At 35.9% G+C, this 144,179-nt stretch overlaps 1 protein-coding gene across 3 annotated transcripts; it reads left to right on the top strand.

The window, feature by feature from the left end:
• The first annotated feature begins 14,081 nt into the window (after positions 1–14,081).
• On the top strand, positions 14,082–109,782 carry LOC114284049 (calcium-transporting ATPase 3, endoplasmic reticulum-type-like). 3 transcript variants are annotated; one of them, XR_014332471.1, is made up of 34 exons: positions 14,082–14,501; positions 14,767–14,817; positions 15,540–15,573; positions 19,207–19,224; positions 25,894–26,030; positions 27,909–27,983; positions 33,878–33,923; positions 34,690–34,749; positions 34,865–34,945; positions 35,744–35,829; positions 36,361–36,462; positions 36,544–36,597; positions 38,713–38,814; positions 44,998–45,056; positions 49,206–49,350; positions 50,666–50,773; positions 53,499–53,651; positions 53,770–53,874; positions 55,900–56,096; positions 66,642–66,753; positions 71,715–71,813; positions 71,916–72,061; positions 72,168–72,225; positions 74,151–74,243; positions 84,791–84,841; positions 84,992–85,123; positions 86,762–86,863; positions 93,874–93,928; positions 94,129–94,214; positions 96,601–96,749; positions 97,416–97,739; positions 101,172–101,225; positions 103,395–103,443; positions 109,252–109,782. XR_014332471.1 is itself a non-coding variant. In XM_082874006.1 (34 exons), the coding sequence occupies exons 1-34, from the start codon at positions 14,469–14,471 to the stop codon at positions 109,317–109,319; spliced, it is 3,006 nt and encodes a 1,001-aa protein (XP_082730132.1). In that variant the 5' UTR covers positions 14,082–14,468; the 3' UTR covers positions 109,320–109,782. The 3 variants fall into 3 exon arrangements, 1 of the variants encoding a protein (XP_082730132.1); XR_014332470.1 differs by having other exon boundaries at positions 97,634–97,708; XM_082874006.1 differs by having other exon boundaries at positions 97,634–97,739.
• Positions 109,783–144,179: the final 34,397 nt, after the last annotated feature.

Consider the following 144,179-nt stretch of genomic DNA (forward strand, 5'->3'; position numbering starts at 1 on the left):
CTTCTTAAAAATATCACCTAGGCGAGGTTTGATGAGGTTCGGGAAGAGTGGGAAGTTATCCCCTCGGTTTATTGGTCCCTTTGAGATCCTTGAGAGGATTGGCGAGGTTGCTTATCGTTTAGCTTTACCACCGCAGTTGTCCGGAGTGCATCACGGAGTGGAGGAAGCCACTTGGGAACGTGAGTTGGAAGTTCGTGAGAAGTATCCGGATATGTTTATTGATGTGTAATTTTGTAATGAAATTTTGTAATATTGTTGAACTTTAAGAGCATTGTATATGTCTTAAGTTGTAAAACATTGTGAATGTTTTGGTTAATGAAAGTTGGTTTTAACATTGCGTATGTTAAGTATATTGTGGAAATGCAAGCATAATATTAATGTTGCATGTGTTAAGAAATTGTGAGAAACAGGTTGAAATTGGTAGATTTCAAAAGAATGCATGTTAATAACGCAGGTTGTTATAAATAATGTGTTTTGCCTCTTGAAAAGGGATGGGATTGACCGGTAATGGGTCGGGTTGTTTAATATTATGTTGTAATATTGTTGAGAATGGAGAAAACTTGTTTTTGAAAAACTTGTGTTTAATTTCGGGGATGAAATTCTTTAAGGGGGGAGGTTATAGCGATCCCGGTTATCCCTTTACTGTTCTGTTGTATTCCGGACTCAGTTCCGTGGAGTTGAGTGTTGTATCTATCTTGTTGTCGTCCTTTAATTCCACTTGATTGAGTTTTAGGATGTTTTGGGCAGGGTTGTTACAGGTTGGTTAGGCCTTGGTCTCAATTCCTTGTTGCCCAGTTTTTAGGCGGTTCGCTCGAGCGGGTCTTCTTGCGCTCGAGCGGGGACTGCACACCCCCAGTATTTCGTGTCCCTGCAAAACTTCTGCAGGTATGATTTTTACGCTCGAGCGGGTTTCTTTACGCTTGAGCAGTAGCGCTCGAGCGGGTTTGTTGGCGCTCGAGCGGGTAGCACTTTCTGGGTATAAGTTCTGGGAGGGGGAAATCTACGCTCGAGCAGACTGGTTTTCGCACTCGAGCGGAAGTGCTTTATTCTTGTATCTTGGCGCTCGAGCGGGCCTTCTTGCGCTCGAGCGTGTCCAGATTTTTGTTCTTGGCGCTCGAGCGGGAATGTCGTATATCGGTTGGCAGCTGGGCATTTTAAAATCACTTTTTGCATTCTCTCTCTCTCTTACTTTTCCAAAAAGCCATTTGAGAGCTCCTCTCTCTAAAACCATAACTTATCTCTAAGTATTGATCTAGCTAGGGTGTTTTGCTCACCTTGGGTCTTCACAAAAGTTGGGTTGATCGTCGAGGGCTATCCATTGATCCGAAAATATTGAGTTTTGGAGCACGGCGAGTTTCCTCACCTTCTTTCCTTGAGCTCCGAATTTGAGGTAGGGATTCCTACTCACTCTTATGGTCTTTGACATAGATTTTTGGTTGTTTTGATAAAGTGTTGTAGTTGGGTAATTTTGGGACTTAGGGTTTCAAAATGTGTTACAGAGGGTTTTGTGATTTTGGGCTCATAATATGTATTTTGGGTTTCAAAATAATAATGTTGTTGTTGGTTGTTGATATACAGGCCATTGGGTCAATATTGGGAAATGGGTTAGAAAACCCTAATTGGTTGTATAAATTAATTTGTAAGATTAATTTGAGAAAATGATGGTTATATGGAATTGAGTTGGGAATAATGAAATTGACTCATTATATGGTTGAATAGTGGAGTTGGATTTATTAATCGCTCATTTTTGAAAACATTGATATTTTATCTGTTGGAGCTTTTATTATCTGTTTAGAAATAATTGCTTGGGCTACCGGTGGAGGGTAGTTTTGATTGTTGTAGACAATGCATGATGATTAGGCAAACTAAAACTAATCAATTGGATATGTCATAGAGTATGACGGTTGATAGAATACATTAACGTTATGTATTGATTGATTGTGTATATGACCTATGTGTATATACATTGTGTGTGTGGGAGGAGATAGGGGATGCACTCCACGGTTTAGGGGAAGATAGGGGATGGACCTCTAAACCGGATGTCGTTTGGGAGGAGATAGGGAATGGACTCCACTGATACAGCTCATATGCTTGTCAGATAATGTGTTGATATAGCTCATATGCTTATAATGTTGATACAGCTCATATGCTTGTCATTGGAAGTGTTGATACAGCTAATATGCATATCTATTGAAATGTGGATACAACTTGTATGTTTATCTATTGTAAAAATGGGAAATGTTTAATATGAGTCATTGCCTCATATAAGTGGTTGGCCAGGTTCTGAGCCGTTGATGTAAATTGTGAAACTGAAGTGAAATGGAAATGAGTTATGAATTGGTTTATGAAAACTGAACATTTATCAATTGCTAATATCTTAGTTATTGCCCATACTGTGTTTAGCATATCTCTACTGGGCGTTGGCTCACCCTTTATGGGACATTATTTTCAGGTACAGGTAGTATGCCACCTCCAAAGATATAGCTTGGATGATGACGAGAGTTGAAGACTCTTTTTGTTTATTTTGATGTATTACATGTAAATTCAAGTCAAGGGCTTAGGGGTGTTTTGGGAAGTTGGTAAAAAGCTGACTTTTTGGCTTTTTGGCTTTTTTGGTGACTTTTTTGGCAAAAAGCTGGGTTGTTTTGGGTAAAAAAGCTGGCTTTTTTGGCTAAAAAAGCCAAAAAGCCAAAAAGCTGGCCTTTTACCATTGTTCCCAAAATAGGCCTTAATATGTATTAAGTTCGTACTCTTCTTTTTTTGTAACCAAGTGTTAACTCGGAAAGCTGTAAGCCCATAGGGCATTTGCTTTTGTTGTTAACATGTAATACAGTTGTAAGGATTACTCTGATGAATAGAAATGGTTGATTTCTTTTGTATTAATGCATGTCTAAAATGTTGGGTATTATGTATTTTTTTTTTTTTTGAGGGCGTTACAGGTGATATGGTTCAATGATATCCAAACATTTCAAGCAACCTATGTAGAATGTGATTGTGTGAAATGGGAGATGGCATCGACAATTTTGATAATACCTATAAAGAAAAACATATATCAAATAATGACATAGCTTAAATTACTTGTTTAATTTTCAGAATCATATAATATTATTATTTTGCATTATTGACTTATTGTCAATTTATCCAGCTTCTCTCGTAAAGACTGTAGGAGTAAGAAAGACGAATTACTTTCCTTGCGAGGAGTCTATCGACATGTATGTGGCTTTTCTTCAGTAAAATCCATGTTGCGAATAGGTCTAAAAGGATTAAAATGCTCATAAATCCACGCTTTCAACAATGGCATATAGCCAACAATTTGTGTAACAGTGGATCACATAACAAATCCCAATTGTTGATACAAATATGCCAATCCAGTAGCTCCCCATGCATTAGTGTGCACAGAACTCAAATCCATCAACAATTGTAAGTACACAATGAGAACTCTAACTACAGTCTTATCAACAAACAATGTACAACCCAATAAATAAAGTAAAAAAGCTCTTGCTGCATAATCTATTGACTCCTCTGTGTCAGAATCTGTGGCATTACTGAATTTGTTTTTCAACCACTCCAACCTTACTGATTGACCTTTTACCATGGATAGCTTCGTCTTCACTTCATCCTTATTAACTTCCAAACCATCAACCACAAGTTTAGTTGAGTCAAGATCGGTCAATCTTTCACCAATAACAAATTTACTAGTAATAGGAACTCCCAAGATGGTCTGCATATCATCTAGTGTCATAGTCATTTTACCAACGATGAGATGGAAAGTATTCATCTCTAGATGTCATCTCTCAACAAATGTTGACACAAGTACATTTTCAACATAACGGTATGTGCACTGAACCAATGAAGATAACTATGACATTTTTCTTCAAGTGACTGCTCGAGAGGTGGAAATACCACTCGAGCGAAGATTTGGTGCTCCTAGTAGTTCGTTTTTCAAGCGTGGGGACCACTCAAGCAAACAAGTGGTCACTTGAGCAAAGATGAAGGGCTCCCAGTATCTTGATTTGCAAACAATGATACTAAGAAGTATCATTCACCACTCAAGAAATGAAAAGACCGCTCGAGCGATCTACACGATTTTAGCCTTTTAAAAACTACTTTCTAGATCATTCTTTCACTTTTTTTTTTCCCTCTTCCTTTCTCTCTCTCTATGTCTAAAAAACCAATATTTCTCTCTCTACATACCTCTCATGTCACTAAGTTTTAAGCCAAAATCACTTGCAAGAAGTGGAGTTTACATAAGGACCTTGTTTTCTACCGATTGGTTTTTGGTTTTACAAAGGATATACTCCTCATTAGTCTAGTTTTCTTGCTCTTCCTCGAGGTAGGATTACTTTTAACTTATTATCTCTTTATTTTCAGGATGATTACGTGGTATTGTAGTGACTATAATACTTTATTTTGAAAATTGTGTAAAAGTTAAGTTTTATGTTTGACACAAAGGGGACTTTAACCAACATTTATTAAAAGTTTAAAATAAATTCTCATGGATTATGTGTATTGGTGTTGGAAATTATCACATATATGAAGAGGGGGTAAAAGCCCTAAATTTGATAAAATCCTAGTTTTGATTTGGGGGAAATATGTGGCTTAGATGGAATTGAATTTCAAAGCTTGAATGGTGTGGATACTTAGAATTTGGAATACATTGTTAATGTGTTTTGAGTTGAAATTTTGGACTTGCAACATTTATGACCCATATATTCTATTTTCACAGCACTTCTCATGTTTCATTGAATATTTGATTACTTGGAATGTGACAAAAAGGGAAAGATAAATAGAGTGTGAGTTCGGGTAGAGAGTCGGTTTTGAGAAAAATGTGTTGTATTGGTACTCACGGGAGGAGGGAATTAAGGTGCCCAATTGCCCTATCTTGAGCTTATCGTCGGACGAATTTGAGAAAAATGTTTTTGGGTGTCCACTGGTCTTTCTGTATAATAGTTGGCAAAAGTGGAAAAATGGATAGCTTTGGGTGCTCACCACCTACCGTATTGATAGTCGACAAACGTAGGGAATAGTTTTGGTTATAAACCTACATGTATATGTAGTACGGGACTCTTACGAGGAGTTCATATCATATTTACCTCTTACGTTGAGAAAGGTTTTCTTTTCCATGGAATACAAATGTAATTGTTTTTCTTACCCATTTTATCAGAAAATATAAACTCGAAATTATGTTTAAGTCATGATGATGCCACTTGGATGTTCAAATGATTAGATACTCTGTTAAATGTATCTCTACCAGGCACAGTGCTCATCCCTATCTAACTTTTTCAGGAATTGGTGATGTGTCACCACCTCAATGAGATGAAGAATGTTCTTTTCTTTTGATTGGAGCGCCGAGGCTCATGGACACTTGTATGTGGAAGCTCCGAGCTTATTTTCTTAGCACCTTGAGTCCAATTTTTGTTTGTAACAAGGCAATGCCTTGGATTATTGTAAGCCATTATGGCAATTTACTATGTCCTCTAGCTTATTGAACTTTGTTATAATTTGGAAGTGTAATTTATATACTGAACATGAAAACCTTAGTTCAATGAGAAAGAGGGTCTTTTGTTGTAACCATGTTTGGGATTGATGTATTTATATTATGTACTTTGGGGGTGTTACAAATTGGTATCAGTGCTAACAAAGTTTAAATACCTTGAGCTCGAAGGATATGGCTTTGCCAGAATGGGTTTATAATGGTAGGAAACCACACTAGGTTATTGTCACGCCCCAAAATTTGGACAATCAAATATTAAATTAAGACTAAACCCCAATCAATATTCCATCATCCAAATCTTAAGGGTGAAACAAAAATCTAAATGTTATCATCTCCATAAGATTTAAGTAAATTTTAATGCTCAAAAAAAAAAAATACAAGGGATAAAAAAAATTAACAAACGCCAACCAAACCATCCATCATAAATTCATGACTATCTAATACCTTCAACATTAAAGTAGCAACAAATAGTCAAAACAACTTAAATAATATAAAGTTAGAAAATAACTCACAATGCCAAATTATCAAAATACTAAAGTCATAAAAAAAAAAACTAATATCAAACCTAAACTCCAAAAAACAAAAGAAGTCCGAAAGACATGTCCTACAACTGCAGTTATTTCTTGTCACCACTGTAGTCCCTACTAATCCTGCAAAGAAAGCTCGGTTGCGCTCAAAGAGAACACACCCGAGTTGCCAAGAGACAAAACGGGTTAGTATACAAGTATACTGGTGTGAGTACAAGATTTGACATCCACATGTCCACCAGACACAAATAAAAGTACATTTAATTCTTGTTACGGGACAAGACGAGTAGTTCCACCCACACAGAGATGAAGGGTAAGTTTCTTGAGATACGGTGACATTTAGTTTCTTGCCCGTACTCAAGTAAATATAAATTGAGTATAAACAAATATATATATATATATATATATATGGTGGGTCAGCCCTGCATAAAAAGTTAATAAGACCCACCATTCTGCAAAAGATAAAGTCAGTACAATTTAATCATAAGTAAATTGCGGAAAAAGTATAAAAATGCACCGATTCATACTTAAATCATTCAAATTGACCAAAACTCAAAAAATAAAAGTTGTACTGAATTAAATTTCCTAAAAGCCAACGTGAATGAATTTAGTAGAAACTGAATAAGCTAAAAGCAAAACTTGATAGAAGAACCTAGACAGAACTTCGATCGAAAAATCTAAAGCTGAAAATGAAAAGAAACCACCCTAAGATGATTTTTTTCGAAAAAGTTCAAAACATGAAAAGTGTTTAGAATAATATTTTACTTCAGTTTACGTGAAATAAATAAAAATGAGCTCATTTAGTGGGTTAAAACAACATCTAAAACTTGTATTGATAAAATGAATAAAAACTACTGTAACCAAGATCATCCGATTACAAGTTCTAATCGATCTTTTTAGTAAATCGTTAAAATACAAAAGTCATTTAGAATTATGTATACATGCCTCTGCCCAAATTTCATAATTTATTGAGGTCGTTTTCTATTTTTCAAGATGTACAAATCAATACAATTCAAACTATACCAATAGGTTCATATTTAATTCTTTATACCTTAACTCCACCACTTCGGCCCTTCACTTCCGGCCTATACATATATCCCATGTGTCTCTCATATACCTAACCCCGCTTTGAAGCTAAACTTGAATGGGAATATCATCCCGAGTTTGACCCACACTTCTTGGACGGTTAGCATATACGTACACGCGTAAATCAAAGCACTCATCTACTTCTGAGAACGAGACAACAATATATATATATATATATATACATAACCCCTCATCTACTCATGAGGAAAAACATAACAATGTTGAGCCTAAGGCATTCAAATAAATCTCATAATCCTCACTTTTTTTTTTATACACTTTTTCTCACCCACACTCAAATAAAACAACAATCCATGGAGTCATGGTGAAGTATTAGGAATTTATATATGGATTCCAAGTTTATTTTAATTTCATCTATACATGAGTGTGATTACAACCATAAAATAAGTACATATAAAAACCCTAAACCTTACATACACAATTAACCAAAATAGTTGAAATCAATCCATCATCTACATGCAAGCATAATATCAAACCAACATCAAATAAATAAATAAAACAACGAAATAAAAACATAAGTCAAGGAAAGTGGGTTTTGCACTCACAATTATTTTTTGAAGATCAAAGAAATATTTGGAGAATTAATGAAGCCACCAAAACAAAACCCTAAACCTTTTTTCTTCTCCTCTCTCTCTCTCTCTCTCTCTCGGCTGCTAATAACTTGAAAATTCTTCTACACACTTTTATGATAATAGCCTAAGTCTAGTAGATTATAACCTAATTTCCTATTATACTTATATTTTACTATATAAATACAACATATATAAATATACAATATAGGATCAATACATATATATAACACCTTTTATATATATATAAAAAATATAAATATATATATATATATAAATATTTGAATTAATTATATATAATTAAATATCACATTAAATTCTCCTGTATCCATGCAATTAATAGAGCCAAAAATAAAATAAGGTAATAATAATAATTAATAATGACTTGAGAAAAAATTTGGGTCAATACAGTTATCTGGTGTGTTATATGTGAATACGTGACTATGTGGGTATGGGATCAAACTTCTACGACATAACTCGGATCCACTGCACTCATTGAAGCCCTTTTGGAAATGCAACTGATCAATGCTTTTTCCACCTGCAATTCCTTAAGCACCGTGGAGCATATTGATATCTTAGGAGGGTGGTTCGTATGTGCTCTATGTGACTATGTCATTAAATGGTTTGCCTTCTGTGGAAATACATACATGTATAAGTATAAATCATGTGTAGCGTATGAGATTTTGAGGGGAGTATCAAAGTGTAGTCATGAATTTAATTTTTACCTTTATTTCTTATAGGATGTCTAGACGCGTTAGAGGCTGTGACAGACCTCACCGAGAAGGTCAAAATATTCCAGTCCAACCAGAGATCCCTCCACAAGAAGAAATAGTGGGTCAAAACAACATGGCCGCTTCACCAGCCCAAGATGAAATGAGGGCTTTGCCCGGGAGATGGCAGGGCCTCTTAGAAAGTCCACAGATATATTGAGAGTCGAACAAGCAGCTAGGATTATCGAAGGGAAGACTAGAACTTCTTTCCTAAAAAAGGAATTCTTTTGTTTAAACGTTGTTGAGTTCAGTGGCGAGCCTGACGCGATGAAAGCAGATAAGTGGTTAGAGCAAATCGTCAAATCTTTTGAGATTTTAGATATTCGTGAGGATGAGTTACAGGTAGCATTAACAACCTATCAATTGAAAGGAAAGGTTGGGCAATGGTGGAAATATGCCAAGAACCGTGTTGAGCACACTTAGGAGGCATTTAGGCATGTCTTCCAGAAGAAGTTCCTCCCACCCACTGCTAAGGAGCGGTTGAGGAGGCATTTTGAAAACCTATTGCAGCTTGACACCTATGTGGTCAAATTTGAAGCCACATTTATTACTCTTTCTCGCTTTGCACCTGAACTTGTCGAGATGGAAAAGCGTCAATGTCTAGAATTTGAGAACCGATAGAGACCAAAAAACTTGATGAAGGTGGTGGGTAATATGATTCACGTTATGATCATTAAGTGGAGGCAACAGCATATATAGAAATTACGGTAGAGGTAGAGGAGGCAAGGCAGAAGTTGAAGAGGACAGAATACTCAGAATCTAGGGGTGATTCGGGATCCTCTAAAAAGTCTATGGGTTCATCATCATCATTTCAGTCACCACCACAGCAGACCAAGTCTTCTAGTTTTGTAATGGGTGAAAGTTCAGGGAACACAAGTCAAATCCGTGGTGCTTGTTACTGATGTTACCAGTTGGGTCACAAAGCTTTAGAGTGTGGACAGAAAAGTGGGCCACAGTCTCAGTCTGCTTGTTCTAAGGGCCAGTCTCAAAATAGAGGTCAAGCTCTATTGTGTTATCAGTGTGGTCAACCAGGACATCTGAAAAGGTTTTGTCCACAAAGAGCAGGGTCAGCCAGTGTGTCAGGATCTCGTCAGCTAGAAGGTTTTCAGATGAATCAGGGGTAGAGACAATCTCATCAACCAGTCCAGTCAGGTCAGGCATCTAGGGCAGTACATGGGACCACATCCGTACAATCTGTACAATAGTCCTATGTTTCGAGAGACGATCTGGGGCTGTCACCGCATTAGAGCAGTCTTGAAGACCAACCGTTGTGAGAGGTACCTATTTTTAATACTTGGGCCAGTGTGTTGATAAATACCAGAGCATTCCACTCATTCATAGCATCTGTATTTGCATCTTTGTTGGGGTTAAAAAGTGAGTAACTATAGTCTCTGCTTATGGTAGAGTCATCCATTGGGGGTAAGACTATTTTGAATCGGGAATATTGCGGCTATGTAATTGAGGTTTCCGGTTGTCGACTTCCATTAAGCTTTATGTTGTCGGATATGTTCGGTTTTGATGTCATTCTCGATATGGATTAATTGTCCTCCTACCATGCCATCATAGGTTGCTATCGTAGGAGATTTACTGTATGTATGTCAGGTGGTGATTGCTTCTCTTTTCTTGTAGATAAAATCGGCGGATTATTGCCACCATTATATGACCCACGTGATCGAGTGAACTTAACTCTCTCTTGACAACCTTCTAAGATGATGGAAATGGTAGGGTTCGAAAGGCGTTTCCCAGGGTAGTTTGTGAATATTCAGATGTCTTTCCTGAAGATCTCACTAAATTACTGCCTCACCGGGAGGTTGAGTTTTCCATAAACTTAATGCCAGGTATGACACCTATCTCTATGTCACTGTATAGATTTGCACCGGCTGAGTTAGTTGTCCTGAAGGAACAATTAAAAAAGTTATTAGATAAGGGTTTCATACACCTTAGTACTTTACCGTGGGGAGCATCGACCCTGTTTGCTAAAAAGAAAGATGGTTCATTGAGATTGTGTATAGATTATTACAAACTGAATCGAGTTATAGTTAAGAATAAGTATCCCTTGCCCAGAATAAATGACCTCTTTGACCAACTCAAGGATTCACGTTGTTTTTCAAAATAGATTTGAGGTGGGGTTATCATCAACTATGAGTCAGGGATGATGATATTCCTAAGATGGCTTTTCTTATGAGATAGGTCATTATGAGGTCCTAGTTATGCCATTTGGTTTGACTAATGCACCTGCTACATTTATGGACTTGATGAACTGAATCTTCCAAGAATTTCTTGATAAATTTGTAGTTGTCCTTATAGACGACATTCTCATCTACTCCCCTTCTAAGGAGGAACACGGGGGGTACCTCCACATTATCCTATAACTCCTTAGGGAACATCGTTTGTATGCAAAGTTTGAAAAGTGCGAGTTTTGGCTATCATAAGTGAAGTTTTTGGGTCATGTGGTTTCCAAGGATGAGGTTGCAGTGGATTCTTCAAAAATTGAAGCCGTACAAAATTGGGATCAACCTAAAAATGACTTTGAAATCCGTAGTTTCCTTGGTTTAGTTGGTTATTACCGCCATTTTGTAAGGAATTTCTCTTTTATAGCATCACCTTTGACTAGATTAACTCGTCAGGGAGTGAAATTTGTTTGGAGCGAAGCTTATGAGAAATTCTTTCAAGAACTAAAGCTTAGGCTGACTACCGCTCCTATTCTCATTATACCAGAATGTGGCTTGGGGTATATAGTGTATTATGATGCTTCAAGGGAAGGGTTGGAGTGTGTGTTGATGTAGAAAAGCAAGGTGTAAGGAAATGTCAAGTTACTTGGGAAGGTACATCTACATAGGGATCTTAATGCAATTCCTGGTAATGTTCCATGAACCATGGTATTGCAAAACAAGGCATCTAAGAAGGGTTTCATGTTCTTCTTGAACTTTAAAAATTCTAAGAAATTATTATACTTAAATATGCAAAAGGAGAAAATTTGTCCGGAATTGGAGGGAAAAAAAGACTGATTTTTGGTCATGAGTCTCTTGTTTAAATGTTGCATGACCAGAAACATAAGTTTTGTTAGCATGTACAAGAAGAATAGAGTTGAATGGCTTGTCTAGAATAGAGACCAGCCTATGTATTTATGTTGATGAAGAATATGCACAAAATAGGAAATGAATCAAGAGGAAAAAAAGAAGAAGGAATATTGCCTAATAACTTGTGATTTCACAATCACGGGATATTTTATTATAATTCTAATTCCAACACTCCTCCTCATGCTCGTGCGAAGACATTCTATGGTTTGAGATGTATATGTGGTGTTTTTCTTATTTATACTTATGTATGAGATGAATATGTTAGATCAAATGGGTGCTGACACATAAAATGAGTTTTTGCCCAAAATTTTGAAAACTTTTGAATAACTACTGATAATAAAGGTTGAGGATGATGAGTAATTGTTCTAAGAATGCAAATAAGGGAAGAGCCCTAATTTTACCTAAAACCCTATTTTTGAATGTTGCTCCAACTAAAGAATTTTGCTCAATTGAGCCATGAAATGTGAAATTGAGTTTGATGTTTTTGTAGAAATATGTGTTGTTATGGATTTGAAGTAGTTTTGGGATTTTCTATTGTGATAGAAGGTTTGACTGTATGCTCAACAATTTAAGAGATTTTCGTGTAAATAACACTTTTGAAAACATGATTGAATTGTACATTAAAAAAATCAAATTAAATCATGCGATTTGATCTAAATTAGATTGATTTGTGATTTTTCCGTTTGTTTGTCATTATGTTACCTAGAACTTGGATCGTTCCGGTACATGGAACGGGAACGGGAACGTGGTACACCACATGCTCTAAAATGTGGTACGATAAAAGTAGACTTATATATATATATATATATTTATGTAGCAAATCATTTCTATGAAAATTATGACCCATTTTTTTATATTTTTTTCTTATCAAAACTTAACTCACCTTAAATTTTAATTCATATATTTGTTTTTTTTTTCTCCTAAGGTAACATTTAAAGAAATATATTGGAAATTTTTTTTGGGATCGCTTAGAATCACTAAATTTAACGTTTTGAAATGAAAGTGTACATGGTTAATTTTTTTTATTTTTTTTAAAATATGCGTATCAATATATAATTCGTTAGAGTATTAGTGTTTTCTGATAACATAGGTTTGTTACCCCAAAAATTATATCTCAGAATCAAACAATGGCATATTTGGAACCAAATGGTGAATAATAATAATAAGGGTAAATTACATTGACATCTCATGAGATTTATATTTATTACAGTTCCCTCCCTCACATTTGAAAAATTACACTGACCCCCCGTTAATTTAATTTTATGTATGATGATTATTACGGTGAGGGGGAAACTGTTATGAAACTTTAAACCTCAATGGGTAATCTGTAATGAAACTTTAAACCTCAGGGAGGGGATGTAATTTTTAAAAGGTGAGGGAAAAAACTGTAATAAATATAAATCTTAGAGGGTGTCGATGTAATTTACCCTAATAATAATAATAACAATAATAAGGATAAATTACAAATACACCCCTGAGGTCTGTTTAAAATATGAATTTTCTTCTGTGATTTGAAAAATTACAAATACTTACCTGTCAAAATTGTTTATTTAACAGAATTAATTGAAAAAATGAAATTTCTAACTATTTACTTATACAATAATAAAATTATCTGAATAATTAATTGAAATAAAATTTTAACATTATTAAAAACTATTAATTAACTTGATAATTTATTAATAAAATGACCTATTTATTATTAAATTAAAAATCTTGAAGGACATAATATAATTTTTAAAATTATACAAGATAGTTTATAATTTTAGTAACTCTCAGCACGAGCGTAATAATAATCAGTGCGTTTGGTTTGAGTATTCTGGATTAAGTTTTTTGAAAACTAAGGGCTTGTTTGGTTTGTGTTTCCCAAAAATTTTTGGAAAAAATTCTCTACAAATAAGTTTTCAAAAGTAATCAAACCGAACAAATTTTTCCAAAAAAATTTCTCAAAACTTGTTTGGTTTACAAGTTTTCCAAATAAATCTCTCTCATACACATCAAATCAATTATTTTTTTCAAAACTCTCTCTCAAAATAATTTTTCAAAACATTTTTTGAAAAAAACCAAACCAAACAATTTTTCGTACTTTTTATCTCTAAAACTCATCTCCCAAACTCAAACCAAACATACCTTGAGTTTTTTGGTTTTCGTATTCTTTTGTTTTTAGTGAATATTTTTTAAATTTTAAATAATTTTTTTACTTTTTTAGATGCAACTTAGTTTGATGTATCTAAAAAGTAAAAAATTTATAAAAAATATTTTAAAAAATTAATAAATACATAGAAATATAAAAAATGTACTGAATTCTTATATATTTTTTATATTTTTAGTATTTAGTGAATTTTTAAGATTTTTTTTATAATTTTTTTACTTTTTAAGTGTATTTATATTAAGTGTGCCTAAAAAGTAAAAAAATTACTTAAAATATTTAAAAAATTCAGTAAAAATAAAAAAATATGAAAAATAATAACATAAAATTTTTTAAAAAGTGTTTTATGAAAAGAGAAAAAAGCAAGCTGAATAATAGTAGAAAAAAAAGGTTGCACGCAGAGTAGGGGGTGATTAAATGCGCTTCTTCGCCAGCGGGCACCGCGCGCTCGTTGCGTTGTCAAAACTTTAAACCCTAGTTAGATGCAACCCCCCTAGTTAGACAGATACAACCCAATCTATGTTACTATTTAGATACAACCCTTTCTATGTTAGATACAACCCTACCTATGTTACTATTACTTAATTGCAACGCCCTCTCGTCTCCTCAACCGATTAAAAGATCTCTCTCTCTCTCTCTCTCTCTCTCTCTCGATAACCATTTTACTCACAAAAACGTATTGAAATTACTACACTTGATTACAGAGTAGAAGAACAGTAGCAGTATCTGAAAGTTGCACAACAAAATTCGCACTGATCATTCACAATTCACCTCCTAAATGGAGGACGCCTACGCCAGATCTGTTTCAGAGGTAATCTTCATCCTACCTCAATCACCATAAACAAAGTTTGAATCTTTTCCCCCCTTTTAAACTTTACGGATTTGGAGTCTTCTTCAAATTACTCCGTATTTGATTTGCAATTATACTCGAACCTTATGTAATATCGAATAAATTACTGGCATGTACAACTTTATGGTTTAAATTTATTGTTTATATGATCCAAAGGGATTACTTGAACTTTGTTCCCTATTCTTTTCAATTTGAGTGCTCTAAACCTCTGATTTTTTACCTTCAGGTTTTGGAATTCTTTGCTGTGGACCCGGCAAAAGGCCTAACTGATTTCCAGGTACTCAATTGTTTGTTTATTAAAGTATGTGTTTTCATGATAAAAATTCTACTATACATACACTTGATTGGGTGGGATTGGGTGGGAACGGGAGCTTCTATTTGCACACACCCGTTACACTCTATGCCCATCCTTCTCAATAAATAACTTGTTCGGAAGTAGCATTCCGAAAATAAACAACTTGTTCGGAAGTGAATTCCGAAAATTATCATTTCTTTCGACAGTAGAATTTTGAATTTTTTTTATTTTTTCGACATTCAACTTTCGAAGGTGTTTATTTGAATTGTGTATGATGTCCATAATAGTAATTTCACTTGGGAATAAAATTGTAATAATAATAATTATCATTAAGTGTGTGCATAGAGTGGAATGAGTGTGTGCAAATAGAAGCTTCCGGTGGGAATGCTGTCACGTTTTTATATTTCCAAGAATGACCTTCTCATCTAGTCACCGTCACCCGTTTTCAACTAGTAACTGTCACCATCCAATAATCGTTACAATTGTTTCTCATTCATCTAATTGTCCAAAAGTGGTAATCAGTTTTTCTCATTCGTCAAACTATCTAAAAAATTTAACATAAAATTGTAATGGATTGCCAGTATATATATATATATATATATATATTAATGTGGTTAATCATGCATAATTTTCAATTGGGGGTGGGAGGTTTTTCAAATTTGTTTGCCTGCATTACAACATTTTGTTCATTTCTCTGTTTGCAGGTTGCAGAGCATGCTAGAATTTATGGTAGAAATGGTATGAAATTATGCATCCAATTTATAATTTTTGCTTAGAAATTTACATCTATAGAAATGTAAAGGTGTGATGTAGTTTGCAAGCTAGTTATTAACCTCCATGTGTGCGTTGTTATATATTTGGCTTTTTGTTTCATGTTTTAGTGGATATGCCTCTTTTGCAAATTCATTAATTTTTAGTATAATAGGTTTGGCTGTTTATTTTGCAAACTACAGTTATTTCAAAAAGTTATTAGTGCTTAGGTTGCTGATACATATGAATTTACTACTTGCTGGATTATTGGGATATCCATCAAGGCACATGTGTAGAATCGAATCTTTTGGTAGAATAAGGCAATTGCTTAAAGTTAGTGTGAAGAAATTTTATTTAGGACTTGTGTGAATGAGATCATACCTATTTGCGCTACAAGAATTGTAGCTCAACGCTTCTTACTAGTAACTAGTTGGGAAGTTGTATTGGATTTGGTTGCGGCATTTCATGTTTGAAACACATCGAGAGAGCTAAGTCCAACTGATTAAATAATTCTGTTCGGCAAGCATGTAGGAAAAAAGAAGTAAGGGTGCATGGTAGATATGGTTTGGTGATAGAATTGACATAGCCAAATATATATATTTTTCTTGTAAAAAAAACAGACTTCTTAATATGTAAAGAATGCAAGGTTTTCCTCGGATAGAGTTTACCATTATAACCTAGGCTAACAATATTAGATTATATACTAAAGGGCTACATATAGAATCATAAAAGATAATAAAAACACACAACCCATATATTGGAATCTAAAAAGTTATGTTTAAATAAGCCTTGGTTTGGTTTTCCTCCCAGGCTATATAATCCCAAAAGACCAAAAAAAAGCTACAAAATCACAAAAAGACAAAAAAGCTATAAAAGTATCAAAATATCCCATATACAAACAAAAAGTCAAAAAAGTATCATTCTATACTAAGGGCAATTTTGTCATTCTAAAGTCAAAAAGTCAAAAAAGCCAAACAAGAATACCAAACGACTAAAAAAGTCTCAGGCTAAAAAAGTCAAAAAAACCAAAAAGCCAACTAAAAAAGCCAAAACCAAACGACACCTAAGTAAAGTGGAGTTTAGAAAATGATATTAGTATTGCGTGGAATACAATAGCAGAATGCATTTAAAGAAAGAGTTGATGGAAAATGTCCTATATCTAAAGTTACTTGGTGGAATGGCACGATACATGGTTTTATTAAAAAGAAAAAAAAGGGAATGCTTTAAAAAGTGGCAAAAGAATGAAAATTAAAATTTTTGTAGAGATATAAGTGAGATGACAAGGTTAAAAGGATAGTTAGTGATGCTAAGTTAAAAACATACAATGGTTTTTATACTAGATTAGATAGTAAAGATGGAGAATAGAACATTTACAAACTTGTGAATCGTAGGAAATGAATAGGAGATTTTAATCAAGTTAAATGCATAAAAAGTGAATAGTCAAGTGTATTAGTGAAACCTACAGTGATTAAGTAAAGATGAAAAATTTATTTTGAATGCTTAGGAGGAGAAAAATATAGTAGACTTGATGGAACTAGAGAATATAAGTTTAATTGCCGAATAAAAGAGCTTGAGGTGAAATTTGCACTAAAAAAGATGAAATAAGAAAGACATTAGGATGAAATTATATCCCAAATTATTTAATAAGATTTTAATTACTAGGAAAATGGCTAGCGAGTGGAAAAAAGTACTATTGTACCCATATATAGTTATATAGGATATATTCAAAATTGTAATAACTATAGAGGTATTAGGTTGATGAGTCATACAATGAAATTGTGGAAGAGAGTGAGTATCGCTTAAGGGTTGCAAAAACAATGTTAGAGAATCAAAATGAATTTATGCTAGGTGGATCAACTATGGAAGCGATATATTTTATAATATGATTTTATATAAAAATAGAGAGAAGATGAGGGATGTTTATATAATTTTTACAGATTTACAAAAAATACTTAGGATACGATGCCTAGAGATAGAAGGTCGGTGTTAGAGAAAAATGGTACGACAAAAGGGTATTTATGTGGTAAATGACATTGGGCCAGTTTGGTGGAGGTTTTTTCAAGTTGAAAGTTGATAATTATAAAGCATAAGATAAAAACAACCCTTCTCGAGCTTCTATATAATCAGTGTTTTTCCCCCACATCATATTTAGGCCTCGTTTGGGAATTGGCTATTGTAGTTGGTTTTTCGATTTTTTGCAAAAGACGTGTAGAAAAGTAGAGAGAGTGATGTGACTACTTATAGTGGCTTTTAGGCTAAAAATCCAACTCCCCAAATGAGGCCTTAGGCTATTTTTTTCTCTCAAGTTATAAGCAGAAACTGTACCAAACACTTTGACACAGTTTTTTGAAATAAAAAAAAGCTATAGTAGCTAAATAAAATGCACCATTCAGGGCCAATATAATAATGAGGTACAATTAGATCACCTACTGGAGATACTAGTGAGTTTCCAATCACCGTAAGGCTGCATCGGGGGCTAATTTTGACTCTTTACTTATTTGCCTTAGTCATGGATGAGTTAAAGTAAACATATGTAGGATTTAAGAATCACGAACATGGATACACGAACATGTAAATTTTCAAAAAATATAAGACACGACATGTTGGGGACATGTATATTTTTATATTTTTATTATATGCATATTTTTAAATATTTAATATGTATTTCATGTCAAATATTTAATTTTAATAAATTTATCAACCTTAGGTATGCTATTTTAGTAAAAAAAAATTAAAAATTATAATTTTTTTTGAAAAAAATAGTACTCAACGTGCCCCTAGAGTGTCCTCAGCGTGTCCTCAACGTGTTCCTAGCGTGTCCCAATGTGTCTGCAGTGTGTCCAAAGTGTCCCAGTGTGTCCAACTCTTTCCACCATGTCCAACATGTGTTCGGCGCGTGTCTGTGTCCGACACTTGTACGCGACCTCCGGAGAGGTGTCCGTGCTTCATAGTGTAGGATGTTGTTTTGTTCGTAGATGAAATTCTCCTAGTGAATTTGCCGATGAAAGAAATATTGTTCGAATCAACTGTAAAGTAGGAATTTGGAGAGGGTTCTTATTTTGATCGAAAGTACAAAATCTTTAATGAGAGTCCTGGAAAATTTCAAGCAATCCACTTGCACAAATTTTTAAGTTTTTTTACAAAGATAGACTGAAGATGCAATTCATCAAAGTATAAGAATAATTATTTTCACATTGTAAAACTATGAGGAGTTTGATTTCAACACAAAATTCACAATTTTAACCTTCGAGACAACTATTTACTCCAAAAGAAAGAAATCACAATAACACCATATCGGGTGATACTATATTTCATATACTGGTAATAAATTCTTGTGTTGCCTTAAAGTATTTCATATGTTTGTTCTTTTGTTGTTGTGGATGTTACTGGTGTTGTTATTGGGGTTATATGGTGATAGTGAGGATAGGTAATCAATTTAAAATGCTTGTGCTTTATTTTCCCATCATATTCTTGTATGCTACCTCTGTTTTTGTTTTTTATTTTTTATTATTATTTTAACTTCTTTTATTTCCTTGTAGTTGCATAATATTTAAATTCTTTTATTCATATATTCTAACGTGTTTTTCTCCTTTTGGTTGCGTGCTTCACATATGACCTCAGTGCTGCCTCAGGAGGGAAGTAAGTATATGGCCGATTCTCTCTTTCTCTCTGAACTTTTTGTCAAGCAATACATAGTTATGTATGAATTTCCCCCCTTTACAGTTGGTAATTGGTAGTTCTAGCCACTGCTACTATAATAGGTGTGATGAAACCATCTGTTATATGCTGCCATCTTGGTTTTATGATAGCTTCTAGGATAGAAATTTTAAACTTTCACATTTAGGCCTCGTTTGGGAACGGGCTAATTTAGTAACTTTTTGGCTATTTGGCTAAAATATGAGCTAAAAAAAACTAGTATGTTTGGGATGACTTTTTGGCTAATTACGAAAAGATGTGCAAAAAGTAGAGAGAAAAGAGAATCTTTGACTTTTTGGTATGGGTTGTTGGCTTTTTGGCTAATTTAGTAACTTTTTGGCTTTTTGGCTAAAACAGAGCCTTCCCAAACGAGGCCTTAGTCTTTGACTTTAGCTTATCATGCCCGATTTTTAAAACAAAATTTAAAAATAAATATTCATTTGGTTAATCAATGTGGATAGTCTGTAAGTGTTGAAAAGGCAGTAATTCCCTTATTCCAGGAATATCATTAGAAACCTAGTATTTTGTTTAACCAAGACTACTTTTATTTGAAAACATAGTTCTTTAGTTAAAGTGGGTCAAACTTTTGAAGAAAATTTAGCAGCATATCTGCTAAAAGTTGGGCCAAATGGCCTAGTCAGGCCTCAATCACACAAGCATTCTCACATCCACACATGCAATATTACAAAGTAAAGGTCACATCTAATGATCTATTTCATGCCTAAAAATTTTGGATCTTCGAATGGCCATCAAATACAAGTTATACAATTCCATGAGCATAAATTTATCATTCTACAAGTGAAGGGCCACCAATACATGCCCATAAATTGCTGTTGTAACCCAACAACAAAATAAATGCTCAACGACACGGATAATACTATTGATCTTCACCAAAAGGGGTTAAAATCAAACTCCAATCAAGGATCACGGGGTGCATATGAAATTGTTAAAGGGTTAGGCTCCAACTAATTCAGTAGGAAATGTCTACAATTCCTAAGCATTTCTATGGTGACATGTTCAAGTGAGCATGGATATTCTTTATATAGTTCAAATCAATCATTTGATACATCAATAATAAAACTATCATGTCGTTCCCAAATCATTTTCACAAGGTTTTAAAGGAGTAGGTTTTTTTTGTTTGTAAATTAATTCCAAAATCAAGTTTCATAATCAAAACGACCTGGCACAACATGCACACTTGGGATTTGCATGCCTTCCTCCCACCTTGTCTTAGCATAGGTCAAGTAAAATTTTGGCTTTATCGGTTACTAACCGGATGGACCCATTATCCTGCTCAGACAAGTTATAGGCTTAGTTGCAGGAATCGCGCAACCAGGTGACGAATCTCCGTGAGAAACGCGATTCCGCGTTTCTTAGAAAGAAACGTGTAAGAATCGCGTTTCTGTAGAGAGAGAAACGCGATCCTGTCCTAGATAGGATCGTTGGTGGCTATGAACAAAAACCCTAACTGAGAGAGAGAGGAGAAAGAAGGTGAAGAACCTGAAAGTCGTCTGGGTATGTCCTGCTTCTTCGCTTCGTTTTTCTTCTCTCTCTGGCAGATCGTCTCTCTCTCGATCTCGCAGATCTGCTCCTTCTTGTCGATCGTCATCGTCTCCTTCGTCTTTTGCCTTCTCGCAGTTCGTCTCTCACTCTCTCTCTGGCCATCGTATATTTGATTCTAAGTAATATATAAATAAGATAAAACATATATAATATATATCATATATATTAATAATATATATAATATATGATTATATATATGATTCTAAGTAATATATAAAATATATTATATGATTATATATATTAATATATATATTTAAAAATAAAAAAAATATATTAACACATTGTTATTTAATATATATCATATATATATACATATAAATATAAAATATATATATATGAGTATATATTATACATATTAATAAAAAAACACAAACAAATATATGTAAAATAAAAAAAAAAATTAACAATAACACATTATTTAAAAATATAATAAATAAAAACATAATTAATGTGTACTAAAATAAAAATATTTATAAAAAAAATTCTAATGTGTATTAAAATATATATATATATATATATTACCGCTCCCCGAGGCTCCCAACCTAAGAAACTTCTATCGGCTCACGCTTCCCCGCTCCCGCCCCCGCTCTCGCTTCGTGCAACTAAGGTTATAGGTCTTATACCCTTTAGCTCTGCGCCTATCTTGCTTTCATTTCACAAATCCCACACATACCAAAATCAACGGCACATAAGTATAATCACGATATATATATATATATATTTGCAATTTGCCCCCATGGGCCCAACATATTACATTTTCCCCCAAATGGAGTGTAGCACAATCATTATTCTAAATTACTCAAATTTGAGATTTGAATTCATCAAACCATCAATTCCATTGCTTAATTATCAAATACACAAAACGACCAATTTTCAACCAAATCCCAACATGGTCCAATATTCAATAAATCTCCTAAATCTTCATTTATATCTTTTTTAAGTCATTCATAAGTTCAATTTCAATAAACAAGGACCAATTTTACAAAATACCAAATTTGGAAATCTAATATTGATGCAAATAGGGGTAGCAAAACAAGAAACTTTTACAGGAGGCAACAAGTAGGTGAATATATGCAGCAAACAAGAACATTAGTCCTTTGTTGTTGAGTGGTGGTGCAAGCATCAAATGCCTAATCACAACACAAGTGTTTCACCAAGCACATCACCATCAATTCCTTCTTCCTCAACATCATCTAATTCATTAACTTCAAAGTGTTGATTCCCATCTTCAATGCCTGGTAAATTTTATTCAAATCTTACTTCTTTGTCCTCAGTGAGAGTAACACGAACATTAGTCCTTTTTGGACACTCATTTGACTTATGTCCAATTTCAAAGCATCGATAACATTTGTTAGCCATTTGGCCTTGGATATACTCGGCTGTGTCTGGATTGTCTTCTTATTACTAGTGTCTGTTTGCTGATTTGGATGAGTAGGAACTATGGTTTGCCCACCTCGAGCAGTTTTGTTTGCAGAACTATTAGATGCACCACAGCTGTGATCATAACCATGCTTTTTTGATGAATTACGAGTGAGTTGAGCTTCAACTTTCAGGGCAAGCTGACAAGCATCACTCACTTTATAAGGTTGTTGCAAGCTCACTTGGTCTTTGGATGGTCAATCGAAGACCATTCACATATCGACCAACCCTTTGACTCTCAGTTTTCGCAAGATTACTTCTCAATGACAACCTATGAATTGAGTGTTAGTCTTTAACATTCTTCTCGTGCTGCCTCATGTTTTTCACCCTTTGATACAAAGTTTGCTCATAGTCTCGAGGCAAGAATTGAGCTTTTGGCTTCTCTTTCATCTTGGCCCATCTTCTAACCTTTCCTTTCTCTCTTACTTCTCGATCATTTTGATAATGCTTCCAGCATGCAGAAGCTGGTCCCTCTAGTTTTGCTCCTACAAGCTTCACTTTTCTTTCTTCAGGTACTTCATTCCAGTCAAAGTAACTTCCAATACTGTACCCAATCTGAAAAAGCTTATGGTTCTATATCACCATCAAACTTGAAGATATTAACCTGCACACTATACTCTTTGGAATTTTGGAGCACTTACAATGCGATCCTCCCATCGTTGAGGTCTTTCATTGCGTTGCACATGCCTCTCTTGATCTGGCTTCCTTCCATCGCTATAACTATCACTTTCTCCTCCAGATAGTTGATTTAATTTATTCTCAACCTCCATACCACGATTGGTTGCTAGCATTCCAGCGGTTTTGGTCATTATTTGCTTGCATAACCAATTGCGTAAGGTTCTGAATTTGTTCCTGCAGTGCTTCAAACATTTCAACTGTTGCATATCTACCTCTATGACCATGATTTGCTCTTGCACCCCTTTCACCTCTTGCAGCCATGTTTATAGCAACTTTAAATATTTTAAACACGCATGTCAAGAGGTTTCTTCAAGAAGCCAACTCAAAACTTGCAAATAAACCTCCCCAAAAGACAAAATATATTAACACCCTCAAAACATAACTTATCTAACAAAAACACCCCAAAGTTCCAAAAAAACCTCACACAGCTTTAACTAGGCTACTCAAGGCTTAACACCTTAAAATGACAAAAGCACCCTTCACCAAAGAGAACCATAATTATTGCTATATACATATTTACGTGGTTTGCATCAAATATACTCACATAATTTCTTCATAGATTCAAGACTAGGGCAAAGGAAATCACATGGTATATTTTGAGATTTTTGGAAAACAACACATGCAAACTACAAAATACTTGAAGAAGAGTAGAAATCCGCTACCAAACTCAAAGAGATGTGAACTTTTAAAATCCCAAATTGATGAAATGCAAAACCATCCAGATGAATGCGAAGTCCTTGCAACGATCTACAAGTTTCTCTTTCGGTTGAAGGTCGAATCTCACTCCTAGATACTGAAATTTGTAAAGAGAAGAGAAGAGTTGCTTGAATGTTTAGTGAGAGAAAGGAGAGGAAGAAAATCATAAGGAAAAGTGATGTCTCAGATTTCATATGAGGTATATAAAAGTGGGGTAAAAAATCACCCTTTTGAGATAAAAATCACAACCTTTGACAGTATCTCCGCTCGTGTAGAATTGGCCATCGCTTGGGCTGAGCAAACTAGAAATCCAAGCCTCGCCCTAGTTGACCTTGCTCGGGAGGGAAACTGCAGAAAACTGCATGCTCCACTGCTATGCGCTTTGGTAGAGCCTACCCACCACTTAGGCAAACTTTCTAGAAACCTCGCCCAACTAATTACCTTATTGCCATTCCAGGGAAAAACTAAACTCCCCAAGGTTAAAAAATGATCTAGGGTAAATTACGTCCACACCCCTTGAGGTTCATTATTAATAATACAGATTTCCCCTTGAGGTTACAGAAATTACATTGACCCCCTTGTCAGAATTTGTTGACTAACATAAAAAAAATAACGCTCAATTAGTACACATTAATGTGTGTTTGGGAGGGGAAAGATTGAGTGTACACCTAACCTTTATTGACTAACATCCTTAACAGAAAAAAATAAAATGACTGTTTCACCCTTTTATGTTATCTTCTCTGTATTACACCATGACCTGCTGTATTGACAACACCACAAATGTTGAGATTGCTTTCATGGATGTATTGATAGAGATCATCAACATTGTGATTAAGAACAATTGGCCACTACTCATCACTTTGATATTTCAAAATCTTGCAACAATCTCACTCCCTACCACCAACCACCACAATTCCTCCCACTTTCTGCCAAGCCCTAGATAATAAATTTAACCCAAAAAAAAAAAAAAAAAAAAAATTCATATAATTACCTTCAGGAATTCGTTCAAACACTTGGTGGGTACTTACACCCACTACCCCCAAACAATAAATAAATAAAATATTGAGCTCTATGATCAATCAAACAATAAATAAATAAAATCAAACAACATTAAACATATAAAACAAAGAAAATCATATATATCAACTTCTGAATGATGTCATTCTTCTATATTTATTTATTGGTTATTTATTCATCTTGCATGAGCCTTATTATTATCTTATATGAGCCTTATTATCAATCCATGCGAACTTGGTTTTTGACTTAACTTCTGAAATTCACATGTCTTTAAACGTAAGCTTGTTGAACCAGTGTCATGTTGTTATGTAAAATTAGAGAAGCTCAATTAATGAATTCTTTAATAAAATTCAACACAACAACAGAACATTGAGAGTTTATCTAGTCAATCCTGTATCATCAAATCGCGCTTCAACCGGAACACCTTCCAACCCCTTTCAAATACTCAAAATAAAGTCTCAAATCAAAACCCCAAATTAGAGGGAGAGAATGGTGATGGTGGTAAGAGCAAAGATGGAGAGGTGGTGTCGTGGTGGTGCGGAGATTTTTAGGAGATTTGGGCTTGGAGGGATTGTAGCCATGATCAATTTACAGACGAGCTTGGCCTAGAGATGATGGCTTCCGCGGAGGATCTCGTGATAGGCGCTGGCGGTGAAGATGATCTTTGTGGCTCGGTGGTTGTTGCGGATGGTACTTGGTGGTGGCAGATGTCAGTTTCTAGAGATAACCATGGTGTTTGTCATAGTTGCTCTGTGAGGGTGAAGATGGATTAGAGTGAAGCATAGAGAGAAGATTATGGGAGAATACAAAAGGAGAGATAGAGAGAGGGGAAAAACTATGGAGTTGTTAGAGTAGGGTTAGAGTTTGGTAAAGATGAGGGTAATATAGTCTTTTCGAAATTTTGGGAACATGACATTTGCAATTGTTGTTTAGTTTTTAGTAGTCACTTAACGGCAAGGGGCTCCTTGTAATGTGATTGAAAAACTTGGGGACGGGGTTGTAATTTCTCAAATGTGGAGGGATAATTTGTATTAAGTTTACACCTCAAGGGGTGTTAATGTAATTTACCCAATGATCAAAGTGTCAAAACGGTCAACTGTACGATGACAAACAAGTTTAAATCAAAAGAAAAAGTGTAGGAGTGACATTGCAAATACAAATAAAATGGATTTAATAATGGGTATTTTTACATAGCTAATCTTTTCCTTTTTGTATGCATCTACAATTTGCTTAATGCAGGCACTCCCTTTTGGAAACTGGTTTTGAAGCAATTTGATGATTTACTGGTTAAGATATTGATTGCTGCTGCCGTTATCTCTTTCATTTTGGCTTTAATTAATGGGGATACGGGCTTAACAGCATTTCTGGAGCCTTCGGTAAGATATGATATCTTTCTGTTTAGTTTAATGGATAGATTGTTTTCAATTAGAAAGTGGGGGGGTATATGCTGTCTGTGTTTTCTCTATTTCTTTGATAGCCCATGTTTGCATACGTATTGTGTTTTGTATACCGAGGTGAATTTGTTGAGGTTTTAACTTCGCAAGAATGATGGGTCTGTTATTGCTAATACCCATTTTACTAAATTGGATAAAGGTTATAGGATATACTCGAGGTATGGGCTGATATTGTAGAATAAACACCTTTAAAAATCAAAATGAAGTCGTATGCTTAACTGTCATTAGTTTTCTGTTAAGAGTCCTATTAGTTTGGTTAAGTGTCCTGTTAGTCTATTGACAGATGATGTCTTGTACTCTATGAAGCACGGGTGCGGGTGCGGGTGCGGGTGCGGGTGCGGATACGGAACGGGTACGGGTACTCCGATATGGCAAATTCTTAAAAAAGCAGGGGACGAGTATGGCTGGGGTACATCAACTTTTTTAATTTTTTTTTTTTGATATAAAATTTATAGCTAAACATCCAACATACAAATCAAAGCTGCAATATCAAAACTAAAAAGAGAATAAGTTGTCCAAAAAGTTATATAATTCTTTATTTTTCTTTTTGATTGTCTAACCGGTGCCGTACCCATGCCATACCCAAATGTATTTGCCTTACCCGGCATGTATTCAGTGTACTCGGTATGTGTACTGCTGTACCGATATGCATACCCACACCCGGTAAATACCTGGTACTCGTACGACACTATTTTTGGAGTACCCGTGCTTCATAGCTTATCCTAAGTTTTGATTGAAGAATATAACAATTGATTGAGCTATGTGCTCTGGTTCTCTTTCTAACCTTGGGGGTTACCCTTTTGTTTGTGTCATGGACAATGAGGCTAGGCTTTTACATGTGGATGCTGATGGCATAACAAATGCTTGGCTGAGAAGTAAGGATTGTTGGAATGACGGACAACACCTCTAAAGGGTTTTTTCTTATGCTTGTTTTCCAGCATCTTTGCTTATATATGCAGTGGTTGCTGGTAAAAATGTTGGGGGTGAACTAAGGCCTCATTTGGGAACATGCTATTTTAGTAACTTTTTAGCTTTTTATGAAAAAATGTGCAGAAAAATAGAGAGAGTGATGTGACAACTTATAATGACTTTTTGGCTTTTTGGCTAAAATGTATAGTTGACAAACGAGGCCTAATTATCTCCAGACTTTCTAGTTAAAGGTTAAGGCAAATTACTATCGAAGGAAAATTTGTTGAATAGCAAACAAACTATACCTATACCTATCTAGCATCGACTGCATGACATGTAGTCATTGTGGGCATAACATGATTTTCAGTGGGTACCATAAATCTTTTTGTAATTTGCTAACTTGTAAATCATAAATTGAGAATTATTTATGATTAGCAAGCAATTTATTCCCGTCAAATGTATGCCATATAGTAATCTTGAGGTTAAAATAATGTATTATGGTGGTAGACGTCTTCAAGAATGGCTTACATCTTTTGTAAGTTAAAGAATTTGTTTCGTTCGGGATGATTTCTTCACACAATGAGGGTTGTGTACAATATAGCATGTTCTCTAGCATAAAATAGGTTTCACTATGTCTACCCAATTACTCATTCTACATAAAATAGATTTCTTCACACAAATGGAAATTGGCTAATTTAATTGGCTTTTTAGTTTTTTCCCGAAAAGATGTGCAAAAAGTAGAGAGTGATGTGACAACGTATAGCATATCAAAAGTAGTGAGTGATAGACTAGTTGTTTGGGTTCTTTGTTTCTTTTGGATAAGTATGCAGATTTGGTTTTTCTTCATCCAGGCAATACCCTATTCTGACATTAAACTATGTTGGTTTACAGGTTATCCTAATGATATTGGCTGCTAATGCAGCAGTTGGAGTAATTACAGAAACAAATGCTGAAAAGGCTCTTGAAGTAAGTTGCTGAGTTCTAGTATTAAGATACCAGACAAACAGTGTACAGATTTGTTTAAGGCTACCCTCTTCATTTGATTGTTTCTTTTTCTTCATCACATGCTTCTTGTTTCTTTCTTTCTTTCTTCTTCTTTTGTTCTCCCCCCTGCCCCTTCTTTTATTTTTTGTTTTTGTTTTTTTAGCAGCAATCTAACTATCGAAGTCACTTTTTGTTGCTTATTTGTGACATGTAATCTTGTTTGCAGTGTAAGTTGCTTTTTATGTGAGTATGCTTTTGCATTTATATTATATATTCATATTTGTATATTTATCATCAAGGATGGACATAGAGATATGAAGCTGAGAGATACTTTTGTTGATTTATGGGTAGTGGGCCTATTGGCCTTGTTATTTTTTTTCCTCCCCTTTTTTCTGTTGGATGTGCATATTTTACACTGACAGTAGAAGAATTAGAGATGGTGTTGGGTGAAGATGGGGATAAGGAGTAAGAATTGAAGCCCCGTTAGCTTTGCCAGGCACTAGATAAGGGTTAACCTTCTGTTGTAACTTTTAAGTTCTAACATATGATTAATTTATGAGCATCTAGAAATGGGAGATATATGAGGTTCAACTCGTGATATTTGTCTTCAGTAACATATTTTGATCAGCAAAGTAAAAGTTTCATTAAAAATATGAAATTAAAGGTAGAAGGAAATGAAATGCACAGAGTGATATGTAGAGAGTGCAAAATCCTCTATTACTGCTACTTGCATCCACACAACGGCATCTACACTGCCAACCCCTTGGCCTCACGTTTTTTTTTTTAGATTAAAATAACAAAACAAACCAAAGTGTAAAGAAAGAAAGAAAAAAATAGCTAAGTAGATCCTAACTAACAACACCAAAATACTTGAAACCCCCCAAATATACTCTGTCCCACAACACCATTACAACCTCCCACAACAATTGCTTCACCCAACACACTGTTGCCACACACGTCTCACTTTGCAGAGTTTCCTTTAGTTGTGTTGCAAGCGTTTCCCTACCAAACTGCACCTTCCTCACTGAGCACCCACCATTTATTGTCTCCTTCCTTGCACCATCAACATGCTCCTTGCTCCTTCCTCCTTCCTCCTTCCTCCTTCCTCCTTCCTTGCAGGCCCCAAACTTCCTCCAACAAGACAAAGAAGAGCCACCATTTACTGTTTCCTTCCTTGCACCAATCTATTATGCTACTCATCACCATACGCACTACTCCAACCTGTTGAAAACGGTAGATAATACCCCCAAAGAACTCCCATAATCTAAAGCCACCTCTCCTTTCCTCCATTATTGCTACAATATCGAATGCTGATTGAACACCCATAACTGACTCACCCAACTCCGAGCACCCAACTTTGCCAAATGGAGACCCAAATGGATTTGAAATTGCTGGAAATGATATCTTTGAAACCACCTATGCAACACCCAAAACCGAAATGCCCCAATGAAGACCTAACTCTGTCCAAAGGAGACTGAAGCGAATTTGAAACCATCGGAAACGATATCTTTGAAACCACCCATGGAACACCCAAAATCGAAAACATCTCCACAACACTTGAAAATCCGATCTGAAACTGCTGAAAACATTCCCATACAACACCCATACACCTAAACAACACCTATAAACCCAAGTGAAACTACCCGAAAACGGTAGGTCTGGAGCCGCCGACTATCGAAAATGATAGATTTGAGACCATTGGAAATGATGGATCTAAAACTACCCGAGACACCCATCACCAAAACTAAAGAACAAACAGCACCCTATAATAATCTAAAGGCTAAATTTGATGAGAAGGGAGTGGGAAATACCGTGGGGCTTGAAGATTATTGAAAAAGAAAAATACACAAGCACAACACATAGAAAGTAGACCAACTGGCTGCATTGCCCTTTGGCGGCTGGCTGGCTAGAGGTGAGGCTCGGGGGGAGGGATGGAGGGTTTAGAGAGAGAGAGAGAGAGTTGAAATATTTTCTTGAGTAACATATTGTTGCTTACCCAATAAAATTTTCATTTATTGGGTCTTCCATCTCTTTGTACCGCCAAAGGTGGCATGGACTCAAACAATTTTAGACCATATGGTTTAATGTATCTTTATTAGATAGTAATTTTTTTAATTGCAGGTACGAAAGTAATGACAATGACAGTAGACACAAAAGTGTATGCTGGTGGCTTTTTTGCATTGGAATTTCTGTGAGGCCTGGGTTTACTACACATTTCATTGACAAAGAATCTAAGAAGCACGAACACAGACATAGACACCGGACATGGTGATTAATTGCTCTATAGATTAATATTATATCCACAAATAATCAAAATGAACAAAACTAACATTAATTCGACATTTTAAAAGAATCATTTTTAAATTAACACTTTTCGTTTATATCTATTGTACGGATCATCTATTAAGTATTTAAATTTAAGTAAAAGATAAACATCCAACATCCATCAAAAGCACTAAAAAAAAGGGGGAAAAAAAACTAGTTGGCTTGTCCCTAGAGAGTTGTTGAAGTGTTCCCGACATGTCCCCTAACAAAAAATTAAATAAATGAAGGGAAACACCATGTAGCATGTCCCATACATGTCCCCGCCGTGTCCGACACCCCTTCGACACTTTTTTTGAAGTGTCTGTGCTTCATAGCGAATAAGTTACTCCAAGTTGATTGGAAGGCCTTCATTGCAAGTTGGAGATGGTAACAGTACAGAGTTGGCCGGAAAATATTGTTGACATGTATCACAGAGGTTCTCTAGTGTTTGACGAGTTGAGGCATTTTTGGCGTCTTGCTCTTAGTTGGTGGAGTACCTGCGTGGATATGCTTAGTGAGGAGGTTTGGCTCATGTGGGAGGCCACTGCCAGAGAAGAAAAGAGTACAGTAGTGTGTGAATAGATGCTTGGGGGTTGCATTGGGCGTGGTGGTATTGGAGCTGTTGCTTGCTTCCTTTTCATCCTGCCTTCAAGGAAGAACCTGGTAGGATTTTGTTGAAGAATTGGAGCTGCAATGGTCAACCAGTCTACCTAGACTGGTGCTCGTTCTGTGGCTGTTGTTACATGCCTAGGCTGGAGCCAAGAGAGGTGTGGCTTCGGTAGTTGGGGATTCCCTTGCATCTCCGCAATCTGGAGGTGCTGAAGGCATAGGGGATTTCTGTTGTGGCTTTGTTGCCGTGGATGAAGCTACGGCGTAGTGGGATCATTACTGGTTGGAGAGGGTCCTGTTGAAGGGAAACAGAAATCAGATTCCAGCCTTCATTATGATCATGGTTTTAAAAACTGGTCCATGCGTACCGAACCAGACTGTCATATTGAAAATTTAGCTCTCCAATTTGGATGCACATTGATATATTAATGAGATAAAAGTTTCCATGTGAATTGGCCATTTCACATGACGTATCGGACCAAACTGGATAAAGTTCCAGTTATGAAACAAACTGGTCCGATACTACTGCATATATTAAAAAGAATCTGTACGTCAATTCTTTTTTCTCCTATCAACGAGCTGCCTTTTTTAGGGTAAACATAGCATTTCAAGGACAAGGTACCTCATCGCAATGCTGCACATTTGAGGAGAACTGGTGTTTTATAGCACAACACATGGTTAAGTTTTCATGCTCGTTCAATGTGGGATAGTAGTTTAAATAAAGAAATGGGAAGATCTGACTTTATGACTTCATATGTGCATAGTTCCTCCATCCGTTTTCAATGCAGGATTCATGTTTAATGGAGCAATGAGTGAGTGGATCTATTTGGTGTGAATATGAAACTTAAAAAAAGGAGCGATTTTTATTTGATAGTGTTTTGGTAAAATCTCTCTTATAATTGTAATATAAGTGTCGAAGATCATGAAATATAAATTAAAATTCTTATAGATCACTTGATAGTAAAAAATGCTTCTTATGTTGAAATATTGATTAAAATGTGACAAACTGAGCTTGAGAGAGTAAAAAATGCATATCATTGAATTTTAGAGGCGTTGCTAATGATTTTAAAAAATTTGCAACTGCGTCCTGATTCTCGATACGCATCACTTGATACTCTTGATACCGTAGCCATTACTGCTACAACTCCTGATACTGCGATTTAGAACCATAATATCTGTAAAGTATGATATTCAAATTTAAGTTATGGAGTATTGGGGTTCATATTGTTTTGGGGTTGTATGGTCGCTCGTGTTCTAGAGACCACCTCATGATCGGGAGATGGTGTCTATTGAGGCCCTTATTTTCCCGGATTTTGTAGGAGTTTGGAGGATGTGCTGATTTGGAAAGGTTTTAGGAATGGCATCTTTTCGGTGTCTTCTTTTTATTGGCTATTGTATGGAGGAGATGTGGAATTTCCTTGGAAGAGGATTTGGTATTTGAGAGCACCCTTCAAAGTGGCCTTCTTTGCTTGGATGGCTATACGATAATATGCTTTGACAGCTGACAATCTAAGGTGGAGGGGTAAACTTTGGTGGATTTGGTATACCTGTTCACTAGAGATGGGGAGTGTGTCATCCATCTTATGCTTCATTGTTTAGCATCTAGGGAGGTGTGTAGTATGGCAATCTCTGTCTTTGTGTGGAGTGGGTGATGCCTTATTCAGTTCGGATTTGATTACCTCTTGGAGTAGAGGTTAACTGAGAGTCGTAGGGCATGGTCATGGTTTTAAATAACGATATAGAAATATTAATTGGGATCGGTGATACGGTCATATATGGGTTGATATAGGACAATATTGGCCAATATGTCAGTGAGTAATGACATTTAAGGCCAAAATCCCGTACGTAATGGCCGATATTTAAAACCCTGGGCATGGGAGACTACTACTCTTTCCCGTATGTATTGCTTATGGAATGAGAGGAATAGAAGGTCTTCTGATAATTGTGGGAGCTATATTTTGCATTTTGAAGGCATTGTTCTTGTATCCCTAATGTTTTTTTAGCTTGGGGAGAAGTTTCCTTTCTTTGTACTCAATTTGTTGACTTTTTGGGGGAGTTGTATAGTCCTGTAGTTACATAATGGGTGTTTGGGAAGTGGGTTTTTATGTAGGTTTTTTTAGTTGTAGGATATTATTGGAGAAATTTTTTTTGGTGTTTGGGAAGATAGTTGGGTTTTTTTGTGGTTGGATGTGATGTTTGTGAGGGAAAAAATGAAATGATTATGGGGTTGGGTGTGATATTTTGTTTGGATTTGTTTTTTTTTGATTTTGCAAAAAATTTGTCTTGAAAAAAATAAAAAAAAAAACCCAACACACAAACTTCCCAAACACCACCATAGTAAGGATAAATTTTGGTTTGGTTTTTGTTTTTGTTTTATGTATGCTTTGTATGTACAGGTCACCCCTTTAGAGCAAAGTTGTGGACAAACCCTTATATATATAATTTCATTTTAAATATATTGGAAAAATAAAGAACAAATGCTACTTCAGGAAGAAAGATAGGATGTCCTCCAAAAATTTGATATGAAAAGACCTAAATCTGAAGAGAAAAACAAGAAGAGTGCAAAAATATATTTGATTATCAAAATATATATATCAAAATGAATTGATGCTGTTAATTCATTTTGTTATGGTACGTTAAACTGATGTTTTCTTGCCACAACATAAATCAATGAAACCTTTCATGAAACCAGTGTTTTACCCATATGACTATCATTAAACATTCGCTGAGTATGCTATTTTCTTAACTCTCTGTTTCTCTGTCTTATGCGATTGCGATTGCATTTTCTTTCTCTCTCTCTCTCTCTCTCTCTCTCTCTCTCTCTCTATTTTTTTTTTGGGTGAAGAGCTGTTATTATTATTTTTTTCTGTGTTATCTTTTTTCTTTTTCAAAATGCAAGTGTTTGTCTTTCTAGTTGTTGTTACTCATTTGTTTTGTTCTTTTCCGTTCCCTTTTTATTGTAGGAGCTACGTGCCTACCAAGCTGATATTGCAACTGTCCTGCGAAATGGTAAAGGAAAAATTTAAAATGAAGTACTAGACGAATGTTGACTGATAATCATGCCATGATGATGTTTTAATATTTTGTGTTCCATTGTTATAAAATAGTTTCTTTTGATGTTTTTCTAGCCAGTTATTAAGGTATGAAAACAATAAGAATCTGTACACTGGAATGTTCACTCTTGTAGCATATTGTTTTTACTAATATTTTCTTTATATGAATATGATTTGAACCTCTCACCTCACCCTCCTTTGACGCCACTTTACCACTGTGCTACAACTTCTTTGGCCAGACTATTGATCCTTTTTAACCTCTTAATTTATACTTATACCAGGTTATTGTGGATTTTTGATCCTTTCATAGTAATAAAAAAAACTTAATTAGAGTTCTTAATCTCTCTAATCCTATTCTGGAGAAATAGGTAGCGTTTGGATGGGTTTCCAACATTATGCATTGACTGCTAATGCTAAGATCTTGACCTGTAGTAGATGTATAATTCTACTAACAGAACAACAGAGCATGCTTTTGTGTAGGTTTTGTTATTTGGATGCATGTGATAGTATTTCATTTTGGCATTTAGTGGGTTGATATTTATGCATTGAACAATGCTAATCTCTCTGTTATGTTCTTTCTGTTATTTTGTAATACTACATTTAATATTTGGTTTATGCAGGTTCACTTTAGTTTTCATTTTAAAATGTCATATGCAGTAATAGATTTTCTAAAAAATTATCATTCTTGATCATTCTCATTGTATGGAAAACAAATCTTTCAGGTTGCTTCTCAATATTACCTGCAACTGACCTTGTCCCTGGGGATATTGTAGAAGTTAGTGGTAAGTGTGTCTCTTCCAACTTTTACAAATCTGCAAATGCTCAAAAGTTATTTTCTCTGTGCAATGATTCCAGCAGTGAGTTAACTTTTCTATTTGATTTGTGTGAAATGAATAGTGGGATGCAAAATTCCAGCAGATATGAGAATGATTGAGATGTTAAGTTATCAATTACGTGTTGATCAAGCAATTCTCACAGGTATTTTTGTCCTTTTATGTCAATTTAATTACATGATTAATGTCATTGGTCTATGATTACTTAATGTTAGATTACATAAAGGAAGAAAATTAAAAGTGGAATTTAAGAGCAAAAACATAACTTTCTTCACCATCAAACAACCTTGGGAACCTTCAATTACATGATGTGAAAGTTTCTTATTCAGAACGTTCTGCCTTAAAGCAAAGACTCTACCCTTCGGTAATTAATATCCCTCCGTAGAAGAGGCATCAGAATAGAAAACCCATAGACAGTCATTGTTTGCCATTCTGAGCTAAACAGAAATAAATCAAAAGGTAATTAACTAACTCTGACGTCTCGTTCATAGACAGCAGAGTTCCTTGTTTTCAATTCATTGGCTCTCTTGATTGTATGATGAAAGAGATGTTCTACTGGAGTGCTTCATTTGCTAGGTGCTGCATTGTTGTGTATTATGTTTATTAGCAAGCATACATAGTTTAAGAGGATATTACTGTTCAGCTTATTTGACCAAATATATTTTCAAAACCATGGGGGTGCAACTGTTTTGTGTAAAAGAGTTGCACCCCCAAAAGATTCTCATCTGTTGGTAAAATTTTCTCCCACCTCCCACTGAATAGTCATTTTGCCTAGTTTTAATGTCACTGTTGTCAAATTTCCTATTATAGCATATAATTTTCCACCTTATGTTAATAAAATATAAACTTATACCTTATGGTGTTTTCTATTTCTCTTTCTCATGCTCACAATATTCTAGCACATTCATGATTGAATTAAATAACTTTTGTTTTCTGACAATAGGTGAGAGCTGTTCCGTGGGGAAGGAGCTTGGTTCCACCCTCACAACGAATGCTGTGTACCAGGACAAGACAAACATTCTCTTCTCGGTAAATTCTTAAAAGCCACATTAAAGATCTGATTATGTTACAGTGACTTGTGGAACAATCGAAGAGTGTACAGAACCTACTGCATGGGTGTCATTGACATTACAATGTACAAGATACAACACCAGCTGCTAGGGCAATGGTATATCTGGCTATGGTACAGTGTTGAAGTTCTGGTGTGGGTGTGTGTAAAATATTAAGAAGGTTGTACAAGATGGGTAGGACATGTTGCCGTTATGAAGTTTGACATGACATGAAGCAATTGTGAAGATAAAAGTTTAGCCGTGATTGCATTAGGTGGACAGTTTTTAATCCTGAAATGGATACTGCCTGTAATTCTTTTGTTTCCTAGTGTAATTTGATAAAAGTACTTAAAAGAAATGTCGTTCTTCCACTAGTGTTGTTTACTTCTTTCTTCAGATTTATTTGTTAAATGTATTACTCATGATTCATGAGTGCTTGTATGGTTTGTTTATTTATTTATTTTTTAAGTTCTTGAAAGTTACCAAAATTTTAATATAATCTATTTGTCAGGGAACAGTAGTGGTTGCTGGTAGGGCAAGAGCTGTTGTTGTTGGAGTTGGCTCTAACACCGCGATGGGCAACATCCGTGATTCTATGTTGAGAACAGAAGATGTAAGCATTACATATACATCTTTGAACTTTGCAGATCAATTCTGATTGACCCTTTTTTAATGCAATCTATGTTTGATGCAGGAAGCAACACCATTGAAAAAGAAGCTGGATGAGTTTGGTACCTTTCTGGCCAAGGTGATTGCAAGTGCCTGTCTTTCTTCTTCATTCTTCATTTCTAGCAGTGATATGAGTTAGGAGCTACGGGTTATGTAATTGTGGGAGGTAGATGATGATGGCAAGGAGTAACAATCATGGTGTGTCGTGCATGCTTCTTTTTCATGCTTACAAATCATGGTGTCTCAAGGACAGGTTGCTCAACCTGTTGGTTCAACAATATGGAACTTTCTCAACTACCCACTAGCATGCTTACAAATCTGCTAAATCTTAAATATATAGACTATTATCATCTATGAATTTAATGCTGTTAATATAAATTTTTTATTTTCATGCTCTTCAAAGGTTTTCTATGACTTGCAATTTCTGGAGTGGAGATGTATCTTGAAGATTCTAAAAAAATTAAATTTTTTTGAATTTTATAATTTCAGGAAGTTTTTTCTTCTTCCTCTTCTTCTTAGTTCTTATTTTATTATTTTTTTTAAAGAAACCATTTTCCCAAACATTTTGAAGTGGTTAGAATTGATATGATGTGTGGAGGCAGTAGGAAGTACAGAATTATGGAAGCTGGTTTCTTCGATAAAGGTGGATGGGGATGTGAAAGGGGAAACACGAACAAGAAGGGGATGCTGGAGGCACAGTTGCTATTACCATGAGTCTAAAAATGGTATCATGAAACATTAGAGGGTTGAATGACCTTGATAAACAGCAAGGTCTGAAGAACCTGCTCAAGGAGTGGAGGGTGGATTTCAGGGAAAACCTAGGAAATTATCTGGTTTAGGGTGGAGGCTGTGAGTTATAAAATACTTTTTTATTGCATTTTCATATTAAAGTACAAATAAGTGAAGTTTGTTTCCATGTACAAGGAGGCCGTTTCCATGGCTTGATTCTTGAACCCGTGATGCCCAAGTTGCAATGCAAAAGCTTTACCGTTGTGCCAAGCCCATATTTAAAGAGTAATTTGATTGGAAAGGGAGAACGAGTAATCATAAACAAATAGACTTATCAAAAGCAACCATAATCAAATATGCCTAATGTCTAGCAGCTTGAGGGCAATTTGATTCATCAATCATGGTTATAATAATTGAATCTTGTTATTTGAAATGCTTAGTTGACATGGTTCTAGATGTGTGTGGGTACTTATATGACACCCAACACATGGCAAGCCCTCTGGGTGCCCCACCCATGGCAAGCCCTCTGGGTACCCCCGAGGCACCACGATGTCCTCACATGACTAATTAGGGTCGTATGCCTAGTCTAAGCGGGGTCATAGTCATACACACCACCAAGTATGGATACTTAGCTCTCTAGTGCCGCTATAGCCCTAGCAGGCAAAGAGGTCCAAAGAGAATGAGTTAAAGTGTGAAGAGTCCGACGTGGCTCTAGCATATACAGTAGAGCCAAGCTTATTGCTAAGCCATAGCCCGCTTGGTAGCACCATGGTTCTGGAGCACCATGACTCACCTAGAGCTTCCACTTATCATGATCCTTCATACCATATTCTTATAGGGAATGGTTGGGAGTGACTATCACCACACAATCACTCCCACGCAGCTGCAACATAGATTGGCCCTTGACTTGCTTATGTCTCCCCTATGCACTCACTCCATAAGTGATGATCACTCTGCTCCTTATATAAGTTCCAAGAGTATTGGAGCCGAAGCTACCTATAGACAAGTGGCGAGTTCTGCTTAGCTGGATGAGGGCCCAAGTGGCCCTAGTCCACACAGTCACATGTATCCTTCTCCTTATAGTCAGAACTACTGTCTTAAACCAGGTCCAAGTATGATAAAAAGGAGCCGTACTCTCTTGTCATAGCTGAACTGTCCTTAACTTATGTTTTCTATCAACCTATTGCTTCTCTCGAACTAATGAACTTTGCATTGGACTCCGACCCCCTCCTTTTTCTCCATGTAGTTGATTCTATAGTAGCACTTGAATAAACTACCATTGTATCAATTTCTCCTACTAAAATAATGATTTCACTCATTTAACTTGGTAGAAAACATGAAATTGTGTTTATTTGGTAACTCCCTAACTGCTATTATCTTCTTCTAACTTTTTAAGGAAATCTTATACTTGATATTGCGTGCATTCCTGATTTTTTCCCCCTCTTCGTCCTGTTCTTCTTTGTAGGTTATTGCAGGTATTTGTGTATTGGTATGGCTTGTAAATATTGGTCATTTTCGTGATCCTGCTCATGGTGGTTTCTTACAGGGGGCAATCCACTACTTTAAGGTAATGATTTATGGATGAATTTCCTTCTTTTCTATTGCATACATGTGCATATACATATATATTGAACAATGCTAGAAACAGCCCTTAGGGTAAAAACTGTGTAAAAAGTGTATTGAAATGTGTATAAGTGTTTTGGGACATATGAAAAGTGTATTGCGATTATAAATATTTTGGCATTTTGTGGTGCTTTTTGACAGCCCTTGGGCTGTCATTAGCAGGACCCATATATATCTATATGTTTTTAGTATTTTTCTATTGAGGTTGTATCCTACCCTAAAATGATGACTTGGTTGTTTTGAACAATTTAATTTAATTTAATTTTTTGAATACAATCACTATCTTGAGGTGCGATTATTGGAAATATTTTGATGGTGGGGGGAACAATTTAATTTAATTTAATTTTTTGAATACAATCACTGTCTTGAGGTGCGATGTTTGGAAATACTTTGGTTGTTTGGGGGGGGGGGGGGGGGGGGGTGCGCTAGATGCCTTTCTTTAACTTTGAAAGATATTCTGAAGCTGAAGATATGGATGTTGATACTTCATATTTATGATGATACTGCCTCCAAGTGATTGTCCAACCTTGGTACTTTTCATTGAACCATTGAGTCCTTTTACAGTGACATCTTTCTTTCTTTAACAGCTTTTGGGCCAAGTTGCACCTATGTGAGGAGGTAAAACCATTGAAATATGATCTCATTGTTTTCATAATTTTCACGGCTGGCTTAGAGGGAAGTATTTTGAACTTCTGTTTCCTTGGTCGATTTCATAGGAGCTAAATTTTGTTGATGGCTTTTTGTCCAACTTTTATACTCCTAGTGTACATAGGTTGTCCCCTTTTGGCACCTTTAGTGGAAACTTTATCCATCCCCCTCCCCCTTCTGAATATGTTAGTACAGTGTTGTTATTGTTAATTGTTTCTAGATAGCCTTTGTTTCTGGAGGGATGCGCACGTTGGAAGGTGAAGGGCAATGACAGCAATCGAGGCGAGAGATTAATACCTTCTTGCCAGGCCTGAAAGGAGAACTTTTTCTGGTTGAGGGTGATTCATATGTTAGGGTGGCTGAGTGAGATTATTATTCACCGGCATGGTTGTCAAATTGCAAATCGAATTGTTAATCAATTTCTCAAAAAAATTAATTTTTAATCGAATTGAATCATGAATCTTTCACATCATTATATATATATATTTATTTATATTTATATAAATATAAAATCACAAATATAGTGATTAAAATGAAAAAAATAATAATCTAATATAAATTTATGAATCACTATAATGTTATATATAATATATAATTTACCTATAATATATTGTATTTATAATTTAATTACTCCCTCTGTCCCATATTGATAGTCTAAAACCAAACCAAACCAAAGCAAACAAAATCAAGTTTTAAGTCCCATCAAATGGGGTCGGCTGCATGAATAATTTTTCTTCACTCGACTCAATCCAAGCCATTTCATTAGCTAAATTAAGGAGATTTGTATCTCTATTTACTACACTAGTCCACGTCAATCTAGGCCTACCCTTTCCCCTAACACTCCTATCTACCGTCACTGTATCGTATCTTTTCATTGCTGCCTCTGTTGGTCTCCGTTGTATATGATTACTTTACAAGGGGTAATTTTCGAAACTTTACAATTACTTTACATGGGTAGTTTTCAAAACTTTCAAAATTAAAGCCTTTGACTTTTCAAAGTGGACATATATTTTGGGATAAAAAAAAGAAAAAGAAATAATGGACCAACAAAATGGGACAGAGGGGGTATAAAATATATAATTTAATTACTTGTTTTATAATTTAATTATTAAATATATATAATTTATATAAAGTATATATATAGTATATAATTTATATAAAATATATTGTACTATATAGATATTATTTATTATAGTGTACGTGTGTATAACTACAGAATATAATATATATAGATATGTAGCTATATAATATTATTAAAGGATTACGGAGACCCACAAAGAGACAAGTTAGGTAACAAAAACTTGCCCACACAATTTTTAGGTAACTAAGGAGAGAAGATGAGCATGGGAGAGTACCGAGAATCCCTAGCTTGATTTCTTTACATTCCTTTAGATTTTGGGTATGAAGAAGCAAAATTGCTGCTTGATTTTGTCAATGGCAGGTTCTTTCCTCTTCTTTTTTCGATTCCTCTCTTCACAAGCCATAGCTTGATCTTCAACATGTATTGATCTTTTCTTTTCTTTTTTTTTTTTTTTGGTTAAAAGATGTCAAACGATTTTGTTTCAGACATCGAAAAATGAAGTCTGAATTGTTTAGAATTGGGTGCATTGGTGATTCTGACAGATTCAAACGATTTAGAGTTCGAATTTCAATTTTCCGATTCCAAGGTGCGATTTGTATCGTCCTAAGCAAAAATTGTATTGAATCGTACGAATCATATCGCGAATTGTACGATTTAGACAACCATGTTCAATGGTTCTTGTCATTAGCTGTAGAATTGTTGGATCTGCGGTCAATTAATAAGGTGGGTTCTATGCTTTAGACTTGAAGGCACTGGATCAATAGGAGAAACATTCCATGAGAGATTACAATTAGCTGTCCTCTTTAGAATCTAGACTGCTATCGACAAAGTTAGTTGTAAGGAAATGTCAAGTTACTTGGGAAGGTACATCTACATGAGGATCGTAATGCAATTCCTGGTGATGTTCCATCAACCATGGTATTAAAAAACAAGGCATCTAAGAAGGGTTTTCATATTCTTCTTGAACTTTAAAAATTCTAAGTATTATACTTAAATATGCAAAAGGAGAAAACTTGTCCCCAATTGGAGGAAAAAGAAGACTGATTTTTGGTCAGGTGTCCCTTATTTAAATGTTGCATGACCAGAAACATAAGTTTTGTTAGCATGTATAAGAAGAATAGAGTTGAATGGCTTGTCTAGAACAGAGACCAGCCTATATATTTATATTGATGGAGAATATATACAAAATAGGAAATAAATCAAGAGGAATAAAAAAATATAGGAATATTGCCTAATATCTTGTGATTTCAGCTAGCTGTTTAGCAGAGGAGATGAAGAATGGACTCACAATACCAATCCGATCCTTTTCTCGAATGACTCAAATGAAATATATGTCAACCTCTATGTGTTTAGTCCCCTCATGCAGTAGTGAATCAAAGGATAACATAATGGCTGATTTGTTGTCACAAAACAAAGAGGAGGGGGTAGCCTCCTCCAACCCCAACTCTATAAGAATAGAGCGGAGTCATAGAACCTCGAATATACATTGTGCCATTGCCCGATACTCAGCTTTAGTAAAAGATCTATACACAGCTGCCTGTTTATTACTTTTCCATGATATTAGATGATCACCATAAAAAATACAGAAGCCAGACGTGGAATGTTTATCAGTTCTAGACCTTGCATAGTCTGCATTAGTGAAACACGAGAGCCTTAATTGAATACCAGTTGTGAAAATAACCCTAAACTAGGAGAAGTCTTCGAATATCGCAAAATGTGATGAACATCAAGCAGCTCTGTACTAGGTGCATGTATAAATTGACTTGCAACACTAACCGCAAGTCAAATCAGGTCTAGTGTTAGTAAAATAAATGAGACGGCCAACAAGGTGTTGATATGTGCCTGGATCCTTTAGTAACTCACCAGACTCTTGATGTAAGCTTGAGGTTAGGATCCATAGGAGTAGAAGCATATTAGGTTTGTATCCCAGCATACGGGTGTCTTGAAGAAGATTAAGAATGTACTTCATTTGGGACAATAAAATCTGCTGACGAGAGCGAGCAACATCAATATCCAGAAAATATTTGAGAGGACTCAGATCCTTAATATCAAATGCCTGACTCATATCCCTCTTGACTTGTGCTATGCCAACTGAATCATTACTTGTGAGGATGATATAATCAACATACACAAGCAGAATAATACACTGAATAGTGGAATTCCGGTGAATAAAGCATGTATGATCTGAGTGGCACTAAACATACCCCACGGATGAAATGACAGTGCTAAAACGGTTGAACCAGGCTCGAAAAGACTGTTTAAGCCCATATAAAGACTTGTGCAGTCGACGAACTTTCCCCACATACTCCCCTCTGCTCAAAAATTGGGTGGAGGATCCATATAAATAGTCTCAAGTAAGTCCCCATGAAGAAATGCATTCTTGACATCTAGCTGATGAAAAATGCCAATAATGAGAGGCAGCTAGGGAAATAAGAAGGCGAACAATGGTAAGCTTGGCAACTAGTGCAAAAGTAGCCCCAAAATCATTGCCAAGAACCTAAGTAAACCCCCTGGCAACAAGCTGCGCTGTAGCGGTCCACAGTGCCATTTGCAAGATACTTAATACTGAATACCCATTTGCAACCAACAGTCTTCTCGCCAGATGAGAGAGAGACAAGCTGCCAGGTTTGATTCTATTCCATAGCTGTCATCTCGGTTTGCGTAGCAGCTACTTACTTGGGATTCTGTAGAGCTTCTGACACAGAACGAGAAATAGTTTCTAACTTGAGCTTGCCAAGGAAGGAACGATAGGCAGGTGTAACACTATCATAAGAAAGATATTGAGAAATCAGATGATTAGTGCTGCTAAGATAACCAAAACGATTCACGAGGAGCAGGAACCATAATGGAAGAATTACCTAACTCACTTATCGGAGAGGCTGTTTGCAGTGGATGAGAACGATGAGAATATACTTGCAATGGAGGAGGAGGAGGAGGAGGAGGAGGAACCTCATTAGAGTCAACCTCAACCTTATCACAAATGGGAAGAGGCCGAACACCAAAATCCTCCAATGGGACAGGAGTGATAGAGGAATCCTGCATAGATGTGTGAGTACTTAAAAAAGGGTCCTTCTCATGGTGGAACGATAGTACCTACAAGGGCTAGGATCATAACACAGATACCCTTTTGACATGGTGGAACACCCTATCAAGATACTCCTAATGGCCTTGTCATCCAACTTAGTTCAAGTAGGACTTCTGTTTTGGACAAAACAAGTACACCGAAAAACCTGAGGTGAGAGAGGAAAAAGAGTCCTGGTAGGATGTAAGACTTTAAGAGGAGCAAGACCTTGCAAAACACGACTATGAGTGCACAGATGCAATGTGGCAAGGATTGCATTATGCCAATAAGACTTAGGAACATTCATATCCTGAAGAAGACAATGAACCACATACGTTATGCGACAGTTTTTGCGTTCAACAATCCCATTTTGTTCAGGAGTACTGGGGCAAGTAAGTTGTTGAAGTATACTAGACTGATTAAGATGGGAATGAAAAGCATTGGAGATGTATTCCCCACCATTATTAGATCATATATTTCTAACAACAATGTGAAACTGAGTTTTAACCATCTGAAGAAACTAAACAAATATAGGAAAAACACCAGATTTACGTGTAATGAGATAAACCCGAGTACAACGGGTGTGGTCATTTAGGTCACATAATACTTATGGCCAGACAAGGCGGGAATAGGTGAAGGCTCCCAAACATCAAAATGAATAAGATCAAATGCACAAGGGGCACAGGACGTATGAGGAATATAAATAGTATGGGAATGTTTAGCTAACTCACAAACATCACATTGAAATTTATGAGCCTTACAAGCTTTATTAAATGGTGGAAAAAGTAAACATAAATACTGAAAGTTTGCATGACCAAGTACAACGGATGTGGTCATCTATAAATGCAGCTGTTCTTTCAGTTGTTCCTATGATTTCCATGTTTACTTGGTATGTGTTTAGCATTACACCTTTCAAGATCCACATCTTCATTTGCTTAAATACCAATCTGGCTTTATTGGCATCTAATTTATTCTTCTATAGTCGCACTTTTTCACGTGCAGTTATTTGAAATTATGGTCATTGATTTTATCATTTTCTCTCATTGTACTCATGCTCCTAGTTACATTTTACAGAATTTGTCTTAGGCTCTTAGCTGTGTTTGTCCGTCTCCCTATGTAGTGTGTATCTGACTTAGAATCAGTACATTTCATCTGATTTTATGAAAGGATAGTCATTCAGATTCTAACTCGTATCTATTTTGTGCATATGGCAATTTTTGTGTTATTGTTTTCTTTCTTTTGACCTTGGTATATGTTTCTCAGTTTTTGTTTCATTATATTTTCATGCCGAGTAGTGAATTCTACTTTCTCTGACCTAATTTACATTACCCATCTAGATTGCAGTTGCTCTTGCAGTTGCAGCTATTCCTGAGGGGCTTCCTGCTGTTGTTACTACGTAAGTGCTTTAACTGATGTTAATGATGAAGAACAATAAACTTGCACTCAACAAAAAAATTTTTGGGTTGCTTTCCCTCATGTATTACTGCCACCATAAAAAATATTGACTTTGACATGTATGACACCCGTGTTTCAGTACATTCGACAGAAAATTTGAAGTTGGCGTGTCTTGGACATGTACTTTCTATACAAAATGCAGATGACTAAAATTTAGAATAGGGTGTCCTTGAGCACAAACTTAATTTTATCAAAGATGTGGGTGCCTTAAAACTGTAACATGCATACGCAATTTTTGTTTTTGTTTTTTTTAAATACGCATTTCTAGAAGTTTGAGGAGTGTATGATGCACACATCATGCCTTGAGATTCTTCTTATTGTTGAAACTGAATGGAGTTCTCAGTCACTACTAAGGACATGTTTATGTGAGCTGTCAATAGGGTTCATCTTCGCTTCCCCAACTTTCCACGTTTCACTTTATGCTTATATACACAGCTTTCCACTTTCTGTGATTTTTTAGCAATCCAAATTAACATTGGTGTGCTTTTATCTCATATAATGCACGTTTAATGTTAACTTGGACCTCCAATACTTTAAGGAGCCTTACCAAACAAATTGTATTTTACAATCACGTCAAATGATAACCAGTAGATATGGCTTTTGAGGATTCAAAATTGCCCATGAGTTTGTGATGCACTGTTTTCTTTGAGAGCTTGATATATATATATATATATATATGGTCCCTTTTCCTGACAGCAAAAGCTTTTGGAGCAAGCATTAATGTAACCTAATATTGGAGCTTTGTTTATTGGAGGTGTCAAGTCTTGTTATATGTGATTGTTAGTGTCTATTTTATTATGTTTTGTTTGTTTTTGTGCACCCTATTCAGTTCAAATTGTGAGGGATCATCATTAACCCGTTAAACTTTTGGGGCAGCTGGTGATTTAACATCTTTATAGCTTTTAATTTCTCTCAACCTATTTTGCTAATTTTGATGATTTACAAAGGGTAACGTCCTTTGAGCCCACATTTCTGATTTATCATTGATGGTTTGGCATTTCATGGATTAGAGCCTCTATTTTGTGCTGTTCTTTGTCAAATTGTATTTCTATGTAGTTTGCACAAAAATAGGTTTATTGCTAAATTTGATGCAGTTAAAAAACAAGGCAGAGCAGTTGCTGGGAACTATAATAAGCCAAATCTGTCATCGTGGTGGACCATACTCTGGTTCGTGGATTTTACTAGGAGCGAAATTGAGAAAGAATTGTTGGTTGACAATGAATTGATGTTTGTGAGAATATTTAGCTGACACATGTCCATGGATTCATCTGTTGTGCCACTCTATAGTACACCTGCTACTATCCATTTTCCACAAAACAACATCAATGTGATGGACCCAGCTGTTTTGTACATTCTGTGGTATAGGGTTCTAGGCTCACATGTTGCGTGATCTTGTGTATCTTGCAATAGCACAATACATAATGTTCAAAAGATTTTGAACCTGAAATATTTATCCAAAAAAAAAAAAAAAAAAACAATTTTGAACCTGAAATGACTTGAACCTGAGATTTAAAAAATCAACATCTTGCATTTTTCCATGCTACTCTACAAATTTTTTCATATATTTTTTGCTGTAATTTTCTTTATTATTTCTTTTTAAAATATACATAAAAAACTATTTGTTGATTCTCAAATAATGAAAAAAATTACAAAATAAAATTTATATATAAATTAGTATGCATGCTCTCATTTTCAAAGTTGATGCTCTCATGTCACTCTCAGTCTACAACCCATTGTTACCTAACACTTACATTTTCTAGACAGCTACCATAGTAAATGTAAGCATTACTAGGCAGAACAAAAAAAAGGTGTACTTAGACTTGTTCACTATATTAACCACAATGCAAATTCCTAAAATGTGGCCTTAAAGACTGTTTCTTAACTTCACAGATTACTATACTCACAAATAAGAATCAATTCCTTAAGGAACTGTTCTTGAGTTGGAAACTTTAAATTAGCAACAGTTCTTGAGTTGCTAATGTCTGGTTGGGCTGCTTTAGTCTCCCATGGTTGCGTGAAACTCGCCCTTGAGTTTGTTGTCAGCATTTCCTTTGTTGTTTGAACTTATGCTTTTGACTTGCTTAACACTTCCTTAGCATGCCCTTACATCTTCCTTCTTTTTACAATTTTATAATTTGCAAAAATTGAACTTAAATTTCATTTTCTAGTTTTATTTCTATATTTTGACGATTGTATCTTATTGATAGTCAGCATCCGTATGTAAATTCTAATGAAGAATTTAATCCACGAGTCTATCTTCATATAGTCTTCAGCAAAATTCCACAAAAATGGATTGTGCTAACTCAAAGAAAGCTTCAAATAATACTATTTGGAAGCTCTGAACACCTCAAGATTCATTGTTTCAGGTAATGAAAAATAAATCAACAGATCATGTTGTCCGTTTAAAAAAAAAAAAAAAAAAAAAAAAAATTCACCAACAACAAAGTCATGTAATTATTGCTTATGTTGTTGGCAGAATCAATAGATGTATGAACACTTATGTTGCCAACAATGAGACATCCATTGTCAGAATACTCATCAAATAATGGTGGTGATTCACCTTCTACCTCTGATTCCAGAGATAAGAATCTCTGTGCCAAAATATTTCACCTAACTTGATATGAAGATTTTCAATATTTTCCTTCATTTTTAACCCCAAGGGTTTGTCCTGGTGGATGAGGCATGGGACTTGGGAGTTTGCTCCCTCCAAGGTCTCAAGTTCAACTCCCTTCGACAACAAAACTCTTGGGCCACAGACTGTAGGGAATAAACCTGTTTCAGAAGGCTTGTTCGGGCTGTAGGGACATAGTCTGGTGCACGCAAGCTGGCTCAGGATAACCTGCATATCAAAATATATATATTCCTTCATTTTTGATGCAATCATCGCTTCAACAAGTTGATCATCTTTCCATCATTTCCTCGTTCTTTCATTCATGGACTGTTTGTGGCTTCAAATGCAAGTTAATTAATCCACAAGAAGAGAAGATCAATAGATCTGACACCAACTGCTGCAGTGGTAAAACACTGCAGGGATGTTGCTGGGAATAAATCAACTGGCATTTGCTTTAAATTAACAACTAAGCATGAAAGGGTGCAAGGAAGAGTCCCAAAGATATATATATATATATATATATAAGGCATTACAACCCCATTATTGTCATCTAATGCTCACATTTTATAGACAGATACCACAGCAAATGTGGCATGTTACTGGGCACAGTTCTTTTTGATAAATAAGTGGTAACTTTATTAGAAATCAAGTATCAAGATGATGCAAACAAATACATCCAAACCTTCAAAAACAGATAAACCTAAACTTGTAAAGTATCTAGGCACACAGTTAAAAGTCTACCAAGTCTTGTTCACTATATTAACCACTATCTAAGTTCCCAAAATATGGCCTTAAAGACTACTACTTTATTTCACAATTAACCAATCTGTTCCTTAAGCAGCAATCTTTCTTAGCACCGATTTAACTTGCCATGTCTGCCCGGGCTACATAATTTTTCTATCTCATTTTTCGCTAAATAAATTTGGCTGAAAAATATGCATTTCTGTTTTTGAGCAGTGAAAGCTATCTTTGTACTTGATTCATCCCATTTTGTATGGCATATTTGACCATGCACACAGTTTATGGAATTCTTTTGGAATTTAAAAAAATGCCTTTTGTCCGATTCGAATAACTTTTTGGGGTTGGATTACGTGGTTAAATATAAATTTAAAGGTAGGTAATATGGAAAATTGATGATTTAGGGTTTTGAAATTTGAAACTTAGACACATAAAGCGGGACTGCCACAAATGGAAAGTAAGACACATAAAATAGGATAGAGGGAGTATTATTTAACTAATATGAAAGTTTGTGATACATTTGGCTTTATGTGCTAGATGAGGCTCTCCTTGCATAATTTTCCAAGAATCTATCGTATACTGGATTGAATTTCACTTAGTTTTCAGGTCGTTGATATTTCTGTATAGTTAGCACAAAAAATACAGGGGTAAATGTTTTCTGGTTGTTCAGGTTGCCTGCACATGATATTTGTAGAAGCTTTTTGTGGAACTTCAGCATTATGTTTCCTTTAATTTTATTAGGTGTTTGGCTCTTGGAACAAAACGAATGGCTCGGATGAATGCTATTGTAAGGTCTTTGCCATCTGTAGAGACCTTAGGCTGCACAACAGTAATTTGTAGTGACAAGACTGGTACTCTGACTACCAATATGATGTCTGTTTCGAAGGTTAGCGCATTACTTTTTACAATTAGGTACATGAACACCTCTAGCTATTTGTATGTCTTCCTTCCCTTGCTGTAAAAATGATAACATGTAATTTGTTAGGGTTGATGTTATGAAAGCTGATTCTTCGATATGGTTAGTTTATTTTATTTTGTTTAGTGCACTTCATTGTTAGGTTTTGATGTTTAAAATTGCTTTTTGAATTTCAACATGTCAAGTAAATGTCGATATATTCCCTTTTTTTTATTTTGCAATTTCTTTTAGGTAATTTGTATGTCTGTTGGAGAAAGTTTTAGGCTGTGTTTGGAAGAGTTTTGGAATCATAGTTCTACCCCTATATTCTAGTATGATGTTTGGTTTGAGTTTTGGAAAATTAATTCCACCCCTCCTTTTGAAAACTTGTTCTAGGCGGGTTTTAAAATTTTGAAATTTGGCCTACCGGTCAGACATCCGTCGTCTGGCCGGTTGACTTGAACAGTGCGATTTTATTTATTTTATTTTATTTTATTTTATTTTTTGCAATTGGCACTTGTTTTTTTTTAATATTTTTAATAAAACAATATTTTTGAAAAATTTTAAAATTTTTTTATAAGCTTTTAATAGATTTTTGAGTTGTGTATTTGGTTATGAGTTGTAAGTTTTTGTATCAGATATCATCTGTCACTTCAAAAATTCTTCACTCAATTCAAAACTCATTCACCAAATAAATTTGCTACACTCAAATCATAATTCCAAAACTCACAAACTCAAAATACGACTCCTATTCTCAAATCATATTTAGAAAACTCTACCAAACGCTACCTTACTCAATATGGTTGTTTAACGGACATTTGGTCTGCTTATTTTTGTTTGATTTATTTTGAAAATAATACAATTAAGATCAATACTAAATATTACAAGAGTGGCCTAGTTATAGGCTTAGAATATACTAATTATTTTTTTTTTCCCCCCCACTTCTTGTTAGTCTTCATTTTGTGTTTTGGTAATATACTCTTTGAATTTATGGATGTGCGAAACTTGTCCTTGATACATTTCGTTTGTTTTCTTCCCTCCATTGTTGAACTGGTGCTGGTTTTAGTTTTTTTAAAGTCCCTTCGTTGTGTTTGTTCTTCTTTGTTTTGCACTTCTTCCTTCTCTTCAATAATTTTGATTCTCAAGAGGAACAAGAAGGTGAAAACTATTTGTTCATATTATGAAAGAAATTCCACATTGATGGGGACATTTTACTTAATTCAGATTGCTTTATTTGATCATCGAATCCTGTTTTACCATAAGATGGAAAAACTTAATCTACTCTTTCTATTTCCTGCCTGTCCAGATATGTGTGCTTCATTCTGCACACCATGGTCCTACTACTTCTGAATACAGCGTCAGTGGGACAACATATGCACCAGAGGGCTTTATTTTTGATAGTGATGGGATGCAGGTATTTTTTCTCGAATAATATGCCTCCTAATACCATATATATTACGAACGACTAAATTCTTTTATCGGTAAATTTTTTCATAATTTTCTGCACTGTTGTGTATGCATTGCTTACATGTTGAAATCACATATTCCTTGATATGGTTTCCACGCTAGCTTGTTTACATCATATTTTCATTCAAACCCCTCATATTGTATACTACTAAATTTTTTCTCTTCAAGTGCAGTTCATGTCAGAGTTAAATGTACTCATGCCTTTATGACTTATAAAATGTTGGTTAATTGGATTGGATAATATTATAAATGTTTTTTTCTACTTCCTGTGTGTGGGCTTGTTATTTTTTTGTCTGTTTTGTCTTGCGTTTGCATTCTGAATTTGAGTTAGTAATTGTCTTGACTTATCAACCTGTTGGATTTGATAATATCATCCTTTGCTTTATTTATTTATTTATTTATTTTATTCTTAACTTGAAAGAAATGTGGGAAGTGGAATTGTTGTCTAATGTTAGACAGTGGTTACTGCTGTAGCTACTTAACTGTGAATTTTTTTTTATTCTTCCTTTATTTCTAGGGAAAATTTCATGGACCTCCCTTAGTAATTGTTCAAATTACACTCAGCCCCACTAGTTTGGAAAAATGACACCGGCCTCCCTTGAAAACTATTGCATTACACTTGGGCCCACGCCATTAATCAACCGTTAGTGAAGTGGATGGAATTTGCTCATGTCATCATATTTTAAATGAAAATACCAACTTTACCCTTTTTAATATCTATCATTTTTTAAATAAATAAAAAAATTTGAAAGAAAAATAAAATATAAAAAGAGAAAAAAAGGAAAAGTGTCCTTGGCCAAAAGACGTCTACCCTACACCCCCAAAACCCTATCCTCCAAATGACTAATTTCTATCTTATAACTAGTGCCGAACTAAAACGAAGAACAACTATCAACCGCCACCACCTTCGCTTTTGCCTTTGCCACGCTGTTGTCGCCTTTGTCTCCCATCATGTTGCTATTGCTTCCCATCCATCACCATTAGAAGTGGATGAAGTTTGCTTATGTCATCATATTTTAAATAAAAATACCAACTTTGCCCTTTTTAATTTCTAACATTTTTTAAACAAATAAAAAAAAACATTGAAAGAAAAATAAAATATAAAAAGAGAAAAAAAGAAAGGAAAAGTTTCCATGGCCCAAAAAACCACCTCCCAAAAAAAGTCGTCTACCCTATATCCCTAAAACCCTATCCCCCAAATGTCTAACTTCTATCTTATAACCACTGTCGAATTAAAACAAACGACAAACGACAATCTCCACCTCCGCTTTTGCCTTTTCCATGCTGTTGTTGCCTTTGTCTCCAATCATACTGCTATTGCTTCCCATCCCTCACCATTAGGTCACTGCTTCCCCTCCCCCATGATGTTGCCTCCTCTCTCTGGTGCGATCCAATCTCACCTAGCGTCCTTGTGACTCCGACTACCACACACCACGATATCATCACGTACTGCCTGCCATTGCATCCCCCATTGCCATCGCCATCGCCATCGCCACTATAGCATTCTCACTAACACTCCCTTTTTCCTTTGGCATACCCCCCAATCATCATCAAAATCAAACCGCAACGATCGTCGCATTGTGATTATGCCATCACTATTGAAGCATCGGGTTTGCAGACAGACCATCACAATTGGACCAATGCAAACTAAATGTGCGGTTTCAAATCAATACAAACCAAATCTGGGTTTCAAATTAAATATTTTCTTTCTATTCTTATTTTCTTCAAATTTTTCCTCTTCTTTGTTGTTGCTGCTGTTGTTGATGTTGATGATGATGATGAAAGGAGGGTGATGAACGGATTGTATGAGGTGATGGACACATTGTAGGTGATGATAGACGGATCCTCTCTCTCTCTCTCTCTCTCTCTGTGCAATGGTGGCTGTTGGTTGTGGTTTGGGCTCCGGTGATGGTGACTATGGGTTGAAGTTAGGATTTCCGTGATGGTGGCTTTGGCTTGAGGTTAGGGTTTTGGTGATGATGTCTAAGACAATGGGGTTGGTTGTGTTGGGGTTTTAGTAGTGGGGTTTGGGGGGTATGGGGTGAGATGGAGGTGCTGGGCTCAGTGGGTCATGTTTGTGACGATGGCTGTGACAATTGAGTGTGGAAGGAAGAAGAGGTGTGGATGGAGGATGCTGTCTGTAGTAGTTGTTGTTGCTTTTTTTTTTGAAACATATGAGGGCATTGTGTTTTATATTTTCTGTTAGTGGGGTTAAGTTTTGAGGCCCATTAGAGGAGGTTTGTGTCATTTTTCCATACTAGTGGAGCTGCGTGTATTTTGTGCAATAGTGAAGGGAAGTCAGTGTAATTTGCCCTTATTTCTATTATGCTACTTGAACCTTTGATGATGTCTTGCGTTTGAGAGATTAAGAAATCACTAAAAAATTTTGAAATTCAGGTGGTCCTGAAGTCATGTAGGATTTTTAATGCAACTTCCCTCAGTTTGGTTCATTTGTTATTGTTGTTGACCAAAAGGTTGAGATAATGACATTAGCATTGATGCAGCACCTGAGATTTATTAGATTTCTAATACACATATAATCGGAACGTTCCTTCTTTTATTCATAAACATAAAGAACAAAGTATTCCTTACTCTTGCTAAACATCTTGGTATTTGTAGACCTTTCAGGATATTTTGTCAAGCACTTTACATAGGATTTTATTGTTTTGCAGCTTGAGTTTCCAGCTCAATTTCCTTGTCTTCTTCACATAGCAATGTGTTCAGCCCTATGCAATGAGTCTGTTTTACAGTACAACTCGGACAAGGGGAACTATGAAAAAATAGGGGAGTCAACTGAAGTAGCCCTTCGTGTATTGGCAGAGAAGGTTTTGCAGTCAATTGTTGCTTTGTTTCAGTTTTCACCTGTCTATCATCAGCTTACTCGCTGTTAATTTGACTGTGAATTATAAGGTACAAATGTTTTCATGTCATTGTTGTTTCCAGGTTGGTCTTCCTGGCTTTGATTCTATGCCTTCTGCTCTGAATATGCTGAGCAAGCATGAACGAGCTTCTTACTGCAATCATTACTGGGAAGACCAATTTAAAAAGGTTTGCTTCTACATATGGTAGCTGTTTGATTTTTTATTTGCTGAGTATGATGTACCCCGAATTCTAAGGAATCTAATCTTTGCAACACTTATAATGATTGTTGAAGTGGGCCAGTATGATAGACTATTGGCAACTTGGCTTAGCGTGCTCCCTTTCCAATTTTTGCAGTGATTTTCCTCCCTTTTTCCGTGTTATTTGTGTGTTTGTTTACGAAATGACAGCCAGTATTGATGAACTGGAAGCATAGACACTCCAACGGGGCACCTGTACATGTGTCTGACAAACTGTTGGACACACCTTAGGGTGTGTACCAATTTTTGTTGTGTTTATTTATTTATTTTCCCCTTTTTTTTCCTGGTCTTGCCGAGGACATGTGTCCTTTTTTTGACGTGGGGTGGACATAGCTGGCCAATAGAGAGAGAGAGAGAGTCACTGGAAAGAAACTATTGCTGTATAAGCCTTTCGGCAAAGGTGGCTACAGGATAATCAACATTGTGGTTGTCGGTTTTAATGGAATTTAATTGTTATGTAAATGTTATGTTGATAAAATATTCATATTTTTCACACGGAAAATTAGAAGTATATTTTTTGCTGTGTTCTGGCCATGTATTGTCCTGCATTTCATGTGTCGGTGTTTTTGCATCGTATCATATCCGTGTTGCGTGTTTGTGTCTGTGTCCATGTCGCCATCCTTAGATGATGCAGTTAGTGTCCATTGGTTTTTTATTCTCCCTAATAATATTAGAAACTCTGGAGTTTCAACTGCATAGGTAATAATAATTCTAAACTATTCAACAGTGATAAAGATCATATTGTCATTCTTCCTTTCTTTGTATCATATGTTAACATTTTACATGTTTGAATGAGAGAAACTACATTTCAGTATACAATCATGGCAGTATAGTTGTTAGTCATCATTTGCCTTGTAATTTACAATATTGTCAACTTTCCAACTCTAGTTCGTACTGGTTGCTCTTGAATTGTTATTGTTATCAAATGTAACGGTTATTTTTTTTCTTAGAGAAATGAAGAATGTGAGTTTGTTGTGTATGAGATTATGACAAGCTCTTGAGAAAAGTATACAATTTTGGTTTGATCTTTCATGTTTGTTTTTCTGTGGCATTGAGGCTGGACACAGGACACATATCAAGGCGATATGGACACACTTGACACGACAATTTTATTATTATTATTATTAGAAATCAGGACAGACTCGGCAAGGATATGACAACAAATAAAATATATTTTAGGTGTGTAAATGAAAATGAAGCTATTTCATCACTTTTTACAATTCAAATACATTTATATTTTATTATAACAAATAGTAAGAAATTGTTTTCCCTATACCTACATATTTGAAAGGAAGTGTAAACAGAAGTCCTAATATCTATCTTAGAAAGCTTTATTTATAAACATAATTTGAAGTTTTGCACTTTAGAATTCCAAAAATTAAAAGAAGTTTAAAGCAGAAATAAATTGGTATAAATCTAATTTGTTTTTATTATATAATTGAGTAGCAAGTTTTTTTTGTTATGCAATATGTTTTATGTGTCTTTATGGCCATGTGTGTCCCATATGTTTCCAGTGTGTCCCGGTTCTAAAAAGTTCAAAAATAATAGGTTACTTTTGGTTGTTGTTCAGACATGGGTCAGGGAGTGTGTCATTGTGCATGTTAAGGATGCAGCTCAATATTGGAGAGATAGAGACTTCTAATTTTCTTTGTCAAAATTGGTACATGCACTTTTATTTGCTAGAGTTGTAGTGATGTTCCAAAAGGTACTTGTTCGATTAAACATTTAGTGGTGCGTTGATTGATTCAATATCCATGAACCTAGAAAAGAAGGTTGAGAGTTGAATTGAACATAAAGCAAAAAATTCTTGGAGTTCTTGATTGGGATGTATTTCACACAGAACGGAATGAAGCCTCAATAAATGGATCTTGTAGATCTAGTGATAAACATTTGCTTCGCTTAAATTTTTGATCTCTCCTTGTCAAATCATGCTTGTGAATCTGATACCCTGCAGGTCTCTCTTTTGGAATTTTCTCATGATCGGAAGATGATGACTGTCCTTTGTAGTCGCAAGCAGATGGAGATTATGTTTTCAAAAGGTGCTCCAGAGAGTATCATTTCTAGATGTACAAGTATCCTCTGCAATGATGATGGTTCCACTGTTCCACTAACTGCAAATATTCGAACTGAGTTAGAGTCCAGATTTCACAGGTTGGGTTTGCTTCCCTCTATATTCATACCAAGAACTTTTACCTATTTACATACACCGATACATCCACAAACACATAGATATAGCTGTTTATATTTATATATATCATATGTATGCAATTATTTTTTTTGACTAGTATGGGTTTCAGGCTTACACAAAACAAGAAGGCTAAAGGTACAAGGGTTACACAACTAATTACCCTCCCTCCTTTAAAATCTAATAGCAAGAAGACTCATAAAACTCTTAGTTGTTCCCAACAGTGAAGCATAGACACAGACATGGGGCAAGGATATTACACAACACAAACACGTTGACATGGCAAATTCTACAAAAGTAGGACATGGACACGGTTCGGACACGCCACAAATAATTATATCTTGATATTATATTATCTAGGAATATATTTAGATTATATAGTTATATATGTGCGTAATATATACAAAATTAAATAATTACTTTATACCAAATAAATTTCGTATCTAATTCTCTTACATTTTTTATTTTTCATTTAATTTTATGTGCAACTTCTATAGGACATTTCTTAATAATTATACATTTCTTTAAGGGCATTATAAGATATTTTTGTGAAATTCTCAAACTTTGAATGTCATGTGTTTGCAAATGTTCAACAAGTGTTGGTCTCATGTTTATTTTCCAGTGATAGACATGACCAAGAAGTGATGGACACATTACAAAATGATTGTTGGACACTTGTCCGAAATTTAGATTTTTATTTTGAATTATGGAAAACATAGAAAAGAGTGTCCGTGTCTGACATGGAGACTTCTTAGAATGTTCGTGCTTCTTAGACCCCCAACAGTCCAATAATTGTAAGACCATAGCAGGCATCACTCAGTTCACACATTATTGCACGAAGTAGGAGTCGAGGAAGTGGTGGGAGAGTGAGAGTATATAGAAGTCTCTAAGGTTGGGAGCACCTATATAGGAACATTTTATATATTAAATATATAAATATATTTTAACAATTATTTTTTTCTACATGATTATAATATGTGTTAAATATGAATAAACATTAGAGATTGATGTCAACTACAAATTGTCTTTGTTAAGTATAAATAAATATTGTGTAAATAGAAAGTACTAGAATAAGGTTGAGTTGTTTTTCTTTTGTTTCTTTGAGATTTGTATGTTTGAGAGGTTCTATCTTATTTGGGAGCGAGTTCCTTCTTTGAAGGAAGTGAATTTCTTACTTAAGAGGCCGGAATTCAGTTTCTCACCAAAAATGCCAAACAACATGCTCCAATTGTGTGAATTTATGGATTTGATGGCTATTAAACTTGACAAACCTAAAATATGTGGATCGTGTACATTATATCTATAATATTTCTTACCATTGCTTTCTTTAATTTTACATCAAATTTAAAAGCACCCTCTACATTCCTTGATTGATTATTTATGTCAATTATAAGTTTATTTTACTGGTCAAATCATCTTAAGCTTCTCCATATTGAAGTTAGGAATGTTACATTTGGTTTAGCTTCCTTTTTCTAATACTACTTGTTTGAATGTACTTCACTTCTCTGAGAAAAATTTGTAGAAGATATGAACACTTTTGCATACGCTCAAATGCTTGTAGAGTAGATGCCTCATAGCGTGAAAGTTTTGTGGTAGGCATATTGAAGCAGATTTTTTAAGTTGTGCAGCTCATAGAAAAATATGACAGTCTTGAGTCTGCAACACCAGAGATGACAATGCAGGGCTGTGATGTTGTAGTTGTGATTACAGGTTTGAACTTTGAATTACTTCTGACTTCCATATTAAGGATTGTCTTCATATGTTGGTAGTGACTTCGAAAGCCTATCAAAAACCAAATAGGATCCATGAATAGGCAACCCTTACAACTCATGTTCAGAAAGTTAAAAAATTTCAAAGATAGGAAATCTAATTTATGGGCAAAATTATAAAAATTTCTTATCTCCGTATAGGTAACCCTCATCTGATTATCTATCTATACTATTATATTAAATGAAGGTTGGATTTGGCGTGTTAAAATCCACCTACTCTCCACCTACTTCACCCACTTAAACCTACTCCACTAAACCTAACCCACTACTTCACCCACTCTCCACCTACTTCACCCACTTAAACCTACTCCACTAAACCTAACCCACTACACCACTACCACCTCACCTACTCCACTAAACCTAACCCACTACACCACTACCACCTCCACTTCACCTACTCCTTACCTACTACACACTCATCCTCTTATATATATAGGAATCATGAATCATTGTAATAGAGATCAATATAAATCAATCAATAATACATACAATTTATTCTCTCTCTATTTCTCTTTATACATTAAATTTTACATGGTATCAGAGCAAGGTTAAGACCTTAGTATTTCTCGCTTCACCGGCGGGCGGCAACCTCGCCTTGGCCGCCCGCCGGACCTCAACCTATTCCGCTTATTTTCTACACATACCTTGACTTCTTCAACATTTTCTTACACCCCTCCTCCGCTATGTCGGCGGCGGCACCCGCATCATCGTCTAGCCTCTATCGCCGTTCACCTCGCCTCTCACATATCCGTGGTTGTACTCTTACTCGTCGTCGTCGTTGGCGTTTCTGGCGCTGCTTTTCTGCTCGTCACTGCTGTTTTTTTTTTTTTTTTTTTTCCCGATTTGCTCTCTCTCTTAGCCATGGATTTGGGTGTGGGGTGTAGAGCTGTGGCTCTGTTGTTGGTAGCCATGTTTGCTGGCTTGAAGGTTTCAATGGCAGCAGTGTACAAGGTTGGGGACTCCGCTGGTTGAACCATCATTGGGAATATTGATTACAAGGCCTGGGCTGCTTCCAAGACGTTTCATGTTGGAGATGTCATCATTTTCGAATACAATTTTCAATGTCACGTGTTGCAAGTGCCCCACAAAGAATACCAAGCCTGCAGAAGTGTAAGACAGTAACATGCATCTTCACATACAGCTTGGGTAATGTGTAACTATCAAAAGCACAAGCTTCTTGGACATCCCTCTCTCTCTCTCTCCATGGACCCAACATCATCATCATGCACCCACTTTAATCATATCTCTCCTTTTTCTTAATTTATTTCATCCACGTTCTTTCACCCTTTTCTTTTATTTTAATATATATATATATTTTATTATAATATATTTTCCCTATCCCTTGTTAGTAAGCATCACCCGTTTTCCATTCTCTTATTATTATTTATTTTATATTCCACCAAAAAAAAAAAAAAAAAAAAAAAATCACACTGCTGTTTTTCTTATCACCCATCCACAAATATTTTTCTTTATTTTCTTTATCCATTATTTTCTTTTATTTTATTTTTCTTATTAAACAAAACAACACCACAAAATAACACCAGCAACATTCCACAACCTTGTCATTTTATTCATATCAGGGGATCAACCCCGATCACACACAAAAAAAAAAAAAAAAAAAAAAAAAAAACCCACACAAACAAAAACAAAACTACCACACCCACAGTGGGATTTTTCTTCTCTACTCAGCCGCCGGTCTTTTCTTCTTGCCTCCGTCCTGGGTGGTCCTTGCCGGTGTTGCCTCCGTGCTTCCTAGACCACCAAGCAAGTTGCCTCCTCCCTGCTCCTCCACTACAGCATACGGTGGACCTCCAAATCGGAACATCACGGTGGCCTTCCGCTTCAGCTCCTTATTTTCCGCCTTTAGCACACTTAACTCTGCTCGCGCATCCTTATACATGCGTTGGAGCAGAGCCAGTTGGGCGTTTAACTGCTGCACCTCATTTGTCCTACTCTGCAGCCGGTTCGACAAATTTGTAACCGCAGTCATGGTTTCCACACATGACTTCAATGTATACTGATTGGCCTCCACATCCGACTGCACTGCCATTCTTTGCTCCACCGACCGCATCGGAAAGTTCAACGGAGCAAAACCAGAGGTGTTTGGTTGAGGTTCACGGGCCTCCGCACCAGTTATCTCTCTTGTTGACTCGTTGAGGTCGGGAAAGAGAGTGAGTAGACCACGGGATGAAGAGGCCATATTCTGGGTAGCTGAACGGGAAGAAGAGGCCATGTTTTTTGGGTTGCTGAGTGTTTCAGCGAAATAGCAATTTCAGACTGATAATGTTCGGAAGGGGAGTGTTTCAAGATTTGCAGCTCTTAGAGGCAATCTCTCAGAAAAACGAATATCTCTCTCAGAAAATGAAGAGTTTTTCAGAAGTTTTTTCCCAGTTTTTTTTTTCTTCGCTTCTGCCTCAAGCACAGCCTCCGCATTGGTTTATATCGACACTGACGACGCGGCCGACACGCCACTTTGTCGCTCACGTGCCTCGCCGCGTCTCCGGCTCACCTTTTGATGGCTCGACGCTTTCTGTCGGGCACGACTTTTGATGAAGTGGGCGCGCCTTTTGAGGGCGCAACTTTTGATGGCACGTCTTTTTATGGATTGGGCACGCCTTTTGATGGCACGTCTTTTTATGGATTGGGCACGCCTTTTGATGGCACGCCTTTTGAAAGATTGGGCACACCTTTTGAGGGTGCGACTTTTTAGGGGTCCGACAAGACTCTGTAAACTGTCCCGACATTTGATTCCGGTTAGCTCCTTTATGGGTCCGACAAGACTCTGTAAACTGTACCGACATTGATTCCGGTTAGTTTCTACAAGGGTCCAGCAAGACTCTGTAAACTGTCACAACAACTGTCACAACATTGTCTGCTACAACGGTCCGACATGACCCCATAAACTGTCTTCTACATTGGTCTGACACAATCATCCAGTGTCTTCTACACCGTTATGACACCACCATACAGTGTCCTCTACATGGTTATGACACCCCCATACAGTGTCCTCTACAACGTTATGACACCACCATCCAGTGTCTTCACCAATGGTCTGACACGACCATACAGTGTCTCTTATCCTCTTTTATTTTTATGTATTTTCTTGTTTTGTTACTCTCTCCAAACTCAAGTTGGTTAGTTCCTATCCCCCTTGAGTTTGCGGGGGCTGTTAAAATCCACCTACTCTCCACCTACTTCACCCACTTAAACTACTCCACTAAACCTAACCCACTACTTCACCCACTCTCCACCTACTTCACCCACTTAAACCTACTCCACTAAACCTAACCCACTACACCACTACCACCTCACCTACTCCACTAAACCTAACCCACTACACCACTACCACCTCCACTTCACCTACTCCTTACCTACTACACACTCATCCTCTTCTATATATAGGAATCATGAATCATTGTAATAGAGATCAATATAAATCAATCAATAATACATACAATTTATTCTCTCTCTATTTCTCTTTATACATTAAATTTTACATGGCGTCTAAGCTTTTGCTTGCTTCTCCTTATGCCATGTGTCTCTCATTTCTCTATATAAAACAAAAAAGTTACATAGAGATGTGCACAAGACTTGAAACTTTGACCTTGACTTTAGGAAAGAAAGTCTTACCACTTAAGCAACACACATTGCGATATTAATTTCTTTGTTATTTATTTTTATTGTTACTTACTTGAATTGCACAAGCATTGCATATGCTATCTGCTAATTCAAAGTTAAAGATTACATTGTAAAGACCTAATATATATAGGCTTGAAACCCAAATTTAAAGTAGGAAACTAAATCATAACATTATTTGGAAACCTAATCTTTAGTAAAATCAGTAACTAAATATACTAAGATCCTAATTAACTATCAATAAAAAATAAATATAAAATTACAAATAAATAAAATCTCCATGTCATGTTCCGCATCATTATGTGCATTCGACTTGAAATTAACCAATTTCCAAATTCTTTTGCTTATTTAATTTTTCCTGTTGTTGATCTTATTATCTGTGTCATTCTCCCCTTGTTAGGAAAAAAAAAAGAAGAAAAAAAAAGAAAAGAAAAACAAAGGTAGCATTTGGTTTAGTTTTAAAATCGTGATTTGAGAATGGAGTTGTATTTTGAGTTTGTGAGTTGTTGAATCATGATTTGAAAACCGAAAATTTGTTTGGTTATGAGTTTTAAATTGAGTTTTGAATTTTTGAAATGAGTTTTGAAACAAGAAAAGTTGTTTGGTTATGAATTTTGAAAAGAGTTTTCAAAACTTAATTAAAAAACTTATAACTCATAACCAAACACACAACTCAAAATTCTATTGAAATTTCTATTCAAAGCGCATAAGCAAACTCTTTTTAAAATTCAACTCAAAAAAATAATTATTGAAAAAAATAAATATTTTTATTTTAAAAATTCAAAAAATTCCTAAAATATTTTTTATTTATAATATTAAAAAATATATATTATTTTTTGTTAAAAAAAAATATTTAGCTAGTGCTTTAAAATTACTTTTGATTGTATATTTGATTGAAATTTTTTTTAATTGTTTTGTTTAAAAATGTTTTTTTATTTTTAAAAAATTACTATGACAAATTAATTTAATGGCCAAATAATTTGCCATTTTGCTAAAAAAACTAATTTCTATATTTAAAAAATATCAAAAACAAATATAATATATATATATATTTTTTTCAAATAACAGTAGGCAATTGCAAAAAAAGAAAAAAAGCACTGTTTCGGTCAACCGGCCAAATGTTCGGGAGGATGTCTAGGCAAACGACTGGGTAGACTAAAAAATTCAAAAACTCTCTGGTTACTAAACATGTTTTCAAATGTGTTTTGAAATGTGATTTGGAATCATATTTTGAAAACTATAATCAAACAGAGGGTTGCAATATGAGGGCAGAATCATGATTCCAGAATGGAACCAAACAGAGCCAAAAACTCAAACCATGACTTTTGAAGCATTAGAGTAAATGAATCCACAACTTTTGTAATTGCATTCATGGCAGGGTAAAATTACGAAGTTGAGACTACAATTTTATTAATTATTTATTTATTTTAAGTTTGGGATTGCAAGGAAGACAATGGTTGATTGTTCTTTACAATTATATTACTGAATTTGTGGCATGACAAAATCAATCGTCAGTTTAGTTGTAGATAAACATCCTTGGATTGATTAGTAAGTTGAAGAGCATTAAGATGCTCATTCACTTTGGTTTCCTTTGTCTTCATGATTCCTCCTTCAAATTCAGTATTTGATTCCACCACACCTTAATCTGTTTTTCAAACAGAAGGTCTTCTCGTTACAATTTTAGCCTTTTCTTGGGTGAGTATGGGAGCAAGTTCATACTTGGATTCTCACAGGCATTACACCTAGGATTAGAATTGCCAGGTTTGCATCACACATTTACCAAGAGAGCTAAATTCTCTTACACTTGTTCTTTATTAAATTAAATTCTAATTGCTGTCCATAGACTTTAGAGAACTCTTCCTAGTGGGATTTATCTGCCTATTTGGAAACTAAGACTTTTGGCTTGCAAAACCTATTAAAAGCGAAAGAGACCCATGAAAAAAATCAATTTACATAACTTGACTAATAGGGCGACCCCTGCAACTTGTCTAAAAATTTCAAAAGGTTACCACATACTCCCAACTACAAACATAAAATATAAGGGTGTAATCGGTTTGGGGTGGTTGGTTTTTAGCCAAAATGATCACCGAACTGATTGTGTCGGTTGTGTTTACTAAGGAACCAAAGCTAATTGAAGAGGTGATGAACTGAACCTGTCAGTTTGTATTCAGTTGGTTGTTTCGGTTTTGTAGTTTGTTGGTTTTTTTAATTAGCAAAAGAACTTACAAATAAAAATTGGCCTACTCTACATTGATAAAAAACCTCCAAGTTAAACATTATTTAATTCAATAAAATAGTAGTTTCTACATGCATTAAAACCACATTAGCTAAAAAAAAAACAGGTAAAACATAATTTGTTAGATCAATACAAAAAATTGCAAATCATTAAAAATCACATGGAGCTTCAACTTGCAGGAAATCCCTATTCCCCTTCGTCAGCCAGTGAAGTATAGTCTCAAGTTTTTCAAAATGGGGGGCTTTGTTTGGAAGAGTTTTGAAAATGTATTTCTACCTCTTAATTTGTGCTTGATGTTTGGTTGCCATTTTCAAAAATTAATTCTACATCCACTTTTGAAAACTCTGTCGAAGGTGGGAAAATTTGGGCTAACCGATCGTCCTCCCAGATGTCCGGCCGGTTGACCGGTACAATGATTTTTTTTTTTTTTTTTTTTTATTACAATTGGCACATGTTATTTTTTATATTTAAATAAAAAAAAATTCTCAATTTTTAATTTTTTTTATGAGTTTTGAATAGAATTTTAAGTTGTGTGTTTGGTTATGAATTGTAAGTTTTTGTATCAAATATCATATGTCACATCAAAAATTTCCCAATCAATCCAAAACTCTTTTCAAAACTCATTCACCAAACAAATTTTCCACACTCAAATCATAATTCCAAAACTCACAAACTCAAAATACAACTCTTATTCTCAAATCATATATAGAAAACTCTACCAAACGCTACCCAAAATTGGAGACTAGGGATTTTAAAAAATTGGGCTTTTAAAATTAGGGCTTACAATTAAGGACTCAAAAATTAATAGATTTAAGTAAAACAAGGGTTTTGAAATTACCTTAGGATGACAGAAATAATCATTCACTGGTGAGGGAGAGATGTCAAGTGAGTCGGAGACATCGAGTGATTGATGTGAAATCTGAGATATCAATGAAGAAGATCAGTCACTGGTGAAGGAGAGACCTTGAGTAGTCAAGGTGAGATTTGAGATGTAGATGCCGATGTGAGATGTCTACAAAGAAAATAAGTCACTGGTGGGCAAGAGATGTTGAGCAGCCGTGGTGAGATTTGAGATAGAGATGGATTTGTGAGATGTTAATGGAGAAGAGGGAGAGTGACATTGAGAGAGAGGTTGGCTGGATAAACTGCAAGACAGACAACCAGATGAGGCATCATCTTTCAACTGTAGTCTCTAAGAGTGAGACAGGGAAATAAGGACTGAGGTGAGGCTAAGTAGTGAAAGGGACGATTGGGATTGACTTAATGGTGCAAGGGTGGATGGTTGGGAATAACATAGACTGTGGGTTTTGGTCAGTTTTTGTTTTAAAAAAGAAAAAATGAACTGACTGGTCTGAGAATAAAACTTACCAAAACTAGATTTTTCGGTTGTCATTTTATTTATTTATTTTTTATTTTTTGGGATAAAACTTCCAGCACTTATAAATTATCATATAGGAAACTAACTTTATTAAAATAATTATAAAATGAGACTTTACCAGGCCGAAAAAAACTGATTTTTACTTGGTTTGAATTGATCCCTAGTGAGTTAGAATTGAAACCAACCATTTTCCAATTTTTGCAGATTTTGACTTTTATTTTTCCATGACATATGCATATAGTTCTAGCCTTTTATTGAAAATTCTGGTACTGTTTTATAGTGTTGTGTTCCCTCACTCATTTCTTTTTGTCTGCTTAATTAGTTACCTTTCAAATTAAAAGTGTGTTGAACCTTACTGATGGGATTCACCTAAAGTTTTTATTTTTATTTTTTAAAATTTCTTTAAATTACATTTCTCAATAGTTCGTTCTTGAAATGATTATAATCTTGGACACTTTTAAGTTGTGCTTGTGTTGTAATGATACATTTGGGTCTTCTAGCTGTTAACTACTTCATTTTTTATTTTTTTTATTCCACTTTTAACCCTTAATTTCATTTTGTGTTTTTTGTATGTGGCCTTAATGAATTGCAAAGTTTTTTCTTCGTGCCCTTTATATTTACTTTTGGCCTCACCTTTATTCTATGCAAGCGTATTACACAATTGAAAAAAGGTTATTCCTAATTGTTGCTACAGAAGACCTAACACTTGGCATAATTTTCTCAAAGTTGCTTGCTCAAAACGGTCAGACTTGACCTACAATCTCACGTTTGGCAGTCACAGCTTTAACCACTTCATCAAGCAATGGTCCCTAGCATATAGACGGTTACTAGATGGAGTTTAACCTCATCCTTTGTATTATTATTATTTTATTATTCATATTTTTCATGTATATAGTATATATTGAATATTTCATACCTTGTATATTTTTAAAGATTGAAATTTTGAATCAGACCAAAATCTGACATTAAGCTGAAGTTTGGAGGAATTAAAAAACTGAAACATTAAATTATGTTCAAAGGTGGAAGAGAATGACTCTTGATTGTATAAAGAGAAATCCAATCTGTATCTGTGACACGGATTATTGATATCAGGAGACAATTAGATCCCACTGATTTGATTTTCCAATTTTGCTGGTTGTTCGTGTGCTATTCCATTGTAATGATCATGATGTTGGCCAAATACAGACAATGGTCCTCTGTTTGATTGGTTACTGGTTTGGTTTCCCACATAATATATTGGTACCTTTTATAATCATTGTCAATCCTTCTGCAATTTTTTATATCTGTTTGACTTGCGCATCATTTTACCTGTTTTTTTAGTCCTAATCAATAATACGAGTTTCTTAAGAGAAATATGGTTTTTTGGATTCTTTTTTTTTGTTTTTTTTGTTTTTGTTTTTGTTATATGGCTATTTCTTTCTTTCTTTTTTATTTTTATTTTTTATTTTTATCCCTTGGCCTTATGTGTAGATATGAATTTTTTATTGATCAGTTTTGCAGGAAAGGAAACTTTACGATGTCTTGCTCTAGCCTTGAAAAGGATGCCCATGGGTCATCAAACTGTGTCCTTTGACGATGAAAAGGACCTTACATTTGTTGGGTTGGTATGTTTTTTTGGGTATAGTTTGTTGATTGGTATTGTTGGCGAGTCTTAGGCATCAAGATTCTTGCAACATGTTTTGTGTGATTTTCCCATCATCATTCGAGAATGTTGTTACTACTTTCTACTAAAAATGGTCATTTCTTCAATCAGACGAAAAGAACAAAAGAATGAAAAATGAGTGATTTGCATGAATGCTTCATTAATTTAGGGGAAACTATCAATCAGTGGGAAGTGGGGCAAATATTTACGAAAGGGTGGGTGTTTTTATGGGGTGCAAATTTTATTGTGTTTGTTTTCACAAGAAATTGTTGTACCCCCACGTATTTGTAAATTTTTTTTGTCAACCCTGATTGGTAATTGCCCCGTTCATTTATTATTGAGACCCCACGAATGTGGCTACCCTTCACAATGAAGCATTGTACTCGTTTGCAAGTTGGCAAGCTTGGTAAACTGTTTTCATTGTACTTGTTAGCAAATTCATCAAATTTAGGTATCCGTGGAAATGTCCTAGATCTTTCCGCTATGGAGAAAAAAACAAGTGGTATATGTATATATGAGATTATGTCATAAATTTCTTTGTAAAAGTAGCGTCAAGCGTGATATAAATTTGAGTAAGCTTACAAGTTACAATAACTATGTATCAGAAACTCCTGCCACTTAGATGAGATCCAATTGAATATTTTTGAAAACCTAGCGTAATATCCATTAACTTATATACTAAAAAAGCGTAGGCACGAACACGTGATACGATACGGACATGCCAACATAACAATTTTAAAAAAAATGTAAAACACGACACTTGAGGAACACACAAATTTATGGTTTTCTATATTTATTATATGTCATTTATAAATATTTCACTCAAATTTAATAAAAATATATAACATACCTTGAATTCTAAAGTTTAAAGGAGAATGGATTAATAGGCATAAATTTATGTTGTTTTTCTTTTCTTTTAAATTGAAAGTTATTTTGTTGAAACTTATAATGTGTTTCATATGTGCCTAAGCAATGAATGAGAGTCCCTCAAATGACTTGAGTCTAAAAAAATTATAAAAAATAACAGCTCATGTTTGGACTTGTGTCTTTCACGTGTTAGGAACTGTCCGGTGAGTGTTAGTATCTAACACGTCACCTTCTTAGAAGTGTCCGTGCTTCTTAGCTTATATTTTTATTTATGTATGCAGAAACACACACATGGTAAATCATTTACTTGTATGTGGTGGTTGGTGGAAATTTCTTATTAATTCTAGCAACTACTTACCACAAGTCCATTAGTGGTTCTAAAAAGCATTCAGTTTGTAACGTAATGGTTGGTTTAAGGATGGCAGATTTGGATATTGACTGATTTTCCGGTGTGAACTGAAATCGCTCCTGAACCGGCTGGTTTCTGCTGTTACAAACCAGTCCGTAATGGTGTTTCACCATCTCTGAAATAATTTTTTTTTGAACCTTACTTTATTACGTATTTAAAACAATCATTTTAGTCATCCATTCAGCCATGTGGTGCGGCGGGTCGGACTAACCAATGATTGAGTACTTTCTGTTCATGGGTATAATTTATAAGGCTTATTTAAAGCTAGTGGGATGGCTGTTGCTTGAGTAACTAGCCGATGTGGGACTCTTGAGTGTACATTGGTAGATGTCTTTGTTTTATTGTAGTTGGGTTGCTCATCTCTCCTTTCACTTGATGTGGGATTGAAAGACAGGTTCTTACTCTCGCAGGTTTTCATACTGTAGAACTTCAATTGATGAAAAGTGGCCATTTTTTTTTTTATTAACATTAATTTTATTAGTTCATACAGTATGAAAAATATATTTTTAAATGTCCCAATATTTATTAAAATATGACTAGTTAAGATTAAAGCCATCTGAAGATGTGTAGTATTGAGTTTTAGGTGAGTTGCTGATCCCGGTATGTATAGCTGATACTCTCGATATTGTTATACCACGATCGTTACCGTTATGTGTCTCAATATTGCAATTTAGAACCATGCGTCCAGCATGCTATGGTTGGTAAGAGAAGAGAAGAAAAGGAAAGATTGAAAATCCCTTTGCAGTATGATAACATTAGGAAACTTGGCGTAAGGCTGATTATAAGTGGAATTGGAGTGGGTTTTGGTTATGGAAATTTGCGAGGGTTAGGTTGTAGAAGATAAAAGAATGCTTTTGGGGTTTGTAGATAAAAAATGTTGAATTTTTGTTTGATTTCTAAATTGTATGGTTGCAGGATTAACAGAATTGACTGCTGAAGTTCCAGGGAAGCTGTTATTTTATGAGATTTAATTGTTTATTTGAAGGCTAATAAGTGGGGTAATGGTTTTGGCGTGATTGCTGCATGATTGGGGAATGTTTTGGATCTGTTCTGGTTAGTGATGCACTTGGGTGGGGTTAGTTTGGCTTTATACTTAACCTAGAACTGAACTGACCATCTATGGTTCTCCAACATTGGAATCGAGAACTGGACCGTTTTTTGTAAACCAAACCAAATGATTTCACATGTCTTTTTGAACCGCAGGCCTAATGATTTTAAATGTCTTTTGGAAAGAAACTTGCCTATAGCTTTGCCCTAACTCTTGCAAAATGGGCCAATCAACCAATTAGCCCAACAAGCTTTAAGGCTTATGGGAGAGAATATCTTTTTATGACTTGTGGAAGTGAAGCCATTTTTCTTCTAAATCAATGTCAGACTATCAAAGTTTTAAAGGCATTATTGAGGCTCTCTACAAGGTGAGGCTAAGGGGAAATGCATTAAGGCCTTGATTTTTAGGCAACACTTACCAAAATCGCGCATCAACTGTCTAAGGCATATGCGCCTTAAGGTGTGCCTTGTATGCATCTTGCACAAAAAAACATATGAAAAGTACGCATATGGCGAGTTTGTCTTGGGCTGTTGTTAAACTTAGTCTCCTACATGGTTTAAGCATAAAAGAAAAACCTCTTTTGTAACTATATTTCATAGGAAAAATCAAGTAAATGATCAACGAAAGAAAACACAATGCTAAAGCTCAAGTAAGAAGCTTAATAATTGAAGTTTAGAATGTCGATTTCAACTTCGATAACCGAGTAGGACAGCTTGTACGCACCTCGACTATAGTACGCACCTCGACTAGGACAACTTGTACAAACCTTTTTTTTTTTTTTTTTTTTTTTTTTCTTTCATTCTTTTGATAACCGAGTAGGACAGCTTGTACGCACCTCGATGATAGTGAAATGTTCAATGCATTGAGGAGAAAAGTATTTACACCTTTATATTTAAGTTTTAATACTTTTTAACTACTTTAAAATACTTTATTTATGTCCTAAATATAAAAATTTGAAATTTGAAATGCTAACGCCTCATTATCTTGAGGCTTACACCTCACCTCCTGAGGGCTAATTTGCCTTGCATTATGCATTTGCCCTTAAAAACTTTGGGAACAACTAATATAATGAACAACCTTGTTCATATCATATTATGAATGCTGCAAATATGAACCACTCCAAAGCTCTATTAATTTGGCATGGTGGCACTAAGAAATATTTTGTTTAAATGTGACCTAACAGCTTTTGATATTATGATGTGTTTTTGTAGAGCTGCTCCAAACATAAACAACATGCAATTAGATTTGCTTTGGTCATGGTGAAATTGTGTCATTTTTAGAGTTTAAGTTGTTAATCTGTCAAGTTTAAATTAGTTTTTTCCAGAGAGTGAACGAGAGCCGGAGAGAAAGAGGAAAGAGCTTGATTGATGAAGAGGGAAGGAGGGAGGAAGAGGAAGATGAGGGTTGTACCAGGTACCCAACACAGGAAATGATGGCTCATGATGGTAGACTGCTGTTGGAGTTGGAGAAGATGTTGGGTGACGGTGGCTACTGCATGTAAGTTTTAGAGGCAGTTGTGATGACCACCGATGGTGAAGTTGGTGGTGGCCACTAGTGGCTTTGTTAGGTGGTGGTTTGAGTGTGAGAGAGAGAGATCAATGTCAAAATCTTCCTTGGTAGTTTCAGTATTTTTGTTACCTTTCAAAAGGGCATCAAACTTGGAAGAAAGCTTTTTGCTATTAAACATGTTAGTAGATTAAACAAAGAAAACTTATGGCCTTAAGGAAAGGAAGGATCATTTCTGATACAAAGCTGATGGTCATACTATTCTAATGAAGAATTACTTCAGAAAACTTAGCCTAATGATACCTACAAGTGGAATTGTGGTGGGTCATGGTCATGGAAACTAGTTAGGGTAAGGGATTTAGGATCCTAAAAGGTCGATGGCAGCTTTTAGGATTTGTACATGAAATGTGAGTTTTATTCTTGTGGCTGCAAGATTTCAGAATTGGCTACTGAAGATTCTAGGAAAGTAGCTATTTATGAGATGTAATTGTTAATTTGTAGGCCAACAGTTATAATTAGGGATTAGGCTTGGTTAATGCTTGATTGGGGAAGGATTTTGGGTTGGGAATTGGGATTGTGAGTAGTAACTTTGGAACAGTGTTTTGCTTCCTTTGTACGGAGAAAGAGGAAGAGTGGGGAAGGGTTTGGAACATGGACGAATTAACCGTAACATGATTGTATAATGTCTAGGGTGCACTCCATATGAAACCCGCTGATTTGCCACTTTTCTTCTTGTCATGCTTTGTATCACCCATCCTTTCATTTGTTTGGTTGGGTTGTATCTAAGAAAGGAAAAGAAAGAGGGAAGGAGAATTTATTAGAAGTTTCAAATGGTTCTCTCTAAAATGAAAAGATATTTGTAGGGAGATAAATAAACAATGTAAAAGCACGTAAAACAAGTTTTAAATGCTTTACATTCTCTTTGAGACAGTCATTATTGAACTATGATTGGTTGATCAAATTTTGTTCTATTAATTTTAGTTTCTCGCTGTTGAGCGTAAAAATAATCGATCTTTTGGATTTGGATATTGTCTTCATGTTGCCATTTATCTTCTTGTTCTCTTACTCTTTTTTATGTTCAATAAAATTAAAGGTCGGAATGCTTGATCCACCAAGAGAAGAAGTAAGAAATGCTATACTTTCATGCATGACAGCTGGCATACGTGTTATAGTGGTCACAGGGGATAACAAGGTAACTTAAATTATCAATATTAATTTTTTTGTAATATCATGTAATCTTTTTTAATATTTTAAATATTCAAGGGTACTTTTCTAACTTGAGAGGCAACTTTAGAGTACTGCAGAATCACTGTGTCAAAAGATAGGTGCTTTCGATCACATGGGAGATTTTGGTGGACACTCTTACACTGCTTCTGAGTTTGAAGAGCTTCCAGCACTACAAAAAGCAATGGCATTACAACGCATGACACTGTTCACCCGGTATACTTGACACTTGATAATTCTTTAGTCATTTTACTATTTTCTTGAGAATTTTAATTTTTTGGATTATATCTTGTAATTCGGGCATAATTTTGCTGCTTGTTAGGGTTGAGCCATCTCATAAAAGGATGCTGGTTGAAGCATTACAACACCAAAATGAAGTGGTAGGTCTCCTAAGTCTCAGTTATTAGAATGATTGTATGATCCTGATGTCCAGTAGGTCTGAGTGGGAGACAAAATGTACATCAGCAGAAGGGTCATTCCCCTAGCACAAACAAATTGTTGCAAGCACAGCAAGACTGTTCACACAACATCTAAAGACTATAAGCCTAAAAACAGAACCCTTTTTAATCCTAAACTTTGTACTGAATTGATATAAATATAAATATCTTTTGTTGTGTGTTCTAAAAAAAAAAAAAAAAAACTGACAGCATGGTACACTAACGACTTTTATCAAAGTATATCAGTACAGCAATATCCCACTGTAAACACATCTGCCAATTTGCAAAGTTATTCTTAACCGTTCTCGAAGTACTGATTCTAAACCTCACATCTTCCCCAATAGCTTTCATAATCAAAGGTCCATTTCTTTTTTGGGTGAAGATTCTTCTATTTCTTTCCCTTCATATATGGTAGACTGTAACAGCCATTAAAAGCTTGAAAACAGCAGTTAGGAAATTATCCTTCTTACAATACTGGACTGTCCAAAAAAGCTCCTCACTCCAGCTTTGAGGGTATCTACTGATCTCATTTTTCTGAAGCACATTATTCAAATGAGGGAAGTAAATGGGCATGCCAAAAATAAATGCTCTGAGATTCTTCTGGAATGTTACAGACCACATTTAGGTTCAACTGCCATCCCCCATTCCTTTAGCCTATCTTTAGTGGCCAATCTTTCTTGGCATAGGAGCCATAAAATAAAAGCACATCTTGGAATGTTCTGAGAAAGCCAAATGGTGTTATGTCATCTCAATCTCACTCTCACTCTCACCACTTCAATATTTGCTCTCATGGCTATATTTATTGAAACTAGTGAATTGACCTACTGTGGTTACTCTCTCTCCCCGTAAGTTAGCTTTCATCTAGTCACAATGTGGCTGATCATCCTTCTACTTGGTATAGTATTTAGGATCTCATGAAGATTACATCAAGGTACATATGATACTGTTATGCTGATATATTGTAGCAGATCTATTGTAAAGCAGTTTTTTAGTGGTGATCTATGCATGTGCATGGGTTAGTCCCAGCTCAAAGGACGGATGGGGATACTCTGGTGCAATGAAGACATATCGTACATGTAGTAGTAGCTGAACCTAACTTTGGTTTTGCATACATTTATATGTCCTTCGTGAGTTAGGTTTTTGGGGGTGAGAAGTGTTATGAGTTTAGTTTTGTTAGGCTTGCATTGTTAGACTAAACTCTAAGATTGAGTCCACTTACTAAACCCTTTCTGCATCTGCTAACCCAATGGTTATAAGTCTCTCCATCTAGTTTCATTCTGCTTGGAGTGGATGGGTGGGGTAGGTAATCATAGTTTTGTTTCTTTGTTTCGTTGTTTTTGTTGTTGTGACCATAGCCAGAACTGTCCCTATTCCACTGTGTTTGGATTTCTTATCTTTGTAATTTTTCAGAAAGTAGAACAAATCATAATTGCACGCATGTGTATTCTGTTTAAATCAAGAGTTGAATTGAGCTCAGCATGCCTTGTTTTGGCTCAGGCCCCTTTTAGTTGGATGAATTGGGTGTTGTTTACTGGGCCCTTGTCTATGCTCATCAGTTAGTCAACTTTGAAAGCCCTGCTTGAATATGATTGTGTTCATAGGTATCTTGTTTTGGCTTGCTTATCTGATTTAAGATGGTTCATAGTCATCCTTATGGAACTGTTTTTTAGTATCAACTCGCTTGCTCCAATTTTCCATAGCTATTGCTTGCCCTTATAAACGGCAATACTTACTGGCGACACAACTCTTCTTACACTATTTGTTTAGATATTGACCAACTGTTTGTGCAAAGCATTTACGTTTCCAGTTTCTTTTCGAAATGTGTTTTTCCTGCTCAAGAAATTAATTGTAAACTATATGATTGTAAGGTTGCAATGACTGGTGATGGAGTAAATGATGCACCTGCACTAAAGAAAGCTGACATAGGAATTGCCATGGGATCAGGCACAGCAGTTGCCAAGGTATTGCCTGGTGGCTCTCCCTTTTCGAGCATTTTATTTAATATTTCTTTGTGTGTTCAAAAAATAAAATATGGGTCTCAGAAAAACTTCTGCAAATTTATTTAATATTTCTAGGCTGTCAAGTATGGCAGGTGTTAGTAACATGGCCTCTTTTTTTTCCCGCTTTTTTTCTTTTGTTCCCTGACATAGTTCCCGTGATTGGCTGCAGTAGTAGTAGCACCAACTCTATGGCTCTCAAGAAAAACTTCGGAAAATTTATGCCAAAGTTTAGCAGTTAATGATTATATTGTTTGGAATCGTGATTATTTGAACAACTCAATGTAAGCAGGATGAACACATTTGTCTCACATTTGATAAAGCTTCAGTAGGAATTCGTTTGTATCTATTTGTGGCTTTTGTTTCTCAAAAAGAAAAAAAATTAACTTAAGATATTTTGTGTCATTTCCACTCTTACCAATTTTTCTGTAACGCCCCTAAATAATTAACATTTGACAAACCCAGAGTACTCATCCATGTGTTCTAAATTTCCATTGATTTCCATTGTTCGTGTATGAACAAGAACAATAGCATCCATAATGACTAAATCTCCACATTTGTATTTCATAATATACCCATGAGATTTAGAAAATGCTCCACATACAATTATACATTCAACACTTTCTAGAATGTGAATCTATAGCATGTGATGAGAATAATTAAGTAAACTAGGTACAAAATAATGCGCCATGGGCTACAAGTTCCAAGGCTTATGCCAGGTTACGTGGAATGGTTATTAAATCCATACAAATATAGCCCTTGGCTTGTCAAAAACAGAATACCAGTAACTGAGTCCTGTGCTCCAAAAGTCCCCTATGCCCCTACTTCGGCGGGGTCACAGCATCTTTACCTGCCAGCGGTTCCACTAGGGGTGAGCATGAAGCCTAGTAGGGAAATCTTGTCAAAGTACATACATTTTAAGCAATCATCGTGAGATGGATGCAAACGCCATGTCATACTCAAAAATGTAAATTTTTCTCATTTGAAAATCTCATGCAAGATGCTCATTCGAAAACATAATCAATTCAATGATTTCATTATATAATCAAGGGGTGGTAAATACGATTGAAGTAATTTCTAAGCTAGTGTCTGTAAGTAGGCTCTTAAGCACCACCAAAACCACTTTACTGGTTCTTAACCGGAAGGAACTTGGTACCTACTTTGCATGAGTTTTTGGACTTTCACCATAGAACTCAAGCCAACTTAGTTCTCAACTCTACACCCCCCAACCGCACTTACCAAACGTATTTATCCCAACACAACTCAAAACGAAAGTTTGTTTCACAAATACTTCTTTTCCAAAGTGTAACCTCGACAATGCCAATTTGAAAAGCAATGAGAATGAGATGAGATGACAAAACAATTTATCAACATTTTGCAAAGTTCAATTTTCCTCAATAATTTCCAATCTCAACAACACATTTTTCAATTGTGATCAAATACCACATCTCTACTCAATATATGTATGCACAATATGTTCCAAGAGATAATAGCAACACATCATCATATGTATTTTCTTTCTCATATAATCGAAAATTTCAATAGGATAATCATCCTTTCAATTCTTTATCTTCTCAAAACAAGTATAACAACATACTATTCTCATAATTTCTCAACATCAATCTCTCTTTTCCATGGGTTTTCAACAATGAGAATGAACGTGCCAATTTCTTCATCATTTCTCAACAATGAATCTCAACAATGTATAATTCCACACAATCTCAACTTTTTAACAAATTTCCAAAACCTAGGGTTTTCACAAAAATTAGGGTTTCTCATTTTGGAAAGATTTTTACAAAAATAGAGCTCTTAACTATCACATACTTATTTTCTTAAGGATTGAAGAAAACATTTGAGAAAAACCCTTTTTGAAAACAAAAAATCTTCCAAACCAAACCCTAACTCAAACTACACAATTATTTCATCAAAATGGCAATAGATTTGCTGAAACATATATATTACTCAAAAAAACTCCCTACCTCAAGCTCTAGGAGAAAGATGAGAGAAAAGCCCTAAAATTGGTTGTGTTGAAATTTGATCTCTACCGCACAAAGTGAAGCTCTTGAAATGTTCTCCAAATTGGCCTCAAGCACTAGGGTCTAAAAAGCTATAGATTTTCCAAGAACAAGGAAAGAGTGAAGATTTTTGGGTGAGGGTTAGAGATAGGAAGAAGAAAAGATGAGAAAAGGTTTTAGAGAGAGGGAGGTATTGTTGAAATGGGAGAAAAAGATGAGAAAAGGGGTCAAAAAGGTGAGATTCTCGAAATTCGGAGTTGGGACCCAATCATTTCCGCATGTGCGAGACCTCTTCACCGCACGTGGGGAGCTCTTCTCTGCACGTGCGGAACACCACCTCCACACGTGCTTTTATTTCAGAAGCAAACTCAAACTTTCAACTCTTCCCGCACGTGCGATCCTCACCCCTGCTCATGCGGTCCCCCTCTTCTGCACGTGCGGTTCCAACCGCGCACGTGCGGAAATGTTTAGTGGTCCAAAAGAGGTTCTAAAGGATTTCCCACTCTCGTCCCAGTTCCGCCCTTACGTCCGAAACTCTAGGTTTTATCCCAGAACAAAACTTAGGAGTTTAAACAAGGAAGTTATGTAGTGTAGTAACATCACACAGTCTAAATGGTCTTGAAACTGAATAAAAGTTTGAAAGTAATGGATTTAGACGGAAACAATCTAGAAACCAATTGGATTAAATATCCCGGAACATCACATTTTCAATCTGTCCTCTGATGTAATTTTTCATTAACTGACAAAGCAACATGACTTCTCTTTCATTCTTCAATATCTAGCAAGTTCTTGTTGTTGTAATGCATTTTCATTCTTTCAAAAGTTACAATATAGGTCATCCTACATGTTTAGTTGAAGCCTCAAATGTTCCTTTATTATCTTCCGTAATAGGGCAATCTCTATGTTGACTTCTGTTTGAACATGTTGTCCACCACTATGTTCCTTTACATGATGACCTCTTACTGATTCTCTAGCAGCAGTTCGGTTGATGCAAGCTACTAAAGAACAATAATGCCATTGAAGGTGTGGTCTGATGTGTCTTATCTCCATAGACTTTGGCCCTAAGCAACTAGGTGAACACCAGCCATTGAAATCCCCGTCCTTGTCATCTTTGCATTCCTTTTGGGCACATCAAGTCTCCTCTTATGTTTCGCTCACCTGCCAAAACAACAAAGTTGGCTGCAATAAATTTTTCAAAGGGAAAATAGTTTCTGAGTGCAGATTTTTAGCCATCAAGAACACCCCTACACTGGGACTGTAGGTTGCAGAAACGTATTAAAGTCACACTCCCATACTCTTATACTCAAATTTGCATCCTTCCAAAGCTCAGTCCTGTCATGCCTTCCATGAACTCTTATTGGCAGCAAATGGTTAGTAGCTTAGGTGTAACAACATTCAAGGGTTTTGTACTACAATTACAGGAAAAATTCTCAAAAGGAAGGTGCTAGATAGCGTAGCTAGTAAAGTCTCGTGGTATTCATAATAGAGACTTGGGATTCCTTCATCTGGGTTGCATGCTGTTTTTTTTTTTTTTTTTTTTTTTTTTTTTTTTTTTTGTGTGTGTGGGGTTGGGGGGGCGGTCTTTTCTATTGTTTAGGCCATCACTGTTGGACTAAAAAAAATTGCCAACTAGTAGCCTTGTTCACATAAACAACTTTATTTAATTTCTACTCTTGATCCATGATGCTTTTGTTTTGAAAGGCCTGTGCTAACTTGAATTACTTATGCTTCATCATAGCTTTACTATGGAAGTTCTGCTCCTCTGTCCACCCTGTTTTTTCTTGATTTTGCTATACTGATATACATCTAAGCATTTTCCACAAGAAAGTCTTTGTCTAGATGCCAAAAAGTTTCAGGCCTCCAGCGCACTATAGATCATGCTTAGTATGAACATGGGCATGTCAGGTCCTTTACGTTAGAGAGCACCATGCTTTTCTGTAAATGACTTGTGTGATTGTGGTGCCATAACTTTGAGATCAATGGCTGGCAATTGCGAGTTGATTTTGCTGAAAATGATAAAAACACTGACAAATATCTGGAATAGGTAAAATATTTAGATTAATGAGTAAACAACTCGTTTTGTGATCATCATCATAATAATCTTGCAGCCATCTTTGTTTTTTTGATAGTGGAAAACAATAATTACCCTTATCTAAAGGTGCCATTTTGAATTCAAACATTTTCCACTTCGGGCAAGAATGTAATGCTCCGAGATTAATAGAATGCTCTTTGGGAAACAAGAGGGCCCTTGATGGAGGATTCTTTTCCTAGGAGGTCGTTCTTTTGAGCTTACGAAGGAGGCAAAAGATCAGTTTGGGCATCGTCGCGTTGCTATTATGGAGCGAGGGCAGGGCCTTCGTAGAGCTGTTTGTGGTTATGAAGTTGGTTGGTTCTGTGCGCTGCTTGGTGTATCGTTTGAAGTGTATGAGGAAGAAGGCATGAAGTTGTTTTCTACAATTGAAGCTTCTTGGAGAGGAAGTGGCTCTTTGGGTAAGGAGGTTCAGGTTGTGGGTTAGAAGGGGAAAGGGGTTAGGAACTGAGAAATCTAGAGTGCACAGTCAATTATGCCAAACGCCTAAAAGGATGAGGTTGGGCTATGAGGAAAGGCCGTGGTGATCAATTACTGTTGCCATGCAGTTAAAATTTTTTCCTAGAACATCCGTTGTTTGAATGACAGGAGGGAAGAGGGTTTTGATTCGTTCTCTTCTAAGGTTTGTGATGGTGGATGTATTGTGTTTCAGGAGACAAAAATGGAATGGATTGATGAGTATGTGATTCGAGAGATATGAGGGGGGTTGTTTTGTGGAGTGGACATATTTGTCGTCTATTGGGGTGGCCGGGGGGTTCTAGTGGGCTGGGATCGGAGGGTGGTGGTGGAGGAGGAGATGGGTGGTTTTTCACTGTCATGCCTATTTCATTGTGTAGAGGTTGATTTTCGGTAGGTGTTCACAGAAGTGTATGGACCAATCAGGCAATCAGAGCGGGATCTTTTTTGGGAGGACTTGTATAACATTGCTTATCAATGGGCGGCTTCGTGGTGTGCAGGTGGTGAGTTTAATGTGGTGCGGCGACTGGAGGAGAATTTGGGGTTGACTCATTCAGTGGGTTTGACGTGGGCTTTCTTATCTTTTATCGATGAGCTGGAGATGATAGATTTATCAATGTAGAGAGAGAGTTACACGTGGTCTAGGGGTTGAGTGTTCTCTCGTCTCAACCGATTTTTGATCACTAGGGATTGGGAGGAACATTTTTTTCAGGTGGTTCAGTCGAGACTATCGCATCTTGTTTCTGATCACTGGCCTGTTCTGTTGGATATTGGGGGGTTTCAGAGTGGCCCAGTACCTTTTCGGTTTGAGATTGTGGCTGCAGTTAAAAGGTTTTGTGGGCATAGTTTGGACCTGGTGGGAGGGTTCTATTGTGTCGGGAGATCCTAGTGGGCGGTTGGCCCAAAAATTAGAGCTTCTTAAGGCGGATCTGAGGAGACGGAATGAGGTATTTGGTCGTGTGGAGATTTAGAAGGCAATTATTTTAGTCGTGTTACAGGGCCTAGATGGGAAGGAAGTTTAGGGGGGCTTGTTGAAGGAGGACTTAGTTGCTCAAGAAAAGGCTAGGAAGGAGTATGGTCATGTAGCTCACATGGAGGAGATTAGTTATCGTCAACGATCCAGATGCTTGTGGCTGAAGGATGGGGATTGGACCATAGAGTTCTTTCACCGCATGGCAAATGCTTATCGTCAGGCTAATCAGATAAGGAAGCTGTGGCTCAATGCCGTGGTTTTATTTTAGGGGGAGGAGGTGAAGGCAGGTATAGTGAGTTTTTATTAGCATTTATTTCGAGGAGATAGAGGTGACTGCAAACCGGGCTTGGATTGGGTTTAGTTTGATGCCATTTCGGAGGCGGATGTGTAGATGCTAGAGAGACCGTTTTCAAAAGAGGAGGCAGTAGAGGTATTACAGAGTATGCCTGGGAACAAGGCACTAGGGCCTGATGGTTTCACTTTACGTTTCTTTCAGCAGTGTTAGGGAGTGATGAAGGCAGCGGTGATGGCTATGTTTAAGCAGTTCCATTAGAGGGGGCAGTTTGAGAGGAGTCTTAATGCGACTGTTATTGCTCTGATTCCAAAGAAAGGAGGGGCAGAGGATATTTGGGATTTTCGACCTATTAGTTTGCTGAGGAGTGTGTACAAGCTCTTGGTAAAATTTCTGGTTAATAGGTTGCGGGGCGTTTTGGAGGAAGTGGTGTCAGAGTCTCAAAATGCTTTTGTGGGTGGGCAGCAGGTATTAGATGTTGTTCTGGTCGCCTACGAATGTGTTGACTCGCGTACTTGGTAGGGGCAGGGAGGTATTATTTGTAAATTAGATATTGAAAAGGCGTATGATAATCTGAGTTGGAAGTTTCTGTTGTATGTGCTGGAAATGATGTGTTTTGGGGAGTTGTGGAGGAAGTGGATTTAGTTTTGCATTTCTACAGTTTAGATGTCGGTTATGGTAAATGGGACACCATGTTTGAATGTGTTCCACATTGCCTGGAGTTGTCCCATCTGTGTTGGTTATAAAACTCCAGTTTTCCACTCCTTAATACCTGAGTTTTAAGGAGAAGTGTGGACTGGGCTTTTCAATTTGGTATCAAAGCTTGGTTGGGCCTGTGACTGGTGTGCTGTTTGTTCGGCTAGTGTATGTTGTGGTCCAGGAGGGTGTGTTGGAATGTGTCCCACATCGCTTGGAGTTGCCCCATTTGTGTTAGTTATAAGGTTTCAGTTTTCCTTTTCTTAATACCTGGGTTTTAAGGAGAAGTGTGAGCTGGGCTTTGCAATTCACCAGAAGGTTTTTTTCCCTACTGACAGGGGTTTGCGGTAGGGAGATCCTTTGTCTTGTCTCCTTTGTTTTTTATTCTGGTGATGGAGGCTTTGAGTCACTTGCTATCCATTGCGATTCATAGAGGTTTGTTGGTGGGCTTTGAGGTAGGTAGGGAGCAAACTTCTAGTTTGGTGGTATTGCATTTGTTTTATGCCGATGATGCCCTTATTTTTTGTGGGGCAGATGCTCGCCAGATTGGGTACTTGAGGTGTGTTCTTTTATGTTTTAAGGCAACATCGGGACTCCGGATAAATTTAGGCAAGTCGAAGATGATTTGGTTGGGGATGTGGAGCGATTACCGGTTCTGGCAACTATTTTATGGTGCAAAGTGACAGTTTTGCCCATATCTTATTTGGGCTTACCTTTGGGTGCTTCTTTTAACGACAAGAGGGTGTGGGATGGGGTGGTGGATTGGGTGCAGAGGCATTTGGCAGTTGGAAGCGACAATATTTATCGAAAGGAAGGAGAATCACACTAATCAAGAGTGTCCTATCTAGTATTTTGATTTATTTCATGTCGATCCATGTGATTCTTGTATCAGTTGCGAAGAGGTTGGAGAAATTGCAGTGGGATTTCTTATGGAGAGGAGGTGAAGAGGCTTTTCATCATCACTTAGTAGCTTGGGATCGGATTTGTGTTCCCAAGGCTATGGGGATGTCGGGGATTCAGAGCTTAGTCTCGTTTAATCTAGCTCTTCCGGGGAAGTGGTGGTGGTGGTGGTGGTTTGTGGTCGAACAGGAGCGGTTGTGGAGGAAAGTGGTGGGGCCAAAGTATAGGTTGGGATGGGGGGAGTGATATACAGGTGATGTGCGACAGTCACATGGACGGAGTTTGTGGAAGGGTTTCGATCGGGAGGAGTTTTGGAAGAGGGTTTGTTTTTGGATTGGGGTGGGGGTTCGGGTCAGGTTTTGGAAGGATGGGTGATGTGGAGTAGAAACTCTAGCTACGAGGTTTCCTTCGATTTTTCGTATTGCTCTTGATGAGGAGGCTACGGTGGTGTCTTATGCGCATGTGCAGTTGTAGGTGGTAGCTTGGAATGTTGGTTTGCGTTGTGAGGTGCAGGATTGGGAGTTGGGGAAGGCGGGATACTTTGGGGTGGGTATGGCGGAACTCCAAAGGGGTTTGCTTAGTGTCTTCTTTTTATCATTCGCTTGTGGGCGGGGATGGTGCTCCATTTTCGTGGAAGAGTGTTTGGGTGATGGGTTGTCCGTCTTAAGTCGCTTTCTTTGTGTCAGTGGCTTTAGAGCGTATTCTGACTATTGATAACTTGATTTGTCTTCGTCTTCGTTTTCGTCTTCGTCATCGTCGTCATATTTTAGTTAATTGGTGTTGCATGTGCTGTGGGCATACGGAAACAGTGGACCATCTGCTTAGCCATTGTTCAGTTGCTTCACATCTGTGGATGGCCATTGTTGCTCTCTTTGGTTTGGGTTCAACCAAGGTTGACAGCGGAGGTGTTGCAAAGTTGGGTTGGGGGAGGGTTGGGAAGAGATGTTGGAAGGTGTGGTTGCTTGCCGGCCATTGTTTGATGTGGTTGATTTGGTTGGAGCGGAATAAATGTACCTGCACTAGCATGACTCGGTCGGTTCCATGGCTGGAACGACATTTGCTTACTGTGCTACATAGTTGGATTATGGTTTCAGTAGATCCGGATGTGCTGACCTTTGTAGATTTTATAGGAGATTTGATTAATTAGTTATTTTGGGTTTGCTCTCTTTTTAGGTAGCTTGTTAGCTAGCCCTTTAGTTGGTTTTTGTATTCGTTGCATGGCTTTGATGCTTTTTTATTGAAGTTTGATCATTTATCAACCCCAAAAAAAAAACAAAAAAATGTGGTGCCATAACCTGATGACTTCTCTAACATCACTTTAATGCTAAGATGCATGCTTCTGTGGAAGATTCTCCTTTAGATGTATAATGAGTAATAACACAGTTTTGGTTGCTTAATTAAGAAGCTATCTCAACATAGAAATTAGATCACGTAGTTTTAGCAATCTTCACATGGAAATTCTAATCACATGATCTAATTTGAAGTTTTAGTAGCAACCAGCTGGCCTTGTGATCTTTGGAATGGGAAAAATTCCAACATCTAATCACCCACATCTTTAAATTTCTAAGCTAGAATATTCTCTCTAATGACACACACATGCACACCAGCATGCCCACTTATTTATTGAAATTTCTCCAAAATTTTTATTTTTAAATTAAAGAATTTTTAGACTCTAAGGGGTTGTTTGGAGTGTCGTAAATAAGTGCACTTTTTGTCTTTTTGGACTAAAAAATTAAGGAAAAAAATATGGATATTTGGGTTAACTTTTTGACTTTTTATGAAAAAATGTGTATTAAAAAATTGTAAAAATTGGTTTGTAAGGGAAAATTAGGATTGGGAATTGTGCAGCCGTAATTGTTGATTTTTGGTGAATAGTGTTAACTTTTTAACTTTTTGAGTAACTTTTTGGCTTTTTCGCTTTTTCTCAATATCCCAAACTTGGCCTAAATTTCAACAGGTTAGCATAGAACCTTTGAACATTTCTATATGGTAAAATACATTTGTTTTCGTGTTTTAGGCAACTTATTTTGTTTTTGCTGATAAGTACTAAGTTTTAGCTAACTATTACGTCCATCTTATTGTGCCTGGTGTGGGTGACTGTTACTTGTCTGATTTGAACTTGTTTTGGCTGATGGTAATATGCTGGATGTCTTCCAATTGTAACTCGCTGCCCCTGCCTTTTTCCAGGGTTGGAAAAGGATGCCTGAAAAGCTATAGTTGATTTTTGTGAATAATTACGATTTATCAGCCTGTTTAATTTAGTTACCTACTTGTACTAGTTATAGAGATTTGATTATTACTTTATTCTCTTTCATAGATTGTCTTCTGGCATGAGCGTTTCAGACATTAGACACTTGTGAATTATGTATATGTGTTTTTATTTATGTCCATTTTTGTTGCATTTTTGCAATGTATTTTAAATCTATGTTACATGGACTCGAATATGAGTATTGGATGGGAGTCTTGGCATCAGATCTTCATAAACCTAAAACTTAGGATATTAGAATATGCATCCAACAGTTGAGAATGGATACATATCTTAAATACTTTTATGTATTGCATATTATATAATATTGTTATATAAGATATTGTAAATTATTAAAAAATGTATTTCAAAGTAAATGAGATTTAGAAAAAATATAGAATTTATATATTAGCAAATTCTTCAAACCTCATATGAAATTAGAGGATCTAGGTTTCTAAATTGGGTACGGGTATTGGACACTTCCATACCCTTACCTTTGTCATATTTGGTGGACACGGCCCACGGGTACAATGGGTTAACTAGAAGAGTGCTTGTAACGCAATTAGAGATATCTCTAAAAAGATCCCAATCGTGCGGGTGACACCTAGACAGTCCATGTAACAGTTCTAAAATAGTTTGCTCATGGTAATATGGTCTGGTCATCATATATATATGAGATATTGTTTAAATCTCTCTTTTCATTACTTGCATTCTTTCTACATAATTGCTATGCTCGTTTGTGGCTTGTCTTGTATGGTTTCTACATAAGTGCTCTTTTATGGTTTCTACGTAAGTGCCTCTACACATCTATTAAACATTTTCTCTTATATTGTTTGGATTTTCAGAGTGCTTCAGATATGGTTTTGGCAGATGACAATTTTGCTACAATTGTTGCGGTAAGCTTTTCTTATTTCATCTTGATGAGTAGGAATTTTATTGCCTTGGCATGTTTGTCTTCTTGAAGTCCTTTTGGTGATAAAGAATATTTCTGAAAAGAAAAAATCTCATGGTTTCAATCATCTCAAGAATGAGTCATATCCAAGCAGGCTGTTGCAGAGGGAAGAGCTATATACAATAACACAAAGCAGTTTATCCGATACATGATATCTTCAAACATTGGTGAAGTTGTTTGTATTTTTGTGGCAGCTGTACTTGGAATACCTGAAACTCTTGTTCCTGTGAGTATATTTGCTTACAGAATATGATCTTTTGTTTAATTCACTCTTATTTGTTGAAGTATACATGTAAATGACTCGTCTGATTAGTTCTTGTTTTCAACATAAAAGTTGGTGGCATGGCATGCATATTTTTGTGTGTGGAAACCTGAACATAATTTAACATAAATTTAGCCATATACGGAGACTATTGCTTGGTGCTATGGCATACATTGGCTGTCAAGCATGACATTGTGAGTTGGAGTTTAAGGGCAGCCGCCTATGCAAATAATGGCAGAAAATAGGTCTGTATTTAGTCCACCATTCCCAGCACCTTGCATTGGCATGACCATTACTGGGTTCTCCTATTTAGGTTTCAGTATAAAAATGCATGATGCTTGATTATCTTCTATACGCTCATGGTCCCTTGTGTAGAAAGTTTACCTTACCATGACCAAACTGGTGACAGTGGCGATGATGCATTTGTGAGGTGTAAGGGGCGTACATAACGGTTGTTGCAACCAGAGCTGTGAAATTTCACACTTCTCGTATAATTTTGCGAAAACTTACCAATACACATGTTTTTATTTCAGAATCATATTTGTTTAGGTTTTAAATGCTTTTTTGGGGGGATTTAGTATAGTTTTTATCCAATGTATGCACTGAATTTTGTACTTTTTTTTAAAGTCTCTGTAAAGAAAGTTCACATTTTTCACTCAACATTTAATGATTTCATCCGTGATACATTTATAATGCACCACTTTACTGTTATTTGTTTTGTTATTAATAGTTTTAGACTAGTGATATTATGTTGTGTTTCAAATTTGCAGGTTACATGTGTTTAATAAATAAATATGAATACAATTATTATTTTATTGAAAAAATTAAAATCATATGATTCATATTTTTCAAGTTATATAAGTAAACCAAGCCAAACCAAGCCTTAAGTTCCAACAAATGGAGTCGGTTACATGAATCTTTCTTTTTCATTTGACTTTATCCAAGGCCATATTGTTAGTCAAACTAAGGAGATTCATATCTCTATTTACTACACTAGCTCACGTCAATCTAAGTCTGCTTCTTCCCCTAACACTTCCATCTACCGTCACTGTATCGCATATCTTTACTACTGCCTCTGTTGGTCTTTGTTGTATATGACCAAACCATCGGTTTGCTTCTTCCCCTAACACTTCCATCTACCGTCACTGTATCTCATCTCTTTACTACTGCCTCTGTTGGACTCCGTTGTATATGACCAAACCATCTCAATCTATTTTCTCTCAACTTATAAAACTTACAAGGTAGAACTACATATAAAAATAATGTTCAATAAATAAAAAACAGAAGTTGATAGAGGAGAAAATGCGCAAAAATGTGTTGGCCATTGTTATGTAACAATAGTAACGGCCGTGAAATTCAATAATACCTCTATAGCAGCCATAATGAGTAGTGGTAACTGCCTATACAGTTAGGGAATAGCATTACGTAATGAGTACGACCTATTTTTAGAACACTAACTGTGACATAAATAAAATAAATTCATCCATATACTTAAAAGCTATATCCTCATTCTACTTTCAAATCTGTTATTTTATTGGATATTTTTATGTTTCCTTGATGTCATAGCGAAGTAAAGTTGAGTGATTGATTTTTCTCTTCCAGGTCCAGCTGCTCTGGGTAAATTTAGTTACTGACGGATTGCCTGCCACTGCTATTGGTTTTAATAAGCCAGACTGTGATGTGATGAAGGCTAAACCTCGTAAGGTAATCAAATCGATGTCCTTTATAACTTTGTGGTCTTCTGCTATTTGATTACTTTTAGTCACTTTTAACCATTCCGTATAATACAATTTACAACTAAACTATGATATTTGTTTTTGTTAAATTAATTTGATGGCTATGTGGCTGCTAATGTGTGGTGCTTGTAAAAGGCACCAAAAAAATAGAGAATTGAAACCTTACAACCATTTGAATTTGAAAAGTGTAGAAATTTAATGTATAAAGAGAAATAGAGAATTGTATTGTTGATTGATATAATGTTATTGATTTCTATTACAATGATTCATGATTCCTATATATAGAAGAGGGTGAGTGTGTAGTAGGTAAGGAGTAGGTGAAGTGGAGGTGGTAGTGGTGTAGTGGGTTAGGTTTAGTGGAGTAGGTGAGGTGGTAGTGGTGTAGTGGGTTAGGTTTAGTGGAGTAGGTTTAAGTGGGTGAAGTAGGTGGAGAGTGGGTGAAGTAGTGGGTTAGGTTTAGTGGAGTAGGTGAGGTGATAGTGGTGTAGGTGAAGGTAAATTCTAACAGCCCCCCGCAAACTCAAGGAGGATAGAAACTAACCAACTTGAGTTTGGAGAGAGGAACAAAACAAGAAAATACATAAAAAATAAAAAAAAAAAAAGGATAGGAGACACTGTATGGTCGTGTCAGACCATTGGTGAAGACACTGAATGGTGGTGTCATAACGTTGTAGAGGACACTGTATGGTGGTGTCATAACGTTGTAGAGGACACTGTATGGGGGTGTCAAACCGATGTAGAAGACAGTTTATGGGGTCATGTCGGACCGTTGTAGAAGACAGTTTATGGGGTCATGTCGGACCGTTGTAGCAGACAATGTTGTGACAGTTGTTGTGACAGTTTACGGAGTCTTGCTGGACCCTTGTAGAAACTAACCGGAATCAATGTCGGGACAGTTTACAGAGTCTTGTCGGACCCATAAAGGAGCTAACCGGAATCAATGTCGGGACAGTTTACAGAGTCTTGTCGGACCCTTGTAGAAACTAACCGGAATCAATGTCGGGACAGTTTACAGAGTCTTGTCGGACCCTTGAAAAAGCTAACCGGTATCAAATGTCGGGACAGTTTACAGAGTCTTGTCGGACCCCTTAAAAAATCGCATCCTCAAAAGGTGCGCCCAATTTTTCAAAAAAGGCGTGCCATCAAAAGGCGTGCCCAATCCATCAAAAGGCGTGCCATCAAAAGGCGTGCCCAATTCATCAAAAGGTGTGCCGGACATGATGGCGAGGCACGTGGGCGCCTTGGCTTGCGTGCCCGTTTGTCGGCTGGTGGCAAGAGGCGCGCGATGCGCGTGGCTGCCTTGGCTATTTAACCAAGACGAAAGCTGAGGCTGAGGCATACCATTCTGAAACCTCTGAAACCAACCCTTCTCTGAAAAAAACTCTACCTCTTTGGAGAGAGAAACTGTGGAACATTTTGTAGCCCAGAAAAATGGCTTCGTCTTCCCGCGGGCTGCTCACCCTCTTTCCCGACCTCAATGAGTCAACAAGAGAGAGAACTGGTGCGGTGGCCAGTGAACCTCAACCAAACACCTCTGTGTTTGCTCCATTGAACTTTCCGATGCGGTCAGTGGAGCAAAAAATGGCGGTGCAGTCGGATGTGGAGGCCAATCAGTATACCTTGAAGTCATGTGTGGAAACCATGACTGCGGTTACAAATTTGTCGAACCGGCTGCAGAGTAGGACAAATGAGGTGCAGCAGTTAAACGCCCAACTGGCTCTGCTCCAACGCATGTATAAGGATGCGCGAGCAGAGATAAGTGTGCTAAAGGCGGAAAACAAGGAGCTGAAGCGGAAGGCCAGTTTTATGTTCCGATTTGGAGGGCCGCCATATGCTGTAGTGGAGGAGCAGGGTGGAGTGAATGTGCTCGGTGGTGTGGGAAACACGGAGGCAACACCGGCAAGGGCCGTCCAGGACGGAGGCAAGAAGAAGAGACCTGCAGCAGAGTAGAGAAGAAAAATCCCACTGTGGGTGTTGGGTGTGTTGTGGTGGTTTGTTTGTTTGTTTGTTTTTTTTTTTTTTTTTTTTTTTGTGTAAAATTGTGATCGGGGTTGATCCTGACATGAATAAAATAAGTGTGTTTGGCAAACTCGAATGGTAGGTGTGGTAATGCAGAAAAATCAACTGGAATGAATTTTTTTTTTTTTTTTTTTTTGTGAAAATAATAATAATATTAATATGGGTATCATGGAGTGGGCGGTGGTACAAAAAATATTGTGTAGAAAAAGAGGGAGATGGTGGAAAAGGGAGGCCACTCATGTTATTAAAATAAATTAAGGCATGTGTTTTCATCATAAGAAGTGAGTTGGTGATAAAATAAAAGAAAAGAAAATAAAATAAAAAGAAAGTTGGGTGGTGGAAAATTATTGTTTAGACAGAGAGAAGGCATGTGAGGTGTAAAGTGGAGGACAAAATAAAAGAAAAAAGGTGAGAAATGTGATGATTTCTGTCCCTTCGCACAAAAACAGTACTACTACCACTCTGTATACCATTTGTTGCCGAATTTCAATTCACTGTGATTTCGAGGAGAGAGATTGAGGCTGTGAAGATGATGCCATCGACAACCAATGGTACTACAATGCCAAATACCGAGCAAACTTTCCGCCTAAATTGGGCAACCTTCAGCGCAGGTGCGGCGCCGCCAGCAAGAGTAGGGCGGAAGCAGCGGAAGCTTAAGGGGCCAGAGGCGGCAGCCCGTATTCCGACAGTGACGCGCCTTCTCATGTAAGAAGAGAGCATGTACTACCACCACAACCCAGATCATGAGACCAACAATAGTCAACAACAGCAGATTCAAGCCCAGCAATACTCAGATTACTATGCATTTAGAGGCCATGAGGTGTACCAAACACCATTCAAGGAGGGGAAGAAAAGAGGGCTGAGAAGCTTGATCAGAAGCAGGTTGGCCATAGGAAGTCCATTGATACATTTGGACAGAGGACTTCACAGTATAGAGGTGTCACAAGACATAGATGGACTGGTAGATATGAAGCCCATCTATGGGACAACAGTTGTAAGAAAGTTGGAAGATGCAGGAAAGTGAAGGTATGTGTACAAAATTCCAGCGGGCAGCGAAGGCAAGGTTGCCGGCCGGCTGCCCGCCGGTGAGAAAACAAAATACGGGCCTAAATCTTATGGCTCTGATACCATGTAGAAATTTAATGTATAAAGAGAAATAGAGAATTGTATTGTTGATTGATATAATGTTATTGATTTCTATTACAATGATTCATGATTCCTATATATAGAAGAGGGTGAGTGTGTAGTAGGTAAGGAGTAGGTGAAGTGGAGGTGGTAGTGGTGTAGTGGGTTAGGTTTAGTGGAGTAGGTGAGGTGGTAGTGGTGTAGTGGGTTAGGTTTAGTGGAGTAGGTTTAAGTGGGTGAAGTAGGTGGAGAGTGGGTGAAGTAGTGGGTTAGGTTTAGTGGAGTAGGTGAGGTGATAGTGGTGTAGGTGAAGGTAAATTCTAACAGCAAAAAGGATGTTGTAAGACTCTAAACCTCTGTTGCTTTTCTCTCCTTGGTAACGTGATGAAGCATAAGTTTGATCTAAGAAGCATGGATACGGAGACAGGATGCCGGGATTCTAAAAATTTAGGATACGGACACACATTAAATATGGGAAAAATATATTTTTATACATTTTTATTCACTATGTATAAAAATATAAGTTTAGGATACATAGATTTGAGAGATATTGATGTATATGTGGGCGTATTTTTATTTTTTTTCTACTTTTCTCCTCAAATCGGCTTTCTAAAATTATAAGAAAAATCTACAAAGGTGTTCTGGGTGTCCAATCACAGGACACGTGTCCATGAAGTATCTCCAACGTATCCTACAGAAAAAGTAATAATTAAAAACATGAACACGCTGCATGGTGTGTCAGACACATGGACATGTGTGTTCCCACCATGTCGGTGCCTCTTAGAGTTTGATTAATTTTTCTTCGTTTATGAATTATGTAAAATCCATTGGTGCTTCAAGATGGCAGAATATGTCCCGACGATAATAGGGTTTTACAATAGATAATTTTATTTAGACCTATGTTTCAATGGTTTATGCTATCTATTGTTTGTTAAAAAATTCAAAATTTTATAGAATTGTATGATTGTTGGTCTTTGAAGGAAATTGTTTGATTTTAGATAGCTTGTGGAAAGTTTTTATTTTTTATTTTCTATTTTTTGTGAACTGTTCCTGCAATGTTAAGAGATGTGATTGATTTATTTATTTTTGAGAAGTGAAAAATAGACACTGTAAGTTTCTATCTATTATGCATTATAAACAAAACAAAACTTTTGGTTAATGCTAGTATTGGACCTTCCATTGTGTTTGGTATCAAGAATTGTGTTACATGGGCTTGTCACATTACCCCGGTGTTCAGACCATGAAAGCTGATATAGTATAGGCCAAAGTGTGGACACTGCTACTGTTACCAACGGAAGAAGAGAGGAACAGAATGAAACATGGTCAAAAAGAAAATTTCATTACATGGTTGGAATTTATCATTTTTGGAGCTGGAAACCTACGTTGAATAGGTTGCCAAAGGCAATCATAGTTGTGATGGTGATCTAGACTTCTCCGTACAGGTGCAGCTGTAAGAAAATGTTTACACTATAAATAATTTCTTAGCAAATTTTACAAACAAAAGCTCGAGTTTTCTATGTTTTTAAATAATATAATTTATTGTTTATATAGCAAAATAACCTCTAATATTATATATGCTTACAACTTCTCAGCCACCATTAAGTGAGTCTGTAATACTGACACCAAATCTGAACAAGCTGACACTTAACTTTGTCCTTGTATCCCAATATTGTCATCGTATCCCAAGCTTTTGAATTAGAAAGATTATACTATTAGATTTGCACTCACATGTGTTTAGTTGTGGTTTTGTGAAAACATCCATATTGTTTATACAACACATCCATCGTTTTCATATTGTTTTGATTTTTTGGTGAAAACAATTTTCATGCTGTTTCCTAAAAACTGGGTTGCTTTTAGAAAATTTTCCTGGAAAATAGTTTGCCAATTTTTCTTTGTTTCTTGTAAAATGTAAACTGATAGCAACAAACGAACACAACCAATCATGCCTATAGGTATCCTTGTACATGTAAAATAGCTGAAATGACTCACTTGGCTTTCCTCTATTTAGATGAACAACCTTAAATGCGCTCAATGTTCTTTCTGACATGGAGAATAGAGGAAGTTAAATTTACAAAAAGTTGAAAATTTCTTGTGGAGAAACTAACTCTTTATCTAGGCTGACTTTATCAAGGTTAACATGGAACTGTAGAAATGATTTATAAATTTCATATGGTAGGAAATATGATACAGATGTGAGACGGATATGACACGATATAAAGACAACACCATGATAATTTTCCAAGAAATAGCATACAACACTACCAAGGACGCAACAAAAAATAAATATATATTGAAAAAAAAAAAAATTCCTTTCATTTTTTATACTGAAATACATATATCTTTTGTTAGCTAAACAATAAAAGCCACTTTTCACATTCTACATAATAGAAAAGAAGTGCGAACAAAAAGTTCAAATATCTATTTTAGAATGTTCTATTCACAAAAAAATTGGAAGGCTTTGTTCCTAAAATTTAAAAAATTTAAAGGAGGGGGATTAAGTTATAAATCTGCATTGTTTTTATTTTATTATTGGATCCCAAGTAATTTTCTTCAAACTTGCAATGTGTTTTGTGTGTGTCTAAGCAATGGACATGTGTGTCTCCCAAATGTTCGAAGTGTGTGGTTTAAAAAAAAAAATTATGTTGGACAGGTTTGGATAAAAATATGTAGGACAGGTTTGGATGAGTGGCTCACATGTATCGGGGAGTATGCGATGAGTGTTGATGTCCGACATCCGTCATTTTATTACGAGTGTCCATGCTCTTAGGTCATAAGAGTTGAAAGTATTTAGCCTATCACCTTAACTTTAAAAATAAATAAATAAATAATAATAATAATAATAAAGGAAATGTGTTATAGCTGTTTCAGCATGAAGCTGGTGGGATGCATTTTAATTGTGAAAGATTTTCCCAATTCTGTTTTGAGCATGGAAGAGCTTTGACATGATTGCAGTTCCAAGTGTTTGAGTTGAGAAGTTGAATACCTTAAATTATTTCCTGCTAAAGTGTAAAACCATCCTATTTTCATGTCTTTTGCAAAAATTACACTTGTAAAGTCACCTCTATTAACTAAAATCTAATTGAAGAGTAAATTTATTTGGTGATGGTACCTTCTAGTGGATTGTCTTAAGAAATATGTTGTAGCATATTAGTGTTGGAATACATACTCGTATCAAGTTCTTCCACAAATTTAAGATGTGAACTCGTGCCACACAAGAGGTTGCACTTTGTATAATATATGCATTAGTACGGTTGAAAACTTGTTGCATACTAAAAATTTCTGAAATTTATCTTTTTATATTTTTATTCTTGGTACATTCTTCTTCTGTATACGAACTCGGTGGATCTGCTCTAACCCTCAAAAATAGGAAGAAAAGAAAAGACGAGGGGGTGGGAGGTGGGGTGGGTTTGATACCCCAGCCTCCATTTGTTTAAAAGGATATGTGAGGGTACGAAAAGTTGTGTTAAAATTTTTCCTAATAGTGGGCCATTTTCTGGACAGCAGGGTTCATGGCGACTGCTGCTAGGGTACGGTATGTGCTCTGATGCCATGTGAATTTACAAACAATATGTGTATTATCTCCATAAACAACGATTACAAGCTCTAAATATATATACCAAGAACTAAATACTAATTAGGAAACAAAAATTAAACGTACTAATCTCCCCTCAAAATAATATTACAGTTTCCACAATTCCATAATGATGGTTCTTTGATTCTTGTATAATTCATTGAATTGTGAATCTAGTAGTGCGTTCAAGGTTTTTCTTACTTAGAAAGGGAAAAACTTTCTTATTTCTATGATTTTACTTTTTTATTTGTTTGAATGTGCAGGTTAATGAAGCTGTTGTCAGTGGTTGGCTATTCTTTCGTTATCTAGTTATTGGAGGTATAGTCTGTTAGCACTTCTTTGTTTTTCACCTTGTGGTCCAATTTGCAGAATGCTTCTTACAGCATACCCATGAGAGAAATTTGAATGAGTATTTCACATGTTCACTATTCAAGTTGTTGCAAAGATCAATAGCAAGAGGTTGATTTTAGTTCAATTTTTTTGAACTGTTGTATGACTGAATTATTCGGTTTTTGTAGCTTATGTTGGACTTGCCACCATTGCGGGATTCATATGGTGGTTTGTTTTTGCTGATAGTGGGCCTAAATTACCATATGTTGAATTGGTAAGTTCTATCTCATATTAGACTACTGTGTGATATTTGCTGCGTTTGTTTTTGGTTTTGTATGACATCAGATCATGCTTTTGAAAGTCCCCAACTTTATAAACTCAACAAAATTTGACTTCAGATTAGTGTGGATAGAACTACATACAGGCAAAACGAGGCGATGGCACCCTTGAGTTCACTAATTTCACCCACATATATATTTCTGTAGATACATGAAAGATGAGAAATACGTTGTTTTCCATTATTGGCCTCTCGTGTTTTTTAATTTTTTAACAAAATTTGTTTAGTGGCCTCTCCCAGTCTCTTATATCTTGTAGGTGCTCCATTGATTCTATTTTTTGTGTTGATAAATTTTGAAATTATCATTGGGTTTCATAATTAATAACTACGTACGTTGGTTAATTATGATTTGTCCCTTTCTCTATCTTCTCTATGTTTTTATGGATATAAACTATTAATACAATACATATACACACATGCTACTCCGTTTCAAAGAGTTTGGCTGAATGGTTGGGTTGAGCAAGGGGAAGGGGTTGAAGGGTATGTCAACTTGGCCCCTCCCAATATAGATCCTGGTTCCACCCTTGCAGATTAGATGTCTTAATATAAACAGATCCAAATTCAAAGAAATACATTTTGGAAGAATAGTGAAATATTTGACCAAATTTCGGAAAATCCAGACTTAGAATTTAGAAAGAAATGTCTTGAGTTTTATTTTATTCTAATTTAAATTCAGGATAAATCCAATACAAAATTCAGCTAAAGATATTTAAGAATTTGATTCTCACTTTAATCCATAAAGTTGGAAATTCAGGAAATATCAGATTAGGATTGATTTCAAAATTGGTTATGTTAGAGACTTGTCCCACGTTGCTTCTCTAAGCCATCCAAGCTTGGTTCATGTGGTCTAGAGGTTTCTTCACCTATAATTAATTAATTTTGAGTTAGATGTCTCCAAATTTGTTACAGGCTGACTAAAAAAATGTGGTTAACCTTGCATCAGTGTCCCTATTATGAGTTGATTTATCGGTTGTACACATATTAAAGCGATGGCCTACAAATTTGAGGACAAGTTTATGTTCACACTTGGCTTGACATATTGTAAATGGAATTGCTTCACTTTCTTCTTTTTGGCTTCCCTTTATATAATTTCTAATTGTCAATATATTTGTATTTGATCTTTGAAATTGCTATAACTTTCCATCTAGCTGTGGAAATATTCTAGCTGCCGTCTGGGCTGTGTGTCTTTCAGTTTCTAATCAGAACCAAATTATACAATAAGCAGCTATGCAGAACTACGAAGCGTGGGTACGGGTATGTGTGTTGGTACGATACCGGTGAGAGTCGATATGGTAAAATTTAAAAAAAGTAGGGTACAAGTACAGTTAGGTCCGTTTGTTAAAACTTATTTTTATTTTTAATTTTGAGTAATGTAATACAAAAATTAGTTTAATGCTTTAGTTTGTTAAGAAAATCCAACTTACAATTCATATTTAACGGCAAAAAGTAAGGTACAAACAAAAATTACATGTCATTATATTAAATAACTTACAAGCCATAACTTAGTTTTAAAATCATGCTAAGCTTAAAAAAAGAACAAATAAATAATGTCCAATGAAACTAATTTTACCTCTATATAGAACAAAATATTGTTTTGATTGAGGTTTGGTATGGCTTCAGTACATACTAGGTGTGTCTGGGGTACGGCAAAAAGTAAGAAAAAAATTTGGTACATGTTTCGTGTACAATACACATGAAGAAGTACCATATACAAATACCCATGGTTGATAGAATCATATGATTCACGATTCGATTCATACGATTAGATACAAGTTTCAAAAAACAAAAAACAAAAACAACGATTCGAATCGTGTTGTTGAATCAGAAATTGATTGAATCGTACGATTCAATTTACGATTCACTACGATTCAGTTCTATTTTTATTTTTGTTTACATAATGCATGAAACAACGTCGTTTTCGCCAAACTATGAAGATATATTGAAGAGATACGTGGTACAGGTACAATATGTTTGTCAAAATACCCATGTTGCATAGAGTCAGAGTAATATGAATAGAATTTTCGATCCTGCAAGTTTAAAAAATGGTTTGTTCTAAAAAATGTATCATTCAGTCTTTTACATGATGGAATTAAATGGAAAATTTAAATTTGGTTTGAACTTAATTATTATTATTATTATTTTTAAAAGGACTCTGCTGACAGTTCATATGTCTTTTTTTCAACAATAAGCATTCGGCATTTTATTGTTGATCTCATGATCTGCATTGACAATGGTTTGATTTTCTGTTCAACAGAATTATTGGTTGTGCATGCCCATAAATTATCCTTTTTCTACACTAACATTTTGTACTACACTATCTCAGATGAATTTTGACACTTGTTCAACAAGGGATACAAGTTATCCATGTAGTATATTCAATGATCGGCACCCATCAACTGTGTCAATGACAGTGCTTGTTGTTGTCGAGATGTTCAATGCATTGAATAATCTCAGTGAAAATCAATCTCTCCTGTAAGTATTCACTTGAACCTCAAACTTCATCTCAAGTTTGATACTGTCTCTGTCCCCAGATCGATTCATTTGAATGCTGAATGTGTGACATGTAAAAACATGGTTATAGCTAGTTTCTTGGATTTCCATCTTCTTCCCATAAGGTACTGTATAAAATCAAATCAGGGAAGAATATAGATTTTTAATTTTTCACTAATACAAGTGGCCATGAAACACTTTTAAAGGTGATAGATCTGGAATACTACTTTTTATTAAGATACTACTTCTTGGCTTCTCAGAAGTGCAGCAAACTAAACTGCATGAAGAATACCATTGAAAATAGTGTTTGCAAAGCAAAGTGTAGTTTAAAGGCTTTGAAAGAACAGAATTGACCACTTGTAAATTTGGCTGTTCTGTTTCTCCTAAAATATATATATATATATATATATATTTAAATAAACAAAAATAAAATAAAATCTCAGCTGTTCATTTGACCCAATGTTTCCACAACCAAGCACATTCACACTTGCAGGTCTGAAGACTCTGCACACACACAATGCCAAAACTTCCATCCTTTCAATTGGCTTATTTTAATGCATTTGAGATGCTGAAATCCTTAGACTCCCTTCCAAATGTAAACAATTTTATTGTTGGAATTCTGTTTGTTTTTTGTACTATATATTACAGGTGCAGAGATCAAGGCTTTCTTTAAAATTCCTGCTGTATTTGTTGACCAATGATAGGTTCAGAGTCAGCTATGTTAACCATCTTTTATAATTTCAAGCTACTATTATAAGTGAAAGTCATATTTTTTTGTCTTTCATTCTCAGTTGTAGATGCTGTTGTTTATTCAAACACTGAAAAAGAAAATAAATAAATACCACTAACCTGTACTTTATTTTTAGTGTTATCCCGCCCTGGAGTAATCTGTGGCTTGTTGGTTCAATTGTACTGACCATGCTCCTTCATATTCTTATCTTGTACGTGCGACCTCTGTCTATTCTTTTTTCCGTAAGTGATTTACCTTCTACTTCTATCTATTTACTGCAATTTCTTTTATATGATTAGACTTTTTTGCCCCCTTACATGAGGTTGTTAATTAAAATATGTTAGAATTTCCCATCTTTACCTTCACCTCCTCCACTACACACTCCACTTCACCTACCTCCACTTCACCACACACTCCACTTCACCTAACCCACTATCACCTCCACTACACCTACTACCACATTTTCTTCTATATATAGATTGTATAGGAATTGTAATTTATCAATCTTGTAACACATCAAGATATAAATCAATAAATACATATATTTTTACATGGTATCAGAGCAGGTTTAGAACCTAATATTTTCGCTTCCCCGGCGGGCGGCAACCTCACCTTAGCCGCCCGCCGGACCTCAACCTAGTCCACTTGTTTTCTTTTTTTTGTTTTACACATACCTTCTTCCATAATTGAGCTCTTCTCTGCCTTTACAATGGCTGCCAACGAAGACCAAGAGTGCAGAGGGAAATTTTGTTGTGGTTGCTACAGTTGTAGATGTCCAAAGATCGTGAGTTGTCGTGATTGAATCTTCCGAACCATTTGCACAAGTGGAGTTGGGATCATCTGGCTTTGATCTTTTATTCTGAGCCAAAGAGAGTGGTTCTGCGTCAGCTGTACACGGTAAAGGACAATCATCTGACCTTTCCCTCTTGCAAACAAATGACCCGTTTTGAGAACTATTTGAAAGCTCAGTTCGACACAGAGGTGCCTTGATGGAATAAGTGTGAGCATCCTGCTCAAGCTCACTCCCTTCCATTTGTGCATCATCACCATTTACCATCTCATCAAGGGAGAACCGAGGATCCGTATCGCAGGATCGCCGGCCGAAGCCGTAATCGGCGATTTCGGACTGGGTTTCGCGGTATTGCCGAGAAATCGGCTTCTCCACCGGTAATGCCGCCGATTCGCCGCCGCTATTTCGCTTCTTCACCTTCTGTTTTCGCCGCCAGTTGGACCGTTTCTTGCTGAAAAACTCTGCGGAAAAACTCTCGCTGGCCGCTTGACGTGATTTTTCCTCCCACCCTTGGAGTCCAAGTCAACAATGTTCATATTCTGCAGTTGCTGGAGGATGTGTCGTGCAATGGCTCCACTACTCTTGCAGAAATGGGGTGGGCGACTCCCGTTCCTCTATCTCTCACACCTGGTATGGGGAGCAATGCTTACTTTCCTTACACTCTAGTGGGTTTCACCGATGGGTTGATTATTTTAATCTGTGGGTACTTTCTGAATTATCTTATCTTTCTTTCTTTTGCTTTTCTTATCATGACCGCCCACTCCATATTATTTTAATGAATGACACTCAGCATGGTTTTAAAGAATCACAACACACGCATTCTTTTTTATTTCTTTCTTTCTTTATTTATTTCTTTATTCTCTCTCCACTTTATCACATGAGTTTTGTCCCCCCTTTTCATTTCTTTTTATTTTACTATTATCTTTCCACTCTTCTTTTCTTTAAACATAACACCCTCTCTTATATCATACTCACTTTAATCATATCCATCACCTTTCTTTTATTTATCACACCTATCTTTTTTCTTTTCTGTACAACTCTCCCCGGCTCACATACTTTCCTCCTTAATATATTATTATTATTATTATTATTATTATTATTATTAAAAAAAAAAAAAAAAAAAAAAAAAAAAAAAAAAAAACAACACTTTGCACACCAAACCAAATTTCATTAATCTCAGGGCTCAACCCCGATCACCATTTTACACAAAAAAAAAAAAAAACCAAAAAACCAAAAAAAAAAAAAAAAAAAAAAAAAAACAAAACAAAACAAAACGGAACAGTGGACTTTTTCTTCTCTACTCTACTGCCGGTCTCTTCTTCTTGCCTCCGTCCTGCGCGGCCCTTGACGGTGTTGCCTCCGTGCTTCCTAGACCCCCCAGCAAGTTGCCTCCTCCCTGCTCCTCCACTACAGCATATGGCGGCCCTCCAAATCGGAACATCACGGTGGCCTTCCGCTTCAGCTCCTTGTTTTCTGCCCTTAGCACGCTTATCTCTGCTCGCGCATCCTTATACATGCGTTGGAGCAGAGCCAGCTGGGAATTTAAATGCTGCACCTCATTTGTCCTACTCTGCAGCCGGTTCGACAAATTTGTGACCGCCGTCATGGTTTCCACGCATGACTTCAGAGTATACTGATTAGCCTCAATATCAGTTTGCATCGCCATTTTTTGCTCCACCGACCGCATCGGAAAGTTCAATGGAGCAAAACCAGAGGTGTTTGGTTGCGGTTCACTGGCCACCACACCAGTTATTTCTCTTGTGGGCTCGTTCAGTTCTGGAAAGAGCGTGAGCAGGTTCTGGGTCACTGGACGGGAAGAAGAGGCCATGTTTTTTGAGTTGCTAAGTGTTTCAGAGAAGGGTTGGTTTCCGGGTGTTTCAAGATTTGCAGAGACAAGCTCTCCGAGCGTTCAGAGGTTTCAGAATGGTATGCCTCAGCCTCAGCCTTCGTCTTGGTTAAATAGCCAAGGCAGCCACGCGTATCGCGCGCCCCTTGACGCCAGACGACAAACGGGCACGCCAACCAAGACACTCACGTGCCTCGCCATCATGTCCGGCACATCTTTTTATGACTTGGGCTCGCCTTTTGATGGCACGCCTTTTTATGGATTGGGTCCGACAAGACTCTGTAAACTGTCCCGACATTGATTCCGGTTAGCTCCTTTATGGGTCCGACAAGACTCTGTAAACTGTCCCGACATTTGATTCCGGTTAGCTCCTTTATGGGTCCGACAAGACTCTGTAAACTGTCCCGACATAGATTCCGGTTAGTTTCTACAAGGGTCCGACAAGACTCTGTAAATTGTCCCGACATAGATTCCGGTTAATTTCTACAAGGGTCCGACAAGACTCTGTAAACTGTCCCGACATTGATTCCGGTTAGTTTATACAACGGTCCGACATGACCCCATAAACTGTCTTCTACAACGGTCCGACATGACCCCATAAACTGTCTTCTACATCGGTCTGACACCACCATACAGTGTCCTCTACAACGTTATGACACCCCATACAATGTCTTCACCAACGGTCTGACACGACCATACAGTGTCTCCTATCCTTTTTTATTTTTATGTATTTTCTTGTTTTGTTACTCTCTCCAAACTCAAGTTGGTTAGTTTCTCTCCTCCTTGAGTTTGCGGGGGGCTGTTAGAATTTCCCATCTTTACCTTCACCTCCTCCACTACACACTCCACTTCACCTACCTCCACTTCACCACACACTCCACTTCACCTAACCCACTATCACCTCCACTACACCTACTACCACATTTTCTTCTATATATAGATTGTATAGGAATTGTAATTTATCAATCTTGTAACACATCAAGATATAAATCAATAAATACATATATTTTTACAAAATATTTGAATTTTGTGTTGCAGGTGACGCCATTGTCTTGGGCTGAGTGGACTGTTGTTTTGTATCTTTCATTTCCTGTAAGTAGTTTGATTACATTCCTTGTTTGCTGATGTTCATATTCTCTCTTTGAGTATCGGCGCTTATTATCTTGCCATGTTGGTGCATATTCTGCTGCTGACTGTGTAATGATATTGTTAAAATTAATAGACAAATGACATGAATTGCTACTTTTTTCTTGTTATTGATAGAGAGTGGTATTCTCTGCCACTGTCAAATGTGCTGCACATGTGTACCTGATTACTGCATTTCACTATTGTGGGTTAGTTTCCCTTGGAATGTAGGTGTTTAGTGTAGCTTATAAGCTGCTTTTATCACCTTTTAACTTATATTAAATTACAAATGAGTATTTGGTGTAGCTTAATGGGATCAACTTATGGCTTAACATAGCTTATTTTGGCCCCAAATAAGCTGTTTATTGCAAGCCACCGAAAGAGGTGCTTCTGAGCTTATAGTTTATGCAGAAAGCTGTGTTAATGGGTGAAATTATTTAAGCATCCCTTGAATTTTGCAAGAATTACAGCTGTGCCACTATATAAATACCCCAACCATTCATTTCACTGCTTCTCTCCCTCACGACTCTCTCTCTCTCTACTCATTTTCTCTGATTCTTTCGACTTGGCAACATGACCTGCCGACAACTACCGAAGATGGGTGACGATCAGCCGACAACTTCTGAAGATGGGTGATGACAATCAGATATGCGTAACGAAGGCAACTCGTTGCCTAGATGACAAGCACCTGAACTTGTTGATGATTTTGGTTCAGTTCTTTACTATCTTTGATCCCTTTGCTACAGATTTGGGTTTGATGATTTTGGATCACAACCACCAAATAGATTTCGATTTTGATTTGTACTTTACTTTCTACGATGGTGGTTGTTAATCTGTAGCAATTTATGGAAGAATCCAATCCACAATTTAGGGTTTTTGTAATGATTTTGAGAAGAAAAAAATCCAATTTACGGATTAGGGTTTTATGCAGTTCATGATGCTCTAGTCATGGAACAACAGGAATTCAATCGATGTTAAATCAGACCCAAAAACTATTGGGTACATGTATAGTATAAATTGTAAAGAAACATCCCATTATATGGCAAAATATAATCTTACTGTGAGACATGTTCTTTGGAAGGAAAGCTTTCCTCCAGAGCTTACCCACATATCTAGATTGAAATCTTCCTGTGTGTAAAAAAATTATGGAAATAGTTCTGAAAATGAAATTTTGAAAAAAAAAAATTGTTTTTCACAATTTTTGCATTTCTTATAAGGGCAAAATGATAATTACACAATGAAAGCTAGTATACAACTTATTCTAACAAACACTACCTTCCAGCTTAAATGTATAATCTAACATCTACACCAAACAAGCCAACAACTTCTGTTTAAAGCTATAATCTAATAATCTAAAAACGGCCCCTATGTAGTAAAACTGATGGACGGCTAATATCTTACTTTCCCATCCATAATTGAAATGTAGGGGATGTATATACCACATTATTATGGAGAAGCAATCTTGTTATTTACTTATTTATAAGACAAGCCTTTGGATCTAAATAACTCAATCGACACTTGTCTTAGAAAATTTAAAAATGAAAATCATCAACAACAATCTCTAAGTCAAATAGTTGGGTTGAATTTCTGTTTATAGTTCAATTGTAGCGTTTACATTTAAAAGACTGGCATTGAAGGATGCCTTGCTCTATGATTGGCATTAGCAACATCTTTACATTTAGTACCCAGACATTAACGCCAAATTCTATTTACTTGCTGAATGGGTTGTGAGAGTTAATAAATAGGGAATTTCTTCAATGGGCCTCAAATATGGTGGTGGCTTAGTTAAATTTTCAAATCACACTTTGTTTAATAGATAAAATCTCATTTTGATTCTGTGTAATTACTTTTCTTTGTTTCCTTTCTAGTTGTCACCGTGTCATGGTAGCTTCTCTTCCATTACTCAGAATAGCTTTAATGATGTCTTCAACTGATAATTTCCACCCCCTTCTTGAATAACTTCAGCTCTTTTCCTGAATAGCTTAGTGAAACCTATAGTAGCAAGTAATATCTTATATGTAGACTATTTTGTTTAATTGTTTCGGATTTAAATATAATACAGTGCATCACTTTCTATTTCATATTTGGATCTCTTTCTTATTTGACATTACTTACGATACTGTCAACCTGGCATAGGTTATTATAATTGACGAGATATTGAAGTTCTTCTCAAGAAATACAAATGGTGAGGTCATCTTAATTATTTTTTTCCAATTTTATTATTATTATTATTTTTATTATTATTCACATGCTTTTGTGTAAATTGTACTCACATGTGTGTTATATGGACTCTTTTATTTTCCCCAACCCTGCCCATGGAATATAATAAAGGTAAGAGTGCCAAATGTGTCCAACATGTCCAACACCTGTAAATTTAGACACTTGAATCTTCTAATTTTTTACGATGCTTGAAAAAAAATGAAACTTACATTTGCTATTAAAGACACATTTCTGACCTCACACATGGGTTAGAGAGAAATATCACTTCTCTTAATCATATTTAATTTCATGTACATTTCTACATAATTTAAAACATCTTATCTAAGTATATTTTATGATATGTTATATATATATATATGTGTGTGTGTGTGTGTCCATGATGTGTCTCCATATGTAACTTTTGGACACATCTCGATATCCTAAGATTAATGGTTGTGAATGTCCAACTTTTGGACAGACACCTGCACCCGATACTCGTATCCAATTCCATGTAACATAGACTACACCCCTTAGGTTTCTAACAATCACAACACCCTCTTCTGTTTCTGAAAAAACAATTTTCCCTTGTGATGACGATTGCAACAGAAAATTTACATATTTTATTATTCATAGTAATTCTTACTTTCTTTGTTTGAGGAAAGCATTTTGTAATTAAAATATTTTTATGAATTTTTTTTTTTTTTTTTTTCCATAAAATGTTTTCCTATGTCTGGTTGCAACTTTGAAAGTAATGTATTAGTTGTTGTATTAGTGTTAGTGGTAATGGTAGTGGTAGGAGGAGGTGGGGCAGTTGGTGTTGGTGGTGGTGGGGTGGTAGTAGGGTGAGGTGGAGGCTAAGAAGCATGGACACGGACACGTGACACGACACGGATATGACACGGACACGCCGACACGCTAATTTTCAAAAAATGCAGGACACGACACGCGGGGGACACGCATGAAATATATAATTTTATATATTTATTATATGTTATATATATGAATATATCATTCAAAGATAATAAAAATATTAAATATGACAATAATTCTTATGAATTTATATGATTTTTGTTTTATTATTGTATCTTAAGTTGTTTTGTTCAAACTTATAATTGGTTTCTGTAAAAATTTATGTATTATTGATTGATGTCTTGATTGATAGATAACAAGATTCATTAATTACAATTCCTATACAATCTATATATAGAAGAAAATGTGGTAGTAGGTGTAGTGGAGGTGATAGTGGGTTAGGTGAAGTGGAGTGTGTAGTGGAGTAGAGGTAGGTGAAGTGGAGTGTGTAGTGGAGTAGGTGAAGGTAATGTGGTAGTAGGTGTAGTGGAGGTGATAGTGGGTTAGGTGAAGTGGAGTGTGTAGTGGAGTAGAGGTAGGTGAAGTGGAGTGTGTAGTGGAGTAGGTGAAGGTAAAGATGGGAAATTCTAACAGCCCCCCGCAAACTCAAGGAGGAGAGAAACTAACCAACTTGAGTTTGGAGAGAGTAACAAAACAAGAAAATACATAAAAATAAAAAAGGATAGGAGACACTGTATGGTCGTGTCAGACCGTTGGTGAAGACACTGTATGGGGTGTCATAACGTTGTAGAGGACACTGTATGGTGGTGTCAGACCGATGTAGAAGACAGTTTATGGGGTCATGTCGGACCGTTGTAGAAGACAATGTTGTGACAGTTTACGGAGTCTTGCTGGACCCTTGTAGAAACTAACCGGAATCAATGTCGGGACAGTTTACAGAGTCTTGTCGGACCCATAAAGGAGCTAACCGGAATCAATGTCGGGACAGTTTACAGAGTCTTGTCGGACACTTGTAAAAACTAACCGGAATCAATGTCGGGACAGTTTACAGAGTCTTGTCGGACTCTTAAAAAGTTGCACCCTCAAAAGGTGTGCCCAATTTTGTCAAAAAGCGTGCCATCAAAAGGCGTGCCCAATTCATCAAAAGGCGTGCCATCAAAAGGCGTGCCATCAAAAGGCGTGTCCACTTTGTCAAAAGATGTGCCATGAAAAGGCGTGCCAGTTTGTTGGGCGGCAAGAGGCGCGCGATACGCGTGGCTGCCTCGGCTATTTAACCAAGACGAAGGCTGAGGCTGAGGCATACCATTCTGAAACCTCTGAAACCAACCCTTCGCTGAAAAAACTCTGCCTCTGCGGAGAGAGAAACTGTGGAACACTTTGTTGCCATTCTGTCACCAACCCTTCCGAACATTACCAGTCTGAAATTGCTATTTCGCTGAAACACTTAGCAACCCAAAAACATGGCCTCTTCTTCCCGTCCAGCTACCCAGAACCTGCTCACGCTCTTTCCAGAACTGAACGAGCCCACAAGAGAAATAACTGGTGCGGTGGCCAGTGAACCTCAACCAAACACCTCTGGTTTTGCTCCATTGAACTTTCCGATGCGGTCGGTGGAGCAAAAAATGGCGGTGCAAACTGATATTGAGGCTAATCAGTATACTCTGAAGTCATGCGTGGAAACCATGACGGCGGTCACAAATTTATCGAACCGGCTGCAGAGTAGGACAAATGAGGTGCAGCATTTAAATTCCCAGCTGGCTCTGCTCCAACGCATGTATAAGGATGCGCGAGCAGAGATAAGTGTGCTGAAAGCAGAAAATAAGGAGCTGAAGCGGAAGGCCACTGTGATGTTCCGATTTGGAGGTCCGCCGTATGCTGCAGTGGAGGAGTATGGAGGAGTGAACGTGCTCGGCGGCGTAGGAAACACGGAGGCAGCACCGTCAAGGGCCGCCCAGGACGGAGGAAAGAAGAAGAGATCTGCAGCAGAGTAGAGAAGAAAAATCCCACTGTGGGTGTTGGGTGTGTTATGGTGGTTTTTTTTTTTTTTTTTTTTTTTTTTTTTTTTTTTTTTTTTTTTTTTTTTCCGTGTAAAATTATGATCGGGGTTGATCCTGACATGAATAAAATAAGTGTGTTTGGCAAACTCGAATGGTAGGTGTGGTAAGGCAGAAAAATCAACTGGAATGATTTTTTTTTTTTTTTTTTTTTTTTTTTTTTTTTGTGAAAATAATAATAATAATAATAATAATAATATTAATATGGAAATCATGGAGTGGGCGGTGGTACAAAAATATTGTGTAGAAAAAGAGGGAGATGGTGGAAAAGAGAGGCCACTCATGTTATTAAAATAAATTAAGGAATTAAAAAAAGTGATATTGGTTTTGTTTTCAAAAAGATGGATTAAAATAAATATAAAAAAAGAAAAAGAAAGTGGAGACCATGATGAAAGGTGGGAACAAGTGTGCTGGTGCTGTGTTGTAATGGTCAGAAAGAGAGATAAGAAAATAAAATAAAATAAATTTCAAGGTGCTGTGTTGTAATGGCATTGAAATATCCACCATCATAAAGAGTATCAGTGGTGCTGCATATGTTTATGAGCATTATTTGAGGCCTTTCTTTCTTAACCCACAGCAGACTGTTAACGTCTAGTATGTCCCAAGGAAGAAGGACATCTTCAGTAAGCCAGATGACATTCTAACTGCTGCTGAGAAGTACATAGAAGAACATGGCCCGGAAGCATTTGAGAAGCTTGTTAGCAAGGATAGGGAAACCAAGTTCAGGAGTAGCAATTACACGTATTTTGATGAGGACCACAGCTATTGAGCCTTGTTTGGCTGAGGGAAACACCTTTTTTCCGCTGCTGTTAGGAGTATCTTTCTGGTGGAGAAGCTGCTATGGACTATTTGGGGAGAGTGATGTCGAAAGCCGGAGCCTTGGATCTCGCCACCGGCGTCGGCGGAAAGATCGAGAAAGACGATGTTCTCTTCGCTGTCCAGAAGTATGAGCAGTATCACGGCTACTATGATGCCGAGAGAGAATGAGATGTTATGAAGATATGATGAGGAGGTAGGTATGTAGTAGACAATTCTAGCGGACTAGGTTGAGGTCCGGCGGGCGGCCAAGGCGAGGTTGCCGCCCGCCGGTGAAGCGAAAAAATATTAAATTCTTAACCTTGCTCTGATACCATGTAAAAATTTATGTATTATTGATTGATGTCTTGATTGATAGATAACAAGATTCATTAATTACAATTCCTATACAATCTATATATAGAAGAAAATGTGGTAGTAGGTGTAGTGGAGGTGATAGTGGGTTAGGTGAAGTGGAGTGTGTAGTGGAGTAGAGGTAGGTGAAGTGGAGTGTGTAGTGGAGTAGGTGAAGGTAATGTAGTAGTAGGTGTAGTGGAGGTGATAGTGGGTTAGGTGAAGTGGAGTGTGTAGTGGAGTAGAGGTAGGTGAAGTGGAGTGTGTAGTGGAGTAGGTGAAGGTAAAGATGGGAAATTCTAACAGTTTCACATGTGTCTAATTGATAGACACGTGTGTTTAAGAGATACACATGTATTCTACAAGTGTCCAAAGAGTGTCCGGGTCTTTAAAAAATAGGACACGTTTTAAAGAGTGTCGGACACGTGTCGGGAAAGTGTCCAAAGAGTGTCGGTGTCCGACACGGATACGACACGGATACGTTACCTTCTTAGAAGTGTCCGTGCTTCTTAGGGTGGAGGTTTTGGCGGCGGAGGTGGTGAAGGTAATGTTGGCGATAGTGGTGGTGGTGGTGGTGGTGGTGGAGATGGTGGTCGGGTTTTTGGAGGTGGTGATGATGGTAGTAGTGTGGTTGCGTTGGTAAGACTTTAGTTCGGAAAACGTTTTCTATCTTTTGAAATTGGAAAATATTTTTTTCCCAAATAAGCTTGTTTTCCATTGACTGCCACAAAACATTTTATGTTGCTTTCGCTTTCTGTAGTACCAAACTCTAGAAAATACGAAAAATATTTTCTGCCAAAACAAATGGAATGTTATTCCAATCCTAACTCACACATTGAGTCATCAAGTTACTCTGTCCTAACCCCATTAATAGTGATCACCTCTAATAGTCATTGCCGATGACTACCACCCTATGAAGCACCGACACTTCAAAATAAGTGCCGTATCCGTGTCGGACACGCAGACACTTTGGGGACACGTATGGGCCACACCACATGGCATGTCACCTTATTTAATTAATTTTTTTTAGGGGATACTTTGGGGACACATTAGGGACATGCTAAATTGTCTTTTTTCCCATTTTATTTAATGCTTTTGATGAATATTGAATGTTTATTATTTTTTTCTTAGATTTAAATACATAATAGATTATCCATAAAAAAATATAAATTGTAAATGTTCATTTAAAAGTGTTTTAAAAAAAAGAAAAAAGAATTAGAGTTAGTTTTTCTTAATGTTGATTGATTGTGAATATAATATTAATCTAGATAGCAAATAAATTTATATATGAAAACATATTTTACTGCCGTGACTGTGTTCTCATAATTTTGAAATTGTTGTGTCCCATGTCTGTGTCCATGTCCGTTTCCGTTTCCGTTTCCGCATCCGTGTCTGTATCTGTGTCCGTGTCCGTGCCCACGCTTCTTAGCTACCACCCAATCAACCATCTCTAAAGTAGACCCATCTGTGTGTGTATGTGTGTGTGTGTGTGCGTGTGTGTGTCTCTGTCCATAACCCATCACAGACCACAATTTATAACCTACAGACAGCCCCGTCCATAATAGTCTAATAGCTAATCCTGTTTAAATATATTTTGCCTTGTATCAAGCTACTTCTATTGGGAATTAGATTATATTAATTTCACCCTTGGGAGGACAGGTTGTCTTACATGGGATGAGATTTTTGATGTCTGCTTTGAGTGTTCTATGTCCACAATAATCAAAAGATTATAACCATCTTGATACACTGACATATTTTGATGGTTGTTCTACTTGTTGTAGGAGCACGGTTCAAGTTCAGAGTGAGAAGAGCTGATATACTTCCAAAGACAGAATTACATAATAAATGACAAGTGGAATACGTACCAAATTTGGCGCGACGTTCAGGTTGGCCTACTGACCTACAGCTTGTTGTGAAACACCATTCAGTCATGTTTCTCTCTTCTGCTTTCATCTGCATTGTGCCGAGGAACTACCCAAGATGTTTCCAATACAACCGCACAGACTTTTCCAGTCTGCTGTGAGTTTTATTCTCATTCACTGATGCCAATTGGCTTTATATGTTGTAAGAAATAGAAAAAGGACAAAACTGCGAGTATCCTCGGATCTCATAGACTACTTTTCTCAAAATGCTGTTTGACAATAATTTATAGAATTTAAGGGGTTTTGGTTTGGCATAGAACAAGTACTGCTCACAACTGCCTTCTTGTATACAATTTGCCCTCAAAATACATAGTCCGGAAGTTACGTTGAAACAAACATTGTTCAGATTGATTTTTTAAGTAGTTGAATCTTTGTCCATGACGACTCAAATTCTTGTTGCCAGAGGCTGCTTTTTCCTTTTAAGATAATGGAGGTTCATGGGCTGCCGAAGATTTATATTTTATTTTATTATTACAATGTATTACATACTAATGAGTCACAATAACAATATATATCATTATTTACAAAGAAAATTGCCACCCAACATTGATCTTAAGGGTTCAAGAGACATCCACCTTTTGACATAGCAAAGCTAGTAGTGTTCGTGAGATATGCTGGCTAGTAGTAGTTTTATTGTACCAGGTTGATTGCCAATCTTGAAACTTGGCAGTTGGCAGTTTCGACCCAGCTGGATGGGTGAGTTAGATTTTTTTGGCTTTGTGGATTTGATTACACTAGAATTGTGGCCTTAATTTAAATAAAGAAAAAAAATCAGAGTGCAAAGTACACCAGTAGTCGCTTTATTAGGAAAATTTGTCCAAAATCCCTCCCTTGAGCCATTCTTTGATGAAAGGAACACTCCAACAATTTTTATTGTGTAGAGTCCATTAAGATAGATTTTTCTTGCAAGGACACCAATATTGTACAGGTGCATTTTTATTGACAAATTTACCCTTTTTGTTGAATTAAGTAAACATTTCTGCACAAACAAACATGTTCTCTTCTTCTTTCTGATGATCGTCAATATCAATGTCAATGTCATTATTGTTGTCGCTATCATTATCATCATCATCAGAATCAATGGGAGGAGAAGGATCGAGTCGAGCAGTGTCAAGACTTATTGGGATGCAGTTGAGGATAAGAAGAAAAAGAAGAGACGGAAGAAGAGAGGTCTTGAGAGCAGCGAATCGAGCAAACAGATCATATTTGCTGTAGTTGATGTTGAAGCTGACCTTCCCATCATCACTGTGATCGGTGGTTGTTTTATATTCTGTTTTTTTTTTGCTACTGTCTTGTTCAAGAAGACAGTAAAGTGTTACTCTAATAGTCAGTAAAATGTTATTAAGAAACAAAATAAAAATATTAATTTTATTAAAAATTAAAATATTAAATTAGTCACTAAGAATGTTTTGGTAATAGTAAAGTGTACTAAACTTTTTAAAGAATTTTTTATACTCGTTCTTAATGTATTAAAATAAAAGTTTCGATCAAATCTCTCTTTATTTTGACCATTGTGTCATTTGAGTCCTTTATAATTTCAATTGGCTCTTGCTTGTCCTGGAAGTGAAATGGAGAGGCAAGACTCAAAATTGATCTGCAAGTAGAAGGGGTGAGGTCAATTCTCCTTAACGATAATCTAACAATTAATTATTAAGTTCTGAACAAAATTAAAATAATAAATAAATAAATAAAATTTAATTGACTCAATTTTAATCATGAATTTATGATTGTCTGAGTTTGGTTTAGTTGATTATAATTGTTAGCGTTTTTTTTTTTTAATATAAAAATAAACATATGAGTGACATGCCATGCTTCTAGGAATAAAATTATAAAGTTGATTAATTCTATAAGTAAATTTCAATTAATTCAGCGACTATTTTCTATCAAATTTCCAAACTGGTGATGTCAATTGTACTAACTGTGAGCATTAAAATGATAGCTGGGCGGCCAGTAATTTTCCACACCCATCTGCGGGAAAACAGTCGGTTTTGCACTATGCAGCTGTGTGCTCTCCTCCGTCGAGGGAATATTTATGGGAAAACAAAACAAAAAAAAATAGTGTCATATACATTTATTAATGTAGACACTGTTATACCAATTAGTGTTATATCATTAGTACTGATCCTATCTATTACACTATTAAAATAATTAATGTAGACACTATTATACTATTAAAATATCCCCCCCCCCCCCCCAACCCTTTCTCAGTTAAGTAATTTGCCCAAGAGAAAAAGAGGAAGAAAAATATACAAGATTCCAAAATACAAAGCAAGTGGAGTAATTTTTTCTCTTCACCGTTTGGAATAGGTCCTTGTATAACTACGGAATGGCAAAATGAGAAATAATCCAATTTAACTTTTTCTAATAATTAAGCTTATTATTTTAAGAGTCATTTACACACAAATTTTAATTTATGAATTTCTATTATATTAAATCTTAATTAAAAATTTTTGGACCTTTAAGTCTTATTAAATTTTTAATAATCGAAATTGCCATTCAAACAATAATTGTTTATCATTTATGATTATCTATAAAGGAATATGGTGATTTGACATTTATTTTGATTTTCAAAACTTTAAAATATCAACTTTTAAATTGAAAAAATTAAAAAAAAAATTATGTGTAAAAAAATTATGTTTTTCTTTTGAAAAAATTGAAAAAACTGATAATATTCTTAATTTTACTAAATAAGACTTATTTGTTCAAAAAAATTTAGATAAGACCTGAGCTACCATAATATTTGTAAATATGACTTTTCGGTAAATAACACTTACTTTAATTAAGACAAAATTTATTTTACCACTGTGTAATATGATTTGATAGCACTTTACTCCCTATCTTTTAAAAATAGTCATATGCCCTTGCCTGGTTTTTGACTAAAATGCAACCATTACGACCATTACCTATAGATGTGAAATGATTATAATACCCTCAAACTTATATTTTTTGTTATTTTCTTTCTCTCTCATCCACATAATTAATAATGTCTAGTGTTAATTCAATCAAATCACAATTAATTTATAAATCGGTAAATATTTATTCTAATTCTTAAATCAGTATTCCAATTTTAATTTAATTATATCTTAGATCACAATTAATCCTACATATTTAACTATTTATTGTAATTACTAACTTTTTAATCTAATTTTAATTTAATTATATTTTATATCACAATTAATCCTAAATTCTTAATTATTTATTATAATTTATGACATGCTAATCTAATTTTAATTTAAATACATTTTAGATCAATTCTTACTTATTGTTTATTTTATATTTTATTTAATTAAATTTAAATCAATTCTTAATTATTTTTATATTTTAGATCAAATCTTAATTATATTTTATTTTAATTAACATATTAATCTATTTTTTGGTTTGGAGAAAATAGGGGTAAAATTGTCCTTTTGTTATCTTAATTTCGTTCTAATATTTTAGAAAACAAAACCCAGTTAAAAAAATAGTGTGTAATATTCATTTCCTTAATTTGAATGGAAAAACTGACGATAGCACTTTAATTCAAATCACATGGAAACTTCCTAACTATATTTAAATAAGAAGAAGATAAAGTACTCTAATCTCAAACCACAAGCAAGATGAATTTAACCCTTTCTAATTATTATGATTTGAAAAATTGGGCCAAAAGTTTGGTAACCCACCTGACAATAGGAATGGCAATGGGTTGGGGCGGGGTCGGGGATCACACTCTCCGTCCCCGATCCCCAAAGGTAAAAATATCCCTATCCCCACCCCCGATCCCCAGTGGGGAACCCATTCACCCCCATCCATCGCTCCCTAACAGGGATCGAGTTTTCCCAACCCCGAAAAATCCCTGACCCAAGTATTTGATCCTCTGTTTCTTCTTCATCAACAACAACAACAACAACATCAACAATCAACAACAAAATCATTCTGTGTTACAATAAAGGAAAAAAAAATTTGAACAGATCAATGAGATGATACATACATACATATATATAGAGAGAGAGCTTCACGGTTCACGATCGGCGATCTGAGGGCTTCACGTTTCACGGTTCACTCTCCATGAATCATGATTTTTAGATCTGAGATCTAAGGGCTTCATGGTTCACGATCTATTCAGATCGGTGATCAGTGGCAACAGAGGTGGTGATTCACGATCTGTTTACAAGCGGTGGTGGGGAAGGAGTGTCAATCGTTATGTGTGTGTGTGTGTGTGAGAGGTGAAAGCAGTGGCGATGAGGCAGGAGCGGCTGTAAGAGAGGAGCGACAGCCGTAGTGTGTGAGAGAGAGATGAAGGTGAAAGCAACGGTGGTGAGGGAGGAGCGGCAAGCGTCGTTGTGTGAGAGAAAGAGAGAGAGGGAGGTGAAACCTTAAGCGGTGAGAGAGAGAGAGCAGCCAACTTTTGTGTGTGAGTGTATGAAGTGAACCAAACCCTAAACACACTTATATATATAAACAGGGGTATAATAGTAATTTTATATCGGGTTGAACGGGACGGGGGTCGGGATCGGGCCGATTCCGGGGCTGGGACATGTATCCCTGTCCCCAGCCTGAACCTCATCGGGGATTCATTTTTTGAAAGCCATCCCCGGCTTGTCGGGGGTATTTTTTGGGGAATAACTGCTCAATTCGGGGTTGGGAGGTCGGGTTACCGTTGGGTCAGGTTTAGATTGCCATCCCTACCCAACAACAATCAATGGCATATGGTTAAAGGTGACAAAAATATTAAAGAATGGAAAGAAAAACAAAGCAATTACAAAAACATGAAGGAATCAATTTAAATTTATGATAAAAGTTGAAGATCAAAAGTAATTACAAACATGTGTCTTGATTTTGAAAGATAAAATTACCCCCCCCTTTTTTTTTTTTTTTTCTCTTTCTTTCTTCCCCTCATCTCTAATCTTTTCTCTCTTTTTTCTATCCCTTTCTTTCTTCTCCTCATTTCTAATCTTTTCTCCTTGGTTAGGCCTTTGTTCTTGACAATCTCGTTGGACAAAAACAATATTTAATTGTAATTGTATCTATTATTTTTCATTTGTGAGAATAACAATGTTTATTTGCGAATCCAACTTAATTTGTGCTCGAGCAGAGTATTCTGTGCTCAAGCATAGAAGGTTGCATTTGAGTGGTCGAGTTAGTCTCATAGCTTCTTAGAGTTTTAGAGACAAATCTTGCAAGACAAAAAGTTCGTTGAAGCAGTGGAAGTTGCACTCTAGTGGTCTTGATTTGAGCTGAAATGTTACACTTTCAGTCTCCCTATCTTATGTTTTTTTAGTCTTTAGCTTATGAGATTTGATACAATAAAGTGTTTTTCATCATTTTTAGTTTAATATCACTCCGGAGATAAAAGGATCGCAAAAAGAGGCAAAAAGAGCGAAAAGTCCGTGATTGAGTGCATTTGCATAAGCGGAATTCACAAATCAGCAAGAGCGGATCTCCTCACCAAAAATTGCCCTCTGACTGGATCCACTTGAGCAGAATTCCCAATCTGTACCTCGATATGTGTGCATGTGTTTTTGACTCTACATTGACTAGTGGTTATAAAAAGGGATTTTGGGAACTTGTTTTGGAATTTGAACCCCTAGAGAAAATGGCTCAAAGTTAGAAAAGAAGAACAAATCATCAATCCATGGCTTCCTTTTCAACATCTGAAGCGTTCAACCTCTCTATGAGCAGCTAAGCTTTCTTCCTAGGATTGAGATGAAATTCTAATAAAGTACCATGTAATTTTGTATTTTAATTCTAGTTTGTCTTTGGAATTGGATAATCGTTGTATGATTGTTTTTAGATGTTTTATTCAAATAATCTTTTCATTTGATTTCTGTGATTGATAATGCATGATTATACAACTATTTTACTTTCTTGTATATACAAATCGTCAGATGATTCATGCTTAGGGAAGACTAGGGCTGCGAACAAGTCGAGTTGAGCCGAGCTTTAGTATGTTTGGGCTTGTTTGTTAAAATTTTAACAAACTCGAGTTCGAGCTTGAGCTCAAGCTCAATAAAAATTTAACAAACCAAACACGAGCTGAGTTGGCTTAGACTTGACTTGAGTTCGATCCTGTTCACAAGCATTAATGTGACAAAAAATTTATAAATTCATACTTGCGTATGAAACTAAAATTACAATTAAAACTTTGGTTATACAATTATATATATAATATATATAAACATTCTAAAAAAATGTCAATATTTTACCAAAATAATAATATCTACTACCACTATTATATAAATGTACTATATATAGTTAACTATTATTTGCATTTATATTTTTTCAATATATAAATAACATAGTTATCTTATTTTTTACACATATTTTTACATTATTTAATATATATATATAATAAATATTAAACGAGCCAGTTAACGAGCCGAGCTTACGAGCTGAGTTTTAGAATGTTTGGGCTTGTTTATTAAAAATTTAATGTGGTTGAGCTCGAATTGAGCTCGAGCTCGAATGCAAAAAAAATTTAATGAACCGAGTTCGAATGAGCTCTTACCGAGCTGAGTTCAAGCCTGTTTACGAATGACTCTGTTCATTTACAGCCCTAGGGAAGACAAATCGTGCTGCAACCTTAGTTTAGCATAGATGATTCATCCCGACCGAAGATGATTTCGTGCCTACGCTTTGCATAAACTCATCTTCTTGACGATAATATTGGGGCTTGTAGCCACGATACATCATTATTTTCCAAGCCATTAATTTACTAGAGTTTGATATTTTAATTACATGATATGAGATTAGTAGTGGATTCAAAATCCTAAGTTTTTCTCCATATTCAGATTACTCTATTTATTTACGCAATTATTTTAGTTTTAATTTAAATTCTCTTTAGTAAAAATCAAATCATCTTCTCTTTTTCAATTTAAATTAGAAATTACCACTCGAATTGATACAACTCAGCCCAAAATCTTAGTTGTTCGATACCTGGGCAATCTATTGTTCTACTGAATTAGTGCTTTGTTTAGTTCTTTATTTTTGATTAAAAATGACCGATCAGGTCTAAAGGCAGTTCAATGACTTATGTGCACATTTTTGGATCATATCTAGTGGGAGACTCTCGTATATTTATTTTTGGTGTGCGAAAAAACAGAGGTGAAGTTGTCTAGTGAAATCTATACTTGTACTTAATTGAGAGCGACTAGTGGATCACCATGCTTTTAATTGAAGATCATCAATGGGTTTCTACTTCAATTTCACCTTCCTAGAGATATGTTCATTGGTGGATTCCATGAACTTGAGCTTGAAAGTTTTGGTGGATTCTAGAATGGCTTGTCGTCGAGGATTCAACATTAGCATCGTAGATTCGACATTGGAAAGGCAATTTCGAGGTAAGAATGGGTATTGAAGATTCACAAGGATTTGAGATCAATCGAGCGAGAATTCATTAGGAGATTGGGTAAGATATCTTTGTGCAATTTTCTTTTCCTCATAGCAAAAATGTTGATTGGCTTTAGGGCTGTGGTTTTTATAATCACCATTGGGGATTTCCAATATTGATTATTTTCCTACATTAAAATTGATTGTGTCACTTCCTGGTTGATAGAGATTCGATCTAAATCAATTCTCTCTAGATTGATTTAGATCAATTGAAGTTGTTTGAGAATTGTGATCACCATCATTAATTTACAGTTGATATTCGAACGTAATTACAAATCACTCTCGGGACTTAGATTTTTCATCCATCCGTCAATTACCATAACCACCCCCTGTTCCCACATTATCAATGTTCATCCAATGTAGGTACTGTGCCATTGTTATTAGATACCGCTGCCTTAATCCCCCATTCTCTTTCCTCCCATCTTTCTATCCATTCTCTCATCTCCAAACCCTAACAACCTTTACCACCATTTCCTCCAATCTCGGCCATAGCCACCACAAACAGACAAATTGTACCTCAATGTGCGATGAAATAGTAACTATCAATGAGGCATATGAGGAGGAGTTGATGGACACAAACAAGGATTCTAGAGCTAGAAGAATCATTGCAGTGCATGCAAGGGACATTTCGCTAAGGGATCTTACAATTCGAAGTGAAAGTTGTTATTCAAGCAAGAAAGTTCTTGATTTAGCAGAAAGTGTGATGAAACAATGCCAAAACCTTCCAAGCTAGAGAGCTAGTTAGGACCACGAGCTTGGGTAAGGGGGATTTTAGTGCCTTAGGCAGCATTTGTCTTGGGGGTTCCCCAAAAGGGATTAAGCAATTTTTATTTAATGAATCAACTTCAAGAGCCAAAGAATTGTTGCTCTAACTTAACAAGTGTGATGAAAACATAGCACAATAGCCCCAGAGTAAGAGTGTAAAAATGGCCTACGGTCCGAAGCCCGCCAGTGGCCTGGGGTGGGCTCGGCCCGGTTAGACCCAGTTAGGCCCAAGCCCGAGCACCTGGGCCTGGGCCTAAGCTGTCATTTTGAAGCCTGGCCCGACCGTGGGCCCAGTCCGCCAGGCCCAGACTGTGGCCCAACCCATCGGCCCGCTCAAGGCCTACTCAAAACCCGGCCCGAGGTCTGATGTCATTTTTAGTGGAAAATAATAAAATTTGGGTGGAAAAAATTAAAATATAAACAAAAAAGAATGCTTAGGCCCACCCAAGCCCAGCCTAAGTTTGAGTTCAAGCCTAAGCCTACCGGCACTCCCTGAGGCCTGGCCCGCTCAAGGCCCCAATTCTCCATAGGCCTGGGCCTAATTTTCTGGCCCATGGCCTAGCCCGGCCCGGCTCAAATTTTGGTGGGAGCCCACAAGGCCCAACATGGGTCCGAGCCGGGCCAAATTTACATCCCTACCCGAGAGAGAGTACGAGGTGGAGAGGTACTGGTTAGGAAGGGATTCAAGATATAGGATTGCCGTGGGCAGCAATTGCAAAGGGCATTTTGTAATAGTTTTAGTAATGCATAGTGAAAGAAGAAACAACTTTAGGGAGTAAGAACATGAGGCAAATTTTTTGAAGAAAAAGGGAAAATACATATCAATGGTGTTTGAAAAAATTATTACAAATAGATGAAAAAAATATAGGATTTTAATTTATTAATATGTATAAAGTTTATTATTAATTTGTAAATTTTGTTTTTTTAAATCTCACTGATATGTATTTTTCTCTTGAAAAAACAAAGTAGTTTTTGTGGTCTAAACATAGAAACTAACTTTACGCAACACTTATCATTGGAACTGATAATACTTACAAAACAATGTAAAAAAATAAAGCAAACAAACATAATATCTACTTATTATTAAAATTGGCTTCACTTATCACGCAGTAAGATTCTATTTACAAAAATATGGGTGTAAAATGAACCAAAACCACCATGGCGCCAACATAAGATTCCATTTACAAAAATGTGGGTTTAAAATGCACCAAACTACCCTGGTGTCAACGTAGTTGGGATGAAAGGTAGCATTATATGATACTTTTTACTCTTTGACCTTACTTTATTGGTATAATCCATATTTTTTGTATGTTATTACTATCAATAAAGGTGCTTATTTTGCTGAAAAAAAAAAAAAAACCATCATTGTTGTAACTAGGGGTGGAGGCATGTGTGGACTAGGAGGGTCATCCCCCCCTCCTAAACTTTTAGAAATTATTTTTTTTACCCCTAATATAAAATGCTATGTGTCACTACCATTTTATTTTAGAAATGCTATGTGTCACTTATTTATTTATTTATTTTTGTCTATTTTATATCACCTCCTATAAGAATATTCATAACTAGTTCATTTGTTAGAGATAATTATTACATAATCAATGACAACTAATAATATATTAGCATGATTCAATGATTCAAAATTACGAAGAAAAAAAAAAACGAGTACTATATATCACTTGTTTTGATCTCGCAATTGCATCAAGAGATTGCTATATAACACAATTGATGTTGCAATTATATCAAGAGATTGCTATATATCACAACTGATCTTGCAATTTTGTTCTCTTGATATCAATTGTGTATGCAACTTGATGTAATTTTGTTTTCATATTTTATGAGGTATGTGATTATTTTTTGAACCATGTGATTATCCGAGCACCATATGAGTTTAACATAATACCTTTAAATGGGCCCTAACTATGTGTGTAATTAATTTTATTGAGGGTTACCCTTATACTTGACATTCAATGTATTACGGGCTGCAATCGCTGGAATGGATTTCAAAACTTATACAAACACTCACTTTTGTAGCAGTTAAATCATATACTTTTGATTAAGCATGAATGTCAACCTTTCATCTAAATATATTAGAGATTGAAGAAAATTGTCCGTGTTAACCTAGAATTATTCATATCAATTATTCATCAATTTTTGTAATGAAATTTTACCGAGGGGAGGGTTTTTTTTTTTTTTTTTGAAAAGTTACCCAGGGGAGGGTTGACATTGATACTTGGTCAAAAGTATAAAGATTTAACTACCACAACGAAAAACAAGAGTGAAAAGTGAGATTATATATAAAATGTAAGGATGCAAATATAATTATACTTTTACTATAATGTAATATACAGTCACTATTTATTCCTACACATTCAAACAAGCTAGTGACAATGGACCCTTAAAATGTAATAAGAGCCTATCCATTTATTTATCACTTTTGTAATAGAAAAGTAACTAACAAAGCATCCTTAAGAAATGGTGTATATGTAAAAATATTTGTATCAATGGATATGAGGATGTCTCATATTGGTGTTTTGGCAGACCTTGAGAGTGATCATACTTTTGGGTTTTGGCATACCCATTTGGATGAGATCAAGATTGATCAAAGAGGTTGATTAGAAAGCCACTTTTTGAACATAGTATAACATTTAATAGAACTCTATTCTGAAGTTGTTTGTCCTGCTCCCTATTAATAAAAAAGCAAAATAGTTAATTGCACTTATTTATTTATTTATTTATTTTTATTTTTTATCCTTTAAACTATTGTGAATTTTTTTTATTTTTTATTTTATTTTTTAAGTTATCAATCCATCAAAAAAATAAAATAATTAATTCCACTTTCATTTTTAAGCTTTTAAACTATTGCCATTTGTTATATATAATTTCATCTTTAAATTATCAATTTTATTTAGGGTTTTGTTTTACATCAAAACCCCCCTTCAACTATTAGCAAGTATTATTTAACCTCTCTCATTTATGAACTTGTATATTTTGACCTCTTCAATTATAAAAATATATTACTTTCATCTCTTCCAAATCACCTCCAAAATAGGTATATTTATATGATTTTTAGAGTTGATGAGGTAAAGTGATATTTATTAATAGTTGAGGGAGACTTTGGTGTAATTAACCCTTTCAACTATCTAGTCCATAAAGATTTTTCTCTCTCTCTCTTTTTTTTAATTTAATTTTATTATTTTAATTTCGATTCTCTTTTTTTTTTTTATTCAAATTTTAATTTCGATTCATGTGGTCCAATTAAAGATAACTTCTCCAAATTAATAATTGTGAAAACCTAACCTAATAACATAAATCATACAATCAATCACTCATCTTTGTATACATATTATACTAGACAATTTACAACCAACAACCCAATACCCATTTCTCTCCACCCTTTATTTCAAAATAGCAAGCATGAAAAATGAGTGTTTACTTGTATGGTAAATTATTCAAATTTTGAAATGACATTTCTGCCCATCAAATAAACCTTAGTGGTTACTAATTTGGTCTTCATTTATCTATGGCTTGAAAGTTATTTTATTGGCTAAAAAAATCTATTTTGCTCTTAGTTCATCTCTAATTAATTAATTTTCTGTCAAAAAAAGTCAATTTTATCTACTCAAAAGCCACTAGGAAATCTTAAGTTAGGAATGTGTCAAGTAAATTAATTTTGTAGCATTAAATCTTACTGTTGACTTACAAGCTAGTTTTCTAACCAACTTCCAAAGGAAGTATTAGACAACCGTTTTCAATTAGACCATATTAGCTTAACAGACAATTTTTTGAATACTTTTTAGAGCATCTCTTTTTAGGAAATACTTTTAAATTATTCTCTTAATTTTAAAAAATTATTTTTGCATAAAAATAAAACAATAAGCATTTTCAGTTTTTTTTTATTTTTATTTCTGACAACATAAAAAAAAAGATTGTTCACATTAAACAATAAAATAAAAAAATTATTTTATATGTTTGATTTTTTTCACATTATTGTCTCATACACTGAAGATTGTTCCAACAATTTTAAAACAGATTCGAATTATTTTGTTTATACAGAATTTTTCATTTGTTTCATTTTCTTCCTTTCTTCTTTTTACAAAAATTATTTTTTGTGCTTATACAAAATAATATTCTGGTTGGAAAATACAAATGGTAGTAATATACTATTTAACAAATAGTAGTAATATACTGTTTATTTTCTTTAATAACTAGTAGTAATATACTGATTATCATTAACAATTTAAGAATATTCATTTGTAAAGTTGGTCAGAAATTAATTTTGATTTTAAGAAATAATTTCCAAGTTTTTTTAATTAAAATTTTATTTTCAGTATTTTAATTTTTGAAGTGTTATGGAAATATTTTTCTGTGTGGAATTAATTTCTTTAAATAAAATTTTATTTTCAAATTAATTAGAAATAAAAGTTACAATTCTTATTTCTTTTATTTTTACAAAATTCAATTATGTGTTCTGTGTAGTATAAAATTCTAATTCTAATTTTGTTTTATAATTTAGAATTCATAGCTACTGAAACTAGTCAAACTAATGTTCAAATCAGTACTGGTATGGTGATTGCAATTGCTCGAACCACTCCTCATGTTGTGATTGTACTAGTCAATCACGGTGAAAAGCCAGATAAGTTCTTAGGAACTGATTTTAAAAGATGGTAACAACAAATATTGTTCTATCTTTTACTACTCTCAACCTGACACGTTTTCTCCGTGAGAATGCTCATACTTTGAAAGAGGATGAAACTGACCGGCAACTGCTGTCGATGCTTGGAAACATGCTGATTTCCTTTGCCAGAACTACATTTTGAACGGACTTGATAACACATTGTACAACATCTACAACCCTATCAAGACAACAAAGGAACTTTGGGAGTGTTTGGAGAAAAAGTACAAAACAGAAGATGTTGACTCAAAGAAATTTGTGGTTGACAAATTCTTGAATTTTGTGATGACTGATTCAAAGATTGTGATTAGTCAAGTTCAAGATCTCCAACTTATTTTGCATAACATTCATGCAGAAGGCATGTCTCTCAGTGAATCCTTCTAAGTTGCTGCCTTAATTGAAAAATTACCGCAAGGCTAAAAGAAATTCAAGAACTACCTCAAACACAAGCACAAATTGATTGTGCGTTTGAGGATTGAGGAGGATAACCACAATTTTGAGAAGCGGACTGGTAAGCATCCAGTGGAGTTTAAAACAAATGTGGTGGAACATGCACTAAAAGCAAAGAAACGAAAGTATTCTGTAGAAAGTTCCTCACCAAGCTCTACAGGAGAGGAAATTAAGAAGTACAATGTCAATGGCAAATGTTACATCTGTGACAAAGAGGGACATTGGGCCAAAGATTGTCGTGGCAAGCGCAAAGGCCAAAGGAAGATCAAGTAAGAAGTTTGCTCAAGCCAATAAGGCCGAAGTGGACAAAATTTCCAATGGTGTAGATGATATAAATCTTTCTGCAGTTGTTTCCGAGGCAAACCTTGTCGGAAATTCTAAAGAATGGTGGGTGGACACTGGTTTTACTTGCCATATTTGTGCCGACAAATCGATGTTCACATCTTATTCTGTGGTGGACAACGGCGAACAACTTTTCATGGGCAACTCCTAAACTTCCAAAGTTGAAGGACAAGGAAAGATTATTCTGAAGATGACATTTGGAATGGAACTCACTCTCAACAATGTACTGCATGTACCAGACATTCGCAAGAATCTTGTTTCCGGATCTCTATTGAATAAAAATGGGTCTAGGCTAGTTTTTGAAATTGATAAGTTTGTACTTACCAAAAATGAAATGTATGTTGGGAAAAGTTACATGTCTGATGGCCTTTTCAAAATAAATGTAATAACTGTTGTATCCTCTGTTATTAATAAAAATACATTTTCTTCTTACTTGGTTGAGTCTTCAAATTTGTGGCATTGTAGACTAGGACATGTTAATTATGGATCTTTGCATAGATTAATTAATATGAAATGTTTGCCTAAATTTGAAATTGATTCAAATCATAAATGTGAAATTTGTGTTGAGGCAAAATTAACCAAAACTCCTTTCCATACAATTGAAAGAAGTACGGAACTACTTGAATTAATTCATAGTGACATTTGCGATTTTAAATCAATTCAAACTAGAGGTAGAAAAAAATATTTGATCACTTTCATAGATGACTATACTAGATATAGTTATGTTTATTTAATTCGAATCAAGGGTGAAGCTTTGGAAACTTTCATTCAATATAATAATGGAGTTGAAAATCAACTTGGTAAGAAAATTAAAAAAAAACTAAGAAGTGATAGAGGTGATAAATATGAATCATCTTTTGGTGAATTTTGTAAAGAACATGAAATAATTCATCAAACCACCACTTCTTACTCATCTCAGCAAAATGGAATTGCTGAAAGAAAAAAATAAGATTTTAAAAGAAATGATGAATGCCATGTTAATAAGTTCTGAATTACCTCAGAACTTGTGGGGGAAGCAATACTTTCTGCTAATTATATTCTTAATAAAGTATCTCGAAAGAAAGTGAATCAAACACTCTATGAAATGTGGAATGGGAGAGTATCATCCTACAATTACTTAAAAGTATGAGGGTGTTTGGCTAAAATGGCTATTCCTAGTCCTAAAAAGACTAAAGTAGGCCCTAAAACGGTTGATTGCATATTCATTGGTAATGCCATGAATAGTAGTGCATATCGGTTTTTGATTCATAAATCAGAACATTCCGAAATGCATGTACTTATTATAGAATCTCGGAATGTATCATTCTTTGAACATGTGTTTTCGAGTAAACCTAGACAAGAGACTAGTACTAATGAAAAATCTTATGATTCTATTACTAGTCATGATCAAGAACAAGATCAAGAACAAGAGCAAAAGTTAGATCAAAATGAAAAAGAGGAACCTAGGTGTAGTAAATGTGCTAGAACCTCAAAATCTATTGGACCAGATTTTCTAACTTTTTTGTTAGAAAATGAGCCTTTAACTTTCAAAGAAGCCAGTCCTGAGGCTTCTTTATGGAAATAGGCTGTAAATAGCGAAGTTGAATTCATTTTGCAAAATCACACTTGGGAATTGATGACTTGCCACCAGGTTGTAAACCTCTTGGGTACAAGTGGATTTTCAAAAGAAAAATGAAAGCAGATGGATCAATTGATAAATATAAGACAAGACTTGTGGTTAAAGGATATAAACAAAAAAAAGGTCTTGATTACTTTGAAACATACTCACCGATTTCTAGAATAACATCCATTAGAATGCTAATTGCTATTGCATCTTTGAACAAATAGATGTGAAAACAGCTTTCTTAAATGATGAGTTAAATGAAGAAATTTACATGAAATAACCAGAATGATTTTCTATTCCAGGGAAAAAAAAAAGAAAGTGTGTGAATTGGTTAAATTATTATATAGTTTAAAACAAGTGCCAAAGCAATGATATGAGAAATTTGACAAGGCAATGATGTCAAATGGATTTAAAATTAATGAATGTGACAAATATATTTATATTAAAAATACAAACAAATGTTATGTTATAGTATGTCTTTATGTGGATGATATGCTCGTCATAGGTAGTAATAATAACATGATTAAAGCTATGAAAAAAATATTGAATAAACATTTTGACATGAAGGACATGGGGATTACCGATGTAATTCTTGGTATGAAAATTACCAAAACATTAGAAGGATATGCTTTGTCACAATCACATTACATTGAGAAAATACTTGACAAATTCAACAAAGATGATGATCATCTTGCTAGAACATCTGTGGATGTTAATTTGTTTCGTTTTAAAAATGTCCAAGAAAGTATTTCTCAATTAGAGTATGCCCAAATTATTGGAAGCTTAATGTACTTGATAAACTGCACTCGCTCGGATATATGCAGTAAGTAAATTAAGTAGATATACGAGTAATCCATGAGTAGAACACTAGAAAGCAATTACAAGTTTCTAAGATATCTCCGATTTACTCGTAACATTGGATTAAATTATACTAGATATCCAGCAGTACTTGAAGAATACTGTGATGCAAACTGGATATCGGATACTAAAGACTCAAAATCCACCAGTGGGTATGTCTTTACTCTCGGTGGTGCGACTGTATCTTGGAAGTCTTCCAAACAGACTTGTATTGCTAGGTCTACTATGGAATCCGAATTTATAGCTTTAGATAAAGCTGGAGAACAAGTAGAATGGCTTCGCCACTTCTTTAAAGATATTCCAATGTGGCCAAAATCGGTGCCTGCTATATGTATACATTATGATAGTCAATCAACAATTGTTAGCACACAGAGTTATATATATATAACAGTAAGTTGCGACACATTCGTCGCCGACATAACACCGTGAGACAACTATTCTTTGATGGAGTTATTTTCATTGAATATGTGAAGTCTAAAGACAACATAGCGGATCCACTAACCAAAGGGTTAACAAGAGAGTTAGTTGAGAATTCATCGAGGGGAATGGGACTTAAGCCTATTAAATAAGAGTTACCATAACGGCAACTCAACCTAGTTGACTGGAGATCCCAAGATCTAGGTTCAAAGGGACAACCGAGTTGTGTATGACTCATAAGGACCACTGGGGAGTCAAACTCCTACCCATTTCTATAATGAAATAGTGATGTCTGCAGCGTTTTAGGTTAAGTAATACTTTTAATGATTCTTATATCTAAGAATACCTAGTGAAGTATGGCAGGATACTCTTTATAAGAATCGCCTATATGAGTGTGAACTGGGCCGGTTTTATGAGATTTGTGAAGGACTACAAATCTCTAAAGCACTCATAAAAGACCAGGTTGTTCAGGGCCAAAATGAACACAATAGTGAGAACTAAATTGTGTCTGGCAATATACTGTGTGAGTTCTATTGTCTTAGTTTATTCAAATGGCTGAATAGTTCAAGACATCATATTCACTGATTAGCTAGTAAATCCGATAGTGTCTCACAAGGGAAGGTTCAAAGCCAAAAGTTACCTATCCTTTGCAAAATATGTCTGATTTCTGTACTCTCAGTCAAACATCATGTTGTTTCATTTTCTCTCTGTCAAATTCCATTCATATGGGAGATTGTTGGAAATTATGATTTTTATAGACTTATTTTGGGCCAACTATGAGTCCAAATTTGAGTGGGGGCCCACATGTCTTTTGGGGTGGGTCCAAAAAGGTGACGTGTTCCTTGCCGCATGAAAAGTCAAACCGTTCAAACGTTTTGTCAAAATCATTTATTAGTGAATGAGAAGTTGACGTCGTTTTCGGATTCGTGGAATGTGAAATTGAATAGTTAAATGTGGGTTTCCTTAAATGGTTGTCCTACATTGAAACTTTAAGAGAGGTTGTGTGTGTATATAAGCTCTAGATGGACAAACTTAGGTTGGGCTCTAATGGACACCCCAAGTTTGTAGAAGAGAGGAGTTATGGATAAAGTGAGCCTTGCCTCAAATCACCACACGTGCGAGCGCAGCCACCGTTCGTCTGTCCGACCGGTCAAGTCGTGCCGGGCTCGGGTGTGGGTCTAGTCGATCCTAATATTAACAATAGAAACTTCGTGGTGTCCAGAAGATCAAGAAAGTTGTTTGAGTCAAGTTGTGCTTGTGTAGTTACTACAAGTCGTAATGTGAGGTAGTGGCGACTCCAGAAATTTTTGTAAATGGAGTCATAAATTCTACAGGGAAAAAAAATATTTAAACTAAATAATATTCTTTCTGTTTGGCTATTAGTTTATAGTTTTTAAAAGTAGTTGGAGTCTTTTATTTTTTGTTTTTTTTTTCTTTAGAATTTTTTCCCCCATATTTAAGTCAAATGTTTTTGTTTTTTAGATACACATAACCTAAATGTATTAAAAAATAAAATATTTGTCAATTTTTTTTTTAAATTTAATAAATACAACAAAATTGTACTACAAGGAGTTATGATTTGTACTAGCGATTTTACAGCCCAATGTCTCTATGGACTTCCCCTCAATGGATGCCTTACTGTGTTTTTAAAATGTGTCTAGATTAAGAAAATTCAAAAAGTAAAATGAGAATGCTTAAAATATTTAAAAAGTATACACAAATAAACAAGATGAAAAATAAAAAAACTCAAACTATTTTAAAAAACTGTTACCCAAATAGACTGATTTAAACTTCTTAAATAGTAGGTGTCTAATAAGTATTAATCCCATTTGATGGGATTCGTGAATTTTTTAATAAAATAAAATTATATTAAATAAAATATTAGCAATATAAATAAATTTTTGGAAAAATTATGCAAATAGTCCATATAGTTTCAATTTGCTCGATTTTGCCTCTTAATTTAACGGATCGTGTCATTTTAGTTCAATAAATAACGGTTATTAAGTTAATTTAACAGAAAGTCAAATAATGTGTCAATTTGGTCCTTGTATTTTTCACAATGCGTCAATTTAGTTCTTGTCAAAATCGAGAAAATTGAAACTACTGGGACCAAATTGACATATCATGGAAAGTACATGGATCAAATTGACACATAGTTTGACTTTCCGTTAAATTAACTTAACAAACGTTATTTATTAGACTAAAATGACACAATCCGTTAAATTAAGAGGTAAAATTGAAAAAATTGAAACTACAAAGACCAAATTGACACATCGTGTAAACTATGGAGACTATTTGCATAATTTATCCTAAATTTTTTTGAACAATGTTTTTAAAGTTTGATGGAGTTTTGGGACACCATCAGTGCACATGTAGAGTCGCCTGTGAGGTTACGTAAAGGGCTTGGCTTTGGTCCAGTCTATCATCGGACTGGACCGTACTGTTGGGTCCGTGGGGGTCCACCACGAGTTCCGTTTTGAAAATCTGAACCGTTAATGTGTAGAACTCGTCGAGTACTATATGTCTGGAAAAAATCACGTTGATCGGATATCGATAGTGATCAAAATAGTTTTTTATCAACCGTTAATTTATTCACCGTCCATTTTTTTTATACAAAACAGATTTGATCACATAGTTATCGATATCCGATCAACGTGATTTTTCATAAGCATATAGCACTCGACGAGTTCTACACATTCAACGGTTCAAATTTTCAAAACAGAACCCGTGATGGGCTCTTACGGACCCAACAGTATGGTCCAGTCCGATGGCGGACTGGACCAAAGCCAGAGCCTTAGGTAAATATAGATGAAAGTTGTAATTACTCTTGACTTTATTTTGTATTATTTGATCCCATAGTAGACTCTTGTTAAAGGTTGGGACCATAATTTTTGCCTTCCTAGGTATCTTCACGTAAATATCTTGCATACTTATGTGATTGATTGGGCATTTGTTAATTGGCTAAATTGAACATAAAATTGACTTTTTTTTTTTTTTAATTAGATAGCCTATTCATCCGACACATAATATTCAAACTCCAATATTTCAAGAAACTAATTACATTCATAATTTCATATAGCATATATATATGGGAGGCATTTACAAGTCCCTTTTTAGACATTTATAGTAGGTTAAGTCCTGTGTAATTTCTTATAGAGTCTCAAGTCGTATTTAGATATGAATGTATTCCACAAGATACGTGACACTTACATAAACGTAACGTAACGTGACACCTACATAAACATAACGTAACGTGACACCTATATAAACGTAACGTAACGTGACACTTACATAAACGTGACGTAACGTGTTACGTTAAGTTTCGCAAACTTAATGAGTTTTTATTTTTTTAAATTGAATGTGAAAATGCTGCTGGTTTATGTTGGTATCACGTTACGTTTCATATAAATATAATCTATAGTAACATTCAATTTCCTAAATCATAGGTATCACGTTACGTTTATGTAGGTGTCACGTTACGTTACGTCTATGTAGATATGATCTATGGTAACATTCAATTTTCTATATAGAAAATTGAATGTTGCTATAAATTATAGGTGTCACGTTATGTTACGTTTATGTAGATATGATCTATGGTAACATGCAATTTCCTATATGTTACCATAGATCATAGGTGTCACGTTACGTTTATGTTGGTGTCACGTTACGTATAGGTGTCACGTTACGTTACGTTTATATAAATATGATCTATGGTAACATTCAATTTCCTATATATGGTTTTACTATTATTTATGATATTAACAACTAATATTTAGGGTAAATGTGTCAACAAGCTTTTCACAGAATTTATAGAAACATAAATTTTTTAGTAGGACCATATGTAACATAAGTCTCCCTAATAGGATTTATAAATAATTTTCCAGATATATATATATATATATATATGTGGGGATATATTTTCTGAGTACCAACACGTGGCAAGGTGACGCCGACGTGTCAGCCGAGGTGCCACGTGTCTTGGTCGTTGTGTCGAGGTCATCTCGGCTAGGCCGAGGTTGCCTCCGAAGATATCGGAATCCGAGATAAGCGGATAAGAGACAAGAGTCCTAGAATGAAGAGGGAACTCAACTTGGATATGGACAAGAGTCCTAGATTGAGAGAAGACTTCAGTTTGGGTAAAGATAAAACTCTTAGAGAGTTTATCCTGATCCCACTGGGAGTTCCAGATTAGCAGTAATCCTAAGTCCATTAGGGCCAGGCTCCTATTGGGACTAGGATTGTATTGGCTATAAAAGAGAGGCACCCCCATGGGTCTAAGGTATGCTTTTGATACTCAAGCTTGTGAGTTTAGTACTTGATTTATCTTTAAGAGATATACTGACTTGATCGTCGGAGTGCCCCCGGGTGGTCGAAACCACCGCGGGATTCTTATATTTCTGTTGCAGGTCCGTCAGGTGCCATCTATTCTGCCAGTGCTCTCCAGCTGGTTACTAAGCGGGCAGTGTGGTCGGAAAATCACCCACACAATTTGGCGCCGTCTGTGGGAAAGAAAGAAGAATAGATGGCCAATGACGAACAAAATGACTTGATTAGAGACTACGCTCCTGCTGGGAGTGGAAGACCTATTGATCTCGACGTTGAAGGGGACAATAGCAACACAGACACTCGTGACCAGAGTCACGGAGTGAAAGAAGCCGGCCAGGAAGGTGACGCACCAAAGATAACAGATCGAAGCAACGAAGACGACCTCCAGGTATGAAAGGATAGATACCTGCGGAGGAACGAAGACCCTTCTAGAAGGGATGCAAAGACAGGGGGCATGAGCGCTCCCAAGAAGATAACATTCAAGTATAGAAGAGCTCAACCTGAGTGAGCAAATCCCGGATCCCAGATCCCAGAAGACATGATCTCGGCCTAGATGAGTAGGTCCGAGAAAAGAAGAGCTCAACCTGAGTGAGTAGATCCAAGATTCCAGAAGATAAGATCTCAGGACCTGAGTCCGAGAAGAGAAGAGCACAATGAGCAGATCTCAAATCCCAGAAGATAAAAACGAAACACACAAGATCAGACTAAAGTTGGCCAGAATTGAGAAGTATGCTAGGGCCGAGGAAGACATGCCAGGAACAAAGGCATCAGAACAAGAAAAGAGAAACGGCTCACCGATGCGAGGCCGAAAATCAAACTCAGGTTGGAGCCAAGTAAGATCAATAGAGAAACCAAGGCCGACAACCTCGGATTGAATTCAACCTCGGCGACAAGGTCGAAGCTACATGATGAGAACCCAAGTGGATTTTAAGTTCACATTGGGGGCAAAGAGAAAAAGAATGCCGTTACCACTTGTTGAAATTTGTAGCAATTTACAAGTTGGTTAAACCAATATGATGCTTAGCCGAAGTTAAGCCGATATGATACTTAACTGAAGTTAAGCCGAGATAATGCTTAACCGAAGTTAAGCCCAGATGATGTTTTACCGAAGTTAAACCGAGACGATGCTTAACCGAAGTTAAGCCGAGATAATGCTTAACCGAAGTTAAGCCGAAGATGATGTTTAACCGAAGTTAAACCGAGATAATGCTTAACCGAAGTTAAGCCGAGATGATGCTTAACCGAAGTTAAGCCGAGATGATGCTTAATTGAAATTAAGCCGAGATGATTCCTTGTCTCCACTTGTTGAAATTTGTAGCAATTTACAAGTTGGAGTCAAGCTGATTCCTTGTCTTCACTTGTTGAAATTTGTAGCAATTTACAAGTTGGAGTCAAGCTGATTCCTTAATTCACTTGTTGAAATTTGTAGCAATTTACAAGTTGGAATTAAGCTGATTCCTTGTCTCCACTTGTTGAAATTTGTAGCAATTTACAAGTTGGAGTCAAGCTGATTCCTTGTCTTCACTTGTTGAAATTTGTAGCAATTTACAAGTTGGAGTCAAGCTGATTCCTTATCTTCACTTGTTGAAATTTGTAGCAATTTACAAGTTGGAGTTAAGCTGATTCCTTGTCTTCACTTGTTGAAATTTGTAGCAATTTACAAGTTGGAGTTAAGCCGAGATTACTGTTTCTCTTCACTTGTTGAAATTTGTAGCAATTTACAAGTCGAAGTAAAGCCGAGGTTATAGTCTGCACACTTGTAGCAATCTACAGGTTGGTTAAACCAGAGAAGATGCTTAACACTTGTTGAAATTTGTAGCAATTTACAAGATAATGTTAAGCCGACATGTGATCATCTGTTGAAATTTGCAGCAATTTACAGGTTGAGGTAAAAGCTAAGTATGTTGTTTAAACACTTGTTGAAATTCGTAGCAATTTACAAATAGATTATTGTTTAACACTTGTTATGTTAATCCTTGTTGATCCCTGTTACAGTATATGTTAATCCTTGTTGAAATTTGTAGCAATTTACAAGTAGACTAAACCGAGATCACCGTTTAAACACTTATTGAAGCTTGAGACAAAGTTTGCAAAGTTAACATTAAGTAGTATATGTTTCACACTTGTTAGAATTTATGAAAAGTTTGCAGGTCAGTATCTTGCTGAAGTAAAAGTTTTGTAGCTATTATACCTGAGGTATGTAACCCCGAGAAGATTGCACAAAGGAGGCAAAGTATGAAAGGCATACAAAATATTCTAAGTATAGAATCATGCAAGAACAGTTAGAAGAAAATCAAAATAGAATTCATCGTGACTGACACGCACTCGCCATGCAATATCATCTTGGGAAGGCCATGGCTGCATACAATGGGGGCAGTTCCCTCAACGTTGCATCAACTATTGCAGTACCCCACAGAACATGGGATTAAAGAAGTCAGAGGAGACCAACTGTAGGCAAAGAATTGCTCCATGGCAGCGATGAAAACTACCTGCAACATTCGGGAACCAGGGAAGGCAGAGATTGAAGACGAGGACATAGAGGTCCTAGATTATGTCGGCAAGGAGCCAGCCAAAAAGAGTGAAGAGACACTGAAGAAAATCCTCATCCAGGAGGGCGACGAAGAGCGCTTCATTCAGAGAAGGAAAGTTGAATTAGACATTCAAGAACAAGGAGGCATATCGGCCATATGCAGAGCTTACATTATCTAAAGAACAAAAAGGTACAGGAGTACAAGCGACAAAAAAAGAAAAAACTTCAAAAACTAAGGTGATGCTTAACCGAAGTTAAGCCCAAATGATGTTTAACCGAAGTTAAACTGAGATGATGTTTAACCGAAGTTAAACTGAAGTGATGCTTAACCGAAGTTAAGCCGAGATGATGTTTAACCGAAGTTAAACGGAGATAATGCTTAAACCGAAGTTAAAACGGAATGATGAAATTCTGAGAGTGCACAAAGTTAAATGTTGACAAAAGATTTGCCGGAGTCAAACGTCGTTTTGATTAGAACAGAACCACTAAGTACACACCAGAAGAGGTGACCAGAATTGTGAAAATGAATAAATGCTTCAAGAAATAGCGATGATAGTTTGCAAAGGCCAAGAGAAAGAGGGTCTAAAGGGGGTGAATTAAATACCAGAAGTTTTAGTACATCGGCGAAAGAAGAACACATCAGGTCTGTGACTACAGCATGAAGCCCACTTCCCTAATGTGATCCTAAGTACAACTTGCGTTCACATTAGGGGCCAGGGAGAAGGTGTAGGGGGAAGGAATGATAATTAAGGAGCAAGGAATGTTAACACTTGTTGAAATTTTTGAGCAAATTACAAAATGAGTTAACCGAAGATTATGAAGTCTACCACTTGTTGAAATTTGTAGCAATTTACAAGTTTGGTATAGCCGAGATAACACTGAAAGACGTTTCCGAGATATGATCAACCGGGATGACCAACTAGCTTGTTAAGAGCTGAGAAGGTTGGCAAGTACAAAAATGATGACCTTAAAGAACTAGGGACTGAAAGCAAGAACGTCGGACTAATCTACTTCGATGGACGACAATGGTTCAGCCTCGGCAGTCAGTTGGAGGAGCTTCTCTACCGCTACCTCGGCATCAATTTCAAGAAGGAAGCAAACTACTCGGCATCAGCGGTAGGTTGTGTCTCACCCCCAGAAGACAGTTGGAAAGAACTTCTCAGCAGCCTTCTCAGCCACGAGCTTAGCATCAACCTCCTGAAGAGTTTGATCAAAGCTCTTCTTGGCGATTGGCACCTCGTAGTTTTGAAAGCAAGGATTGAAAGCAAGAATCTGGAAAAAGACATAGAAAACAGAAACATGAATGTAATTCGTAATCAAGAATGATGATGAAGCTATCAAGAAATCAAGACAAAAAGATTGCACAAATGTGTTAAGCCAAGAACAGTGGTAGAAATCAACAGATGTATGAACAATGTGTATTCAAGAAGATGATTTGGAAATAATGGGTAAAACAACAATGGTGATTAAACAATGAAGCAGAGCTTCTTGGAAAGCAACAAGAAATAAAACCAAGAGGAACAGTGGCTTACCAGAAAGAGGGAAGTCGGAATGAGATTTGCCAAAGTTTGACGACAATGACAGAATGACGTAAAGCTTCACCGGAGGAGAGAAACGAAGACAGTTGCAGAAGCTTGAAAGCTTGGAACAAATGGCGGATTCAAGCAAAAGAGCTAGAAAGCGAAGAAGCCAGAGGATTAAATGAAAAAAGAGAAAAACAGAAGTCAAGAAGATGACAAAGTTCAAAGAATAAAGCCAAGTGCACATGCACTAGGTAAGTATGTGAAGAACAAGAAAGTAATGAACCAGACATGATGCTCGTAACAGAAAGCGGATATGACAAAGAACAGTTCCAGGCATTTTAGCAAATAAGAAATCAAAAACTTGAAGACAGATAAGAACAGAAGGCCACAAATGGCAAATAAACAGATGCAAAGTAAATTAGAAGAGTTATGAAAGATTGAGGTTAATAGCAAGTAAAGAGTTTATGAACCTACAAAGTGAAATAAACGCCGATATGAAAATTGTTGGAGTCAAATAGATGACTGGAAATCGGGAACTCACCAGAGAGTGTGAGTGGAACAGTTGCGAAGCTCTTGGAGTTTACGAATTAATGGAACCAGAACCTCGGCTAGGAGGTACGATTTCAAGCAGTTTGGAAAACATGAAACTTGATTCTTGACACCAGTGGACAGCGAAGTCCAGGAAACTTTGAGGTCGGCAAGTTTGATCTCAGACAGAGGGGCACAGATGAACGAACAGTGTAGGTTCCATCACCTCAGAATGCCGAGGTAATAGAACCTAGGGGGCAGTTGTGGGGATATATTTTCTGAGTACCAACACGTGGCAAGGTGACGCCAACGTGTCAGCCGAGGTGCCACGTGTCTTGGTCGTTGTGCCGAGGTCATCTCGGCTAGGCCGAGGTTGCCTCCGAAGATATCGGAATCCGAGATAAGCGGATAAGAGACAAGAGTCCTAGAATGAAGAGGGAACTCAACTTGGATATGGACAAGAGTCCTAGATTGAGAGAAGACTTCAGTTTGGGTAAAGATAAAACTCTTAGAGAGTTTATCCTGATCCCACTGGGAGTTCCAGATTAGCAGTAATCCTAAGTCCATTAGGGCCAGGCTCCTATTGGGACTAGGATTGTATTGGCTATAAAAGAGAGGCACCCCTATGGGTTTAAGGTATGCTTTTGATACTCAAGCTTGTGAGTTTAGTACTTGATTTATCTTTAAGAGATATACTGACTTGATCGTCGGAGTGCCCCCGGGTGGTCGAAACCACCGCGGGATTCTTATATTTCTGTTGCAGGTCCGTCAGGTGCCATCTATTCTGCCAGTGCTCTCCAGCTGGTTACTAAGCGGGCAGTGTGGTCGGAAAATCACCCACACAATATATATAGCAAAGACACAGGTGGGAAAGGAGCTTAATAATTCTTTCCGTTAGCGCAAAAAAAAGAGAAGTAAATGAAATGGAATTAGCATACATCTGTATTTTCCCCAAAAAAAAAAAAAAACTATTTACAACAACGAAGTATTTCAAAAATGGAATGTATATAAATATACAACTTTAATGTGATGTTAATTACATTTAAAATAAATTTGGAACTCATTTTATTTTTAAGATAATACGAAGTATGTGGGTGTGGATGCAATATATGAGGTTGGTCCAAACGTACTATAGCTTTGGCCCTTTGGAAACGAAAATTCTGTAATACACTCTCTTTTGAGGTGTGTACTATGTCCTAATTAGAACATTTATAATAGTTGGTTATTAACTATTTGTGGTGTTAATTATGAATTGATTTTGGCTTAATTATAAACATTATAGTATTTGTACGATTTATTGTGGTATTAGTTATAATATTATTTTGATTTAACGAAAATATTTTTCGTTACACCTTATGTAGTGTTTAGTTATGATTTTTTTTAATGGGTTTGGCTTTGGTCCAGTCCAAGATTGGACTGGACCGTGCTGTTGAGCCCGTGGGAGTCCACTACGAGTGCCGTTTTGATAATTCGAACCGTGGAAATAGTACAAATCGTTGAGTACTATATGTCTGTAAAAAATCGCGTTGATCAGATATCGATAGCTATGTGATCAAATCAGTTTTGTATAAAAATAAAAATAAACGGTGAACAAATTAACAGTTGAAAAAAACTGTTTAGATCACATAACTATCGGTATCCGATCAACATGATATTTATAGGCATATACTACTCAACGAGTTCTGTATATTCAACAATTCAGATTATCAAAACAGGACCCGTGGTGGGCTCTCATGGGGCCAACAGCACGGTCCAGTCCGATCTTTGACTGGACCAAAGCCAAACCCTTTTTTAATTATGACAGAAATTGATTTAATTATAATATTTATAGTAATTAACCTCACAAATATCATAAATTACATATGGTACACCTATTATCCATACCAGAATGATCCTTGAAACAAAAAAAAGTAAAAGAATTTGAGGAGAGAGAAAGTGAGCATGGAGATTTACCTATTTCATAAATGAAAGCAGAGAAGGCAGAGCAGCCCGGGCCTCCTGTCAACCTAAGAAGCAGAGGGTCCTCTTTGGGGTTGGACTCAGACTTAACAAAGTAGTAAAAAAGTTGTACATCCTCTGATTCATCCACACCAACATACCTGATTACAGACACACGTATACACAATACATACATGACATTAATGCACTATATATTCATGCACAAAGAGAGAAGAAGATGAATCAAGTATACTGAGTTGACCCACCCACCCACCCACCCACCCGGTTTCAAGTTCAAAAAGGGAAGGGGTCCTTCAAATCCTGGGAGAGACTTAACCACAGAGTGACAGAGTACGAGGTTTGAGCAAGCAATTATCAAAGTAGAAAGCAGCAAAATCAGAAGCAAGCAAAGCAAGTGTTCCATTTTTGAAGCCATGTTTGTGTTCAATTGGGAAACAATTAATAGGGATGTTTGAAACATGTAATTTGGATAAATTACGCTTACCTCCTCTAAACTTTATAGAAAATACAGATAGTCTCTCATGTTTAATATAATTACTACAACTTCTCTTCAGGTTTTAAATCACATAATACTCAAGTCATTATTCATAATTAATTTGTGTGTCGTATCAATAAAAAGATATGTTATCATATTTGTTTTATAAAAATACATATTTATTTATTTTTGTTTATTTCAATGTCTCAAACTTCAAGAGTTAGTACATGACAGCACACAGACAAGAAAAAGGGACCGGAAGGGAGGGTTGTTTTGCCCACTTCTCTTTATTTTCTTTGGACTTTCTTTCTTCATTTCTTGCTGATGCGATGACAAATAAATTAATGTATTCTAGTTTCTTGGTGATAATGACAAATAATTATATTTTAACTATATAAAAACAATGACAAATTAATTTTAGGATAAATTGTCATGTATGGCCATGTTTTTTACTTTGTATTTTAAAATATATATTTTTTAATTTAGAGCATGAACTAATAATTTTTTCTTTTTTTTTTAAATTTTTTTAAAAAAATTTAAAGGCCCCCTGGATTTCCAAGATCTAAACTAAAAGGACAGATATGTGATATGTGGATAAATATTGTCACCCCCTAGATTTCCAAGATCTAAACTAAAAAAAATATTCCTGCACAATAATGGAAAGACAACAAATACAGAAAATAAAATACCATTCTCCGTGACTGTATGTATCTTTTAATACGAGAAACATATTTATTGCACACATCATATATTCTATATGGCATGAATATACAATACGTAAATAAATAAAAAGTCAATATTTTTACAAAATAGATGCCTTTAGGCTTATATAAAAAACTGTGTAACCCTTAGCAAAAATATAGGCACTTGTCCTACAAAATATAAAGGCCATATAGACCAACAATTAACAGAGCTATCTCTAGCTTATGTACACATCCGAGGTCAACCTAAGGTCGTGGCATGTTCTCAACGCTTTAAAATTTATTAACAACATAGGGTGAACATATAATCTAATAAAAAATTCTTTATGTCTACTAATATGTATCCACAAAAGCATTTGATAATGATACTATACATATATAGGATGCACAAATTCATTTTCTATCAATAACAATGTTTACTTTCCAAATTTCAAAAATTCTCAAAGTGTTTAGTAAGAAACCTCAATTCTCAATTCATTTCATTACATTCCATTGAAATTCTCTCAAGGTACATTCATTTGTTAGTGGCCATCACTAAGCACCATCTAAATACCTCACTTTACCAGTTGCTAGCCGGAAGGATAAATGTGTACCTATTCTGTAGTGGTTCAGGTCGGGTTGATCCATTTTATTCTCTCGGGTTGGGACACGGGATTGTCCCTGGTGTTTGTGGCCTTGTTGGTGTGGTGTAGGGTCTCAGAGGGTCTTGGGCTGGCTGTGTAACAATAGCACAAAAATTTCTTTTTGTGCAAGTCGTGGTTGTGACCATGGGGCTCGCAACCATGATGGTATAGTCTGGAGGCCGCACCTGCGATGGGCTGTGGCCAGGCCGCAACCAAAACATAGCTTCAGGTTAGTTGGCTGGAGGGAGGAGTGTGTTGCCTGCGAGGGGCCACGGTGTCAGGCCGCGACTAGAGTAGTCACGCTTGCAACCAGGTATCCTAGGTGATCGCGCTCGCGGTGGTGTTGGTTGCACTCGCGACCTATTGAGATGGCTAGTTTGCGCCCACGAGGTGTTAAACTGTGGACGCGATGGTTCATTTATTTAAGTTGTCAATGTGCTGAAAGACCACCTTTTGTGGTTCTCTCTCTCTCTTCCGCCATTTTCGAACCCTTTAAGCTTTCAAGCTTGCTTTTCATCTATTTTGAGTGATCTTTAACCCCTAGTTCCATAGTCCAAAATGTAGAGGGTCGTGAGGGCTTCGATTTAATCTGAGTGGATCGTGTTTTCTTCGTCTATGGATTTTCGGCTTTTCTCTTCTTCGCGTCGAGAGGTGGGGATTCTATAGCTTCTTTTTAATACCTCGCTATAGATAGACCTGTTGTACTTTTTACGGCATTTAAAAACATAGTTTTATAGTTGATTTTGTTAAAAAAACATATGGGTTGCTTTGAGTTTAAATTGGTGAGTTTATGGATTATGTTTATAATTGATTATGGGTTGTAAAAGCATGTTTAGGATATAGGGTTGGAAGGGTTTGGTGTTTCATTCGTAAATTTTAAAATGTTAAAGAAAAAGCCTAATGTTTAATTGAAATTGGGTTATGTTGTGGTTGTTTACGAATTTTTGATTTTGGATTAATGTTATTAGATGTTGGCAAGTGTTATGTATTTTTGGGATTTGGAGTAGTGAGGATTTGTTCTCAAAACAAAGTGTGATTAGTTACCTTTTTTATAAAACATGAGAGTTTGGAACGAACAGGAATATGGAAATAGCTACAGGTGTATTTATTTTTTGATTATGTAATTGGTGTCTAGAGTTTTGTCCTTGGCCATTGGTGGAGGATGGTATTGATTGTTGCTAGATATATGCTATGAATACTATTGTAGGAGGGGCCATGTAATGCGGATGATATGTTGTTGATTGTAAATGGACATTGTGAATAGACAATTACATTGTTGAGTTGTGGATTATGTTGTTAGAGAAGGAACTGGAATGCTTATGGATGTGTTTATATTATGAGACTGCTGTTGGATAGTTATGGTTTTAATGTTTAGTAATCCGTATTGTGTTTTGGACATGTTTTGAAAATGTTGGAAAACCCGTTGTTGAACGGTGGTGTATGGAGCACATTTTGAAAGAAGTGGGTTAATGTATTTAATTGTTAATAGTCGTGGTTGTGATAATTAGACTAGGTGTATTTATTACACCCGTGTATTATTTATGTTGGTTAGCGTGTTATGCTTTTATTGTGATGCTGTTTGGGGGTCCATTTCCGGCCGTATTGAGCCGACAAAGCGTGGTGCCTTGACAAAAGTTTCCTTATCCCTTCCGGTTTGTGCCCGGTAAAGTGGGAAAAGGGGTCCATTTCTTGCTGTATTTGAGCCGGGCAAGGGTGGCGCCTTGTGGTAGGTTCTTCTCCCTTCTGGTTTGCGCTCGGTAAAGTATGACCTGAGAGGTGCCCCTTGCTAGGTGAGGCAGGTAAAGTGTTATGTTATCTGTATTGTGGAATCTACCATCCGTGCTATATGCCGGTGGAGATGGAATTGGTAGTATGTATTAGTCTCAGTTATTTATTTTTGGATATATGTGTTATCAGTTTCATGTCGTGGTTGTGTTTTTGCCCTTCGGCCCATGGCCAAGGAAGATAGTAGATGGATTGGTGCATAGATGCATATAGTGTATTGAGATGTGGGGTTGTGTTATGACTTGCATGTAGGCTTGTATTTTCAAAATAGATGTTTAAGTGAGATTTTTTATGTTTATGTGGAAAATTTTATCAAAAGAAGAATGGGGTTTTGAAATGTTTTTAGAAAGCAAAATGAGAATTTAAAAGAAAAGAAATGATTTTTATATTGTGTTGTGTCAAGAGGAACTTTTTGGGAAAAACATATTTATACGAGTATAGTTTTGGATATTAACTGTCACATTACTTATATGGTCTATTGTGGTGCACGCATGATTAATTCTAGCTATATGCTGTGATTGGTTAGGATCCTTTGAATCTCTATTGGGCTTAGTGCTCATCTCATGTATTGACAAATTTTTTAGGTACACGGTTGGAAGGTTGTTCGAGACTTAAAGTCTTTTGTTATGTTTGGCCACATGGCCTTTCTATTTGTTGGTTGAGTGCCATGTGATGTATAAGGGTCAATTTATTTATTTCTATCTATTGCTATTCAATGTAAGCCTACAGGCATTATTATACCATTGTAATGCCCCAAAATAAATAGACATTCTACTCGATTATAATATTGCTAACATGCGGAATACAACAACAATATGATTATGCAACATCGTTTCCAACACATGCCTTAGTACACTCTTTTAGTTCTACAACATGAATTTTGTCCATAATGAATAAAACTAAAAATTACAAGGTAATGCCTTAAAGGCTACAAATTTTTAGGGCCTTGCCCGGTTACAACAATGAGTTACAACTTAATACAAAGAAGCCTGTGGCTTAAATTACAACAGATAACCAAGGAAAACAATAAATACGAGCCTCAAGCTCCAAGATCCTCCCAAGTCATCACTTTGGTGGAGGCACACCAATTTACCTGAAAGTGGTTTCCCTCATAAGATGAGCAAAAAGCCCAGTAGAAATAAACATAATGACATGTATGAAGCTTAACAATGCCATAAGATGAATGCACGTGAAATGCCATGGTAAAACATGTATTTTCTTTCTTTGAAACAATGTAAGGCGAGATTTCCAAAACAAATTCCCTAATCAACAATATTCCTTCAAAACAATCAAGTGGTAAATATAATGAATAAATATCCAGGGCTAGTGTTCATAATAGTAATTATGCAAGTCACTATACCATTTTTACTGGTACTCTTCGGAAGGCTCGGCACCTACTGCGCAGGTTTTAGGTCTCACACCACGGATACATAGGCCAACTTAATTCTGTTTTAACACCCCCTTCCAGCTTCACCATTTTATTTACTATTTCAATAATACAATATATGCATCTCAAAACAACAATACATTTTCCGAAACATGAAATCTCCAGTTACAAATCCATGATATGCACAATGCGATGTATGATTTGTAAACATTAACCAACTAGGCTTAGCCTAGTTGGCCACCATGCCTTCCTTGGGGCTTAGTCCCAAGGAGGTCATGGGTTCAATTCCCCTTAGGGGGTTGAATTAAGAGAGTGCAAGCACTTAGATGCTTTGCCAAGAGTGGGGAGATTTTCTCCCATAGGTGCTAATCTAACAACTAAGAACTAACATTTGCAGATCCAAAAAAGAAAAAGAAAAAAAGATTTGTAAACATTTTCATTTCCCTAATCCACATGAAGTTTCTATAACAATCAATACAACCCTCCACTGGTTGCCAAAAACAATTATCTCTGATTAAAAGACAACAACAACAATAATATTCCAAAATCATAACCAAATCAGAATCCCAATGATTTACACAAAATCTCATGATTCCCCAAACAACATTCACACTGCTCATGAGTTTTGTGAACCTCAACTGAAAAAATACAATTTTCCCAAAAACTGCTCATATAGTTTCCAATAAAACCACCATTTCAAATGAGTAAATAATACTCGGTATTTTTTCAATTTTTCAAAACATTTCTCAACCAAACCTCATTTCAACCAAAATCCCATAGCCATTCTAATCCATCTTTTTCCATAAAAGCATCCAAACCCTAGTTTTTGATTAACCTTTGAAAACCCATTAAAAACTAAATGTGTGATAACCCTGTTCTGTGATATACTGTTAATCGTTAATTATACTTGTGATTATGAGCTTAATGTGAATTTAGATGCTAATTATGTGACTCTGTGTAGTTTTGAATTCATATTTGTCTTTTGAATTCAAAACTGTCCACCATAAGAAAATCTGTTTAGTATTCTAGTATAAACTGGAAATTGGGGGCAGTAGAGGCGACATAAACAAAAATTGACTGTACCATTGTGATTAGCATGGTTTTTAAAGTCGATGGTGAAATTTAATTAAAAGCTGATTCAGATCAAAATAACTAGATTAAATTGATTAAAATAAGTGTAATTGATTAACTCTAAGCAAGTATGATTAGATTAAGCCAATCACCACTATATATGTGTATGACTAATGCTTAGGCTCAAGACATTGAGCTCATTTTCATCTCTTGGCTGAGTTTATACACTTTAGAGAGGGAAAACACTTGATTTAGAGAGAAATGGACCAAATTCTTGTAGAATTGACTTAAAGATTGAAGATTTGGGAAGCTAGGCTCAAGAATTTGCTAGACTTGGAAGGATTGAAGGCTCCAAGGGAGTATTTGAGCTCTAATTCATGAGTTTAAGCCCATAATAATGTGTATTCAAGAAGAATTGGTAAATTAATATAAGATACAACCTTAACATGAAGAATTTTGTGTCAAAACTCACATGCATGCATAATTTTGTTGAGTCTCATGAATTTGAGCATCATTTGTACCATTTGAGATGGAATTGGAGATTATATTTTGCATGCATGCATAATTCATGAAGTTGTGGAGCTTGATTGCATGAGTTTTGAAGTTATCAAGAAGAATTTGTAATGGTTTGGGACTTGCATGTTGAATTCATGATGATCTGAACTTCAATCTTGTAGAATTGACTCATATGATCATGTTAGTGGTTCTATGACTCAAATATAGGTCATAATATGTGATTTGTACCATTTAAAATCATGTTTTGAACCTCAAGCAACATTCTGGAAAACACAGAATTCGTGCAGGTAGCTTGAGCGAAGAAATTGTCACTTGAGCATAAAATGCAAGCTCCCAGTACTTTTACAGACAATTGCACGGTGGCTTGAGCAGCAAAAGTTGAGCTCTAGTGAACCTTGTTTTGAACCACTCTTGGCTTGAGCGACCAATTCTTGTGCTTGAGCCTAAAATTCAAGCAACCAGTACTTTTGCAGGGCTTATAGGCTGCTTGAGTGAAGAAAATTGCGCTTGAGCAGAGTGCCCTATTTCAGGAACTTCTGAAAAGTTGTTTTATGTTCCAATTTCCATTCTCTTTCATTTTTGAGCATTTTTAGGCACATATTGAGCATCCTAAATGAATTAAAGGACATGAAAGAAGCCTAAGAAAATTAAGCAAACTAAAGAACGTATTGAATTGTATTTTGACCCAATGTATTGTGAATTATGCAGGGTCAAGTGCAAGGACGAATCAAGCACATGAACACAGTGAGTAATATCTTAGTAAATATATTTTTGCGTGTATATGATATTTTCTAAATGTTAACTTTGTGGCAAGTTTCTAAACTTCCAAATTGGTACTATGAATAAGTATTCTATCTGTTTGATTCGTAATGGAACATGTAAAGCGATTGA

This window comes from Camellia sinensis, chromosome 6 (assembly GCF_055761805.1).
Source record: "Camellia sinensis isolate YWXY chromosome 6, ASM5576180v1, whole genome shotgun sequence".
Lineage (NCBI taxonomy): Eukaryota > Viridiplantae > Streptophyta > Magnoliopsida > Ericales > Theaceae > Camellia > Camellia sinensis.

Coding starts and splice junctions, on each gene's coding strand:
- LOC114284049 (XM_082874006.1), top strand. CDS start 14,469: ATGGAGGACGCCTACGCCAGATCTGTTTCAGAG. Junction 14,502..14,766: donor ACGCCAGATCTGTTTCAGAG/GTAATCTTCATC, acceptor TTTTACCTTCAG/GTTTTGGAATTCTTTGCTGT. Junction 96,750..97,633: donor AGTGAAAATCAATCTCTCCT/GTAAGTATTCAC, acceptor CTTTATTTTTAG/TGTTATCCCGCCCTGGAGTA.